This window comes from Salvia hispanica, chromosome 6, assembly GCF_029641045.1.
Source record: "Salvia hispanica isolate PSC_SH4W2 chromosome 6, Shi_PSC_v1, whole genome shotgun sequence".
In the NCBI taxonomy this organism is placed as follows: domain Eukaryota; kingdom Viridiplantae; phylum Streptophyta; class Magnoliopsida; order Lamiales; family Lamiaceae; genus Salvia; species Salvia hispanica.
In genome coordinates, this window is record NC_142697.1 from 29,115,450 (window position 1) to 29,259,628 (window position 144,179).

The 144,179-nt window shown below is 36.0% G+C and overlaps 11 protein-coding genes, 1 long non-coding RNA gene and 1 pseudogene across 16 annotated transcripts; 6 read left to right on the forward strand and 7 right to left on the reverse strand.

The window, feature by feature from the left end:
- The first annotated feature begins 7,193 nt into the window (after positions 1–7,193).
- Positions 7,194–11,778, forward strand: LOC148923502 (protein HOTHEAD-like). The gene is made up of 6 exons (XM_089059902.1): positions 7,194–7,438; positions 8,289–8,673; positions 9,788–10,098; positions 10,196–10,581; positions 10,740–11,308; positions 11,463–11,778. Exons 1-6 carry the CDS (start codon positions 7,375–7,377, stop codon positions 11,515–11,517), a joined length of 1,770 nt encoding a protein of 589 aa, XP_088916028.1. The 5' UTR covers positions 7,194–7,374; the 3' UTR covers positions 11,518–11,778.
- Positions 11,779–14,311: 2,533 nt separating this feature from the next.
- Positions 14,312–18,562, reverse strand: LOC125203594 (receptor-like serine/threonine-protein kinase ALE2). 2 transcript variants are annotated; one of them, XM_048101978.2, is made up of 9 exons: positions 17,973–18,562; positions 17,558–17,641; positions 17,355–17,474; positions 17,167–17,277; positions 16,705–17,076; positions 16,336–16,611; positions 15,860–16,252; positions 15,541–15,784; positions 14,312–15,142 (listed from the first exon to the last, which is right to left on the reverse strand). In XM_048101978.2, exons 1-9 carry the CDS (start codon positions 18,028–18,030, stop codon positions 14,536–14,538), a joined length of 2,265 nt encoding a protein of 754 aa, XP_047957935.2. In that variant the 5' UTR covers positions 18,031–18,562; the 3' UTR covers positions 14,312–14,535. The 2 variants fall into 2 exon arrangements, with proteins under 2 accessions (XP_047957935.2, XP_047957934.2); XM_048101977.2 differs by having other exon boundaries at positions 17,558–17,644.
- A 6,164-nt stretch (positions 18,563–24,726) lies between these two features.
- On the forward strand, positions 24,727–25,773 carry LOC125203168 (NDR1/HIN1-like protein 13). The gene has a single exon (XM_048101471.2). The coding sequence runs from the start codon at positions 24,807–24,809 to the stop codon at positions 25,581–25,583; it is 777 nt and encodes a 258-aa protein (XP_047957428.1). The 5' UTR covers positions 24,727–24,806; the 3' UTR covers positions 25,584–25,773.
- Positions 25,774–28,404: 2,631 nt separating this feature from the next.
- LOC125207706 (protein FAR1-RELATED SEQUENCE 4-like) lies at positions 28,405–32,402 on the reverse strand. The gene is made up of 5 exons (XM_048107163.2): positions 32,247–32,402; positions 29,930–32,134; positions 29,796–29,852; positions 28,966–29,160; positions 28,405–28,874 (listed from the first exon to the last, which is right to left on the reverse strand). The coding sequence occupies exons 2-4, from the start codon at positions 32,036–32,038 to the stop codon at positions 29,035–29,037; spliced, it is 2,292 nt and encodes a 763-aa protein (XP_047963120.1). The 5' UTR covers positions 32,039–32,134; positions 32,247–32,402; the 3' UTR covers positions 28,405–28,874; positions 28,966–29,034.
- Positions 32,403–45,304: 12,902 nt separating this feature from the next.
- On the forward strand, positions 45,305–53,760 carry LOC125206532 (beta-galactosidase 17). Its single transcript, XM_089061755.1, is given in 18 exon segments — positions 45,305–45,493; positions 46,069–47,834; positions 48,231–48,309; positions 48,393–48,536; positions 48,624–48,719; positions 49,815–49,919; positions 50,074–50,269; positions 50,985–51,073; positions 51,518–51,600; positions 51,602–51,648; positions 51,914–52,003; positions 52,214–52,304; positions 52,399–52,516; positions 52,595–52,690; positions 52,785–52,833; positions 53,309–53,422; positions 53,425–53,492; positions 53,581–53,760. Coding segments are annotated over 14 exon segments (1,308 nt in total). The 5' UTR covers positions 45,305–45,493; positions 46,069–47,834; positions 48,231–48,309; positions 48,393–48,536; positions 48,624–48,650; the 3' UTR covers positions 53,674–53,760.
- A 2,849-nt stretch (positions 53,761–56,609) lies between these two features.
- LOC125206531 (F-box protein At5g03100-like) lies at positions 56,610–58,301 on the forward strand. Its single transcript, XM_089060194.1, has 4 exons — positions 56,610–56,657; positions 56,745–57,563; positions 57,777–57,920; positions 57,999–58,301. Exons 1-4 carry the CDS (start codon positions 56,619–56,621, stop codon positions 58,299–58,301), a joined length of 1,305 nt encoding a protein of 434 aa, XP_088916320.1. The 5' UTR covers positions 56,610–56,618.
- A 9,278-nt stretch (positions 58,302–67,579) lies between these two features.
- On the forward strand, positions 67,580–69,797 carry LOC148923503 (F-box protein At5g03100-like). The gene is made up of 5 exons (XM_089060120.1): positions 67,580–67,624; positions 67,760–68,200; positions 68,586–68,969; positions 69,130–69,273; positions 69,359–69,797. Exons 1-5 carry the CDS (start codon positions 67,586–67,588, stop codon positions 69,662–69,664), a joined length of 1,314 nt encoding a protein of 437 aa, XP_088916246.1. The 5' UTR covers positions 67,580–67,585; the 3' UTR covers positions 69,665–69,797.
- Positions 69,798–71,004: 1,207 nt separating this feature from the next.
- On the reverse strand, positions 71,005–73,921 carry LOC125206530 (putative late blight resistance protein homolog R1B-16). The gene is made up of 3 exons (XM_089060761.1): positions 73,612–73,921; positions 71,211–73,528; positions 71,005–71,107 (listed from the first exon to the last, which is right to left on the reverse strand). The coding sequence occupies exons 1-2, from the start codon at positions 73,919–73,921 to the stop codon at positions 72,051–72,053; spliced, it is 1,788 nt and encodes a 595-aa protein (XP_088916887.1). The 3' UTR covers positions 71,005–71,107; positions 71,211–72,050.
- A 4,023-nt stretch (positions 73,922–77,944) lies between these two features.
- LOC125204966 (putative late blight resistance protein homolog R1B-16) lies at positions 77,945–81,745 on the reverse strand. The gene is made up of 3 exons (XM_048103738.2): positions 81,360–81,745; positions 78,980–81,267; positions 77,945–78,222 (listed from the first exon to the last, which is right to left on the reverse strand). The coding sequence occupies exons 1-2, from the start codon at positions 81,667–81,669 to the stop codon at positions 78,992–78,994; spliced, it is 2,586 nt and encodes an 861-aa protein (XP_047959695.2). The 5' UTR covers positions 81,670–81,745; the 3' UTR covers positions 77,945–78,222; positions 78,980–78,991.
- An 11,585-nt stretch (positions 81,746–93,330) lies between these two features.
- Positions 93,331–93,810, forward strand: LOC148923504 (calcium-binding protein CML38-like; annotated as a pseudogene).
- A 36,559-nt stretch (positions 93,811–130,369) lies between these two features.
- On the reverse strand, positions 130,370–133,707 carry LOC125204969 (putative late blight resistance protein homolog R1B-16). Of its 3 annotated transcripts, XM_048103746.2 has the most exons (3): positions 133,282–133,707; positions 132,918–133,189; positions 132,140–132,685 (listed from the first exon to the last, which is right to left on the reverse strand). In XM_048103746.2, exons 1-3 carry the CDS (start codon positions 133,559–133,561, stop codon positions 132,593–132,595), a joined length of 645 nt encoding a protein of 214 aa, XP_047959703.1. In that variant the 5' UTR covers positions 133,562–133,707; the 3' UTR covers positions 132,140–132,592. The 3 variants fall into 3 exon arrangements, with proteins under 3 accessions (XP_088916216.1, XP_047959703.1, XP_047959702.1); XM_089060090.1 differs by lacking the exon at positions 133,282–133,707 and having other exon boundaries at positions 130,370–132,685; positions 132,918–133,057; XM_048103745.2 differs by having other exon boundaries at positions 132,140–133,189; positions 133,282–133,706.
- A 2,328-nt stretch (positions 133,708–136,035) lies between these two features.
- LOC125204967 (putative late blight resistance protein homolog R1B-16) lies at positions 136,036–139,300 on the reverse strand. Of its 2 annotated transcripts, none has more exons than XM_048103741.2 (3): positions 138,905–139,300; positions 136,499–138,798; positions 136,036–136,244 (listed from the first exon to the last, which is right to left on the reverse strand). In XM_048103741.2, the coding sequence occupies exons 1-2, from the start codon at positions 139,212–139,214 to the stop codon at positions 136,508–136,510; spliced, it is 2,601 nt and encodes an 866-aa protein (XP_047959698.2). In that variant the 5' UTR covers positions 139,215–139,300; the 3' UTR covers positions 136,036–136,244; positions 136,499–136,507. The 2 variants fall into 2 exon arrangements, with proteins under 2 accessions (XP_047959698.2, XP_047959697.2); XM_048103740.2 differs by having other exon boundaries at positions 136,036–136,339.
- Positions 139,301–140,667: 1,367 nt separating this feature from the next.
- Positions 140,668–141,921, reverse strand: LOC148923505 (uncharacterized). Its single transcript, XR_016132340.1, has 2 exons — positions 141,054–141,921; positions 140,668–140,935 (listed from the first exon to the last, which is right to left on the reverse strand). It is a non-coding gene; the product is annotated as an uncharacterized LOC148923505 (long non-coding RNA).
- Positions 141,922–144,179: the final 2,258 nt, after the last annotated feature.

Below are 144,179 nucleotides of genomic sequence, written 5' to 3' on the forward strand. Positions count from 1 at the left end.
GTGTGGTATCGCCCAAAAAAAATGACCAACAGTGTACATATTGGCCAGAAATCAAGCATTCAGTACATAGAAATGCTCACAATATCGACTTCTCCAACAAAAAAACAACAACTTTTGTGCATTACACCAACTGTAAATTAAATCGATGAAACCCAGATCCAACTGGGTTTTCACGAATTTTTATAGCAAGTATGAGCAAAACCTTAACTCTAATAACCACAAATTCATCTTTTCCAACAAAATCGCGCCAAACACTTTTGTGAATTATTACGATTATAAACTATAAATCGTTGTTTAAGAGCGTTTCTGACTTCAATCGATGTTTAGGAGTGTTTTTGCCTACCAAACAAAAAAAACAGAACCAAACCTTTTTTTTGGAAGGCGACGCTTCGCTTTTCAACAGAGAGCGCGTAGTGATTTGACGGCGGGAATCGTCCACCGACGTAGATTCCACGGCGGGAATGGTCCACCAACGGAGATTTCGCGGCAGGCAGCGTTGGTAGAACTTGATTTCAACTTGATTTCGCGGCGGCGGCTAGGGTTTTGTGGAATTGGGGGAGAATTTTTGAGAAGAGAGAGTTGATGGGATGGAGTGAGAGAGAGGGGAGTTGAGAGGTCGATGAAAATGCCGCGTAAATTTCGGACCTGCCGTTTCGAAACTGATTGTGTAGTGTGTTATTTTACTGCTTTACCCTTTTAATGCACGAAAATGCACAAATAATGCAATACGGGATCAGATTGGCCCTTTTAATTTAGTCCATCCATTCCATCAATCTAATGGTTGATATTAAGAAGAGGAAAGACTCTAAGAGTGTAATAGGACCCTAATGCTCCCCTATATATATATATATATATATAGGGGAGCACTAGGGTGCCTCCTTATTTAGAGTCACAACGTACATCTAATCTGGTGCTGCCATGTGGCACAAAACATGCAATATTTTAAACACAAAAATGCAATCTAGTTGTACATGCATTTTCGCAGATTGCATTTTTGTTGTATGTAAATTGCATTTTATAGTGTTGAGTTTTGCATTTTCACATAAATTGCATTTTTTATTGTTAAGTTTTGCATTTTCACATATAAAAATGCAATCCGTCTATATATAAAATGCAATTTAAACAGTCAATATCTAAAATGCAAAACTTAACAATAAAAAATGCAATTTGCATATAACAAAAATGCAATCTGCCGAAATTCATTTATAGCTTCTACAAATGCGTATTGCATTTTTCTGTATACAATATTGCATTTTTCGTGCCATGTGGCAGCACATGGTTGGATGTACGTTGTAACTTTAAAATTAGTTGTTATACTAGTACACCCCTATATATATATAACAATAAAAAATGCAATTTATGTGAAAATGCAAAACTCAACACTATAAAATGCAATTTACATACAACAAAAATGCAATCTGCGAAAATGCATGTACAACTAGATTGCATTTTTGTGTTTAAAATATTGCATGTTTTGTGCCACATGGCAGCACCAGATTAGATGTACGTTGTGACTCTAAATAAGGGGGCACCCTAGTGCTCCCCTATATATATATATATAGGGTTTTGATCTATGAAGACCAGATTTAAATACAGAAACGCAGAACACGGTCATACGTAAGACATTTTTAGGTCATAGTTAGTTTATTTTTAGGTCATGCTAACAAAGCATGACCTAAAATGATCTTAACATGACATAAACCCAAATATTATAATATGACCTAAAACTACTTAATTATGACCTTCCGTGTTTTGGGTTAATTATTGACCATTAGATCATCTAATCCTAGGGCCAAGATTTGGGCTGCATTTCTGGATTTAAATGCATTCTTATTTTGATCATCTCCCTATATATATATATATATATATATATATATATATATAGGGGTGCGTTAAAATGACAACACTCTTAAAATGACACTGTGACACCACGCTAGACTGCAATATTATATATGCTAGACTGCAATAGTATAAACGCTAGACTGCAATCTATAGATTGCAGTCTAGCGTATTGGATATTGCAGTCGGAAAAAATTGCAGTCTAGTGTATTGGATATTGCAGTTCGTGAAAATTTATCCTTGAGCAATTTTTATGATTGCCACATGGCAGCTTATTATTCGTCCACATGTACAAATGATTGGCTAGGAATGGTGGTATGGTGTTACTTTAAGAGATGTTGTCATTTTAACACAATCATATATATATATATATAAAAGGTCTTGTTAGGTTGAGATTTATCAACCTAATTGAGAATTGAGATGCAATCTCAGCCACTCATCCAGAATATTTGTGAAATGTCAACAGCATGTAGTTTATGTCAACAGAGGGGCATAATTATAATTTTTTTAAATTATTTATTTATTTTTTTTAATTTTTTTTAAATTTTTTTTACAAATATGCCCCTCTGTTGACATAAACTACATGTTGTTGACATTTCACAAATATTCTGGATGAGTGGCCCATATTGCATCTCATTTCTCAATTTAGCTAAATAATCTCAACCTAACAAGACCCTATATATATATATATATATATATATATATATATATATATATATATGAAAATGATCAATACAAAATTCAGACCAAATCCTGATCATGAGATTTTTCAATCTAATGGTCAATAATTAAAGAAAAACACAGTGGGTCATTATAAAGCAGTTTTAGGTCATATTATAAAATTTGGGTTTGAGGTAATGTTAAGATCATTTTATGTCATGCTTATTATAACGACATAAAAATAAGCTTACGATGACCTAAAAATGACATATGTATGCTTGATTCTGTATTTTTATATTAAGAATGAGTTTTACATAGATCAAAACTCTCTCTCTCTCTATATATAGGGAGGTGATCAATTGCTAATTAATTAGCAATCCAAAATTGAGACCAATTTTTAACCATTAGATTAGAAGATCTTGTGGTTGATATAATGCTAAGTGTAATATATTTTAAATTTAAATAATTATTAATTAAATTAAAAGGGTATTAATGTCAAATTCTATATGTAGTAATTATAACTAACTACTTTCTCTCTCTTCAAAATCATCTCATATCTTTAAATTTACGTAATTCTCTCAATTTAAATTATTTTTTCGCAAAAAATATATCAAATTAAAGATAATTTAATAAGGATTCCAACGAGATCTCAATTGCATATGTTCCGACGATGTTCGGGTGATGAAATTTAATAAATTATATTTCAATTTTCGTACATGTTGATAAGCAGCTTTTATCAACAAATGCAACAAAAAATCTCAATATATTGTAGGCAAAATCTCAATATTATGCATGTCCAATCTCAATAAAATGTGTTGATATTTTCTTGTCCTCGTGTTGATATTCTAATGTCATATTGTTGATATTTGTAATACACAATGTTAATATAAAAAAAACACCCACGAAAATTATCATATGATAACATAATGACGATATTACCTTTTTGTTGATATTTTGTCTACTATTTATTGAGATTTTTGAGCTTTAATCTCATCCACTCATTTTAAAATCCAAGGGTGGAGATTTAGTCTTGATTTTGGATTAGGGTGCTATAAACATTAGAATAGGACCCTATATATATATATAGGGGTGCACTAGGGTGCCACCATAATTAAAATAACATCATACCACCAATATAGTCCGTTAGATCTCATCTATGGACGCCTAGGATTAAGTTTCGTGAAAAAACACGGGTTTGCAGTCTACTGTATTAGATATTGCAGTCTAATGTATTAGATATTGCAGTCGTGGTAAACTGCAATATTGTTGTGGTAAGACTGCAATATTCAATGAACAGCACTGCAATCTGGTAACGTAAAGTTAGAAATTTCCTATTTTACCCCTCCGTGTTTTTACACGTGGCAGCATGACAAACACACGATTTTCAGATCCAATGGCCTAAAATGGTGGTATGGTGTTACAATAAAGAGCGTTGTCATCTTAGTACATCCCTATATATATATATAGGGGTGCGTTAAAATGACAACACTCTTAAAATGACACTGTGACACCACGCTAGACTGCAATATTATAAACGCTAGACTGCAATATCCAATACACGAGACTGCAATCTATAGATTGCAGTCCAGCGTATTGGATATTGCAGGCGAGAAAAATTGCAGTCTAGCGTATTGGATATTTGCATTATCCTTGAGCAATTTTTACGATTGCCACATGGCAGCTGATTATTCGTCCATGTGTACAAATGGTTGGCTAGGATTGGTGGTATGGTGTTACCTTAATAGGTGTTGTCATTTTAACACGAACCTATATATATATATATATGTATGTATCTATAGGGATGTACTAGTATAACAACTAATTTTAAAGTTACAACATACATCCAACCACGTGCTGCCATGTGGCACGAAAAATGCAATATTGTATATAGAAAAATGCAATACACATTTGTAGAAGCTATAAATGAATTTCGGCGGATTGCATTTTTGTTATATGCAGATTGCATTTTTTATCATTGAGTTTTGCATTTTTGATATTGACTGTTTAATTTGCATTTGATATATAGACAAATTGCATTTTTATATGTGAAAATGCAAAACTTAACAATAAAAAATGCAATTTATGTGAAAATGCAAAACTCAACACTATAAAATGCAATTTACATACAACTAAAATGCAATCTGCGAAAATGCATATACAACTAGATTGCATTTTTGTGTTTAAAATATTGCATGTTTTGTGCCACATGGCAGCACCAGATTGGATGTTCGTTGTGACTCTAAATAAGGGGGCACCCTAGTGCTCCCCTATATCTATATATATATATATATATATATATATATATATATATATACGGGCATGTTAGGGTGCCACCACCCCTTAAAATAACACCATACCACCATTTCTAGCCAATCATTTGTACACGTGGACGAATAATAAGCTGCCACGTGGCAAAAAAAAAATTTCTGGAAAAAGACGGGCAACAATCTGCTGTTCTTTAAACAACAATTTTTCTTGAACAACAATATCCGACACACTATACAGCAATCTATAGATTGCTGTCTACCGTATTGAATATTGCTGTGTAACGTTTATAATATTGCTGTATAAGCGTTGTCACGTTGTCATTTTAAGAGGGGTTGTCATTTTAACACAAACCTATATATATATATATATATATAAGCATTGTTTTGTCAAAAATTAACACTCAACTATATTTATACGAATTATTTTTTGTATTATATCTCTATCTATATTATTCAACACCACTCCAATTTTAAGTGACTAATTTATTAATTTTCTAGCACTAGCTAGCTAGATGAAACTGAGTTTGTAGCAAATAAATATATCGGGATCATGACTATTTGAAATATATGTGCCTTTTTTTCCAATCAACCAATTATTAAATGCGTATATCTTTAATCTATAAACTATATAAAAGGTCAGTTAGGCAAAAAGACAATCAATATTAATGGGTGTTTAAAATGGAAAATACAGTTGAAGAATTAAAAAAAAAAATTATCAATATTCCAAGATATATTTCCAGCTGGGTCCAAATCAATTTTTCATGGGCACAAAATGTGGCAGGTTTGAGTATTCAATGTCGTCGCACGATTAAAATTTATTTACTTTTCCATATTTAATAAGGAAATTGCAATTTTAAAACAATTCGTAATAAACTATTGAATATTATAATGATCCGACGTGATAAAAAGTAATTAATGTTAAAATTTGCAAAAAATTTGATGGATTGAAAACGATCTCATTGATTTAGTTTTATACTAGTATTTGTTTCATTGTTTACTAATATAGCGACTATATAGAAAAGCAAGCGCCGTTACGTATTAAAATATTAAATTAATGCTGTACATTATTGATGAATTATTAAGAACCAAAAAATATTGTTAGATATATTTTGGTAATTTTCTTTTTCTGGGTCGTGGAATGTCAGGGCTGGTAGTTGGATTCAATCGGTATGGTTACTTTGGTTAAAAAACAGTAATAAATGAATCTAGAAAATGATTTATTAATAATTACTAGTACAAGCAGTATTTAGAAATGTGTAGATATATGGGCAGTTGGGCTTCCTAGATTTTACGATGCTAGTACAATTATTAAACTTTTTTAGATTCTTGAAAGGGAAAAATCTCATCAACCATCAACACAATTATTAATTTGATTCAACTATTTATACAAGTCTTAACCTACATTTGTTATAAGTGAATGATTATTGATAGCTAGGACATTAATTAGTTAGTCTCTCTTGATTCACAAATTGTTAGTTGATTTATTTTGTTTGGTTGGATAATGAAATACTCCATGGAACTACTGCTATTTTGACCTAATGAGTCAACATTTCCCCTTCTTAAGAGGCCTAGTTAATGCCATGAGTGAATTCATGATTAAAGCTAATGAATTCACTAATATGTGGGGGATAATTTATCAATAATTAATAGCCACAAGTTTTTCTTCATATATAACACTCTTTCTGTCCCACAAAGTTTGTCCTATTTTATTATTTTCGTCTGTTCCACAAAGTTTATCCCACATGAAATCTTACAAAAAATAGACATTAAACACAATCATCAATCTCCTCAAAGTTGGGCCTTTTTCTCACTATATCTCCATTTAATACAAAATCAAACAATTTTTTATAATTCATGTCGGGTCAAATTGGGACAAACTTTGTGGGACAAATGAAATAGCAATTAAAGAGGGAAAAAATATCATACATATATAGCAATGAGCTATACAAGTATACAAATACAATAGTTCTTCTTTGTAAAATTATAAATACTACTACAGTTTACACAATATTGCTTCTATTTTACGATTGTTCAAACTGATCTCTGTCTCTCTCTCTTACACACAATTGAATTGTTTGAATTTAATGTCACCTATGTTCACCACATACATTGTAAGAGTTACACTTTTTGTTAGCTGTCAAATTATACACATATAAGTTCAATCAAATAAGAAAATTAAAAAGTGAGAGAAAAAAAATTAGAATTCTGTTGCATGAAAATCCAAACGGTGCGCATGCATTTATTTCTCTCCAACTGTACCATTCATTTCTCCATTAATGCCACATTTTTTAAAAAAAAATTCACCAGTTGTATTTCCGTGTAACATTCGAATTAATAAAAGATGCACCATTCCTCATCTTCATTATTAATTATATGGAGCATAAGCTCACTTACCACCTTTTGATAAATGCATGCATCAATATCCCTACCTTAGTAGTTGAATCTCTCTCCCAATAAATATATATAGAGATATAAACTCAGAGAACAAGGCCAACCAGAGATAGCCACATCAAGAATTTTGTCTAGAGGTGCATTGTGCAATGTGAATTGAATTCCTTCACTTCTCAGAGGAAATTAGTGTGTGTTGTGTGTGTGTGTTTCTTTATCTATGGCTTTGGTTGGTGGTGCACTTCTTTACTTATGGATGCTGCTCACTCTCTCACAGTCTCAAGGTTTCTTTCTCTTCTGCATACTCTTCTTTCCTTTACACAAAACACACACTACCACTTCCATTGTGTGTCATTTTCTTGATTTTAAGGTGGGATCTTAGCTGTTTAGAATATTTTTGTGTGTTTTCCATCAACTAAGTTAGCTCACCATCTTCTTCTCTCTTTCACTCACAACACACTCCACAAATCTATTCAACTATGAAAGATTGAAGCTTTTTCATACCCATTAACACAAAAGTTTGTTTTTCTTCATATAAAGTAAGAAGGGAAAATGGGGAAAAAGACAAAATCAGTTGACATTTTTTCCAAAAAATAAAAAAAGATTGAAACTTTTTAGCATTTTCCAGCTCCCTTTTCCGTTGTGTGTCATTTTTTTGATTTTAAGGTGGGATCTTTGCTGGTTAGAATAGTCAATGTTTGGAATTTTTGTGTGTTTTTTCATCAACTAAATTGGCTAATCATCTTCTTCTCTCTCTCACAACACACTCCACAAATCTATTCAACTTAAAAAGATTGAAGCTTTTTATTACCCATTAACACAAAAGTTTGTTTTTCTTCATATAAAAGCAAGAAGGGAAAATGGGGAAGAAAAACAAAATCAGTTGACATTTTTTTCAAAAAATAAACAAAGATTGAAACTTTTTCCAAATCCCTTTTCCTGAAAGGTCAATGTTTGGAATTTTTACATTTAAAAAACTACATATAAAAGCAAGGCAAAATGGGGAAAAAGACAAAATCAGTTGACATTTTAAAAAAAAAATAAAACTTTTTTGCATTTTCCAACTCCCTTTTCCTGAATCAAACCCTTCCCCCAATTTTCCCCAAAATTGATTCCCAAATTCGAAATGTGCAGGTGCTGAATATGATCACCCAGGTCAATACCGGTACCCCTTCATCAAGCCGGCGAGCTCATTCTCGTCGCAGCCGTCCTCCGCGGCGGGGGCCGATCCCGCCGCGGCGTACGACTACATCGTGGTGGGCGGGGGCACGGCGGGGTGCCCCCTCGCCGCCACGCTGTCGCGGAATTACTCCGTTCTGCTGCTGGAGAGAGGGGGGACGCCGTTCGCGAATTCGAACGTGTCGTTTCTGCAGAATTTCCACATATCGCTGGCCGATACGTCGGAGAAATCGGCGTCGCAGATGTTCGTCTCCACCGATGGGGTGTTCAATGCTAGGGCTAGGGTTTTGGGCGGTGGAACTGCCATCAATGCCGGATTTTACACCCGCGCAAGCGCAAGGTACAACTCCTTTACCCCCAAAAGTCCCCTTTCCCTTTAATACTTTCTTAAATTAATTAGTTTCTCATGTGTGGGAATTTCTGGTTGGTTGATATATGATTTGGACTTAATTACTGGATTATTCGAGTTTTCTTATGTAGCAAAACGAAAATTTATTTATATAAATGAAAAAAATGTTAAATTTAGAAGCTACTACTGTGGAATATTGTGTATTTTGTGTAATGGTGTAAAATATTGTTATATGAAAATTTTCGTGTAATTGTTAAAAAACAATAGACTATTTTCGTTTTTTTTTAAATTGTAGGACAATTTGTCAAAAAATATACTTTGCCCTTAATAAATAGTATATTTTTTTATTCTTATTTGTAATATGTTGCTGATTTGACATACATGCAACTCAAATTGACTTATACTGCTAGCTGTGAAATTCACGATATGTTTTTTCTTGTGAATTTTTTTGGATGCCACATTTGAAACAATTTAATCCAAATTAGATCTAGTGGAAAAATTGATAAAATTTTAAAATTTAGGAATTGATAAAATTTGACTTAAATTTAGGATTTTTAATTTTTTATAGTTGAAGTTGAAATTGTGAGATAGAATCAAAATTTGACCAAAATTCCTAATTTTTCTAGCAGTGGGCCTATATTATTGCATGGCCCATTTGGTTATTTATGGAGTCACTTGCTCAACCTACTTAGGATCTAACATTTATTTGAATGCCTATCATTTTCTAGTCCTTTTCATGAAAACAAATCCAATATTTCAACATTGTATAGTCAAAGAATTAAGCCCTCCACATTTCCACATGGGATTGATTAGTTTTGCCGCATAAAGAATTTATGACATTGAATTCCTTTCTACACAAACTTTGATTAGAGCACTACACTTGTATTTGTGTGTGTTTTTTGTTACAACTATTTTATTTTATTGAGTTAGGTAGAGAAAAGAGTATATTTATAAGTGGGAACCACTAACGTAGGCTGATTGAATAACATTATAGCAACTAAACTAGTCACACTACTGTTTTTAGAATTTTAGTTGAGCTGAATTTGATCAATATTTCAATATTCTTGACTCATTTTTGATGGATTTCACCATTGATGTGGTGCAGTGAGATTGAGAAAGCCGGGTGGGACGCTGAGCTCGTTAACGAGTCCTACCCTTGGGTCGAGAACCAGATCGTTCATCGGCCCGATTTTGGGCCGTGGCAGCGAGCCATAAGTGACAGCCTCTTAGAAGCCGGGGTCTCGCCTTTCAATGGCTTCACCTATGATCACTTGTACGGCACCAAAGTTGGCGGCACCATCTTCGACCGGTTTGGCCGCCGCCACACGGCCGCAGAGCTTCTTGCCTCCGCCAACCCCGACAACCTTCATGTCTTGGTCCGTGCAACGGTCCAGAAGATCGAGTTTGACACAACCGGTAAGTAAATTTGACATTCTTAGATGAATTATTTGATCTTGTTGGTTTTTGTTGCATCTTGGATTTAATCTTGTTGGTTTTTGTTCTAAAATGGCAGGGAAAAGGCCTAGGGCAGTTGGAGTGATCTTCAAAGACGAGAACGGGAAGGCGCACACGGCGGTGCTGTCGAGGAGGGCGAGGAGCGAGGTCATCGTGTCTTCGGGTGCAATTGGGAGCCCACAGTTGCTGCTCCTGAGCGGAATTGGGCCGAAGGCTGATCTCGAGAAGCTCAAAATCCCAGTGGTGCTGGACAACGGGTTCGTGGGGAAGAACATATCGGACAACCCTATGAACTCGATTTTCGTACCGAGCAAGACTCCGGTGAAGCAGTCCCTCATACAAACCGTCGGGATCACCAAGGTGGGAGTCTACATTGAAGCCAGCAGCGGCTACGGACAGAGCGAAAATAGCATCCATAGTAACCATGGTCTTGCTTCTGCTGAGGTTAGTGCATTTTTTGCAATTACTTTTCCTAGTCGGGACGGAGGGAGTACTAATTTTAAGAAGACGTTAAACGACGTTGTTTTGGCTTACATTGTAAAATTACAATTTTACCCGTAGTTAAAGTAAACAAAAACTTCTTCCTCCCCTGTTCGAAACAGATAGGGCAGCTGTCGACCATCCCTCCAAAGCAACGGACGCACGCAGCGATCCACGAGTTCCGGAACCGGAAGCAAAACCTCCCAGTCGAAGCCTTCCAAGGAGGCTTCATCCTGGAGAAGGTCGCCCGGCCGCTCTCTCAAGGCGAGTTGAAGCTCTCCAACACCAACGTCGACTCCAACCCCACCGTCACCTTCAACTACTTCAGCCACCCGGCCGACCTAGCCCGGTGCGTGGCGGGCCTCCGCGTCGTGGAGAAGCTCGTGAAGTCGAAGCCCTTCGCCGACTACACGCAGCTCGAGGACCACGCGATGGAGAAGCTCATCAACATGAGCATCGAGGCCAACATCAACCTCATACCAAGGCACACCAACGACACCACATCGCTCGAGCAATTCTGCAAGGACACTGTCATCACCATCTGGCACTACCACGGTGGCTGCCACGTGGGCAAGGTGGTGGATCCTGAGTACAGGGTCCTCGGCGTTGGGAGGCTCCGGGTTGTGGATACCTCGACGTTCTTCGACTCCCCGGGGACTAATCCTCAGGCGACGGTCATGATGCTTGGCCGGTAAGATATTCACTAACGCGTTTGTGGTTTCAGTTAATTCGGTTTGGTTTCAATTCTAGAAAAAATTCGGTTTTATGGTTCGGTTCCAATTTTAGAAAAAAATCGGTTTTTCATTTCGATTCGGTTTTTTGGTCTAAACTTTGTGCGAATGCAGGTATGTTGGAGTGAAGATTTTGAGAGGGAGACTGGGAGAAGCAGCTGGAGTGTGAGGAATCATGAATTGTGCTAAGCTAAGCTAATTAATGATATCGGAAATAACTTGTAATTCTTTTAATCTTGATTGTTTTTGCTAGGGTTAATTTAAGGGGTAGGTGATGATGTGTGAAGAATGTCTATTCCCCTTTTTAATTATATAATGTAGTAATGTTTTCTTTCATTAATTCTGTATTAGATATTGTATTTGTAATGATCTGGACGAATTGATGTAATGAGTAATGACAATCTAGTTTCTATAAAATGCTCATTTCATTGATCGCGTTGCAAAAAATGAACGAATTTATGTAACGACCTTCTAGTTTTTTCGAATAAAATTACTAGATACAAAGAGAATAATTATGCTACGTATTAAACGTAAGTATCATTTATTTAATTCACATTATCATTATGTATATTTTTATATACATCTATTTTAATGTTAATATCCTACAATAATAATAATAATTATTATTATTATTATTATTATTATTATTATTATTATTATTATTATTATTATTATTATTATTATTATTATTATTATTATTATTATTATTATTATTATTATTATTATTATTATTATTATTATCATTATCATTATTATTATCATCATCATACTTAATTTCTCCCATTATTTCTCGCCGTTGTATACTTGTACGCTCAAAAACATATGATCTCATAATTCTCATTCATGTTTATATACATATGTAAATGTTTTTTCATTTATTTTAGAGCATCCGCAATGGTCGGCTAGCTACCGGCTAGCCGATTCGTCGCGCTAGCCGAACCATTGCAATCGGCGAGCGCGAAATCGGCGAGCGCATCGGCGTGGGCTGGCCGATCGCTCGTCGCTAGCCGATCCGCTGGCCGATCAGCTAGCCGCCATTGCAGAGGCCCGATCGGCTAGCGATCGGCCAGCGGTGTTTTCCGATTTTTTTTTTTTTTTTTAAATCATATATAAACGCGATTTTCGTTTCATTTTCATTTGCACCACTTGTTTTAACGAGTTTTCTCTCTCTCTAACTTTCTGTTCAAGAGCATAATCGAGCGATGGATCACGCGGGTGGTAGCGGTAGCGGTAGTGGTGGGGATCCTGAGGAGTACGAACGGAGGATGAACGAGGCTATGGAGGCCTACATGAACCGCGGGATGGAGCGTACATGCGTATGGTGGAACAGCAGGCGATACCTCGCCCTCCTCCACCAGTTGTCCACCACCGAGCAGTGATTGATCGGGATCACGTAGCTGCACATCAGCGGCTGTACGAGGACTACTTTGCAGAGTACCCGCGGTTTCCCGCCAACATATTCCGGCGGCGTTTCAGAATGCGCAGGGAGTTGTTTATGCGCATCGTTAGGGCATTGGAGCGTCAATATATGTGTTTCCGCTTCAGGCACGATGCGGCTGGCAGACCCGGCCACACCCCTATCCAAAAGTGCACAGCGGCAATCAGGCAGTTGGCCTACGGAGGCGCGGCAGACATGTGGGATGAGTACCTCCACATCGGTGAGTCGTCAGCCCTGAAATGTCTGAAGGAGTTCTGTGGGGGCGTGATCAGCATTTTCGGTGAGCAGTACCTTCGAAGCCCTACTCCCGAAGATTGTCAGAATTTGATGCAGATGCACGGGGAGAAGCATGGGTTCCCCGGGATGTTAGGCAGCATAGACTGTATGCATTGGGAGTGGAAGAACTGTCCGACTGCCTGGAAGGGGGCCTACACGACCGGCTACAAGTCAAAGAACCCCACGATAATCCTCGAGGCCGTAGCTGATTACCGGCTGTGGATCTGGCATGCGTATTTTGGGGTAGCCGGGTCGAACAACGACCTCAACGTCCTGAACTCGTCTCCCCTCTTCAACGAGAAGTGCCAGGGCGTCGGTCCAGCCGTCTCATTCGTGGCCAAAGGCAACCGGCATGATATGGGCTACTACTTGGCGGATGGGATATACCCTCGGTGGCCGGTCTTTGTGAAGACGATCCGACAAACAAGTGATGAAAAGAAGGCCTACTTTGCGCAACGACAGGAGTCGGCGCGCAAGGACGTGGAGCGCGCATTTGGTGTGCTCCAGTCTCGATGGGCGGCAATCAAGGGCCCAACGCGTTTGTGGGATGTCGGATGCGTTTCCGAGATAATGTACGCCTGCATTATCCTGCACAACATGATCGTCGAAGACGAAGGCGTACAACTGACTAGTTGGGTCAGTGACGATGAAGCCGGTCCAAGCCACGGAACGGCCACCCCTAGTGTACGACAGGGGGTACCCCTCGATGAAGCCGGCCGACTCAAGGAATTTGCCAGCATGCGCCAAGTGGATGCTCATATTCAACTCCAAAAGGATATAATTGAAGAGTTGTGGGCACGGAGGACTGCACGACGATAGTTTTTTTTCTTTATTATGCATGTACTTTTTTTTTTATCTATGTAACTTTTTAAAATGCAATTAATGAATTTTCCCGTACACGTGTCTAAATTTAATTCCGTATTTTAATCGTAATTTTAATTCCGTAAATGTAGTATATTTTGAATTGTTTTTATTGCGCTGGCCTATGGCTGGCCTAAATCTGACGTGGCAGGTGGATTTTTTAGTGTTGCTGACGTGGCAGAGGAGAGAATGGCTGGCCTATGGCTGGCCTAAGCACCATTGCGGATGCTCTTAGCATTTACATGACTTTGCATAGAGATCACATGGATTCCTAAAATCAAGTAATGAATGGAACCATGCTAGTATTTTCTACTATATATTGTTCACAAGTATCAAGAGTTTCAATTAATTAAAAATCAAGTAAAGCCTTTTGTTCCCAATACAAACATCAAGAAAATAATTATCATCACAATTATTATTAAAACTTTACAATAAACGAATACATTTAAAAAAACAAAAATCAAACAGCCTCCCAAATTTCCAATCTAAACAACAAGAAGAGCAAATAGCACTTCTAAACTCTTCTATCCAGAGATAAAATTCACATGGCCGAAATAAAAAAAAGGGCCAAGCTAAATCAAAGACTTTGATATCCAATTTTCTGCACCAAATCTAAGGTTGCAATGAATACTCATGCTCACTCATGCTGCCTCCAGAGAGTCCCCTCAGCCTCTGCCAAAACTTCCTCTTCTTCTCCACCTTCAAAGGGGCAGAGTTAAACTGCCTCCTAAACGACTCCGATTCACGGACTCTAAGCGCTGCTGACGAGCTCGACAGATCCACGCCCGACAGCGTTATCTCCGCCCCAACACTCTGCTCATCCACCTCAATGGAGAAGTCATCCCGGCTGACGCTTCTGGACGCAGGCTCTCTTGTCTCCTCGAGCTCGTTGCACACGAGCTTCAGCGCCTGGACGACCTCCCCCATGAAGGGGCGGTGGGAGACCTCGGGCTGGACGCACATTGATGCTATGGCTGCAACTTGGGCCACATTCTCCAACGGCACAGCTGATTTGAGAGTTGGATCGATGATTGTCTCGAGACCTTCCCTCGTTGCGAGGAGAGGCCGGGCCCAGGCCACTAGATTCTCCTGCCCTGGAGGCTGGGATAGGTCGACTGGCTTTCTCCCTGTGAGCAGCTCGAGGAGGACCACGCCATAGCTGTAGACGTCGCTCTTGACAAGGAGATGGCCCGTCATCGCGTATTCGGGAGCTAAGTAACTGCAGCATGGTGAGTGTAAAGTTTATCAGACAGTTCTTGAATTTGAGTGTTTTCTTGAAAGGACAATTTCTTATTGTGACATTGTTTCTCTATGTATTCTGAGTTGTTTGTGTGATTGTATATGTTGTGTGTGTGTATGTGTGCAGTGTGTGTTGTGTGTGCATTGTGTGTTATGTGTGCGCGCGCATTTTGTGTTTTAACAGTGTGCGTGTGTAGTGTGTGCATTGTGTGTTATGTGTGCGCGCGCATTTTGTGTTTTAACCGTGTGTGTAGTGTGTGCATTGTGTGTTATGTGTGCAGTATTGTGTATATGTGCAGTGTGTGCATTGTGTGTGTGCAGTGTGTGCGCGTGGTGCATGTTTCGGAGATGCCCGAATTTTAAAGGAAAACGTCTTACCCGAAAGTTCCCATGACATGAGTCGAAACGTGCTTGTGTGCTTCATCCATGGCGGCTCTAGCCAGCCCAAAATCGGAGACTTTAGGCGTGTAGTCGTGCTCAAGCAAGATGTTGCTAGACTTGAAGTCCCGGTGTATGACACGCGGGCTCGAGTCCTCGTGCAAGTAGGCCAGACCCCTGGCTGAACCGAGCGCGATTTTCATCCTTGCTGACCAATCAAGAGGAGCAATCTCCTTATCAACCCCTGCATATGTAACATTTCAGGATCCGTTCGGTACAATAGAATTGGAATTTCGTTCGAATATGAACCTAAACTGACCATGTAAATGAGACTCGACGCTGCCATTGGGGACGAGCTCGTAGACGAGGCATCTAGAGTGTTCATCAGGGCATATCCCTATCAGCTTGACAAGGTTTCTGTGGTGGAGTCTACCAAGCATCTCGACTTCCGCAAGAAACTCACGGCCGCCTTGCTGATCGTCCCTCTTGAGAACCTTCACCGCCACTTTCCTCCCATCGTCAAGAGTCCCGCCATACACGAGCCCAAACCCGCCTTCACCCACGATTCTTGAACTGTCAAAGTTATCCGTGGCCCTCTCCATATCCTCGATGCTGAACACTTTCGCGGTCCCTGTGAACACCATAAGGCTGGAGCTGAATGACACGGAGGCTGAGCTCGGTCGGCTCGTTACCTTCAGCAACCTACCACCACCTGCCAAATCCACATCCCATTACATCAATGAACTTTCAATGTATGCGAATCATTTCTTCATTATCTCAACTCTCAAGCCATACCTGATTCCTTTCCTTCCTGTGGCATTAGCCCTTGCCGAGCACTGTCGCGCCATTTCGACAAAACCAGCAGCATAAATCCCATACACACTACAAAGGCTGTGACTGATGACAGAACAATTATGATGATCATGTTTCTGCTAGACTCGTTTCTCCTCCCTCTCGGCACATCTGCTCCGAATGGCTTTACTGGGTCATTGCCACTCGTACCGCGGGGATAAGGCTGCACGTCGATTGTAGCAGAGCCAGAGGGCCATGCTGGTGGAGACGGCGGTAGGCCTGCGTATAATAACCTCACAAACATGAATAAACGGGAGAAACGATCGTATATTCGCATATAACTAAACAGTACTACAATTCATGTTTGTGTACCTGGATAGTGAACATATAGCACATCATAAACACCAAAAGTGGAAGTGTTGATGGAGAGCTCTTTGCTCCAGAACTTTTTGTAAATCGAAAAGGCTGCAGCCGATGTGAATGCCTCAGTTAGAGGTACCAAATTGATGAGCACAGTGGTTTTCTCCAGCTCTGGATCTGCTGCATCTGCTCCCACGATACGGACTTGAGTTTGATTCAACGGGACAGCCTCAGCGATTTGCTGGCCGAGCTCGGATACCATAGGGAAAAACGCATACAGAGAGATACTGAACTGTAGTTTAACTTGAATAGGCCAAACACAAGCACATGTTGTTCCAGGTGGTGTGAAGGTCAGCGGCTCAGTGCACGCGACAGACACACATCCTGCAAGATAACGCATAAATCTCGTGTTTTTTGTACGAAACTTCTCTGATTATAGAAGATTTAAGCAAGAAAAAGTGAAAAAACAGATACCTTTATTAGGAGGAGGTGGTGGGAGTCCCATACTTGGTAAAGGTGGGAGAGATTTCCTGTTGCTCGCAGAAGGGGAGCTCGTTGGAGAAACAGTAGGCGAAAGGGCCGGCCCTGGTAGACAGAGACGAAGGTTTAGTACGCGTACGAATCAAATAAACGAGAGGCATTTGGAATAGCCAGAGTCTAACCTTGGTGGGGTGCAAGAGAAATGTGGTGGGTTTTTTTCCTTAAATGGTGCTTGTGATGAGCTGAAACGGGCAACGGAGGCATGGCTGCGTTCCTAAAACGGAAGGTCTTGGGATGAGGAACTGCATTGAGAAATTTCATACTACATCTCAGTAACTAACAGCAACTCAGACGAGCAACGAGGAGAGGGGGAAGCGTTGGTTACCGTTGAGTTGAAACAGAAGCCGGCTTCTGCCTCCGTAGAGACTTAGATCAAGAGGCTCAACTTTGATGGGAAGAAGACCAAGGCCTGCTAAAAATGCATTGCGATAAGTCTTAGAAACGACGAATTCAAGACGAGAAATTTGCCATAGCTATGATCCATTCTTGCTTAATCACAAAGAGTTCAACAAATTCAAGAAAAAGGCAGATTCTTGCTGAAGTTACAAAACACATCATACTAAAACAGAGCATTTTCTATTTCCACCAAGAAGGACATGTGATCAATAAATCTCATTCACAAACTACAAAATAGAAACATGTGATCAATCAATATTAACCTTCTCTAACAAATAAATGGATCTGAATTATGGTATTGAACATAGACAACTAGAAAAAGGGAAAAAACGGTATCCATTTACCAGCAGATTCTTGAAACAAGAAAGCACAGAGAATCACAAAGCTCAACAACAGCTCCATATCTCCCAGCAGAAAAGACTTCCCAACTCAAGAATCACCAATCATTCACTTCCCATTTCAATCAAGAGCATAATATAGTTGCATTAAAGCCACAAAGGCTCAGTCCCACATATAGTACTACTCAAGTTATGAGAAGACAGTGAAGCACAAAAAAACATAGGACTGTTAGGTTTGAGGAAAAAGCCAAATTTCAGCTGGAAAAAATCATGAAGTGAAAAAAAAATATGAAGCTGTGAAAAGAAACTGATCAAGGAAAGGGGAAACAACAGTACAATCTTTCAGCAATCACTTTTGCAAAAGGGATTAAAGGCTGGTTGGTGGGGATCAAATAGAGCCTGCAGAAATCAAGAAGGATAAAAATTGATTCTTGCAACAACAAAAAATTAACATTAATGAGCTGGTTGATGTGTTGGTTGGGACTTAGAAATCTTTGAGCTGTGTGAATTAATGGTGAAAATGGCCTAAACCTCTTTGAATTTGAGACCAAAATTCAACATTCCAATAAAACCAGTTGCAGACCACTAGCATAAGTGCATCAACAGTGACTCGTTTTTTTGTCAAAGTCTAATCAATTTAATAAAACATTCTCCGTTTTTTGAGGTGGAATTCAATAAAGTAATCAAACCTAATTAGTGATTATAACTAGTTAATGGCAACGAGTTGGCAATTTCACAGACAGTTTGTGACAGAGAAATTTGATGGATTTTAACAGACATGGTTGAATTCTCAAATAACCTGTTGGCTCTTGACCACTTTCTATAGTGAAAAATGCAATCAATTTACTCATTAAGATAAACAAGAATGTTTTTTTTACTGCATTTATGCATTGTACCTTCTTTTTTCTACTGTTTAACAGTGTCCTTTTCTTCTCTTTGCCCCATTTGACATTGTAAGAATTTTAGTGCAGTAGTTTTTTTTTTTCCCTAATCATATTTATTTTAAAAGTAGCTTTAACTTAAATAAATATATAAAATTAAAGATTAATTATAAACATTGAATTAAAATAATAGAGTTGTAACTAAGTTTTTGTGTCTAAGGTGTTGGATTTGTTGCATAATAGTAATAGATTTTTTTTATCAAAAATTTGGGGTTAAGCCATAGATATATACTTTCACAAAATGAATTTCATACATATTATTTTTTTAGTTAACAATCAATACACTTTTTTTTTGCTTATTTTTGTCACTTTACTTTTTACTAAACCTTTTTTTGTTAAGTAAGAATCCAATGCTTCTTTAATGTGTTCATGAGATATTCAATTTTCCATCCTATATTTTTTTCTTAATCACGTAAACATCAAACATATAAAATAAAAAAAAATTATCCTTAATTGAGGGATTTGGCATGGAAGGACTATAACTATTCAAGTCTTCCCAATTGGTCTCAAAGAAAATAATTCAATGTTGTTGCTTTGGAATTTTGACCAAAATATAACATGTGAAAAGGGTCACACAAGCACATGTTTGTGGTATGTAAAATTATTTAAATAAATATTAGAGGATGGAGATGGAAAAAAATGTAGTCTTTTTTTTCCTTCTTCTTATTTGAAATGAAAAATGTGGGGATAAAAGATTCAATCAATGGCATTAATTTCTTGTTGGATTGTCCAATGTCCCCACATGTTAAGATTGGGTAGGTGTTGTTTAGATATATTATAAAGAATGTGGTGTTTGGAGACCATACTTTTTTTTCTAGTGTATTATCACAAAATAATGGAAGGTGGAATGGTGGATCTTAATTATGTCTCTTGACCTAAATTATTACTGCATAATATTCAATGTCCCACTCAATGTCGGTGCAATTTTTCCCCATATTTTGTAAAAGTTTTTCCTATTTGACTTATTGGAGTAAAAGTTTCCCATATTTTAAAAAAGTTTTTTCATTGATTTTTAGAGCAAAAATTTCCCAAATTAAAAAAAAAAAATCATTGATTTTTTGGAGGGAGGAGAGAGGGTCTAGATTTTTTTTTAATTATATAATAGTACTCTCTTCTGTCCCATTAATTGTCATCTTTTTGTGTGATAGTATTATTTTTTAAGCGCTTTGCGTGAGCATTAATTGGAAGGTGAATAGTGTCAAATATAATTGTCACTGTGAAAAAAGAGCAATAATTGAAATGTGAATAACGTCAAATATAATTGAGGAGAAAGTTGAAGATAGATTATATTCTATTCGATGTTGGAAGAAATTCCAACTAAACATGGACAAAATCTAATTTTGAAAATAAAATACTGTACTAAAACTTAAATATACTAGTATTAAATCTAATTTTGAGAAATATTATCACTTTAAATCATATACACTATATCCACATTATAAAAAATGATCCTCAGTTATGAGAAATATTTAATTAAAAATATCTTGTTTGGAATATACATTTTACAAGCACCAGAATATTCGCAAGTCGTTATTATTAAAGTATTAAGATAAACTACATCGTTTTTTGCCAGATTATTTAAAATACTATGAAAATATAAATTATTCATTGGCATCCAACAAACTACGCCGACATTTCATGGAAAGAAGCTAATTATTTTTGAAAAAGTAGATGTAATAAATATAGGGTCGAGACTTGATATTAAATATTAATCCTTCTGAAAAATTAGAGATTCCCCACAAACTAATTAAAAGAAAGAAGAAAATTAACAAAAGATTCCCCATCATACTAATGACATCACTCTGTTGCTCTTTCTCTTTGTCTTCTTTAAAAGTTTTATAAATCATCAACTCTCAAGCTTTAAATTGTCTTATTTTGGACATTGTTTTATTTCACTCAATCCTATCCATTTGGATCAACCTTATTTCAATATGGACTGTCACGTCAAAAAGAAGAAGCGTCAAGAAATAAGTTTATGCGAGTATAATAAGTCTTTATCATTTTATTGACGCAAATTTGTGATATTATATTTGGACAGGCGGCGCTCATTTAGGATTATGATTTAGTTTTTATTTTTGTGCACAATTATTCTTTTGTATATAGGCGGATCTAAATGCAGTGTTGGTCGGACATTTGCCCTTCCCCAAAAGTTTATATCAATGCTATTTTTTAAAAATTTAAAAATTTATTTTAAAATTTTTTTTTTAAAACCCATTCTCATTACTATTGTTTATAAATTATTTTTGACCCTCTTCGCGTCAAATTCTGTCTTTGTCACTGCTCTTGTTGCTTGTAATCGTAACTCGATTTGACGTTTTTGTGTTTGTTTCTAAGTCGAAATCGCATGGGCTCGTTGTGTATCGCATGGGCGTGAAACTATTGTAGTGCTGATGTGTAATGTTTTATAGTTTATTTTTATTTATTGTTTTTATGTTGTGTCGATTATGCTATTATTTGTGACGTCATCATATTTAGTTGGCTTTTAACATTTTCATTCATCAAAGAAATGTATATTTGTGGATATGTGTTAAACAGAGAAAAGAATAAAATATTGTACTATTAGGTAATATTATCAACCCAACTTTAGTGGCTAATATTAGTCCAATACATGCACAGTGCTTGCTATTTTCACATTTCAACTTTTTATCATGCTTTCCTACTATGCTTCCATATTTATTATTCAAATTTATCCTTAATTCTAAGCAAAAGCCACATATCTTTTTTTTTTTTTTTTGAAAGCAAAACTCAAATATCATTCATAGCTTCTTTCTTACCTTTTTACGAATATTAAGTATATTTTCTAGATGTTTTTAAATATTTATATTATATAAATTTTTATTTATATTTTATTTAGTGGGGTTTCAGCAGATTATGGAACCAATTGCACAATAAAAATATAAAATGATGGATACTATTGGGGATTAAAATTTTGGTTCTGTCGTTCTGATAGAATATGGGCTTATTTAATTTGGCCCATAAATCTAGGCCCATATATAACTCGTTGTATCTAGTGGACCAGTTGTTGAACGACAAATCATAGTTCTTATATTTTTAAGTTAGAGAAAAAATATGCTAAACTTGACATTAAATAAATGCAACTCTTGATTTTTTTTATTTAGAAGAATTTACTTTTTATTAGTATCATCAAATCTTTTTTTAACCCACTATAATTATAATTCACAAGTTTCCAATAACAATTTTTAACATAATAACAACAATAATAATTTTTATCCAAGCAATGGTAACTTTCACATTTGTTATTTTTATCCAATTTGATTAGTAACAAATATACACCCACTTTTATAAATGGATTTATGGGATTGTTCGCGGGTCGAATTCGGATACAAATTTGGCCTATTCAAAGTCGGGGCAAGTATGAGTTGAGTTTAGGTCATATATAGGCCAGCCGGCCCGACCCGCGCATAACTAAGTTATCATTGTTAGTATCTTTAATATTAGTCATTAACATAATACCAAGGGGCACTAGTTAATATACCTACATATCTAGGATAAGTAACTATACATTATTAAGAATAATCACATAATAATAGTTCGAATGAAAATGTCAACTCTTGTCACGTGTTAATATGACTACAAATCTACAATTCAAATACCATACTTATTAAGCAACATATAATTACATATTGGGACATGTATACTTTTATAAACATAACATAGTAGGAGTAGTACTTTTTTAACAAATGAAAATATAAATTAAACTACATAGGGAAAAACACCATATTTAAAACTCATAGGAGATAGGAGTATACATTAAGGTAGCGTTAATCGTGATTATGAGGGAAACATAATAAACACCATGTAAAGTTCATTATTATCCCTAGATTGTAGTAATAAAATTATAATAGTAGTAAGCTAAAAGTAAGAAATTATTAGCAAAACAACCGAAATTAATCCTATTGGTCCATTTTTTTAAAATATTCATACTCACAATAATTGATTGGAAAAATTCAAAGCAATCGAAATGTTAATTAGGTAAAGACTGGTGTAAGGTTCCTCTCCCACTAACTCTCATGTTAAATCAAACCCGAAGCCAGCTATATTAATAATATTATTAGCATTATATAATCGTAATATATCATGTCGAAATTATTGTAATTTGTTCACTTAAATAAAAAAAATAATTTTACTGATAAAGCATCATTATCCACAAATTGTCGTTATTGTATTTGCGATGAAGCATATTAAGATGTAAATCCGCAAGTTGAGAAGGAAAAACTTAGTAACACCTAATTCAGTATATCAAATTAATACTAGTAGTTTGCATTTTTTCTTTAATGGGAGTTTCTTTAAAATTTGTCTATAAATATATATTACATAGTCACTTTCGTCCTTTGTCCGCCATACATTGCTAATGACGAGAGTTGCATTAGTTTTGCGTTTCGATTTTTATGACGACTTTATTCACTGTGTCTGACTCTACGGGTTTCGTTTATTTATCAGTTATGTAAAAGTTTGTAATTCTAATTGCAAAGTTGAACTTTTAGTTCCTAATTTGTAAATCATGTTATAAACTATAAACTTGATGAAATTAAACTATTGCTATATTAATTGAGTTTGGTTTGCGAAGAATATGGAGAAGTGAGCAGGTAATAATGAAGTCTCACTCTCACACGTGGTTTAGGAAGCAAGAGTAGAAGATTCGATGCAGCCATCAATACTAATATAAAATGAATTAAAGCTGTAGTCCAATATATATAGTGGGTTAGATACAACTATCAATTTTAGGTTTCAAAATTTACTGTGTTCCACTTCTATTTATATAGAAATGCTATTTTAATTTAAAATACTCCTTCAATCCCTCAGTCAAATTTTATCACTTCTTTTTTTACAGTCATTTAAAAAAATTTATAATAAATAATTAAGATGGAGGGAGGATAAAGTAATTTGGGATATGGGGAGTATGATTTATTATAATCTTAATTTTAATAATTAACATTTTCATTAGTTAAAGTATCATCATTTTCACTAAATATGTAGAATGAGTATATTATAGCATGATTATTAATTTATTGTTACTATTATACTAAAATTTACAAAATTGAATTTGTATGACCATCATCGATGTAGATGAAATACTATATTAAAAACATTTAACAAATACTACATTACACCAACTTTGTAGGCTCCTTTGCATCAATTAATGTGATAGTCATTATAGATATTTACTCGATAAAGTATCTATGATAGCCAAAATAGAATATTCATAATTTTGTGTACAAAAACCCAAAAAATAGTAATGCTCCATAAATATTTATTTTCTAGAAATTATTGCTCTAGCCATAGATAGTATGAATATTTGTAATATGTTATTGATTCGACGAACGCACTAGATATAATTTTATAAATTAGACCCAGTAAAAAAATAGAGAAAATATTACTAATATTTAAGCGATTTTTAAAGTAACAGGACGAACCGAAATTTGACTAAAATTTACGATTTTTCAACGTTCTACAAATAATTTACAAAAAAAGAAAACTATTTTATTTAAATTAATTAAACTAATTTTCTGGCAGCCTAATTTATAAAAACATCATACCCAAATTCGCGAGTAGTGTATAATAACCTAATCTCGACATTGACCACGAACCTAATTGATGAGGCTTTAGTCAACACATTAACCCTATAAAGCAATAATAATTAAGCAATCACCTCTGTAAAAGAGCCACTAATTGTAATTACCCCAAATTAATTACGATTAGTTAATCAGTTCTTATCTCCTTCCCTCTCTCACACAGTCACGCACTAGTCAACACTGTTTCACACTCAAATCCTCCATTTATATTCTCTCCCAAATCCTTCTTCTCTCCATCTGTCTCTCTCTAGTTTATTCTCTCTCCACCTATACATACAGCTCATACATTTTAGAGAGAGAAAAAAATGAACGACAAAGTGCATCCGTCGGCGAAGCCAGCCGCCAACGGCGGAGCTCCGGCGGCGGCGAACGGCGAGGCGAATTTCCCGGCGAACAAGGCGCAGCTCTACAACACCAGCCGCCCGGCCTACCGCCCGCAGCCGCCGCCGAAGCGCGGCCGCGGCCACCGCCGCAGCTGCCTCTGCTCGTGCTGCCTCTGGTCGACGATCGCGATCCTCCTCGTCCTCCTCCTCGCCGCCATCGCCGGCGCCGCGATCTACGTCCTCTACCGCCCCCAGCGCCCCTCCTTTGCCGTCAATTCGCTCCAGCTCTCCAGATTCAACCTCACCGACAACTCAATTTCGTCCTCCTTCAACCTCTCCGTCACCGCGCGGAACCCTAACAAAAAATTGACCTTCTTCTACGACTCAATTGCCGTCAAATTCATCTCCGGAGATCTCGACATCGCCGACGGATCCTTCCCCGGCTTCACTCACGGGAGGAAAAACGTTACGACGCTCAAAAGCGTCGTCTCGAGCTCCAAAAATCAGATCGCGGAAGGCGCCGACACTACGCAGCTGAAATCGAGCTTGAAGAATAAGAGCCTGCCGCTGAAGATTCAGCTGGACACCAAAGTGAAGGTCAAAATTGGGGGAATTAAAACGAAGAATCTCAGAATTAGGGTTACCTGCGACGGAATTAAGATCTCGATCCCCAATGGCAAAACGGCGACGTCGGCGACGACTTCGCACGTCAAATGCAAGGTCGATCCAAGGATTAAGATCATCAAATGGACGGTTTGAGCAGAATTGCTGCATAAGGTGTGATTTTGTTTTTGAGGAAAAAAAAGTTTGTTTTTTTTTTCCTGTTTGATTGTTTTAATTTCTTTTTGCATTATTTTTTTGGATTTGGTATATGATTGTTGCTGTTAGGAGGTAATTAGGACTTCTCAAATTTTAATCTGTGATATATACATATTTTTTTAGTTTTTAATGTCAATTAGTTGATGATTTTTTTTAATTTGATTTTTTATTAACATAGAATATCTTTATTTTATTCTCACAAATGCAAATGGGCGATTAGATATTGAGCTTATATAGGAATGTGTGATATTAATTGCTGAATTTCTTGCTTGAAGTTGACTTAGTACAGTAAATATGAGTATACTAATCAGGGACTTGTATGTTATTAATTGCTGAATTAATTTGTGGTAAATCTTGAATATTGAAATTGACTTAATTTTTTTCACATGAGTAAATGATCGATTTCAGATTTCATATGATTTTATTTGTGTCAGAATGCCAGAAGGCCCAGTAAATGATAAATTTGTCAAAATTATAGCATGACAATTTTAAATATTAAATTAATTACACTTTGCCCAAAGTATCAAAACCAAGGAGTTATTTTATGAATCTGATTATTAATTTATTATACTATTGTGAATTTGTGATTAATATAATCATATTTTCGGAATTACTAAAAAGAAAGCAGGAAATGATTCTTCATGTCACACTTAGAATGGAAAAACATTAGTGGTTGGCTAAATGAAAATGAGCTCGAATTTGTTACATTTATCAATTTACTCTTTTTTTTTCCTTTTATATAGTAATATAAAATCTATATGTATAATTTAGCATTTTAAATTATATCTATTAGTAGTATAGTACTCCACTACTCAACAAAATGTGATGTTAATTAATAATTATGAATTCTGAAAAGTCTCCCTTCCATGAATATTAGTACTATAAAATTACTCAAGTTGGAAAAATATATGTATACATGTGTATTTAATTTTGTGGTGTTCAAAATTAATGTAAATGGTAGTTGGATTCACGACAGTCGGTGGGTGCAAGCGTCGGTGGAAATTAATTTTATTAAATTAGTAAATAATTTGTGGTTGAATGTAGGGACAACCCAATTACCCCAAAACATTTTAAAATTGTACTAGTACTATTCTTATATGTTTTGTTGACTTTGATCAAAAGAATGTGCATTCGAAATGAACAACTTGACACTTCAATTTTAATCATAAGATGGAAATTTATTGAAATAGTTACTGCTATTTTTTTTTAGTTACTACTACTAGTATAATTCAACCGGCATATGCTTTGGATATTTTACTTTTAAACTTCCTAAAATTTTTAATTATTAAAATAAGTACCACTTGGAATTGGAATCGGTAGAAAGTGAGAGAGAGTTAGGCATATGAGAATGTATGAAGTGGACATGTTAGTTAAGCATAACAAAAAGGAAGGCATGTGATAACATGCTTTAGTATTTCCATCATTACAAACATATTTTATTTTATTTTATTTTATTTATATATTTGTATTAAAAATTATCAATAGTGATTTCTCATATATGCCATACTGGTTAGAGGAAGTTGCAGATCCAAAACATCATGTTAAAGGCAAATTTATTGGGTAGACATGTAACATGAACTCATGAAGTGAACTACCACGAAAGATATATTTTTCTCACTTTAATTAGAACTAAAATTATACTCTTATAACGTAATTTATATATATATATATATATATATATATATATATATATATATATATATATATATATATATATATATATATAGGTTTGTGTTAAAATGACAACCACCCTTAAAATGACAACGTGACAACGCTTATACAGCAATATTATAAACGCTACACAGCAATATCCAACACGTTAGACAACAATCTATAGATTGCTGTCTAACGTGTTGGATATTGCTGTTCAAGAAAAATTGCTGTTTAAAGGCCAGCATATTGCTGCCCGTCTTTTTTGGTTTTTTTTTTTGCCACGTGGCAACTTATTATTCGTCCACGTGTACAAATGATTGGCTAGAAAGGTGGTATGGTGTTATTTTAAGGGGTGGTGGCACCCTAACATACCCCTATATATATATATATATATATAATCAAATTGACATCGTTTAATATATTCTTCGTAAACTAAATTTTTTACAAAGGATGCCGATTATGACATTTCCAATCGATCCTAAGTGAAAATTAGATCCTTCGGCTTTAAGGCTACTTCCCTATTCACTCTCGTCATATATTTTTAGATATTTTATGCAATTTTGTTCAGTCTGGGTCATTTTTATAAATAATTTAATTCAATTCTGTTTTAATTTAACAGAAATGATTTTTCAATTTTGAAAAAAAAAACCATGTTTGATACGATGTTTTATTTTTTTTGGGCACAGAAACGTGGCATTTGGTGTTGATGTGATACATTTTTACCCCAAATTCAGTTTTTGTCTCATACTATCAGATTTTTCATTTTTCATGCCTATATTAAATATTTTAATTTACAATCTGAGTAATAAATGATTACTCCTTTATTTGATTAAAAATCATACATTCGCAAAGTGAGAACAATATAAACCTAAATATGTACATATGTTCCAATATGAAGTATGGGTGTGTGTCTGTCTGTGAAAGAGATGGTTTGTTAGTGATAATTGCTGATAATGACGAGTGAGAGAGAGAGATTGTGAATTATTCTATGATGAATAGGATTGAAAGCAAGCTGTGACACGAATTGGACACATAAATTTCCAACTCATCTAAATCAATCATTCAAATTAGAGAGAGGAAAGCTTTAATCATGCAATTTCAAAAACCATGTTCTAGAAACACTATCTCACTATCAAAATGCATACTACTACAACTCTACAAGTTTTGATTGGTGATTAAAAATCCATCAAATCTTCATTAAATCATTAACTACTAACTAATCTAGTTGGGCATAATTCTCCAACACACACACAATCTTGATCCGAGTCTCCTTCGAACATTCTGAACTGGCCACAGCGACGTCGAGCAGAGTGGGCCCTGCCCCTTTCTGACAGCGTCGAAAGGCCCCCTTTTTTGCACACGGCCCGTTTCCAAAAGTGGGCTTGATCTAGTCACGGGGAAGCAGCACCTCCCTTCTGGACGTAACAGGAGGCAGAATTTGCATCTGAGATGGACGTCGTCTCAGCATCCATAGCCGAGACAGATTATCTTGGTAGTCTGGGACTAGACGGAGCGCTTCAGTAGGAGTTGTTCCTCTCAATCAGAAATGAAAGGAGAGGCTATCTGCGAGGTACGAGGCTGTTCAAAGAAGAAACGATTAATCGAGCTTTTTCCAACACAAAAAAATTGAATCTTTGATGCAAAGAAATCATTTAAATCAATAAAATACCTCCATAGATTTGAGCAGGAAAAAAATTGTGCTCATATCCAGAAATCTTCTATATGACCTTTGTACTTTTCAGCTTTGTTCCTCCAACATCTCGCCCAGCATCTCCACGCCTCTCTTGGACATCTCGCCGCCTTTTAACAATGCTGTGAGGAATCTCGGATACATAGCAGGATAATCCAACGGAGCAGGTACATCCTGGAGAGAAAATCGAAGTGTATCTCTCATTAATTCTAATCAATAATCATACTCGTTGAATCTCATGACATACACTTTCCAAAAATTGCATCTTTAAACTTCAGTAAGAGAGTGGGAAAGAGAAATGAACTATTACCACAGGTATACTGACCGACCTGTTGTATAAACGTGTTAGAAGCTCTTTTACGACAGACATTGTCTCTGTATAAATACACTCATATAAACATACTCCCTACCTAAGTGCTTAAACTAGGCAACAATCAGTCAATTGTGTTGCATCGTAGGCATATCTAAACAGTGGATATAAGTCATATTTCATCGAGTCCATTAAACTTTAGTCGAGATTCCACGCCCAGACAGGGACAACAAACGTGCGGGTCCAGATGCATATTCAAACAAATTCTAGAAAACAGGAAACTGGCACAGAGTAAGAGAAAATGTAAGCTAAAAAGGATAGATTTGAACCACAGTGACACCCAATCGTCAGCAAAAAAGCATGAAGATACTTAACTGAGAAATAAACTATCGAAAATTTCTCACGTTTCTGTAATATTAGCAGAAAAGAGGAACACTTCTTTTTCACAAACAAAAGAAATATAATTATAAAATCTCTATTAAGAGATGAAGTGTCGCACCATGTGCTGAAAAATGCCATGAGTTCCGATATTAGCAATTGGAGGCTCCAATGGCACCTGATCCATAGATAAAAAAGTAGAAGATTATTAAGTATTCATCACGAAAAAAGTATATAAACGGATAAGATACCAACCTTCCCCTTTTTACTAGTCATCCCACCATTGCTTGCGGGCTCCTTCCCCGAATTCGACCTCTTTGAACCTTTGCTTGTGTCGATCACTTTAGCTGTAGGCACCTGCTGCTCAGATGTGATGGTGACACTCTGCTCTGACCCTCCAACACCTAGTATGGCGAGAGGTGCAGAAACGTCTCCAGCACCTAGTATCGCGAGAGGTGCAGAAATGTTGGGTCTCAGACCACTCTGATCAGAAGGCTGATTTGCAACAGAACAGTGCTTGAGAGCTTCGTTTATGGCAGTCACAGCATTGTTATAACTCTCTTCTGACAATGAACCCTCTTCCCCCAGTATTATAGCTCGTCGACAAAGGTCATTGTAACGCCGGACCTTAGCTTGCACTTCATCCAATTTCTCACTAAGGGGAATTCTACTTGTGGCAGCATTCGTCCATCGTTGCAGAATGTACTTAAATGGTATGCTAAAGACACCGGACATTTGGAGAACCACAATACAATGCCTGCAAAGATATCCTTTAGATTGAAACGTACGACAAGAACAGTATATATCAGATTTCAATTCATTCCATTCCACCAAATAACCTAGATTATTTTCGAAGTCTTTCACTCCATATATTATCGTTGAACCACCTTCATTTTCTTTTTTCAGATGGCAAGCTGCTGCTCCTAGAACTTCCGTTTGAAATTTCCGGAATATCTCATGACTATAAACAAGCAGCATTTGTTTCTCAAATGGCGAAGGCGACTTCAGCTCTGGAGTTTCATGCCACGCATCAAAATTTGCTTTAGCCTCCTCTTCATATCTGTCTTCAAGAATCGATTCGTATTTCCCTATAAAATCTCTCAAAGAAGTTTCCCCATTTATGTACCTATCGAAGAAGGAGTTCAAGCTTTCAGACCTCGAAGCTGCTGACAACCCAGCAAAAGAAACATCCTTTGTGAACACAGGCACCCAGAGTTTCCGATCTTCATATAAGGACTGAAAAAATTCATCTTCTTGAACACTGAACCTTTCAGTCAATTTCCACCATCGTTTTTCAAAACTTTCTTCGTTCCATGATCTATATAAGCATTTATTTAGTTTCCCCATGAAAGATTCATGCCACACGTTACGGTACTCTAGCCTTCTTGGCAACCTTTCCAGAATGTTCCATAAATGGAAATAATGATGAGTTTCTGGAAAGACCAAGTGAACAGCAGCTTTGATAGACTCATTTTGGTCGGTGAGTAGAACTTTAGGGCTTCGTCCCCCCATTGCCAAACACCATGATTGCATCAACCAAATAAATGTATATACTGTCTCATCTGCTATTAACCCACAACCAAGCAACGTAGGCTGGATGTGATGGTTCACCCCGATAAAAAGAACCAAAGGAACTCTATACTTGCTTGTGAAATAGGTTATGTCAAGTGAGACCACATCACCAAAGTACACGAAATCCTCCACGCCTTTGGCGTCAACCCAAAACACATTTCTCAGCCGGTGCTCTTCGTTGAAATCCAACGCATAGAAAAATTTCGGATTCTCTTCATGCATTTGTGAAAAAAAGTCAAGTAAAAGCTGAGCACCACCTTCTTCCAAGCTCAAAAACCGCCCCCTATCATGCTGATTCCGGATCACGTTCTCCATACACGACCCCAGAAACTGATAAGCGCCGTACTGTTTCAACACGGAAGGAGGAACTTTCTTCCTCCTCATTTTAGCATCATTGCTAACAGAATCAGCAATCCTATGACTTCTAAAAAAGTGCGCTTGATCCGGTAAAAGCTCGTGATTATGTTCCTTCACGAAACTATGAATGTACCACTTCCCATTAATCCTACGCTTCACGTGCATGCTAGCTTTACACCCTATCTTAGGCGAAGGCCTCGGATTAACAGCATTATCCGACTGTTGCTTATTCCCATACCTAATGCACGAAAATTTAGCATCGATGAATTCCTTTGAAGCCCTAGACCGACGGCTGCTCAATTTAGCAGTACCAAACCCAACCGATTTCGCGTATTCTTTGTAATACGCGTATGCTTCGTCATGTGTATCGAATTCAAGATCATCCCTAGGCTCTAAGTTCGAATTCAGTAGAACATTACTGCTACTCGCCTCCATTTTCTCAATTGCAACAAAAAAGAAGCAATAATAAAAAAATTTCTACCAACGGCGGCAACAAATCTTAAGCTTCATAAAATTAACATCAAAATTTACCTACAATTACAGTTAAACAGAAACATAATCAATTAACTGAAGCAAAATTAAGACTCGTTGATTGGAAATATGCCCAAACTTAAATTTCGGAATTGGGAAAACGAATTGGTACCGTAAATTGGGAAAAGATTGTTTCCTTGCTTGCCGCAGCTGGTGGAAGATTCTTGGACGAGCAGCGAATGATTGCAAACCAATAAAGATGAAACCTTTTTGGTTACAAAGTGAATTGAAAAGGGTCAGATGATTTTCAATTTCGAAGCAATCAACTTCTCAAATTGCTTCGCCCCTTTTTATATGTTATCTGTATGTATATTGTTCAGTATTCTCATTTTGACCCCAATAATTCTTTGTTAACTCTTTTCGTGGCCAGAATTAAAACTTTATAAACCATTTTAGCCCAATATTGGATATTAATTTAACTGGAAATATTTTTCCTCTTTGTAAATTGCTATGATAAATTTTGTAGTAGTAATTTGAATCATAAGTGTGAATCAAATTTAGTGATTTTTTTGCATTTGTGTTTAGTTAGGATGGATTTGAATATTTGAATTTTTATTAAGTTTAAATAAGATATACTACACGAATATTAGTCTAACATTCACGTAGTAGTAAAAAAATCATGAAATTTTTGTCAAATTCTAGTGTATGCAGCAACTTTAAAAATGACTAAATATATCATAACTTTGACATTTTTCTCAATTGTCTCGTAGTCTATGATTTGGAGGAAACTATGTATATATGCATTTGGTAAACGAAATATATCATGTGAATAAAACATTCGGCTATTAAAATGATGATATTTAATACATTTAGTCAGGTACGTTGTCGATTTTAATATGTACGCATTACATTGATATATTTAGATGTATAGCATGATGAATTTTTTTTGTTATGGGATGATTAAGAAATATATCAAGTTATGATATAATTGATTGTTTTTAAAAAGTACTACAAGATAGACCAAAATTTGATCAAATTTTGTGGAGTAGGTTTATAGCCATTTACCCACTAAAATAATACTCCTCCGTACTCCATATGTGTCCATATTGGGCCAGAACACCAAAATGAAGAAATGGGCTTTCTTCTTTAAGAAAAAACTAAAATTAAGGAGTGGTAAAAAGGTATATATGAAAGGGGGATTGAATTCAATAATATGCATATAAATAGTATTTTGGAAAGTATATTTGTAGTTAGTTAATTTAGGGTAAATCTAGATAATTTCTAAATTAAAAAGATGTGAAGTTAAATCGACAAGGAAAGAGGGGGAGGGCGTGACAAATTCTTTACTTAACTAGGTGCGGGTACATAATTTTTATAAATATTGGAATGTTTTGAGAAAATTCATATTTTTTGCTCGTAACTCTCTTTTATATTTTACATTATTTTCGATCAGATCCTTGCACTATAACTAGGTGCTTGAGAATTCTAGAGCCTTTGATATTCTAATTTACTTTCACAAAACAGAATCGCTCATCTCCCTTTCTCCCATTAAGTATACAAACAAACCGAGATGATGAATGCGTATGATGTTGTTGTTGGGCCTAAGTCTAAAGAAGAAGAGGAGATGCAAAGGGAGTCTTGTTTCTTGACGCGCGCATACATTTACAACAAGTGGTGTGCTGTTATAATTGATAGTGGAAGTTGCGCTAACTTTGTTAGCTCTTTATTTGTACGAGATTCGGGGATAACTACTCAAAAGCACCCAAACCCTTATCTCATGGTTGGATGCTTGAAATCTTTGCGCGTAATGGTGGAAGAGCAAGTGTTGGTGCCGGTTTCAATGGAAAACTACACAGATGTAATTCTTTGTGACGTGGTCCCTATGTCTCACTGCCATGTGTTACTCGGGAGATCATGGCAGTGCGATCGGAGGACCTCTCACGACGGATATAAAAACACATACTCATTCCGATTTTGTGATAAGCTGGTGACTTTATATCCCATCTACCACGTGCAAAGCCATATAAAGAAAAAGAGGGATGCCCAAATATCAAAACAACAAGTATGCTAATTTATTTATTTTTAATATGATTTTAGGAGTTTGATTTTGATTTCAATTTGATTTCATGTGTATTTTTGTGTTACAGGAAACCACAAGCCCAATTGAAGCCTCTCTAAAACAGCCAACCAAAGCGGCCCAGTGGGCCGAGCCAAGTTTACGCCCACAACGACTCAGATCCAAACCTACTAGGTTTAGTGATTATGTTTCAAAATAAAAGATATTTTTATCTTCTGGCTTTTCTTTGTTGCTTATAAGGATTTATTACACTAAGTTTATCTTTTATTCGAATTGATTTGTCTTAGTTCGTTTTACAAGATTTCGATTAATATAATTCCCGTGTTCAGAGTCAATCTTGATTCTAGTTTCATGTCTAACAAATGCACCATTCAAATTGTTTAGTAAATTTTGATATTCCAAGGATTAAATTTCATGTTTTTTATGATAAAATGAATTCGTGAGCAATGATAGATATAATACACGAGAAATGATAAATATATACACATTATACCTCTCAATTTTAAACTTTATATATTTAGTTATTACTCTATTACTTAATTGTCTTTTATATAAAAATTATATAGTTGAGGATTAAAAAATATAGAAATTAATCCATGTAATTTTAATTTATATTTCTTTCCTTTATTTTGTTAAAGAAAATAGCTAATAATACGGACTGCAGTGGAAGGTACGTGCGGTGGGGAGTTATTCTTAAAAATAATATCTATTTTTAATTATTTTTCTTTTTTCTTTTTTATCGTAATTATTTGGTAACCATTTCTTATTGTAAAACTTTTAACCATGAACATTTGATGCTCTTATAATTAAACTTGTAATGAACATATAATAGACTATCCCTTGTGATGAACATTATATGCATAATGTTATTACAAGGGGACAGTTCATTACATATACTTGTAATGTTCATTACAAGTGCATAAAATGTTCATTGTTTAGTAATTTTACAATAAGAATTGTTTGTATTTTAAAGCATTCATATATATATAGGGATGTGTTAAGATGACAACCCTCTTTATTGACCGCAAGAGTTAATTTCTGATAAGATTTTCTAATTAAACCCTCGATTTATAGAAAAAAGAAAGAATATTTGGAGAAGTAATATATTCAGAGGGAGGGAGATTTGGTTTACAAAATTACAAGTGTTCTTCCAACCCACCAAAAAAAGCTCAAAAATCATTTTTTTTAATCGGGAAGGAAAGTTCAAATTCTATTATGAACAGTGATAATTTTAGTAATGAAGATTGAATCAAATCTTCATGTACGAATTTCATTATTCGTAGTCTATGACTTATTTTCTCAATAATTGTAGTATATGATTTAAAAGCCATAATACGTTAACCTAATTAAACTCATATTCAATTTTTTTTCAGTAATCTATAGTAGATTAGTAGTACTAGTATGATTTGAATTCCAGTACATTGTGCGTTATTCAATAAAATTCCAAAAAAAGAGAAGATTCGAGAGAAAACAAATAAACCCTTGGAATTCTTAGAAAAAAAAAATCCTTCAATAATGTAAATATTTCCAAAATATTGGGAAAGGGCTCACAAAACCTAAGTTTACCCACTAAACCAACCCAAAATCACGCATAACTTAACTCAAAATGAGCCCACATCAATAAAGAATTTGGGAGAACAAATGCAAGTAAATATTGCCAACCAAATGAAGAAAAAATACATAATTTTTTCAGAAGATTGTAGTTTGTTAGTACTGAGTGGAGTGGGAGATGGGGAAGGGGATGGAGATGTTTCTTAATTAAATTGTGATAATTAATATACCTCACTTTTCTCAAGCAAAGATAAACACCGCTTAACACAAAATCTCAATCTCAGAAAATTATAAACGATATTTTGAAAAGGGAAAAATCACAAAATCAAAATAATCTCAATGTTGAAATGAATACGATACTTATAACAAAGACAACGGAAACTAATTAAGTTACAAAAATACATGTGAATTAAAAGCATAAAAAACACTAATCAAGACAATTTTGGAGATCCATTCTTATCTTGAAATATAATCTCTAAACCTAATAGGTTTGGATCTCAGTCGTTGCGAGCGTAAACTTGCGTTGGTTGGCGGGCAAGGCTGTTTCGGTGAGGGGCTTGTGGTTTGTGTAATGACTCCGTTCTCACGTATGTTGTCATACATATCTTGTATTGATGTAAATACATGTTTCATAGCGGTTTGCGCTTCATAATCAGGATATAAAGTTACCATCTTATCAAAAAATTGGAACGAGTATGTGTTGTTATACCCGTCGTGAGAAGTCCTTTGGTCGTACTGCCATGACCTCCCGAGTATCATAAAACAATGAAACAAAGGAATAACGTCACAAAGAATTACATCCGCGTACCATCCCATTGAAATCGGCACCAACACTTGTTCTTCCACCTTTATGACCGCGGGACTCAAGTACATGAGCACGTTATAAGGTTTTGGGTGTTTTTGAGTTGGTAGCCCCGACTCTCGAACCAATAACGTGCTAGCAAAGTTAGAGCTAACTTCCACTACTAATCTCAACAAAACATACCTTGTTGTGGACGTTTGCGCGCGTCAAGAAAAAGAACTCTCTTTGTAATTCATTTTCTTTTTTAGAGGTATTATTGGCCATCTCGATTTATTTTGATGAATGAATGACAATTTTTAATCAAACCGTATATATTTATTGGGAGCAAGAAAGGTGAAGGAATTAAGAGGATTAGAGATTTGATCTTCTTCCAACCCTAATTAAACCCTAATAAAACTTAATATTTTTTTAGTTATGGAATTAAAACCTTCAATACTTGCTTTGCGAAACAAATTTTCACCCCTCCTTTCCTTTTCGATTCAATAAGAAATATTTACTAGATATTATTATTAGACAACTTACCCCAAATTAATTACTTACATTACTTACACTCAACTTTCCAAAATAAGTACTACTATTATTTAAATATTACTTCTAAAGGGTGCAATTTGCTAGTATAAACTTTCCAAAATATATTTAAACGCTAGTATTTTTTTTTTTGGGTAAAGAAACACTATTGCAATTAAAATAATATTGTACCAAAACGATATCGTTTACAAATTTTTCAAAAAGAAAAAGTTCTGTGAGTTGTCATGGCATTTCCGCCGAATTTAAGTGAACGAATGAGACAAGGAAGAAAGTTCTTTTGTTTAATCTCTACTTAATATTAGTAATTAAATTGAGTTTACATTTATTAATATTTAAGATCGATCATCCACACCTTTCAATAATATTCTATTGCTCTTAAAATTCTTGATTTCATAGTTAATTTAGTCATCTGTATGCTAAACACGCATTCGACTGTCTACGTATGTGTCGAGGCTATCACAATTTATTAATTACTACATATAGTTACAAGATATTATTCATAAAAATAATTATTTCATCTTCCATTATTACATTAATCACAGTATTAGCATTTCACATCATGGACATACCCAACGGAGTACACCGATTATATTAGATCAGTCATTTTTTCAATTTCATTTATGTCATGTTCTATTATCATTAAATATTAATTATCGCATACAGTATAGTGTATTAATAGTTACTACAAATTAGGATTATATTATTGAGGATTGAATAATATAGAAATTAATAAATATTAATAAAAATGTTGATAAGAAATTTAACTATATTAAACTGTGATTGAAGATCAGTTTATGTAATGAAAAATTTAATAAATCCGTCTGATTTTAATTTATATTTGCTTTCATGGTGGGTAGACGGAAGTTGTATAATAACAAAGCGCATTTTTGTAAAAGCAACTTTAATAGATTGACGACGCCAGATATTTGACCACACCATTGTCTCTATTTCATTTTTACAGCAAAATATGCGTTTAAGTGGAAATATGAAAAATTAAAACGTACAGTAGTAATTTTTAAAAATTATAATTTTAATATGAAATTAATAAATTCCCCAACAAAATTTCAAAATTGTTGCATGAACCTTGATCTTAATAAGAATATCCATTAAGAGGGGTAAATTAATGCTCTTGATAGTCGAAGATACAGTGCAAGATTGTAAAGAAATAAATCAATTTTTTTAGAATTTCTTTACAATTAATGCTCTTGATATGTATTCAGCTTTACCATATCTTTTGCATTTAAGATTCACAATGTTTTAATTTATTAATCAAAAGCGAAGAACAATACTCCTACTGGCTATATAAGCTTGACAATTGGACTCATATGCAAAAAGATAGTAAAATTAAAATCTAAAAAAATCAACACAAAAATAAGTCCAAACTCATAATAAAAACAATAATATTCTATGCCTCCGCTTGGTCTTGTATTGGTGACTCACCCAATACTATTGTTTTCTCTATTGGTAACGGCGCGAATCTGATTTGCTTGGCGGAACAAGGAAGCAAAGTTACCATCTTACCAAAAAATTGGAACGTGTATGTGTTGTTATACCCGTCATGAAAGGTTCTTCGATCGTACTGCCACGGCCTCCCAAGTAACAATTGGCATATGTTCATGTGGGTAGGGACCACGTCACAATGAATCACATCCGCGTACCATCCCATCGAAAATGACATTAACACTTGATCTCACCCTTGCGACTCTGGTCTCATTAACTCTATAAGCATACGGTTTCAGATGTTTTTGAGTAGGTAACCTCAACTCTTGAACCAATAAAGTGTGAGCAAAGTTGACTTCCACCATCAACACATACCTTGTCGCGGACATATACGCGCGTGAATAAATTATTCCCCCCCCCCCCCCCCCCGGATGGTAGTATTTCATCTTCTTCTCTGGTCCCAATAACATCATCTAATTTGATAATCATAGTTGGTCGTCGATTTTGATAGCCACTAGTTTGTTTGTGTGTGAGGTATTTATTATATAATAGTAACAGTTTTTACACACAAGAGTTAATTTGATTGAATGATAAGATTTTCTAATAAAACGGTCGATTTATTATAGACAAAGGAAGAATATTTGGAGAAGTAGTAATAAAGAGGAAGGAAAATTTGGTGAATAAATCAAATTTTGTAATTTATTCATGTAATCAAATTGGCCAAAAATAATTCAACGAGTCGATTAAACTAAATCAAAATTTGTATGTATTAAAGTGAATGAGTCAATTGATCATGCCCATTGGCATATATTAATGCACTTTATCTCTAAGAACAATAGCTTAGTAAATTATCTTTACAGTTCCTAAATTTTCCTGTTATATGTTTATATATATAAATGTTAATATAAATATTTTGTAACACCATACAACCTATTCAGCCTGAATTCTCCACCAATAGATATATTCTCCTTGGACTTATAGGCACGATTGTTCCTAACATTTAACCTAAAATATCCAAACAGCTAGAGTATCATTGGCCCAGACTCAAACATACAAAATGAATCAACACAAAAGTCAGTGAAACTTCATCTTGTGATATCCCAGAAACCAACAATAAACTGAATACGTGTTATATCCAACTATTAACAACAACAATCAAGTGCCTTCTAGATCAAGAATCACCAATCTTACCTAACTCTCCTCATGTAACCACTTCAAAATTCAAAGCTCTATCTTGTCTAGCAGTGGAGTGAAAAACCAATGACAACAGACCACTCCTCCGACTTATTCTAGGTCCCAAAAAAGACAAGAACAGCGTTAACAATATATGAGTTCATATCGCATACAAATTTACATCCTAGATATCAGACATGAAAGATTAAATTGGTTTTTCACGAAAGCTTCTCCACCAGCTTCTCCACCGAGGACGAAATTTTATCCACCGAGGACGAAATTTTATCCACAGTGGACGAAAGCTTTTCAATGGACATAACTAACTCCTGAAGAACTGTTAAGACAGTTGGAGATGGCTCCTCTCGAGAAACAGGACCAGCAGTCTGAGCTTTAAGGAAGTCCTCACCCGTGGAGACCTTTTGCTTCCCTTTTTCTTTATTCTTCACAGAATTTTTATGGGATGTAGTTTCCAGGTGCTTCTTGAAATCAGATGCCTTTAGGTTAGTACAACCCTCAACAGAGGCATACGGACTGGAACGGACGCCAAATTTGCAACAGTCAGGACATAAAACACTTTCTTGTCCTAGGCGATTGCGAAAGACTTTCACTCCTGGGTGAGCAAGAGTCAAAACCGTTGCCCTCGCAGACAAAGGAATTTCAGCTGCAAAATGCAAACAATATTAAAAAGGAATTGTAAATTAGGATGGAGAATAATTATAATATAAACATACCATCAGCAACATTGTTTGAGGGCTGAGTCTGATGTTTAGAAGTAGTCCCTTCAGCCCTAGAGTGGTATTCCAATTCAGGCACTTTGTTAATGAGGGTATTGGTCTTTTCCACTGAAAAGAAGATAGTAAATTAAGCATAAAATAACTATACCATCCTCAATATTGTTTGAGGGCAGAGTCAGAATAATTTAGACTAAGAAACTAAGCATAAGATAACCATACCATCCTCAACATCCTCAGAGGAATTGTGAACTTGAGCACTCGACTTATCAGCTGAAAAAAATTATTACAAATAGGTGATTTATCAAAAGAACCGAAGTGCTGGAAGAACAATTCGTGATTGATGCGAATGAACTGAACTCTTCTGAGCAGTAGCCACAAAATCGCAATATTCGGCTAATATCTCTGGCTCAGATGTAACCTTATCAAACATTTTGTCTGAAAATAGAATAAACAACAGATTATCTAAGTACAAATTCGAAATCGTAACACAAATTCCAATCACCATTCATGTATAGAAAATCAGAGAAAATACAATGATCATACAACCAGTGATCTATGGATAAACAGAGCTAATTTTAGTGAGACAATCAAAATCACATTACAAATCGAAATAACAATCGAAAATATAATCATAGAACGAGAGAAAATAAAAATGTTCATTGAAAATACAGTTTTCTAAGCTAATCTACATATTATCAGGACTGATTCTCGACATACAATCGAAATAACATTGCAAATCGAAATAACAATCGAAAATAAGATAGATAATCATAGAACAAGAGCAAATGCAATGTTCATTGAAAATACTATTTCGTGAGCTGATTTACCGATTATCAGAACTGATTCTCGAGATAAAATCGAAATAACATTCCAAATCAAAATAACAATCGAAAATTAGAAATATATCGTAGAACGAGAGAAAGTGCAATGTTCATTAAATACACGATTTCCTGAGCTGATTTACCGGTTATCAGAACTGATTCTCGAGATCCAATCGAAATAACATTACAAATCGAAATAACAATCGGAAATCAGATAGAAAATAATAGAACGACAGAAAATGCAACAATAAAACCTAACAGCAAACGATAATCATGATATACAGATTAAGAAAACCAATCGGAATCGGAAAAAGATAATCAAATATCAAACGAAAATCATGTTGAGATGATTGAATTCAAAAATTAAATACTAACCGTAATCCGGAGAATCGGAAGTTTGATCGGGATCTTCAGCAGCCATAGCTAGTGTGAGATGGAGAGAAAAAGGAAAACTTGGCGGGAAAGAAAAAGTGATTGAAAAATCGTTTACTCTGCTTACCGATATTTTAAAGGGTAGTATTTAAATAATAATTTATCGCGCGAAATGCTTGAGTAATATGTAATTATTCAAAATATTAAATAAGAAAAATATAATGGAATTATGTAATGAAAATTTTGAAATAAAAATGACAGAATAAATATGCATAAATTGTACAAATAAACAATATCCAAACTTTTTAGATTTAATTTGAAATTAAAAAAATAATATTGTTATCTTGTTGTGTTCTTATATAGGAATAAGAAATAAACCATATAAAATCTTTGCAAAATTATAAAATGATTTGAAGATTGATTCTAATTTAGTTGTGGCTTTTAAGTCATATACTACAAATTACTGAGAAAATAAGTCATATACTACAAATAATGAAATTCGTACATGAAGATTTGATTCTATCTTCATTAATAAAATTATCACACATAAACTTTCCTTACCGATTTAAACAAAAAAAAAAATGATTTTTGAGCTTTTTTGGTGGGTTGGAAGAAGACTCATACTATTCAATATTTTTCAAACTAAAACTAATGGATGCATAATCAAAAAATTTGAATATTGTTGATTTCAACACCCGATCCATTTGTTGGAAAGAAAACGACTTACAAGGAGTAACTTCATTTGGTTTAAATTTTGAAGAAATTGAATGGTACATTTCTCAGGCATGGAAACCTTAATTAAGTTTGCATGCAGAATCAAATAAAGATTGACTCTAGGCTCTAACTAATTAAGACACACAAATTTTAGCAATTAAAATCTTGAAAAACAAACTTGACAACTCATTCCGACTTTATACTCAAACCTCGATCTAAATTAACTAATTAAGTGTTACGTATTAACGAGAGATCAATTCAATTCAAGAGCACTCAGCAATTAGAGAAGCTAAGTGTCGAATTTTACGGTCCCCGATGAAGGAAAAGATTAGGAATTTAACCTTTAAATTAAACTCCAATATACTTATTTTTTTGTCATTTTTTAAATTAAATGACAAAAATTTCTTTCAAACTCCCCTTTTATATATTGTATAGATATATTGTATAGATGTATAGATTTCTCAATAAATGAATAGAAAAAGATCGAGAATGATTTATAAATTCACAAAAATTGGCAGAATCAAGATTGTCTCTAAAACTCAATATATAATTTAATTAATAAAAAACGAACTACAATAACAATTGGACTCATGCAAAAAGATAAAATTCAAATCTGAATGCATATAAGGACACAAAAAATAAGAAGTTCAAACTTATATAATAAAAACCATAGTAAAAAGTGCAACTGGTTAGATTTGCTCGTTAGATAAGGGAAACAAAGTTACCGTCTTATCAAAAATTTGGATAGTGTATGTGTTGCCATGTTGGTTCTTTTATCGTAATATCATGGCCTCCCAAGTATCAAATTGCACAAGCAAATAGGAACCACGTCACAATGAATCACATCAGTATAAAATCCCATCGAAAACGGCACAAACACTTGCTCTAGAACCCGGTACTCCCTCGTGTCATCAAATTGTAAGTTATATGGTTTTCGGGTGTTTTTGAGTGGGTAGTTCCAACTGTTGAACCAATGAAGTACTAGCAAAATTAATAAGATTTCCACCATCAATCACAACAATATCGTGAACATATACGCGCGTGAAGAAAATATTCTCCCGTTGATTAGTTGGTAATTGATTTAAACACTAATGACAATGGTATAGAGTTATTTTATAATTGAAGAAAACATTCTCCCGTTGATTAGTTGGTAACTGATTATAGTCGGCTCTGACAATCATAGTTGGCCAATTTTAAACATTGGTATAGAATTATTTTATAATAAAATCGTGTACCGTATATTACGATTAATGAATATAGTATCAACCCTTCATGTACGAATTTCATTTACTGATAGGATTACAAATATCTTTGACTTTTTTTCTCAATAATTTGTAGTGTGATTTAAAAGCCATAATACGTTAAGCTACTATTTTTCATTAAATTTTGGGAATGGGCCCACAAAACCCACTAGATCAGCCCAAAATCAGGCAAAACTCCAAATAGGCCCAAATATACATCAGCATAGAAAAGATTGTCACACTTCATAGTTCATACTTTTGGCTACTGTTGAAATCTTTGTAGAAATAAGGATTTATTGCATAAAAATCCAATGAAAGCTGGGATGTAAAATCCATTACATTCCACGTTCATTTTGTATTTTTATTTTTAGATTTCAATATCCCAAATTTATATTACACCTATCATCAAATACTTGAAAGGCCACGACCGTGCGCGTGATCTAAAGAACTGTTTCTTTTTGGAAAATTCGTAAAACAATACCTATACGTCCCGTAAGAATACAGACTCTTTCCTTTTTAGTCCGTCGTCCCACAATAATATGCACTTTTAATTTTAGAAACTAGTCTTTCTCTAATAAAGTGAGACCCATTCGTCACCAACAATACCTTAATTACTTTTACTCTCTATGTTTTTCTTACTTTGTCAACTTTACATTAAAACACATATAGAACTCAAAGTGCGGACTGAGGGAGTATTGTTTTGGTATTTCTCTAGTGATGTTTTGACTTTAAGATGGGTCTTTTTGGTTTTCGATTTATGTTCCTTTTTGTGTTGCACTACTAATAATTTCTTATGTATTTTTTTCACGAAGGAGATACGATGATTTGAAGAGAACCGTAATTAGATTTTAATACTCCGTAACGGTGTTTTAATCAAACTTGCTAATAGGTGTGGGAATTCGGTCGGTTCGGTTCCGACCGAACCGATTAGTCGGCTAACCGACTCCTATTTTTTTTCGAAATCTAGAACCGAAATCGAACCTTTTGTCAATTCGGTTCCTTGAGGAACCGATCGGTTCGGTCTTCGGTTCCAACAATGGAACCGAATTAAGTGTAATATAATACATTAAGTAATAAGTCGTGAAATCAAAAGGACAAAAACCATAATTTCATTTCATCATCAAAACCAAAATTCCAACAAAGTTTATAAAACTAAGTCCAAAACCAATATAAACCAACATCATTCATCAAACTAATTTTTACTTATCTAAAACAATAATAATAAAACTAAAACAAATATATAAAAATTAAATATTTAGAAAATACTCCATCTGTCCCGCTTTTGGAGTCCCGGTTGAGATAAATTAATAAAAAATGCCTAAAAGTGTTAAAAGTGGGTCCCAACATCCACTACAACTAATTAAAAAGTGTTAAAAGTGGGTCCCAACAACCATTATAACATTTATTTATGGACACTCAATTAAAAGTGAGTCCCAATATTCACTACAATATTTATTTATTACACACTAAAACACTTTTTTCTTAAAATATGTGTCCGACTCAACCGGGACTCCTAAAGCGGGACGGAGGGAGTAACGGCTATTCGGTTCTAACCTTTCGGTTCTCGGTTAGAACCGGAACCGAGATTAGCTTAAAATTAATAACCGGAACCTTAACCTTATTTTTTCGATTCTCGTTTTTTTTGATTCTCGGTTAACCGAAAACCGAAAAAATATTGTTCGATTCTCGGTTAACCAAGAACCGAAAACCGTTTCCCTAAGCCTACTTGCTAATCATATGAGAAAAGATAATAAAATAGCAAAATTGTCAGTATTTCCAATTCCGCCTTGATCAAATCTCTCAAACGCCGCAAAAATCGAGCGAAAGTCTCAACCAATGTATGGAGCATCAGGAAAATTGGGCAGGTGGATGAGAGCTTCAGCCTCGTTAGGGAGAGCCCTTTCAGTTTTGGGATGGAAATAAAGCTGACAACTGACCTTGTGGAGGAGATCAAGGGCGTGGGAATGTGAGTTTTTTGAATTTAATTTGCGGCGTTCTAGGTTGATTGTTTTTGGTTAAGAGGTTTTAGCTGAAAATTGGAGATGTTTTGTGATTAATTGCTCTGGTTTTGTTTTATGATCAATTGCGCTAGTTTTGTATTGGATTGAAGCATGGTGATAGGGTTTAGCTGCAAATTTGAGCTCTGAATGTATTCTGAGTTGCATATGCCATACTGGAATTAGGTGGCTAGCACAGAAAATTTCTGAATTTCTTTTATTTGGAGATTTCTTATGCTGCCAACATGCAAGATTGCTGGCTCTCTTTTGATAGGCATCAGTCGAGCATAAATTGCTTAGTTTTGAGCTTAGTATGTTGAGAAACACATTAAATTTGGTAATGAAAGAAAAGAAGAAAGAAAGGAAAAGTTATTGATGATATGGTTTTGTTATTGAAACTGCTGCAGTGCTGCATAACAACATAAGCTTACTACTATTATCTGAAGTTGATTTCACAAGATAGATATGAGATTACAAAGTTTGGACTCACTTTTATTACAACACAGCATAAATTGCTTTGTGTTCTTATATTTTTCTCCCACAGGTTATTCAAGTAGGGGTCAAAACCGCAAATTCACTTGATCCAGGAACCAGGGGACTTATGTGATACTATATATGAAGAACGTCAGAGTGGCGAAGTTGGAAATGGCTTGCTTGTAGAACAGGAGGAACTTGGCGTAAGGTTAATGTACAGCGAGAATTAGATGAATCAACTAAAAATCATGTCTAAAGGCGGTCAGAATAAGCCGAGCATAATATGAAAGCATCAAAGTGTCAGAATTAGCTCAACCTTCAACGACTTCTAAAATGAACATAACTTTTAATAATTTTTACTTATTAATATAATGATTTGCATTAATGGGAGGTAAAAAAAATATTTTGTATAGCCTGACGTGTCAATCCTGCTGCTCACTTACCTGATGATATTAGTGGGTTGTTATCGTAAAAAAATCATGCTTCTCTGAGAAAAATGATATTTTTTTCGTTGGGGGAGGGATAGCTGGTGAGCTTTGGTTGACTAGGATACAATACATACATGATGTGTGTGATTTTTGGACTAACCGACTAAAATTGTTAAATGTACATATTTGTGATGGATGCCACTTCTAATAGACACCCTGATATTTGTTCAATCCCAATCTCGAGCGGGAAATACTAGGGATGTTTTCAATCCATTGGCCTGAACTTTGGATTTTACGCATCAACTCCTTCAACTTGTGTAGTCGTGGTTGTGAAAGAACTTGATTAATACTATTCCATATTAAGTTTTCTTTACCTTGGCTGGAACTTTCTGGACACTAATATGCCCCCATTTTCAGTAATATTATAAAAGAATGAATTTCTGCATTTTGCCAGCTATAGAAATTTGTTTGAGTTTTGAGTGATCAGTTCAAACATAACTTGTAGTCTTGTAGCCATTTAGCATGGTTCTCCAAAGTTGGACTTATTCCTATCAGTTTGCTTCTTTAATCCTTTTTCTCTTCGTGATAACATAGCTATTGTGTTAGATCATCAGAATTCAGCTGTGAAGAATCAAATGAAGGCATTTGCTGCTTCCGAGTGCAAGTGGTTTTTAGTTACAATGCAAGTTTTTCTTTGTCGCCCACAATTTTTACTTTTTAAGTTTGGTTGTCAGTTACTGCTTACTACTGAATGAATATTGTTTTCAGTAAACAGCCACAATTCTGGACTTCTGATAAGGATAATTTCCTAAGCAGGGGTTTCCCCTTTAAAATGTCATCTTTGCTAAAAAATAATGATCGTGTTGCCTCTTTTTTTCCAAATCGTGGAATACAGAGGTATGGAAATATATATGAATCACATTAAAAGTTTTTCTGATTGTGTGTTTATGCGATGCCCATTTCGAAAATTTGGATTTTTAAGGTTTTGTGGAATACCTTAGGCAGTTTCTGTAGTTTACTCGCACATATACATAGTGTAATTGTGTAAATTGATGGTAAATAATGCATTTGAAGCAGAATCGTGCCTATTGTGGATGCTACTAAACACAGTTTGTTTTGGTTTGATGAATAGCTTTGAGAATGTGGGTAGTTGTAAAGATGGGATTTGTTCAGTGTATTACATTGGTTTAGTTGTGTTTTAGAAATATAAAATAGTGTGAATAAGCTTAGAATGATGGTGAAATGATAGGTTACATTAAGGATTTTGAAGTTCATGATTCACATAGGGTGGGGAGGATAAGCGTGCATCTGCAGTGGAGGGTGAACGATTGTCGGGCTCTCACATATCGACAAGACATCAAGGCAGTACATTGAGAGCTACAAAACTCAAATGCTTCCAGTGCGCCAGGTTTGATTGTTTCCTGCACAAACTTATTTGTTGGTGATTTGAATCCTATTTATCTGCTGTTGCATCTAGGCTTTGATGGTTGAATAATGTGAATCTTGCTCAAAACCACAACATCTTTTGTCATTTGAGGGCTTCCTGAATTTTGTAATATGATCCAATTAAGGAATCAATGGTTGTACTTAGCTCGTTGTTTATTTTATGAAGTTAGAGACCCAATAATTTGGTACAGTCCAGCAAGAGGCTTGTTTGGTTAGGCAATTGAATTAATAGTTTTCTTTTATGGGTGATACTGAATAGACATCACTTCTCAATTCAAGACATTGATCGACTACACATGTAATTCGTTTTGACATATTCTTTTTGAACTCAACTCACCTGATATTTATGTTTTTTTAGGCTGTGGAATTTGGAAATATCTGGGGGGATAAATCTACACTAAGATGGTTCCGTGATGGTAAAATTGCAGAAGGTGCAGGTAAGGAATTATGTTGCATATTTTGCTGATTTGGAGTACTGATGATAATATAATGATATTCTCATGCACATTCTTAATTTTAGTATGGGAGCACGAAGCATGGGAAAAACATCTTATCATAAAGGAAATATGTGAGCATGTTCTTATGCGCCATCTGTCCCTTCCAAAACAAAATATCATTACAATTGTAGATCACCTTCATTTCGTACTTCGCCACAGCAACAAAGGTATGTTGTTGCCTTTTTTAGTTATTTCTAATGGTTTTTATAAGCCTGAAGACAGTAAAATCATTGACAGTTGTATTATGTTTTCAGATCCTGTATCCTGGCGCTGGAAGTTTAATGAAGGCTTATGATGACCTGTCGAAGCATCTGCGACTTCTTGATGACATTCCCCTAAGAATATCTAGTGTACAGCCTCTGGATTCGGGTTCTTTTCCTGCTTTATGTCCCACCCCCATGTTGTGATTCTCTCATGTTCACATGCTTGTGTAAGATCTTTATTAAAATAGAGATAAATTGTATATCAACGATTTTCCTCCTGATTTAATGTCCTCAACCCTGTACAGTGCTTCTCACATGATTACATGCTTGCCAAAGAAAACCTTTTTATAATATAGAGATGCAGTTACAATACCCAAGTGGAAACTAGAGTATTTCCTTTTTTTGCTGAGTAGCATGCTCAAGAAAGCTTTATAGGCTCTGTATTCCGAAATAGTCCCTTATTTTAAATTGCACATGGAAGGAAACCCTTAGCTTAGCAACGTATTGCAATTTCTACTTTTAAACTAGTACTAAACCTGCCATGTTTCTGGCCTCTATTTATGTCAAACAGAAAACAATATGTATTCAAATTTGAATTATGTTTTTGAATGTGTCCAATTGTTGTTGGCTTTTTATTACTAAATTATCGAGATTTAGAGACAATCTTGATTTAGGCTCAATTTCAGAGACCTGAACAATATTTACATTTAAACTAGCTATTTTTTATATATATATTTTTTTGGAATTATCTTGGAATATTTACTTGCATTTGTTCTCCCAAATTTTTTATAGAGACCAGGAAATAATATGCTTACGCATATGAGTTATTTTGGCTGATTTAGTGGATATATTTAGGTTTTGTGAGCCCTTTTCCGATAATTCAGATGTTTGGCTTCGTGTCATATTCCTCATACTACACTCCACAAGGCAATGGAAGTGTGTTATCATGTGCATTTTACTCCTTATTGTGATAGCCTAGAAAGGGGAGGACTGGAGTTTCAGTTCATCGCCTTGGTGGGGGCTAAGTTTTGAATGTTGAGATTTCGAAAAGATAATTTTCTTATTACTTGACATGGTGATGGGGGTTATTGTACACAATTCAAACAAAACACCTCAATAATTTGACAGTTTTAGAATTTTTTTTTAAAACTTTTAGTTGGTTACGGTTAGTGGAGATTCGAGCACTGCTTGTTTGAATGGCGTGAAGTGTTAATATGCTCTTAACATGCTGTATTGTGACAGGGAGACACACATAAGTTTGAGATTGCAGAGGACATGTTTTGGAGAGATGGGGAGCCGTTTAGGATAATTGGAGGAGACTTGCATTATTTCCAAGTGCATCCGGAGGTATGCAATGCTGCTATGCTTTTAGTAATTTTATTCAGTTAGAGCCTTAGACCAAGCATCATGATTTTCAGGATATAAATGTCGTTGTAAATGGATATTTTTGATCTCATGGCGGCATAATAATCTTTAAATTTGTGTAAATTATGAATTTCAGTATTGGAGAGATCGACAGCTGAGAGCAAAGGCATTGGGGTTAAACACGATTCAAACTTATGTACCCTGGAACTTACATGAGCCAAAACAAGGTCATCTGGTATTTGAGGGCATTGCAGACATAATTTCATTTCTCGAGCTATGCAAGGAATTGGATTTGTTGGTTATGCTGCGTCCTGGGTCCTATATCTGTGGTGGTTAGTAAACTTTCATGTTGGTTCCAATAAGAGCTTATTTCTTGAAATCCTATTGATTATTTGATTTTGCATCTGAATTTGAGTCTTTACTCAGCTGAAGGCTGACTCAACTTCTACGTATTCTGTAATGCTTGGATTATAGAATTTGGTGCTTTGTACTCTGGATGATTCAATAACATTCATACTGATAATTTGTGTGATTACAAATGATAAACTGCAATATAGCATCTCTGGTTTTGCAAGTTATATGGGCAGTTATGCAGAATTTTACCTATCATAGTTGGTTATGGAATAATTGAAATTTGGAAGTGAGTACTTACCTATAATAGTTGTTTTTGTATGCGAATCAATTGCTTTAAATACGATCTCTCTTTTGGCATTTTCTTACCATCAGCAAATATCCTTCGCTTCTAATTAATACGTGCATGAGTTTTCCATGTTGATCCTAGCTGGAAAAGGCCAAGTATAACTGTTATTGTGTGGTTGGAGTTTTCCCTCTTTTTACACCATCATTTTAAGATTCTCAGGTGGCAGATTTTGACCTTAATGTGTTCGCCCTTGTTGCATGAGTCCTCTCTTTGATCCATACACACATAATTTAAGCTCATTATCTATCATATTTTTATCAGCTAGGAATTGTGATGCAATTTTGTGCGAGCGGTTCTTTCTTTGATAATTCCTTCTACTTACCTTTTCTTAATTTTTGTCGTCGTAGAGTGGGATTTGGGTGGCTTCCCTGCTTGGTTGCTTGCCGAAGAGCCTCCTATTAGATTAAGATCATCAGACCCTGCCTACCTTGGATTGGTATAATCTAATATTCTTCATGCTTCATCAGCTGTAAACTAATCTTACTTGCTTGAGTGTTTTATTTATCTATAGATTTACCTTGTTGATGCATTCTTAAACAACACTGACCCTCGGCTTGGACCTAAAGAAGTAGTGGGGTACTTTTTACCTTGAATGTTCACTTATAAATTCATACAAAATGTAAAGCTAACCCATGCTAATACGATTCAAAAAAATAAACAAGTTTGGCTAAGTAAAAATATTTGATGAATATCAGATTGTTTCAATGTTCGATGTATACATACAACACTGAGTATACAAGAAACCTGGATTCAAATGCATGCAATTCACTAAGTTCTCTTAATTGTCTAGCTATTGTAGAATAATTATTTTTCGGTGATTACCCTTCATTCATTCGGTAGTTAATAGGAATGTTTAATGGTTGTTGGGACATAACTGCAGGTTGAGAAGTGGTGGGGAATCCTACTTCCAAAAGTGTCTCCGCTTCTTTACAGCAATGGGTGTCCAATTGTAATGGTCCAGGTAGGATAAAACTACACTATGCCACAATGTTACTGGAATATTTAAACCAAGTACGTTTCTGCTAAGTATGAACAGACTGTTACTTGAAGTATATTGACATGACATCTAAACATTGATGTATTGAAACCATACTTGACCTTCAGAACTTTGGTTCCATGTCAAACTAAAATAACTATAGAGCATGTGGTTCTTTGTGACACTTTGAATTGCAGTAGATGTCGAAAAGATATACGGAGTAGTAATTTTTTCCCACGCTGTCATTGATCCAGAACTGACTATCTTCTTCTTCTTTTTATATCTTCGCCGTCATTGAAGTTTCTACTGGTGTTTGCAGGTACACTACTGATGGCGGTGAAAGGGTAAATCTGGAGAAAGGAACAATTCGAGGAGATGCTGTTTTCTCAGGTTAGACAATATGAGTTTTCGGGATGAGTCTCTGGTTTGCAACTTAGATATTGCTTTGTCTGCAAATTTCATTACTGAGTGACTGTTTCGAGGTAGTATAGCAATTAACAATAAAGGATCATTTTCAATGAATAGTCTTTCTTCCACATAATTTGTATAATGGATATACCTTTCAAAACACATGAACTTCATATCTTTATTTATTTGCAGCGGTTGACTTCACCACCGGAGACGACCCATGGCCCAAATTCAAGCTGCAGAAAGAGTTCAATGCACCGGGAAAATCACCTCCACTGTCAACGTTGGTCTTTTGTTACTTCTCTCCCCTTTTTTTCTTAACTCTACGTCGGCTCCACTGAATATGTCCATAATTTTCTGCATGCTTATCGTTTCAGGGAGTTCTATGCTGGTTGGCTTACACACCGGGGGGACACTATTGCAACCACCGGTGCAGTTTTTACTGCTGCCTACTTGGACAAGATTTTGTCAAAGAATGGATCCGCTGTCCTCTATGTACGAAATTGCCCTCAACCTTCTTTTCTTGTAACTATTTTTTTCTGCTCATTGGATTCCATGTACATTTGAATCTAGATGGCGCATGGTGGGACGAACTTTGGATTCTATAACGGTGCTAATACCGGAGATGATGAGTCGGCCTACAAGCCAGATCTTACTTCCTATGATTATGTGAGGCAGATCATTATATTTTTCCTTTTCTTCTAAAAGTTCAGCAATCTTTTTCTAACTCCTCCTCCCTTGCGTCTGGCACCTGTTTCACTAGGATGCACCGATAAGTGAATCGGGTGATGTGGACAATGCAAAGTACAAAGGTAATCTTACCTTTACATGTCCGCTGTAATACATCTCGTCATTTCTTTTTTCGTGCCCGTTTAAAATGTCTGAAGTATTGCTACTGGATGCAACTTCTTCCAGCTAAAGATTTGAAATAAACAACGTCAATATCATGAAATGGATGCTTACAATTGACATTTAAATCCAACAAAATTTCAACCAATTGACTAAACTTTCGACAATTGCCTAGCTTTTCATACTAGTATAAAACTATTCATCCTATCTGAAATCTTGGTAATGTCAAATATTACAAAGAGACTTCTTTTCTTTACATCCTTATCCATTCGAAGGCAAAGATAAACTTTTAGTTTCATATACTGCTAATGTGCTACAGATTCCTATGGCTGAATGTGTCGTGTGTTGGTACATTTGTGCAATGCATAATAATCTCTATCCTTCACGAAACGTTTACTGGTAATCCATCTTCTTAATATGGTTTCATATTGCTTGCAGCTTTGAGAAGTGTCATCGCAAAATATAGCCCTCAGCCTCTTGCTTCTGTCCCTTCCAACAATGAAAAGGTAGCTTATGGGCGTATCAAGCTACATAAAAGCTCGTTTTTGTACGACGCAACCAGGATGACCTTGCTGATGCCGTAGAGTTTGAGAACCCGTTTTTAATGGTAGCTATTGGACAGGTGATAAGAGTATAAAATATATTTTGTTCGTTCTTTCAAATGCTTATGAAATGAATTATTACTACAAATTCCGGTTTAAATATTTCAGATGTTTGGCTTCGTGTCATATTCCTCATACTACACTCCACAAGGCAATGGAAGTGTGTTATCAATACCAAAGGTCTTCTCATCGTATCAATAGCTGCTAAACTTTCTTGGTTGTATTTCATCGTAGTTGCATTTCATAATGATATCATCTCAAATTAAGGGTTTAGGGTTTAGGGTTTAACAGGTGCATGATAGAGCTCAAGTGTTTATTTCCTGTGCTGAAGATAGTGGGAGACGGCCAACGTATGTTGGTGTCATCACAAGATGGGGATCATCATGTAGAATACTAAAATCGGATCAAATCTCTGAAAAAATCAATAAAGAATGTAATGAGAAAAAAGAGAGAAATGTGTGGATTATAAACTATCAAATGCCATATATTTAGAGTAGCAAAATAGAAGTCTCTTTCACTTCCTCCACTTATAGCTAAAATAAACAGAATTAACTTCCTACAATCAAAACCTATAAATATGAAAAAAAAACGTTAAAAAAATTGAATAATTAGTTTCATTCCCAAGATGTTATAGGGGACACACATTATTTCTTATAATAAGATAATAACTTAATATTTGTACTTTCTTTTCTTCTTGGAAGTATTAGTTTTTGTTTAATTATAAGCTAGGTGCAATTTTGATGCACATTAAAAAAATAGTATATTTGCTTCTATGATCGATATGTTTATTTTTTAAATTATGAATTGTATAGTTCCATGTCATAATTAATACATAGAATGAAAGGTTAAATTGGGGAATGAATTTGAATATTTATATATTTTAGACGAGGATTACTAATCTTTTACAAAATTATGACATTATTTGAAATCGATATTCTTATATGTAATAATGGGCATTTGTTATATATTGGTTGCAGATTGAATGCCAAGTTAATTAAAAAAAAAAAGGTAACAGCCAAATTAATATGAGGGTTAAAGCTCATCACTCTTACATTGTAACTGAAATCACGTAGCTATACTTATATTTTGCATCTATTATATTGGGCGCAGTATAATTTCATTCATTTTTACATTGATTATAAAATATTTTATACATAGCTTATAAACAATTTAATATAAGGTTAAAACTCGTCTTTTATGTCATTTATTATTCAGATTTTTGAGGGGACATTTTTTTAGTTTGTGAACTTTGCCAAACTATCATTTTTTGTCCTTAACACTTGGAAATATTTTTTTGAGATGGAATTTTGGACGTTTTTGAAAAATAACGCACAAATTATTCTCTTTGGTGTGGTGACAATGTAACGTAGATATACATATATACAATATGGTGATAACTATATGTTTCTGCATGTAATAGCCATTGGAAGGAATTAGTTATTCCATAAATATTCAAATTGATCCCATAACTTATTAATATTCCCAAATAAGGACAAATAAATATTTTAAAAGAAGGCCAAAACTTGCCTTTTATATATGTACTAGTATCACACCCGTGCGATGCACGATTCTATTTACTTTCGTCCCTAAAAAATAAAATTAAGTAACTTTAGAAATCCAATAAATAAATACATATTTATGATATACTCCTAATATTTAAGACAATTATATTGTTTATAAAATTAATCAAGGCTTACAATAATCATATCAACTGTATCAATCAATGCCTGCTTTCAATTCCAAAATTAGTTTGAAATGCATCAGCCAACTTTAGAGCATTCGCAATGGTCGGCTAGCGACCGGCTAGCCGATTCGTCGCGCTAGCCGAAAATTCCTACCTTAAAATTTCGGGAAAGAATGTAGAGAAAGAAAATTCATCACTCAGATCTATTTTAAATAGTGAGTGAATGGTTTGTAGCTATCACATGCCACATGTTATAGTAGAAATGTCTGAAGATGGCTTAGGAATGTCTGAAGATGATTTATCTAATTAAATTGAACAAAGTTAATTAGATTGCAAAATTATTTTAATTAATTATTAAATAAATAAAATATTGATGAATTGCTTGAATATAGTGGATATGAATTGAAAATTTATTTAATAATTGAGAATTATAAACCGCAGAAATTTAAATAAAAATTTCAAACAACATCTCATGAAGCAATTAATGACGTCATTCTCAATATATTTGTTATTTTGTTAATTATTTTTTGAAGTGTAGAAAGTTCAAAATATTTTATATACGGTGCATATTAAATTTCCAATTACTCTCATCAATTCCATAAATTAAGCTTAAATTGACTCCATTAGTCTCACAAATTGCCTATCAATTACATTTCACCCATTTAATTGGTTACATTCCCATCACCGTCATTAGGGAGCATGCATCGTCTTTTTATCTAGGGAGCATGCATCGTCTTTTTTTCTCGGTTTCTCGTTTCTACATAGCCTACCCCTCACTCGAGGTGATCATTTTCAAGTGAGACAGGGGTGACAGAATTAAGCCTCAAGCGATTTGCTGCCATGTTCACGACAAACACCATCACCTTTAATAAGTGGTGGACGCAGGATTTTACGGTTTGGGGTTCTAAACAACATAACCCAAACCCAAGAAAAATGAGTAATAAATAGAAATTAAACAAGGAAAAACAGGAAAATGAGTAATAAAAAGAAGAGTAAATGCCAAAATTGATCCCGAACATATAGCCATTTTACGTTTTTGGTCCTAAACATTATCTTTTGGATTTTGTGGTCCTGAACATATGGAAATTTGATCATTTTGGTCCTCCGTCAACTATTCCATTCAATAAATAAAAAAAAAGCACAAACTCACTCCACCTGAGTTACCAAAATAAAAAAGGAATAAAAATTATAATGCCGTTGGAGAGATTTTGAATTAAATTAGATTTGAAAAACTTAAAATGGAATAAAATATAATAAAAAATTAAAATATCTCTCTCCTCGCGTTCTCACTCCCTCCCTTTTCACCTCTGTATTTCCTATCCCTATAAATATGGGAATCATATACCTTTCCTTAATTATCTATAGTACTATTTCTTCTTCTATAAATTCAACATATTCACATACTCAAACCCTGTTAATTAGGTCTCTCTTATCTCAATACAAATTTAAATTCTCGAAATCGATGGATGGAAGCGACTGCAATAAGAGGACAAAGAGCGAGGTTAGATTCTAATTGTTGCTCACAAAATATTGATGATTACTATTCTAAATTGTGTGTTGTTGACTTGGTTTTATTTTATTAATATAGTGTGACAGAATAAGTGAATTACCTGATGAGATCATACACACCATACTGTCTTTACTACCCTTGAGACAAGCCGCGGCCACTAGCCTTCTTTCTCACCGATGGCACCATTTGTGGAAGCACACTTCTAATCTCGACTTTTACGACCTAGACCAAATTTTTATCAATCGCAGTTCATGGCGTGCGGAGAGGTGCCACCGTGTCAAAATGGTCAATTCGGTTCTCGAATCACACCAAGCCCTTTCCATCAAACAGTTCACAATTTCGATTTACGCAAGCAAATCAGCACATAGCACGATCACCAAATGGCTCAAATTCGCGCAGTCGAGACGAGTTGAGCGATTGGATTTAAACTTCAACTCTATGACTGGGAGCGAAAGGCGTGCGGTTGTGTTAGCCGATTTGGTGCGAGAGATGAGGCCTATGAAATATCTCAAGGCTCTGTCTCTCGCGGCTATGAAAGTGAGTGGTCAAGACATCTCATATTTCCTCCAAAATTGTCCCTTGTTGAGGGAACTCAATATCACAGAATCCTCTTTCACGTCTGATGTTCATGTCTCCGGTGATTTGGAGATTCTTCGGATACGTGGATGCACCTTTAGGAAATTCGTCATCGAAATTTCAGCTCCACATCTTAATGAAGTTGTTTCCCATCATGCAAAACCAGGCGCCCTACTGTTCAAGAATGTTCCAAGACTTGCCATAGCAAGTCTTGGAATTGGAAGTCTTAGATATAATGTGCCCAATTTTGCTTCAACAGTATCTTGCTTTACTTCACAACTCCAAAAACTCATATTGTCTATCCCACACTCAAAACCTAAGGTTAGACATTAGACAGGAAAATCATTAAGTTTTGTGAAATTTTAATCTGCCCTTTCATTTTAAAAACCAACATTTATGAAATTTGAATTTGAACCCTAAATTTGAATTTGTTCTCAAATTATCTCATACTTGAATTTTTGTTTGTTAATACATTTGGTCATTTATAAGGTTGATGGTGCTGATGATGGTTCATTGGTTGTCTTAATTTGGCAGATGCCTTTAAGGGAAGGGCTTCCTTATATGCCTAGTCTAAAGGAGTTGCATGTTTTAGTTACGCGTCATCATGCGCACCACTGTCTTATGCCTGTAACATCTATAATATCGGCATGTCCTCGTCTTCAGATGTTCACGTTCGAGGTTGGTATATTACTACTATAAATTCAAAGTGTCGTCAAATAATATTTTATGATTTCTTACACATATGGATATATGCAGTTTTATATATATGAACCATCATTTGTTGAAAGATGCCAAGAAATTCATATGCAAATTTGTGGCGATGGACCATCACAGATTTTTCTATGCCCACACAAACGTCTCAGAATGTTAAAGTTTCAAGGATCGTGTGCAACCGATATCATCAAATCGATGACCTATATTTCAGTTTGTTGCGATGCATATCAAAAGATAAATACTTGTTCTCCACATATGAGTGATACTGAGGTACAAGCTCATATGAGCCATATGCAACAACTTCAATCCCAGTTACCTCATCAAGTTGAATTTGAGTTTAGATAATATTAATGCAATTTCTTTGCTAGTATTGTGTGATTTTTTAATGTGATGTGAGTTCGACTTTATTCACAAAACACAAAATATTTATTGTAGTGATATACAGTAGTTACGTTATTGAAAATGTGCATCGATTTGCAATTGTTTATTGACGATAGTCAAGATAGTGATTATCGTTTCAAAGATTGTTCCCGCCTACTTCACTTTTCGATGAATAGTAGTATCATAATTACTCCTGTAGAGCTGTTAGAGTTGTTGATCTCAACCAAGGATCTGTTAGAGTTGTTGATCCACCAAGATTGAGAGTTCTGTACATGAACAATTGCACCGAGTTCCAAATTCTGGAGATTTCTCGTGCAAGTCTAGTCTCATTGAGTGAAGTCGTGGAGATGTTTCTTGATTAAATTGTGATAATTAATATTGTTCACTTTTCTCAAGTAAAGATAGTACCTCCTCTGTCCCACTTTAGAAGTCCCATTTGAGTTCGACACGAGTTTTAAGAAATGTAAAAGAAAGTTGGTGAAAAAAGATAGTTACGTAATAATAAAATGCGAGTGAAAAAATGTTAGTGGAATGTGGAGCCTATTATTATTTATGGAATATTCCAACCGGGACTTCTAAAGTGGGATACCCAAAAATGGTAAACTGAGACTCCTAAAATGGGACGGAGGGAGTACGTTATAACACAAAATCTCAATCTCAGAATATTGTACTAAGTGCATAATATTTTTAAAAGGGCAAAAACACAGAATCAAAATAAATTGCAGACATAATTTCAATGTTGAACTGAATACGATACTTGGATGGTAAAGACAACGGTGGTGTCGGTAACTAAGTTACACAAAGAATCGACAAATAAAAGCATAAACATTAAAAAACTAATTAAAATAGATATTACTTCTCGGAGATCCATTCTTATCTTGAAACATAATCTTGAAACCTAATAAATAGGTTTAGATCTCAGTCGTTGCGGGCGTAAGCTTGGCTGGGCCGCGTTGGTTGGCAGGCTAGGCTTGGACTGCTATTTCGGTGGCGGGGCTAGTGGTTTGTGTATTGATTCTATTCTCACGCATGATATCACGCATATCTTGTCTTGATCCTAGCATATTTTTTAGTTAGGAATCACGTCACAAAGAACCATATCCACGTGGCATTTCATTGAAATCGACACCAACACTTGTTCTTCCACGTAGCATTGTTTGAAGTTTACTGAAAAGATGTCGTTTGCAGTTTGCATTTTATCACTATCCTTTTACATTATTCATTAAATTTCCCTCCATTTTTAAAGTATCATTGAAAAAGAGAAGACTCAAGGGAAAATATTGGGCATTTGAATTTGAAGGAAACAAAACCAAGTTTACCCACTAAATCAGCCCCAATATCACGCATAACACAAAATGAGCCAAATTATACACCGGCATATTTTTCCATTCTCTATATAAAATTTCTATCAAAAAATTGGGAGAATAAATGAAAGTAAATATTGCCAACCAATTATAACAAAATATACTCCCTCCGTCCACGAAAAATAGAGCACATTTACCTTTTTTGGTTGTCCACGAAAAATAAAGCACATTCAAATAATGAAAGTTTTCAACAACTTCTCTCTTACTTTTTCCCTTCTCTCTTACTAATCATATTGATCCTACATTTCATTAACACTAATTCTCTCTTAATTTACCAATTCCACATTAAAACCCGTGACATTTACAATGTGTCCCATTTTTCGTGGACGAAGGGAAGGGAGTAAAATTTTCAAAAGATTGTAGTTTAAAAATGTTAACAATTGTTCATGCCTCGAAATTGGGCCTTATTTAGGGGTTCAACAAAATAACTCAACACCAAAATTCAAAATTGGGGCTTGATCAGTCTTAAGAAAACTAAAATTAATGTAGGGTTACATTATTAATAGAATTTTAAAAAAAAACATTATTAATAGAATTACAAAAACGAATTTAATAAACCTTACATAACTGAAACGAAAATGATAGTATTATGATAATATGAATGTGATCAAATGAAAACTCTAAGTATTGTACAAACTCAAAACTATGATCTGGACCTATGAAAAATGTCAACAAATCAAAAAAAAAACATCAACAGGAAAATATCAACAGAATTTCAACGATAGTCAATGATTGCTATTGTGTTGATACTGTGTTGATATTAAAATCTTGAAATTTTAAACTGTGTTTATATTGTATTTAAACTGTGTTGAAGAGTTTTGAGTTTGTGCAATATATAAATTTGCATTTTATTACTATCCTATGATAATATATTGCACTTTTCTCAAGTAAAGATCACTATCTCAATCTCAGAATATTGTAAACAATAGTAGTTTTTTGAGAAGGACAAAATCACATAACCACAAAATCAAAATAAATTGTTTAAATTATCTCAACCTTGAGTTAAATTAAGATCAACTTAAGAGATCAATCCAATTTAAGAGCACTCTAGCAATAAGAGAAGCTAAGTGTCGAATTTTAGATATTATGTGGTACAAATATTTAAATATTATCTAAATTTAAATATTTAAGAACTCTCTAGATTTAAGTATTACTGTATTAGAATATCTAGATATTCTTAGAAGAATAATTATCTATATATAAAATTCTCTAGAATATTAATATTATCTAACTAAATATCTAGATTTTTGTAGAGAATAATTAAAATATATAGAATATAAAAAAAAATAGAGTAAAGAATTCTAGAATAACGAATGTCTATAAATATGGGTCAGTTATATCATTTTTTTTCGAATTCGAAGATATATCACCCAACTATCCAAGAGGTTTCTAAAAATTGACACTATATTTAATCATAATTAATTTGCTGATGTTTTTATTTGTGTGATTCTTTAGTTGGCTGGTTTGATACATTAAAAAAAATTGTAGCACTCGACAATTTGCAATTTATTTTATACCGTATACTATAATATGTCAATTAATTTTATGTTTATATTCACTTTTTTTTGTCAATATTCAGTTGTTTAAACTTTTGGATAGTTGACACGCGTTGATTTATGGAGAGAAAAGTTTATTGTGGACTATACATGTCGCATTTTTAATGCGAGACTCACTAATGATAAGGTTATGGGGATCAGAGACAATTTATGGAGAGAAAAGTTTATTGTGGACTATACATGTCGCATTTTTAATGCGGGACTCACTAATGATAAGGTTATGGGGATCAGAGACAAGATAGATGTTTGTGAAAATCAGACGACTTTAGGCTTTTACAACCATCAATGGCATAGACACTGGAACATTTGCCGGCAAACTTGCAACAAACAGAACAAAACGCTATTTCTTCTCTTTGAAGATTGCGACAACCAACAAGATCAATGAGAAATTAGAACAATGTAGATATGGATCGATAAAAGCACAATTCTCTGTCTCCTCGTCCTCTACCTATTAACAATTCTTCACGAAATCTAAAGAAAATCAAATTTAAACAAAGCAAAATCGCAAATTAAGCAACAACGCGTATAACTAAGCAAAAATCGACATAAAATAAATGGAAGAACAACATCACAACAATTAGATCCTAACTAGCTTTGTTGCTTAATTAGATCCTAACTAGCTTTGTGGCATAAGCAGAGAATCACATTCAATTCAACATCAGAAATTTTGCCGAATAGAAGAATCACAATAAATTCAACATCCGAAATTTAGTCAAACTGAATTTAAATAGCATGAAATATAAAATCGCGCAAATAAATGCTGAAATTTAACGCTATCGTGAATTATAGAAAATCGCGATCGGAAATGGCGCAAATCGGTGCAAATATAAAAAACAGCAAATGATCTACGTCAGAAGAATGGAATTGAGCTCAGATAAGTGAAACGGAGAACTTACGGTGAGGAGGAAGGTGTGATTGATGAGGTTGTTGAATTTCCATGCTGAAACTGTTTGAGGAGATATTTTATCGGTTGGTCCAGTGAAATCAGCCACATAGGTAAGACCGGTGAATTTCACCGGCCACATGTTGTTGACCTTCACAATCTTGAATAAGAGACGTCCACTTAGAATAGGTAAGTCCGGTGAATTTCACCGGCCACATGTAGTTGACCTTCACAATCTTGAATAAGAGACATCCACTTAGAATCAACCACATAAGTTGATCCTGTTTATCAATGAATTTTGAATTTCAAATCATATGTACTATAGATTATTGAAAAATACTCCCTCTGTCCCATATTTATAGTTACATTTAGTTAGAGCACGAGTTTTAAGGAATTGGTGGAGTGTGTAATTAATGAAGTGAGATGGTGGAGTGTGTAATAAATGAAGTGAGATGGAAGAGTGAAATGGTGGAGTGTGTAATAAATGAAGTGAGATGAAGGAGTGTGTAATAAATTAAGTGTGTATGATCACAAACCTCTGTAGCAGGATTAGAGACGAGATAAGTTGACTTAAGCTTCGTTTGCCCTTGACCGCAACCTTAGCATTACTGGACTCATCTCCAGAATCAGATAACTCCCACCCACTAGCCTTCGCCGCAGTGCAACATTTTCTATGAAAGTTCGATTTACGGTTCTCTCTAAAGCCATATTCTTTGAGGTTAGAGCAACCTTCCAAGGATGCATAAATGTTTTTTTTTCGATCACCAAACGCTTGACAAACATAACAATAAACTCGTTCTTCCCCTTCTTCATTTTTGAAGACAGTGGCAAAATTAAGGGACGACAAGGCACGACCTAGATGTATAATCATTCTCTGCCACACCAACAAGGTCAATGAAAACAATAAGAACAATGTAGCATAACTAGGGATAGAAACGTGCAACTGCCACACCAACAAGACCAACGGAAACAATAAGAACAACATCTGAAACTAACGGTGGGGCCTTTTGTCTTCAGTACAACCGTAGGAACGCTGGAGAAGAAAGACTCATCGGTAGGGAAAGCCTTGCCACTGAGCTCAGCCAAATGCTTATCGCTTAGGAGAAGCTCCTTGAAATTCTTATTAAGAGCTCCAATAGGAAATATTGCTTCATGCACTCTTGAAATAAGTGCTTGACCATCCGCAAATTCATATGTCTGATGCCTTGGTGAAAGTAACATCCAAAGTGTACCAACGAAAGGTTGAAGTCCCAAACTCTTTACACACCGAGCACGCAAGATAAGTACCTCTCTCGCCCTTCTCTTTCTCTTCAATCAACCATGGGTAGAGCTGGGACGATTTTTCAATCTTTTTAGAAGAAAATCATGCAACTGGAGGTGCTGCCGGATCAGGCATGGAATCTTTTAACGGGAAAAAGAAGTAAAACAATGCAATCAGATTATTTTTTCATGCTTTCCTTATTTTTTGAAGGTCAACTACATGTGGTTGGTGAAATTTACCGGACTAACCGATTTCACCGGTAAAATCAGCCACATCAGCTGATTCGATTGATCAATAACAAATGGATTGATGTTGTCAGCAAATAGTTGTATATGCCGGTGAAATGAGCCACAAAAGTTGGCCAGGTGAAATCACGTAGTTGACCTTCACAATTTTGAATAATGTAATCAACCACATAAGTTGATTCGATTGATCAATAACAAATGGATTAATGTTGTCAGCAAATGGTTGTATATGAGTTTCATGTGGACTAAATTCATATTTGCATTTGTTTATATAGTTGTGGACAATGTGAACTAAATTTTTATTTTGGTTTTGTATAAATAATTGTTGTGGACAATTACCGTACAAAAAAGACAACCTAAAATAATGGATGTACAACACACTCATGTATGTGTGTGTGTGTGTGTATATATATATATATAGAGTTCCATTATCCACAAATCCACTCTTAAGGACCGAACCACCGAACCCTACCAAATTAGGGCTTTTAGATCTAGTTTTTTATGGATAAGATACAGAAATTTATAAATTATTTTCGCCTTCATCACAAGCCTATTTTAATTCATCTGAAGGTAAATAAGTCATACTAACATGTTACGAAGATTTAACTTCGTTCCAAAATATATTACTTCATTCTAGTAGGTTTTTACTTCATTCCAGTACGTAAATGTGGTTTCGCCGTCGCGTGCCGTTCTTTCTCTCTACAATATCTATCACCAACGCCATGACGCTAATATGATTTAATAAACACATGGAATAATGTAATAAATTATTGGAATGAAGTATGTGTAGAAGCATTTGAAGTCCTACGGGAATGAAATAAAAATCTTATCCAATGAAGTAATAACGTTTCTGAATGAAGTAATAAACTCACTTGAATAAATTGCATTTTTAAATGTTAATCAAGAAAAAACCCACGTTAATGAATTTGAATGAAGCATATGTTGAATCATTTCAAAACCTATTGGAAGCAAGTAAAAACATGTTGTAGTTTCAAGGTATTACGTACAGAATGAAGTAATAAACCTATATAATGAAGTAAAATGGGCTTGTAATGAAGCCGAAAAAATTTTCACAGCAACACATCTCATCAAAAAAACTAGATCTAATGGCCCAGATTTGGTCTCTAGTTCGGTCTTTAAAATTGATTCGACATTGATCACAACTCTCTCTCTCTCTATATATATATATAAATAGGAATTGCTCACATATTCTATACTCCTCCGTCCCACGAAAGATGTCACACTTGTGGGACGACACGGGATTTAAAGGATTTTAGGAGGTTTTGTTTTTTGTGTTAAATGGAGAGAGAAAATATAATTTTTATATTCATGTGAAAGGGATCTTTTTCCAAAAAGGAAAATGTGACATCTTTTGTGGGACAAACTAAAAAGGAAAGTGTAACATCTTTTGTGGGACGGAGGGAGTAATATTCTACTCTGTTATTTTGTATCTAGTTTTTTCCCTATAAAAATCTAAATATTATAGATAATATCTATATTTAGAGAATTTTATATAATTCAGTAAGTAGATAGTCTCATACAAATGATTTAGATATTTTACTAAACGATAATATTTCTATAGGATAAAAACTAATTTTGAACTGATTTTCATATATGCACATTTCAACCATTTCGTGAATTATCACAACATTTTGAATTTTGTTAAATATTTTTTAGTTCGAATTTATGTGATGTAAGTATATTCTAGTATATGCAAGAGATTCTTGGTAAATTATACAATGAGAAGTTCTCAAAATTAGATTAGTGGTAAACAATTTAGTTATAAAAGAATAAAACTAAATAGGGGAAATTATAATTAAAATGATATTTCTCGTTGGAAAATGTGCTTTTAACTATATTTATTATGATTAAAATTAAGAAAAACTTAACCTAAGCTTGTTCCTTATTTTGAAAGGCTCAAAAACGAAAAAATCACTTAATTAACCATAATTTATAAGATACTACTACAAGAAAGGTAATATATATTCTAAATAATAGTAGGTGTGTAAAGTACAACAAAATTCAAGAATAGGTATAAGAGCGACAAAAGAGAAGCAAATAATTTATTAAGACATACGAGATCTATGTGTTCAAGTTAATTTAATTAAGCTTACTTGAGTATATGAAATGAAGTAGTAATAACAAATCGGGACAAAAGTGTGTATGTTACAAATTAGTGAACTCGGTTGATTCTTAATTATTATCTTCATTTTATAATTAGTTAGTAGTACTATCTTTCTTTCAATAGTATTAGTACGTACTCCTATAAGTGAAGTGTGTCAAGTGTGTATCCGTGCATGTATTTAAACAAAGGTACACAAAATTAATTAATTCACCTTCCATTTGCATGCATGTAACTTTACAATTGAATGTATTTTCTTTAACTAGAATTAGAAAAAAAAAAAAAAAATTTGAGACCCCACATTTAGGTAGTTCATCTTATTAAACAAACATTACGTAAAAAATGAATTATAAATTTGAATTAAAAGCTAGCGTTCTAATATTTTTACCCCAACGGGTTATTCAAGTAGGGGACAAAACCATCAAATTCACTCGTTCTTATGTGATATATATGAACAACGTAAGGTTAAGTCACTTTCGCCTTTTGAAATAATCTTTTTTCAAAGTCCCAATAGTTAGGATTCATTGTACTAGTAGAATCTTTTTTCTATTGCAAGGGTTCATTAGAATAATCTTCTCTTTTTCAGTGATACTTTTGAAACGGATTGTTGAATTAATAATGTAGTAGTGCAAAACTAAAAAAAACTTACTTTTTGTTTTTTGTAAAAGGTGGCTCGTGTATATACGGGTGAAACAAAAAAAGATCATATTTTTGGTTTACGTCAAGAGCTACTAATTCTAAAAAAATTTAATGGATTATCGTGTTAATTCCCCAAAGTCAAACTAGATGAATTGAATTTTGAATATACTGCCTGTAGGTCCCACAAAAGAATGAAACTTATTTTTTGCTACATATGAAACTACGCTATTTTAATTATAGTTCGCTGCCGGTGGGTCCCGAGCCCGAATAGTTTGCTATCGTGTTATACATCTTTAATTATGCTCTATCTTATAATCATGACTTAACGAAATTAATAGTACTATTATATACTCCATCGTTATTAATTAGAGATATAAAAATAATAAACAAAACATAAAATGGGCATAAATTGTTCGAAGTGTAATTATCTTTTAAGTTACTGCCGAATAAACGATGTCACAAATTCTGATATGATACATTTTCACCCCAAATAATTTTTTTTTATCATGCATATTTGGGCTATTTTGATTTATGCGTGATTTTGGGCTGATTAAGTGGGCAAACTTGGGTTTTGTGATCCCTTTACAAATATTTAGGAATTATTCACATTAATTTTGTTTTTCTAATTCTAAGAGTTAATTCGTTTTCCCATGAATCTTTTCGAGGCTTAGGTTAATGAATTTTGGCTTTCAAATCATATCTACTACAGATTATTGAAAAATATTGAATATGAGTTTAGGCTTTCAAATCATATAGTACTACAATTAATTGAGAAAAGAAGCCAACGATATATAGACATACAGTAATCTCAATAATAAATAATGAAATTGGTACATGATTAATAAAACCCTCCTTTGACGCTAATTTATGAACGCTAATTTGGAAACAAGAAATAAATACTCATAATCAATGCTTGTGATTAACTTATCAGTTTTGGATTTTTCAGAAATTTCACGGTGAGCAGCGGTAATAGAGGGCTAGGATTGAAAAAAGGAATAAAAATTGAAATAATTCCACTTTAATTAAATTAGATTTTAGAAAACTTAAAATGGAATAAAATTAATAATTTTTTTTTAAAAAAAATACCTCATTTGGGAATCATATACCTAAAAATTGAAGATATTCACATACTCCTATACCAATACTCTGTTAATTACATCTTTCTTTTCTCGAAATTGATGGATGGAAGCGACTGCAATAAGAGGACAAAGAGCGAGGTTAGATTCTAATTGTAGCTCAAACCTATTGATGATTACTATTCTAAGAGCAAAGTTAGATTTTTATTGCTAATTGTAGCTAAAAATATTGATGATTACTGTTCTAAATTGTGCGTTATTGGTTTTATAATGTAGTGTGGATCAGGGTTTAGAGTCGACAGAATAAGTGAGTTACCTGATGAGATCATACACACCATACTGTCTTTCCTACCCTTGAGACAAGCTGCGGCCACTAGCCTTCTTTCTCACCGATGGCACCATTCATGGAAGAACACTTCTAATCTCGACTTTTACGACCCAAACCAAATTTTTATCAATCGCAGCTCATGGCGTGTGGAGACGTGCCAACGTGTCAAAATGGTCAATTTGGTTCTCGAATCACACCAATCCCTTTCCATCAAACAGTTTACAATTTCGATTTACGCAGACAAATCAGCACATAGCACAATCACCAAATGGCTCGAATTCGCGCAGTCGAGACAAGTTGAGCGATTGGATTTAAACTTCAACTCTATGACTAGGAGTGAAAGGCGTGCGGTTGTGTTAGAAGATTTAGTGCGAGAGATGAGGCCTATGAAATATGATACGGAGTCAAAGCAGTGCGAAGAACAACCATCAGCCCAAGAAGCGGAGGCTCTACCTCAGCTTCACCAGCCAGCGGCGATCGAAGGAAGACAAAAAAGGAATTGTGGACCGCCCAAGAGATATGTAAATTTTCTTTAATTATTGTTTCCAAGTTTAGTTTATTAGTTTACATTATTTAATTCCTTTTGAGATATTTTCTTTCCTTTTGAGTAGGACCGCTTAGTCCTATAAATAGTCCTACTTCATTCATTATGCAATAAGAAAGAATTGGAATAATTGAATTCTTCTTCTTTTGCTTAAGTTCTCTCGCAATTTTACAATTCCTCAACATCCATCGATACTCCAAGTTATTGCCTCGGAAGACTTGGGGGTATCAAAATATCTCAAGGCTCTGTCTCTGGCGGCTATGAAAGTGAGTGGTCAAGACATCTCCTATTTCCTCAAAAGCAGTCCCCTGTTGAGGGAACTCAATATCACAGAATCGTCTTTCACGTCTGATGTTCATATCTCGGGCGACTTGGAGATTCTTCGGTTACGTGAATGCATCTTTAGGACATCCGTTATCGAAATTTCTGCTCCACGTCTTTATGAAGTTGTTTCCGATGCAAAACCAGGCGCCCTACGGTTCAAGAATGCTCCAAGACTTGCTATGGCAAGTCTTGGAATTGGAAGTCTAAAATTCAATTTTGCTTCAACAGTATCTTGCTTTCTTTCCCATCTCGAAAAACTCATAGTGTCTATCCCACACTCAAAATCTAAGGTTAGACATTGCACGGAAAAATCATTAAGTTTTGTGACATTTTAGTCTGTCCCCCATTTTAAAAACCAGCATTTTAGCATTATTTGGTTTATTAATACATTTTGTCATTTATAAGGTTGATGGTGCTGATGATAGTTCACTGGTTGTCTTAATTTGGCAGATTCTTTTAAGCGAAGTGCTTCCTATTATGCCTAATCTAAAGGAGTTGTGCGTTGTAATTTCGTGTCAACAAGTGCACCACTGTCTTGAGCCGGTAACATCTATAAAATCGGCATGTCCTCGTTTTCAGATGTTCATGTTCAAGGTTGGTATACTATTAGTATAAATTCAAAGGGTCATCAAATGATATTTTCCTCATTTTATGATTTCTTACATATGGATATATGCAGTTTAAAATGTACTATAGAGATGATGAAATATGCCCATACAAATATGAATCTAGGCCAATTTATGGCTATGGACCATCACATGATTTTGGATGCCCACACCAACGTCTCAAAATGTTAAAGTTTCAAGGATCGTGTGCGGCCGATATCATCAAACTGATGACCTATATTTCAGTTTGTTGCAATGCATGTCAAGAGATAAATACTTGTGCTGAAAATATGAGTGAGACTAAGGGACAAGCTCATATGGTCCATATGCAACAACTTCTATCCCAGTTACCTCATGAAGTTGAATTCGAGTTTAGATAATATTAATGCACTTTCTTTGCCAATTTTTTGTGTGATTTTTTAACGTGACGTGAGTTCGACTTTGTTGTCCTTTGATTATGGACACAAAACACAAAATATTTATTATAGTGTATGGTAGTTACGTTATTATAAATGTGCATCGATTTGTAAGTGTTTATTGAAAATAGTGATTATCGTTTCAAACACCGTTCCTGCCTGCATCACTTTTTGATGAATGTAGTATCATAATTACTCCTATAGAGAGGAATTGCACAGAGTTCCAAATTCTGGAGATTTCTTGGTAAAGTCTACAATTTTATTTACAATACTTCCTTTCTCATTTTAAATTCAAGATTCTAATATTTTCTTCTAAATTCCTAAAAACAAACACGCTTATATTTAAATGATTCAATCAAATAATAGCTAGAATTAAATAATAACTACCACCCAATTTTGGTGATCTAATGGGCTTATTAAGCCAAGTAGATTTTATTTAAATTTTGTAAAATAGCTACACTATAATTCATTCTATATTTTTGGTTGTTTTTTTATTTCATCTCTTCTTTCCATATTATTATATTGCTTCGTAGATTACAATTAATGAATGCAGTTCCAAATCTTCATGAAAGAATTTCATTATTTACTATTCCCTCCGTCCTACGTTACTTGAGTCACTTCTTTTCGACACTTATTTTATAAAAATAATACTCCCTCCGTTCCAGATAATTCGGGTCACTTTGATCGGGCACGGGTTTTAAGAATTGTAATGAAAAGTGGGTTGAAAAAGTTAGTGGAACGTGGGTCCTACCTTTATATATTAGTTTTATAATAAAATGTGAGTAGGAATGAGTTAGTGAAATATGGGGTCCACTACCAAAAATGGTAAAAGTGAAGTGGGACAAATTATGTGGGATAGACCGAAATGGAAAACTGGGACGAATTATTCAGGACGGAGGGAGTAATAAATAGTTAAAGTGAAAATAAAGTAAAGTAAGAAAGAGAATAATAGAGTTAAGACCGGCGGCGGATCTAGGAGGGGTCGGGCGGGGTCGGCCGACCCCACCGCCTGCCACGGAGAATCGCCGGGAAATGCCCTCCAGCGGCCGCTGACCCCACAGTCTCCGCACCTCCGCACCTGTGCTTGCGTGCAGAATTTCAAGATAGGAACGTGTTTTGGTTTTTTGTACAGAGCAGCAGGAGGGGAAGAGGAGAGAGGGGTAGAAGATGAAGGATTTAACTTTACAGTTGTGGGACCCATTATTGATTTTTCTCCTTTTGGTTAATTGACTAACAAATTCATGAGACTTGCGAGGAATCGAAGATATAGTATGCATCTATTTAGATAATTAGTAGTAATGCATCAAATATTCGTTTTTTAAGTATAAGACACAACTTACGATTTGTTTCCGAAAGTGAGTCAATTATGCTAATTAATTAGCAGAAGCCGCCCATTTCATCATAATCCTGACACAATATAATTTTGTTAGATTTTTGAAAATTGAGGACTATCATAAAGGTAAAAAGGCTGATAAAATAATCATTAAGAAAAACATGGTTAAGCTCTTACCTTTCATTTAACAATGATTCGAAGGTCTTGATTGCCGAGTTCCTGTTGCTCCTCCTTTATTGTTTGAGCTGAAGCCACCACTGACTCACTACAACGTTTCAACTTAATTGAGCGAAGTGTTGGTGTGTCTCCAATGCATGAAGGAATCTCCCTCAACTTTTTTATGTAGCGAAGATGAAGGTGCTCAAGGCGTGGAAAGTGGGTGTTGTCTGTGATCCAACGCTCTAGATAACAATCCTCAATCAGCAAGATCTTGAGATTCAAGAATTGGTCTTCGCATGTTTCCCACTCACACCCACTGAATGCATTCTCTTTCATCTTAAGAACCTCAAGAAGGGGCAACGAACCTATTTTTGTCTTCATGTCTTCCCAAGGAAGATTCGTTTTTTCCAGTGTCAACTTCTTGAGGGAATGCGGGAAGCTGACTTGTAGCATCATATGAGTGACTTCTTCGGCAACGCAACGCCGAAGAGTTTCAAGTTTTGGAGCCAACAAAGATAGTTGAGACGGTAATGATCTTCTTCTCCCGAGGTGTCTACTTCTCTATCGTAGTATAGCTTCAATGATCTAATATTGGGGATCCTTTCAAGCACCCCCGCGCCAAACTTGAGATTGCTAACCACATGAAGTGTCTGTAGGTCTTCCAACATCATATCCTTTTCGTCGTTGAAATGATCCGGGATACAATATGCACCATCAAGTGTCCCTCCATCAACGGTTGCTACAAGCCTAAGTTGAGGCATCTTCCAAATCTCGCAAACGTAATCCTCGCCAGTATTGAATAAAATTAGTGTCTGTAAATTCCAAAGAAAGTAGAACGAAGAGGGTAAAGGATGCTCATCAACAATCATCATAATAAGACGCAAGTAACAAGTTAACAAGTCCACAGAGTATCTCCTCATAATGACCACGACGAGCGTCTTCCCCTAAGTATTTCTTTAGATAAACTACCCTCAACAATCTAAAATTATATGATAAACTCTCTGGAAATATCCCGAAAAGCATCCGGATAAGTGATGCAGATTCCAAGGGCTGAATGAGTGGAGTTGGATATTCATCTTTCTTGAAACTGCTCAAGATATGGCGTTGCGAATTTACGGCCTGTGGAATGCTCCCGTCTTCCAACACACATAAAAACTTCAATTTCTGAGCTTCTCTCAAACATAGATCCCTCAACAGATCATGCATTTTCAAGAATTTCAGTTTTCCATCATGTTTGCGTTCTTTAACTATAAGCATATTTCTATCAACAAGTTCTTCTAGATATTCTTCTGCTATCTCTTCCAAACACTTCCCATTAATTGGCTTTACATATCCCCCCGCAACAATAAATAGGATGTGTAAATTGACGAGAATCGCATCTTCAGTATAAATTCCCATATAGAGAAAACATGGTTTTAAATGAACCGGCAAATTATTATAACTCATGTATAATACTTGCAAGCAACTCTCATTATCATTCAAATTCACAACTGAACTTAAATTCTTTTCAATAAATCCCCACTTTTCTTTTGTTCGTTCTGATTTTGATAAGAGTCCCCCTATCACAACAATTGACAAAGGAAGTCCTTTACAACCTTTCACAATCTTCTTTCCAATGCCCTTCAACTCAAGAGGACAAGCTTCTTCCCCGAACACAGTTTTGCAAAATAGGTCCCAACTAGCATACTTATCCAAAAATTTCAAATCAAGACCACTGGAGTAGTTAAATTGAGACGCCAAGTGTGATAGCCTTGTCGTCACTACAATTCTACTCCCGTTTCTATTATCCGGGAAGAATCTCCTAACTCCATCCCATGCCTCAATAGTCCACATATCATCCATTACAATAAAATACTTTCTTCCAAACAAATATTGGTACACATGATCGCCTAACTCAACTTCACACAAATCTTTCCTATCATTCTCCTTCTCCTCCTCCTTATCCTTGTTGTCTACTTGATCAAGAACTTGTCTAAGAATTTCTCTAGCATTATACTCTTGCGAAATTCCAGACCACGCACAAACATCAAAATGTTGTTGGACAAGTGGACTTACATAGATATTCCGAGCAAGAAAGGTCTTGCCTATCCCTCCCATTCCAACAATCGGGATAATTTGGCGAGTGAGTCCTCCTCTGGTGATATTGTCCAGCATTTGATCCAAAACTTCATCAAAACCAACCGTTGCAACCTCACGAGCAGCGAAAGCAGATCTAGACGAGCCTGCAGCAGCAGAAGTGCTCACAGACTTTACCATGTGGAATTGATCTTGAACTGCCATCTTCTCTTTAATCTCAATCTCAATCAAGTTCATATTTTCTATCACCTTCTGCAGACCTGTTTGATTAGAGATTCGGAGAGTTAATTATATACATTTAGAATAAGAGAGATTTTATTGTTTGTTGGAAATTGAACAAGACCTTGATAGAATTCAGTGGAGCTGATGTTTTCGACATCATTTCTTGCTCGAACATGAATTTGATCGACAATGTAGGACTCGATCACATCTTCAGCATCATAAGCTGCTTCAGCAATGCGACTCTCCCAATAGTCTTCATGCTCGGTGTAGCCACCGTGGGGAGAATAGCTTTCAAGAAAATGTTGCAGGGATGTAACGGCTTGAATGAGAGATTCAAGCTGTTTTTGGTGGATGGAAATTGGAGGGTTTGGATGAGTTTGAAGTTGATCTATGATATTCATTACAGAAATTAGAGCTCCATAGGCAGCCATTTCACTCAAGAAGATTATCTTTGTAAAACAAGTTTATCATGAATAGCGTAGCAATTGGATGATTATATCTTTCCCACTATCTGTTATGGGCCACAAATTCGACAACTTTCTGAAAAGAAATTGATCTCTTGATTCACTTTTTATGCCATCAATATTTTTAATTTAAAACAAATAAAATAACTAAGGTATATGGTATTACAAAATATTCTAAACAATATAAACAATTTTAAATAATATTTTAAAAAAAGTACATAAAACCACACTTAAAAATAATGTTTCCATAATGCCCTTAAATTGTATATATTTTTTTACATTTTCAGAATAATAAAAAAATAAATAGCCATACCTTTCAACCCAATATTTGTTTATCTGATGACGTGGCATGTCGCGTATGTCAAGTATGACAGTTTAAGTTTCTGTCATTCATCTCATTTTCTCGGGTGAAATATATTCAATTTTGCATTTGATCAAACAATTCATTTACACTTTTTTCTGGTAATCAGTTGATCACAAAACAATGTATATGAGCTGGACAAACCTTAGTCGAACTGGGCTGAGCCAACCGATCCACTAGATTGGCCCATATCAAAAAATGTTCATGTTTTTCTTTTCTTTAGTAAAAGAATGGAAAAAACCACAATTTTAATTAGCCAATAATATAATTTTATGATACTTTTAGCCCGATGATGATTTTAAACTATTAGAAAAAACAATTGGTACAATAAATGATCATAATTGTGTGCGTATATATGTTGATCTAGATGGAGAGTAGTAAAATGAATAAAAATGCACAAGGTCAGAGGTTAAACATTTCTTTTCGCAATGAGGGTCTGGAAGATAAGTACGTTAGTGAGCCTAGATTCATATAAAAATCCACAAAAATAAGCAATTGGATTTTTTTTTATTACTTTCTATATATTCTATTTGGTTTAAATACAAAATCCATACTTACTATATATATTTTTATTTTCGACTTTTTAAAGATGAGATTGTGGATGTAAATATTTGGGGAGTAATGGAGTAGTAATTAGCCATAGCAAGTAAATTCGGGGAGTAGTAATTAGCCATAGCAAGTAAAGGCTTAGATAAATATATTCCTTTCGGTCCATAATAATAGAAACTTTTTCTAATTTAATTTGTCCCATAAAAATTGTCCAATTTTTTTTTTTGATAATTTCTTTCTCTTTATGGTGGACCCCATCCAAAGTAACAATACTCCAACTATTTATTTTTTTATATCTCTATTACTTTATCAGCGGTGACATTCCAAAAATTTCTAATTTTATGTAAAGGAAGTATGTTACAGAACACAAGCTAATGGGTTAAGAGAAATACATCCCAATAAGAAACCGAAGATATATACGTAAATGGGCCTATAGTACATAAATATCCACAAAATAAAATAAGTGTATATATTCCCTTTTGCAAATTTTAGAAATAAAATATACCTACTTACAAAATGCATAAGAAGCTTTGTGAATACTACTAATTTCAATAGGCATCTATGTCATATTTTAATGCTTATAGCACTCTAATCCAAAATCAAGACCAAATCTTTACCCTTAAATTTTAAAATGAGTGGATAAGATTAAATCTTACGAATCTCAATAAATAATAGACAAAATATCAACAAAAGGGTAATATCGTCATTATGTTATCATATGATAATTTTCATGAATGTTCTTTTATATCAACATAATGTATTACAAATATCAACAATATGACTTAAGAATATCAACACATATTTGTTGAGATTTTTACATGGTTTTATCGAGATTTTTTGATGTATTTGTTGATAAAAATCTGGTTATTAACATTTACGAAAACTAAAATAAAAAATATCAAATTTCATCATCCGAACGTCGTCGGAACATATGCAATTGAGATCTCTTGGAATCCTTATAAAATTATCGTTAATTTGATATATTTTTTGCGAAAAAATAATTTAAATCGAAAGAGTTACGTAAATTTAAAGTTTTAAAATGATTTTAATGAAATGAATTGACATTAATACCCTCTAATTTTATTTATTAATTTTCTTAATTAAAAATATAATCCATGTGACATTATTTCAACCACTAGATCTTCTAATTTAATGGTTAAGATTTAGTCTTAGTTTATTAGCAATTGATTACTATCTTAGGGTCATATTCTAATGCTTATAGTATCCTAATCCAAAATCAAGACCAAATCTCCACCCTTAGATTTTAATATGAGTGGATGAGATTAAATCTTACGAATCTCAATAAATAGTAGACAAAATATCAACAAAAGGGTAATATCGTCATTATGTTATCATATGATAATTTTCGTGAATGTTTTTTTATATCAAAATAGTGTATTACAAATATCAACAATATGACATAAGAATATCAACACTAGTACAAGAAAATATCAACACATATTTATTGAGATTTTTACATGGTTTTATTGAGATTTTTTGATGTATTTGTTGATAAAAATCTGGTTATCAACATTTACGAAAACTAAAATAAAAAAATATCAAATTTCATCATCCGAACGTCGTCGGAACATATGCAATTGATATCTCGTTGGAATCCTTATAAAATTATCTTTAATTTGATATATTTTTTGTGAAAAAATAATTTAAATCGAGAGAGTTACGTAAAGTTAAAGTTTTAAGATGATTTTAATGAGAGAGAATTAACATTAATACCCTCTAATGTTACTTATTAATTTTCTTAATTAAAAATATAATCCATGTGGCATTATTTCAACCACTAGATCTTCTAATCTAATGGCTAAGATTTAGTCTTAGTTTGAGATGGCTAATTAGTTGGCAATTGATCACTCCCCTAATCCAAAATTTTAATTATATTTTTATATTAAATGCTCAACTCGTGGGCTAACCCGCAACCCACCCGGGCCAGCCGCATAACCCCACGACCTGAACGGGTTAGTCCGTGTAGCCCGTTTCTGAATATGGGTTGTGATTTTTCGGCCCTAACCCTCTAATTTTACCAGATAATTCGGGTCGACCTATGGATTTCGGGCTAGATTGATGTCCCTATTTGTGAATTTATCATTTATGGAATGTAAATTTTGAATTTCAACTTCATTTTTGTAAACCTCAATTCTTCAGAGCATTAAAGATTATACTTATTTAAAAGCAAGACTGCCATGGTTGATTTTGCCCATCTATATTTTTTAATATTTGTCAATCTCCAACAACTACTGAAGAAGCGCTACTTTATTCATAAAATCGAAATAACGAAAACGAATTTAAGTAATTAAAGTGAAAATGATATTACCTCTGTCCCTGAAAATTTGATATATATTATCATTTCGGTCCGTCTCTGAAAATTTGATACACTTCACTTTTACTATTTTTGGTAGTGGACCCCATATTCCACTAACTCATTCCTACTCACATTTTATTATAAAACTAATACTTTAAAAGTAGGACACACATCCCACCAACTTTTTCAACTCACTTTCCATTACATTTCTTAAAACCCGTGTCGGGTCAAAGTGTAGCAAATTTTGGGGGACGGAGGTAGTACTAGTTTGCAATATAACGGTAATACACTTCATTTTCGTTTTAATAAACTAAGATCAGTTTCAGCTTGAAAGTTGAAACACAACCAACACAAATTATTTTTATTTTATATGTTTAACCAACTAATGCTTTTGAGAACTTTCACATATGTCTTATTATCATCAAATTGAAATATTGAACCACGAAATTAAATATCCCTGTGTACAGAATACTACTCCCTCCGTCCTGGCTAAGATGACACATTGCTTAGCCGGCACGGGATTTTAAGAGTTATTGGTTAAAGTGTTTAATTAGAGAGAGAAGGTGAGTGTAAGTATTAAAGTAGAGAGATAAAGAAAGATGAATATTTTAATAGGAGTGAGAAAAAGTGGTTGAGTGTATTAATTGGAGAGAGAAAGTTACCAAAAAGGGAAATGTATCATTTTAGTTGGGACAAACTAAAAAGGAAAACGTGTCATCTTAAACGGGACGGGGGGAGTATGTCTTTAACTAATGTTCATAACTAATTTTGGTTGGTTGTTGGTAGATTATTCGATACTTGGCTAATGACACCAAGATCGACAAGAAATCAAAGAATTCAAAATGGGAAACACCAATAAAATTCCTGATGCGACGCATCTCCTATTCCGGATCCGACCACGAAACTGACGAAATAAAACGGTTGCTCAGGTGTGGATCCGCCCACTCCTCTCAAACCCCACGGTTCGAGTGGCTGACTCCATCATGGTTGTGGTCGCGATCCTGATCGCCACCATGGCGTTCCAAGCCGCCGTCAGCCAACCTATGACAAAAAAAAAAATAGTGACAATTGAAAGGTTAGATTAATTAAAAGATGTTCTATTTTGACACCTACCGACCTATGACAAAAGGTTCAAATCAAATTTATTTTGCATTCATCATAATGTTCAACATGAAATAGAGAGAATCATAGAAACAAGAATGAAAATGGCAACCTTTGTGATCGGTTGCAATTGAAGCAATCACAATTAAAGCGAAAATGATATTTTGCAGAAAATATAGGACTCGATTACATCTTCAGCATCGTAAGCCGCTTCAGCAACGTGAACGCGATAAAATTAGCCAAAACGATATTTTGCAATAGTACATTCTTGAATAAATTACGCTTGAAACACCACCAACACACTATCTCAATATCAACACATTAAGAGTAACATTTTGAAAGGGCAAAGTCACATAATAACAATAACTTGCATAAAAACTCTCAATCTTCAAATGACTTGGATGGTAAAAAAGACAACGGCAAATAAATTTACGAAATGATAAGCATAGAAACACAACTTGGATCATCTCCTTTTCTCAGACTCGCACCTTCTCCAAATACAAGCATCTTCATCTTTAAAAAAGAGCAACCGATTTCCCTCATGATGAAAAATGAACAAAAATTTACTCTAAACAAGTTAGTTAATTATGCTAATTGATTAACAAAAAACCTTTTTTACCACACCCATTTCATCATAATCCTGGTATATTAAGGTAAAAAAGCATAATACAATAATTATTAAGTAAAACAGTGTTACCTTAAAAATTCTTCATTCCACAACAATGATTCGAAGGTCTTGATTGCCGAGTTCTTGTTGCTCCTCCTTTATTGTTTGAGCTGAAGCCACCGCTGAATCACTACAATATAACAACTTAATTGAGTGAAGTGTTGGTATGTCTCCTATGCATGAAGGAATCTCCCTCAAACTTTCCATCCAGCGAAGATGAAGGTGCTCAAGGCGTGGAAAGTGGGTGTTGTCTGTGATCCAACACTCTAGATAACAAGCCTCAATCAGCAAGATCTTGAGATTCAAGAATTGGTCTTCGGTTGTTTCCCACTCAGACCCAATGAAGGAATTGTTTTTCAGCTTGAGAACTTGAAGATGGGGCAATGAACCTATTTTTGTGCTCATGTCTTCCCAAGCAAGCTGTGTACATTCTAATGTCAACTTCTTGAGGGAATGCGGGAAGCTGACTTGTCGTGAAGAACCACGAAACCGTAAAGTTTGGAGTTTGTGGAGGCAACAGAGATTGTTGAGACGATAATAATCTTCTTCTCCGGAGGTGTCTACTTCTCTATCATAGCATAGCTTCAATTTTTTGATATTGGGGATTCTTTTAAGCACCCCCTCCCCAAACTTGAGATTGCTAACCACACAAAGTGTCTGAAGGTCTTTCAACACCATATCCTTTTCGTCATTGAAACGATCAGGGAGACAATATGCGCCAATAAGTGTCCCCCCATTATAAATTATGAAATGCCTAAGTTGAGGCAACTTCCAAATCTCGCAAACGTAATCCTCATGGTCATTTTGTATAACCAGTGTCTGTAAATTCCAATGAAAGTAGACCGAAGAAGGTAAAGAATGACCACGAACTTCCATAGTAAGAAGACGCAAGTTAACAAGCCCATGGAGAATCTCCTCACAATAATCATGACTATCTTCTTCCTCTGAGTAATCCTCTAGAACCATTATCCTCAACAATCTAAAATTATATGAGAAACTGTCTGGAAATTCCCCGACAAGCATCCGGACAAGTGATGCAGATTCCAAGGATTGAATGAGTGGAGTTGGATATTCATCTTTCTTTAACCTGCTTACGATATGGCGTTGAGAATTTACAGCCTGTGGAAAGCTCCGATCTCCCAACACAAATAAAAACTTCAATTTTTGAGCTTCTCTCAAACATAGATCCCTCAACAGATCATGCATCTTGAATGATTCCAGTTTCCCACCATGCCTGCGCTTTTCAACTATAAGGAGATTCCTTTCAACAAGTTCTTCTAAATATTCTTGTGCTATCTCTTCCGAACACTTCCCCTTAATTGGTTTTACATATCCCGCAGCAACAAAACATAGGATGAGTGAACTGACGAATATCTCAACATCCTCACCATACATCCCCATAAAGAGAAAACATGGTTTCAAATGAACCGGCAAATTATTATAACTCATGTATAATACTTGCAAGCAACTCTGGTTATCATCCGAATTGACAATTGAACTTATATTCTTTTCAAACAATCCCCAACTTTCTTTTGTTCGTTCAGACTTTGATAAGAGCCCCCCTATCACAACAATTGACAATGGAAGTCCCTTACAACCTTCCACAATCTTTTTCCCAACATCCTCCAACTCAAGAGGACAAGCTTCTTCCCCAAACACAGTTTTGCAAAACAGATTCCAACAAGCATCCTCATCCAAAAATTTCAGATCTAGACCATTGGAGTAGTTAAATTGAGATACCAAGTTTGATAGCCTTGTTGTCACTACTATCCTACTCCCATTTTTACTATCCGGGAAGAATCTCCTAACTCGATTCCATGCCTCTATGTTCCACATATCATCCATTACAATAAAATACTTCCTTCCTATCAAATATTTGTACAAATGATCTCCTAACTCATCTTCACTCAAATCTTTCTTATCGTTCTCCCTATCCCTCTTGTCCACTTGATCAAGAACTTGTCTAAGAATTTCTCGTGCATTATACTCTTGAGAAATTACAGACCACGCACAAACAGCAAAAGATTCCTGGACAAGTGGACTTACAAAGATATTCCGAGCAAGAGTGGTCTTGCCTATCCCACCCATTCCAACGATCGGGATAATTTGGCGAGGGGGTCCTCCTCCGGTGATCTTGTCCAGCATCCGATCCAAGACATCATCAAAACCAATCATGGTTACATTCTTAGCAGTGGAAGTAGATCTAGACGAGCCTGTAGGAGTAACGGATTTCATGATGTGAGGCTGATCTTGGACTACCATCTTCTCATCAATCTCAATGTTGATCAAATTCATGCTTTCTATCACCTTCTGCAGACCTGTTGAATACAAATGACTTTATTAGAAAATTGTGGCAACTTGAAAACCAAAACAATGATTTATGTATAAGGCTTCAGGCAATCAACAAGACCTTGATAGAATTCAGGTGAGCTTATGTGTTGTACATCAATTTCTGACTGAGCATGAATTTGATCGACAATATAGGACTCGATCACATCTTCAGCAGCGTAAGCTGCTTCAGCAATGCGACTCTCCCAGATATCTTCCTCTTCGGTGTAACCAACATGGGGAGAATAGCTTTCAAGAAAATGTTGCAGGGATGTAACCGCTTCAATGAGAGATTCAAGCTGTTTTTGGTGGATAGAAATTGGAGGGTTTGGATGTGTTTGAATTTGATCTATAATATTCATCACAGAAACAAGTGCTCCATATGCAGCCATTTCACTCAATCTCAATTCACAGACAGAGACTAGCAATGTGAAGAAGAAAGACTGTTTTAATTTGCAATGGAAAGAATAAAAAAAATCTAGCTAGTTTTTGATGAATAGTATTGTGGATTAGTCTTACTTACATTTTTTTGTTTAATAACCGCTTGACAGATTATATAATTAAAAATTGGGGAGTGTCATGGATTTCCAATAATTGAGGCAAGTTGAGTATACAATAAGAACCAAGCCCCTCCAACTCATATTTTATTGAGCTTAAAAAATTAAAAAGAGACCTACTGAAATTATACTATATAGGGGCCATGTGACAGGAAAACAACACTCGTAGATGCCAATGCATTTAAATAATATAATCAACGTTGTTAAGTTCAGACATCACGCAGAAAAGTTGACTAATTATTATCTTGGCATAAAAAAGGTTCACTTACAATAAATAACTAACATGTTACATACTATTCTATATTTTCATACATGTGATGTGATGCTTGATTGCTTGTTCAAATATGGAACCATAATAATTGATTTTTTTTTTTAATTTAGTTTTTCCCATTAAAAATAGTAGTTAATTTCTAGTTTTAGTATAGTAATTTTTTTAGGACGTCATTCTCCATTTAACAATATTCTAATATTTTTTTCTTTTATATCTCTCTTATTTTTATCAATTATTCCATTTTAAAAATCTCTATTTTATGGGATGGAAAGAGGACTGAGAGAAAACGGCCCAATAAGAATCAAAAGATAAATACGTTAATGGGCTAGAGTACATAAATATCCACAAAATAAAATAATACAAATGTATATTCCCTTTTGCATATTTTAGAAATAAATTATACCCACTTACAAAATGCATAATAATCTTCGCGATCTCATTTTCTTAGTCAAATACTACTAACGACTAGGGGTTGGGGATATTGATATCGGGCATTGGGTTTATCCGTACCCGACCCGATATCCGTCGGGTATTAGATACCCAATATCCACTTTTATGAAATTGAGTGTGAGATTGGATATTAAAATTTAAGATAAATCAGGTATTGGGTAACCCGAATGGTACTGGATATTACCCGAATATCCAATTTATTATTTAAAGCAATTTTTAAATTAAGTTTAGCCATTCTGAGGTTCAAGAGCTAGGCTAATTTATTTACTAATTACAATTTACTAGGTTAACTTTCTCTAAACTTTATATGAATAAGTCAATCTCTCTTATTTTAGGTCACGGCTTATCCAAACTCTCAAGTTTTACGTATTGCATAACCAACTAATGTGATTTTTATATTTTTGTTAATTATTTTGACTTTTGAATTATATTATTAGTTGCTTCTATTGTTTAGTTAAATACGTAATTTTTACTATTTTACTTACATATTGCATAACCAGTCCCCATAAATATAATCATATACTCCCCATGTCCCATTAGAAATGAAACGTTTTCCTTTTTAGTTTGTCACATTAAAAATGAAACGTTTCCTAAAATGGAAACATCTCTATCTCTACTTTTTCATCTCTTTTATTTTGCTCTCTCTTCATTAACTCACAAAACAACACTACATAAAAACCGGTGTCAATTCCCAAATGTTGCATATTTAATGGGACGGAGGGAGTACTTTAAAATAAAAGCAACTCATTTTTTTATAGTTTTATACTACAAAATTAATGCAACATAAAAAATATTAGTCAATTTAAATATTTCTATATGTATATTATTATATAAATTTTGAATTTTTTTTATTAGTTATTAACACATGTAAAGAGTCGGGTATTTGGATACCCGATACGTTGGATATGGATATCCGGAGCGGGTATTGGAATACCCAAAAATATATCGGATCAGGTTTTGGATAGACATTTAGATGATTTTTGGGTTTGGGTACCCGGTTTTTTCGTGATCGGGTATCCACGGATACCCGTATTCCCACCCTCGTATTCCCACCCTCTACTAATTTCATTTGGAATCTCATCAAACAGTTCATCTTCGTCAAATAAAAAGATTGGCCTTTGAGATGTCTCTGGTTTTATTTCGGTGTTCAATATAAAATTAACTGAATTCCACTCGCTGAATATATTATATCTGAATTTCCGTGCTTTAATTGAAGAGAGAAACACAAACTATGGTCTATGTACATATATGCTGCAAATTATAGTTCATATTTTGTTTATGAAATTCCAAATTAGAAAAAAGAATTTACTCTTGTCGTGGCTTAAAGATGTATCACTTTTTCTTATAGTTTGTCTAATTAAAAATGTCATATTTTTATTTTAAAAAAAATTTCTCTCTCAAATTAATATAAAAATCATAATTTTACCTGTGCACTTAATACACAAAATAAAATTTTCTAAAATTTCGTGTCATTTCACAAGCGTGACATCTATTGTGGGACGAAGAAAGTAATAAACATAAAGGCAATTAAAGCGAAAACGATACATTCTTCTATAAAGTTTATTCTTAAAACAACAGCAACACTACATCTCAATCTCAACATATTATTCTTCTAAAAGACAACGGCAAATAAATTACAAAATGATAGAGTAGATACGCAACTTGGATCATCTCCTTTTCTTAGACTTGCACCTTCTCCTATGAAAAAAAAGCAACCAATTTTCTTCATGATGAAAAATGAACAAAAACTGATTAAAACATGAATTTCAGGGTACTTAATTAATATGCATCTATTTAGATAATTAATAATGCATCAAAATTCGATGGGTTTTTAAGTATTAAAGGATAAATTGTTTACGAAACAAAAAGCCTAATAAAATAGTAATCATTAAAGAAAAGAAGGTTGAACTGTTACGTCACAAATTATATCAAAGGTTTTAATTGATTTGAAGAACTGAAAATGATTCTTTTTTATCACTGACCTTTAATAAACAGCTTACCAGTGATGTCAATTTAGCCCGCAATCCGTGGGCCGATCCGAATAGCCTGCCAAATTTACAGGGTTAGAACTGAAAATTTCTAGCCCAATAAAATTACAGTCCGATTAGCCCGCACCCGATTAACCCGTAACCCGTTAGGGCTAGACCCGAAAACCCGATGGGCTGGCCCCAAAACCAGATACAATTTCTATTATTCTATTTGATTTACTCTAATTCGACACTTCATTGGTTATTTTATAATATAGATTACTAAAAAAATAACTTTCAATTTTATATATTAAATTTTTATTAACATATATCAAATTCACTAAAAAATATATTTAAATTTCTAAAACATATTTTAAAATTTGTTGATGTTTATGTTTTATTTTGCATAAATCACAAAGATTAGTATTTGATCATGTTTATGTTTGAGTTTAAGCATATATCTCAAATTTATCATATTAAATATTTTACATATTATAAATATAACTAATTTTCACCATTATTTATTGAATTGAACGCATGTTAATTTTATCGGTAGCAACCCGATTAGCCCGTTGGGCTAGCCCGAAACCCGAGCTTTTAGGGTTAGGGTTGAACTTTTATAACCCGAAAAATTCACAGCCCGATTAGCCCGCATCCGATTGACCTGCAACCCGAATAGGATTGGCCCGAAACCCGATGGGCTGGCCCGATTGACATCCCTACAGCTTACAATTACGCAATTTATTGAGTGGGCCGCATGTAAAAGCCCATGGAATTCTCAGATTGCTGTTTTCGTCTATTCAGCCCAAACGGCATTGGATTTAGCCCAAAATCAACAAATTGTGTGTCAAACTATTGATAATTGTGTATTTTAGAAGCAATTCATATTTACTAGTACTAAGATAAATGAACAGTTGAGAACATGTGTATGTTTATCAATTTCTATAATCATAATTTTACTCAAACATTGACATGACGTGCTATTTTCCTCCAAAAAAGAAATTGTGTTATAATACTAATAATATTTTATTTTACTTTTATGTTTTATAAATAATTATATGAAAACAATTAATTAAATGGATAGAATTAGGATGTAATTGATATAATTACTACATGCTAAGAATAAAATCGTTAAATTGAAAAGTTTGGGATAAATTGACAAAATCATTAATCGGAAGATTCGAACATTAACCAAACAATTAAAGTGACATTTACCAACCTATGACAAAAGATTCAAATAAATTTATTTGTCGTTTCATTGGACCTAGCAAAGAATATGGATGTATCAATTTTCATACTTAGAAAAACGGAAAAAATGGAATATAACTTTATTTTGTTAAACTTCAGTTCATCATAATACTAAACATGAAAAGAGAGGGAATCGTAAAAACAAGAATGACAATGGCAACCTTTGTGATCGGTTGCAATGGAAAGAAGTATATATATATGATAAATAAACACATTAATTCTTCTATAAGAATAAAGAAGTTTCAGCTTGAAAACACCACTAACACAAATTCTCAATCTCAAAAGGGCAAAGTCACAAAATCATTTACTTAGTTGCAGAAATCTGAATCTAGAAATGAATACAATACTTGGAGTCTTGGATGGTAAAGAGTAAAGACAATAGTAATTAAGTTAAAAAAAGATAACAAACAAACACAACTTGGATCATCTCCATTTTGTAGACTTGCATCAGACATGATCAATTTCTGCAAACATATATTGGTAGTTATCTAAAAATTGGGTAGCCAAGTTGAGCAACCAATATGTTTCTACAATAAGGAAGGAAATTTATGATCATAAGGGATTAGAGAAAAATGTAATAAACATGTAATTAGTTAACAGAAGGGTTGTGTATGATAAGGTTAATTTCATGTATTGGTTATGGGTTAAATTCAACGAATTTCTAGGTCTAACACAACTTTTAAGTCAGGTGTGTAGAAGAAATCGCCAGATCCAGGAAGGAAGGAAGAAAATCACCTGGTGAAGGAGTTTGGCGAGAAAGTGAGCAGAAAAGGAAAAAAATTGCCAGGCAGAGGAGATTGCTAGATGGAGGGCAAAGAAGGAAATTCAAGAAGATTCTAGAAGATCACCTCCACGTCTATAAATAAAGTGCACGCAACACACATGGATCATCATCTCTCTCACATTTTGCTCTTAGCTCACTTTCACACACCTCTACACACACCTGGAGATATAGGAGATTCATGGGGTTGGGGTTCGTCTTTTGATTTGCTTTGGTGTACCACCGTCTCCACGTGAGGCGAAAAAATAATTTACTGATTTTGCTTTAATTTCTGCTCTGAATTTCTCCGAGTCTTCGTTGTTCGAAGCTCGGCGTTTATGTTGTTGTTGAATCCTCGTTGAATTCTGAATCATTTGGCTATGGAAGTTTATTTTCTGTTTCCGTTCTATATTTGTGATGAATATTGCTTTACTTTGGTTGCTTTTCGCACTTGATTTGTTTTGTTGAAGTTGGATTGTGTTGGAATTGTAGTTGATCGGATGAATCTGGTTAGATCGGAGTAATCGGAGATGAGAATTGTTGTGGTTTGTTGTGGATGGCTTGGATCCAGAGCGGATGAAGCATCCGATGTTAGATCTGTTGAATTCTGCATGGTTATTGGGTTTTAGTTACCACCTTTAGTTTACTTCATCTAGCTATTGTAGATCTGAGCATTTTCCAGTGATCTATGTTTTTCCGACGTTCGAATCACCATGTTCTGTTTCAATCTAGGTTGTTGCTCTGTTTTATTCATGTTTATGCTTGAATTGGTTGAAGATATGAAGATGGATGTTAGTTAAATTCATAGTTAGTTATTTGCAACTTTTCATTCGTACCTTTGCTGTTTTTGGAAATGGTCCCCACGGTCTGTTCTTCGTCTGTCTAGTCATTTTAGGAAAGTTATTCACTAGGTAAATTTCGTCGCTAAAGTGTTACTCTGTTTAAATCTCTGTTTTCATCACACTTGTTTTCGTTATGTTTTCCTAGGTCTAGTTGTTAGAATAGATCATTTGCACTTCCCGAGTCTAGTAGTTAAGTTCTCAACCCAAGTTTGCGTGGCAGCAGCCAAATCAGTCCAAAGTCTTCTTAACTCTCAATCGCGTCCTATCTGTCTCTGTGGGTTCGACCCTTGCTTCTCTATGCTAGTTACAGTGTAGTGGGTTGAGGTATTATTTTCTTTGACAGCGGGCTGAAGGGTGAGTCCAACGACCGTGATATTCTATTTATTGAGTTCCTAGATCTCGCAGTCTAGTAAACAGCCGTTTCATAAAAAAGAACATCAAAAATTGGATACATTATTAACAACCTAAAAAGATGCATATTATTTAAGTACCCTGAAATTCATGTTTTAATCAATTCTTGTTCATTTTTAATTACTAACACTTGCTCATCATGAAGGAAATTGGTTGCCCTTTTTTTAAAGATGAAGATGCTTGTAGTAGGAGAAGGTGCAAATCGAAGTTGTGTTTGTTCGCTATCAATTTTGTAATTTATTTGCCATTGTGTTTTATCATCCAAGTCATTTGAAGATTGAGAATATTATTTCTGCAAGTTAATGTTATTATACACTGTTACTTATAATATGTTGAGATTGGGATTTTGTGTTGGTTGTGTTTTAAGCATAAACTTTATAGAAGAATTTAAATGAATTTCCAATAATTGAGGCAAGTTGAGTATAAAATAATCTTTGAATAAGAATGAATTAATCAGCTCCTTCAAAAAAGATAATGTAAATTACTTAGACGGCTTTAATGAATTTTGTTTCTCGTGCCATTTTAATAATCCGAAAATACCAGAAATTATGCAAAAACTAATGTTGTTAAAATTTGTTAACATCAAAGTATTGTGTTTTGTATAAGGGTTAGTGGCCCTGTGAAAGAAAAATAACCCACATGCATTTAAATCATTGATTAAATGAAACTAATCAAGGTTGTTAAGTTTAAACATGTCATAAGAAAGGTTTATTTACTAATAATAAACTGACAGGTTACATATCTACATTTTAAACTCATGTGATGCTTGTTCAAATATCCAAAGCCAGCTAGCCATTTTATAATAAATAAGAAATACTCGTGCATTGTATGTGACATTAAAATTTGAACCAAAACATTATGAATTAATTAACTTTGTCACATAATGCAAATACTCTATTAGTTTTCTTGGGATAGACTTTGTGTCTTTCACGTAAAATTCACTTGCGATCGTTGTTAAATGCTTTAGATTTGTGAAGATCCGATCGTCTTCACGTTCCTCGGAAACTCTTGGATCAGGTTTGGAACGTGTAGATCTGTTGTTGGTTGTTATAGATTTTTGATGGTTTAGATCATATACATTTCTTGAAGATTAATCTTACTTTGTTCAAATTTTACATTTTTTTTTTGTCTAACTACCAATTGACATATTAGAACAATCCAAAATTGGGGTGTCATGAATTTCCAATAATTGAGGCAAGTTGAGTACATATATATACTAAAGTATCGCTTTTACACTAAGAATAAATTAATTAGCACCCTTTAAAAAAGATAATGTTAATTAATTGGACGGCTTTATTGAATTATTGTGACAAGCTTTCATATTAGGTGGATGTTGTGACACTTTTAACCAATTACTGATAATGAATACTATAATTACAGTTTTTGGCACCATTAATTAGTACAAGAAGACCACATCTAAAAGATTAGGTTATAAAGGAAAATACTGGATTTTGTTCTTAATTTTAAAATAAATTATGATAAATAATTAAACACATTCTTCTATAAGAAAAAAGAAGTTTCAGCTTGAAAACACCACCAACACGAATTCTCAATCTCAAAGTCACAAAATCATATAGTACTTCGTTGCAGAAATGTTCTCAATCTAGAAATGAATACAATACTTGGAGTCTTGGATGGTAAAGAGAATAGTAATTAAGTTAAAAATTAAAAGATAGTAAACAAACACAACTTGGAATCTTGGATCATATCTATTTTTGTAGACTTGCATCTTCTCCTATATATTATACGCAGACACGATCAATTTCTGCAAAGAAGATATATTGGTAAAAGTTATTTAAAAATTGGTTAGCCAACCAATATGCTTCTACAATGTGGTCGGTGTTGTTATGATTTCAAATGAATAAGGAAGGAAATTTATGATCATAAAGGATTAGAGAAAAATGTAATAAACATGTTAAACAAAAAAAATATGTAATAAACATGAATTTCTAGGGGTAATTAATGTGCATGTGAATCCAAAATTTATGTGAAGTGAGGACTATGATTAAGTTTAAAAAGCTTGATAATTCAAAATAATCATCAAGGAAAGAAGGTTGAGTTGTTACCTCACTAAAACTTCTTGATTGTGATTTGAAGGCCTTGATTGCCGAGATCCTGTTGCTCCTCCTTTATTATTTAAGTTGAATCCACCATAGAACGACTGTAACGTTCCAACGTAATTGTGTGAAGTGCTGGTATGTCTCCGATGCATGAAGGAATCTCTCTTAACCTTGGTAGATAACAAAGATGAAGGTGCTCAAGGCGTGGAAAGTGGGTGCTGTCTGTGATCCAACACTCTACATCACATAGCTCAATCATCAAGAACTTGAGATTCGAGAATTGGTCTTCCAATGCTTCCCACTCAGACCCAACAAATGAATCTTCTTGCAGCATGAGAACTTGAAGAAGGGGCAACACACCTATTTTTGCTTCAAGTCTTCCCAAGGAAGAAAGGTTCCACATAGTATCAACGTCTTGAGGGAATGCGGGAAGCTGACTTGCCGTACCATATGGCTGGACTGTGAATAACACCTCAGATCTAGAAATTCAAGTTTGTGGAGGCAACAAACATTGCTGAGCCGGTAGTAGTCTTCTTCTTCTTCTACTAACGAGTCTTCATAGCGTAGCCCCAATAGTTTGATACTACCTCCGTCCCCCAAAATTTGCTACACTTTGACCCGATACGAGTTTTAAGAAATGTAATGGAAATTGAGTTGAAAAAGTTAGTGGGTTGTGGGTCCTACTTTTAAAGTATTAGTTTTATAATAAAATGTGAGTAGGAATGAGTTAGTGGAATATGGGGTCCACTACCAAAAATGGTAAAAGTAAAGTGTATCAAATTTTCAGGGACGGACCGAAATGGTAATATGTATCAAATTTTCAGGGACAGAGGTAGTATTAGGGATTCTTTTGAGCACCCCTTCCCCAAACTTGAGATTGGTCATGGAAAAAGTGTGTCTAGGTTTTCCAACACCATATCTTCTTAATCAATGAAAGAATCGGGGAGACAATATGCACCATCGAGTGACCCTCCAAGGGCTGTGGCATTCCAAAGTTGAGGCATCTTCCAAATCTCGCAAATAAAATTCATACCGGCATTAGTTATAATCAGTGTCTGTAAATTCCAGAGCAAATAGACCGAAGAAGGTAATTGAAGCAGCTTCTGAACATCGATACAAAGAAAGCACAAGTTAACTAGCCCACGGGGACTCTCTTCTTCGTCGTAGTATTTCTCTAAATTAACTAACCTCAACAATCTAAAACTATATGATAAACTCTTTGGATAATCCCCTAATAAAGACCGGAGAAGGTAATTGAAGCAGCTTCAATTCGACAACTTTCTGAAAAGAAATTGATCATAGCTGTAAAGTCTTGATTCACTTTTTATGCCATCAATAATTTTAATTTAAAACATAAATAAAATAACTAAGGTATATGGTATTACAAAATATTCTAGACAATATAAACAATTTTAAATAATATAAAAAAAGTACATAAAACCACACTTACAAATAATATTTCCATAATGCCATTTAATTGAATAAAAATAAATATTTTTTGCATTTTCAAAATAATAAAAAAATAAATAGCCATACCTTTCAACCCAATATTTGTTTGTCTGATGAAGTGGCATGAAATCATAAAACCAATAATTGAATATTTTACCCTTTTGAATTTGCTTTTTGTCTGTCAAGTATGACTGTTAAGTTTCCGTTTTCATCTCATTTTCTCGGGTGAAATAGATTCAATTTTGCATTTGATCAAACAATTCATTTACACTTTTTTGTGGTAATTTGTTAATCACAAAACGATGTAAGCTCAAATTATGGATTTTGTATCTTAGAACGCAACACAATAAACTATTTAAATAGGTAAAAAATAAATAATTTGTCATAGAAATGTTACAAGTTACAGTTTGTAATAGAAATCCTACAAGGATTAGTCATAGAAACTATTTTCATAAGCAAATTAAATAAATAACTGGGCCTCGTATGTAAGCCAAACCAATTGAGGCCCGTTTCATACTATGGGCAATTGAAATTATTATCATACGAAACATGTCGCATATAAAATATTTTTATTTTATATGTAAAACCAACTAATGCTATTGAGAACTTTCACACGCTCTAATACAAATATGTGTGAAAATAAAATACTACTAAAATATGTTATGAAATTAATTAAGGACAAATTGCTGAAAAAATCATTAAGATTGTGGCCGAATTTGGAGAAGTACGCGTAGACTTTCGAATTCAAATACTTCCCTGCGTCCCCTATTAGGAGTCACTATTGACCGAGTACGGACTTTAAGAAATGTAAAGAAAAGTTGGCTGAAAAAGGTAATGGAATGTGAGACCCATTTTTTATATTGATTTTATAATAAAATGTGAGTGAATTGAGTTAGTGGAATATGAAACCTACTTACTATTTATGGTAAAAATAAAGTGTGACTCTTAATTGGGAACGGACCGAAATGGAAAAGTGTGACTCTTAATGAGGGACGGAGGGAGTATAAAACAAGAGCAAAGTGAGATTGAATATTGTCTGTGATGCAAAATTAAACCTATCTCGACAAACTACTAGCTAGCTACTCTTGAATCTTTCAAAAATTGACATGTTATTAGGGTTGACTTGACCCTTTATGTAATTAAGTAAAGAAGTCGTTTTAGGAGTTAGCACCTAAAATGATGTTTTTTCCATTTCATTTTGATCATTTCACTAGGGGCAAATTTTTTAAAAAATCATGAATTTTTGTCCGTTCCCCAACCTTAAAGTCCAGTCATAAAAATCATGATTTTAACATTAAAATTGGACTATTACAAAAAAGAGTAAACGCCAAATGTAGTCCCTAACATATGGTCGTTTTATCAATTTGGTCATTAACATTATCTTTTTGATTATTTGGTCCCTCACAAATGAACTCGGCCCAAAATCAGTCCTAAATTGACAAAACCGTTAAAAATAACGGTAAAAGTAACGGTCAAACAGGTGTTTAGCTGATTTTGACCAAATTAAATTACTAATTGTAATTAGTTACACCTAATTAAAGTTCTTAAATTAAAAAATTAAACCCTCTCCCTCTTCTTCAAATCCCACCCACGGTGACCTTCCCCTCCTCAACTTCGTCGGCCACGACGCCACCGACGCATTCGTCGCCCACCACCCCGGCTATACCTGGTCCCACCTCGCCCCCTTCCACAACCACCTCCACCTCCAAAACTACGACGTTTCCGAAGTCTCCAAGGACTACCGCAAACTCGTCCACGAAATCACCAAATTAGGGCTCTTCGACAAGAAAGGCAACAACATCATCTTCTCCATCACCTCCATTGCAACGCTCTTCTCCCTCCACCTCTACGGCGTCGTTTTCTGTGACGGCGCATTCCTCCACGCCCTCTGCGGCGGCGGGTGGTGCGCCACAGCCGATTTTTGTTAATCGTGGTTGATTTGCAGGTACCCGGCGTTTCCTTTACAACACCTATAAATACCCCAAACTCCATCGCCAAAAAACATCCGCTCACAAAATATCTTCTTTTCTAATTCAATCAATTACAGTGTATCTTAATTTTTTCCCCAAATTTCGCATCTCACAAATTCATCAATGGAGAAATTCGAGCAAGAGTTTTCAACCACTTCGATTCAGACAGCGGCGGTAGAATAAGCCCGGAGAAGCTGCAGCAATGCGTTGCCTCGATCAGCGGTGACATGGTAGCGGCTGAGGCGGAGGTGGTGGTGGCGCTGACGGATTCAGAGGGGGACGGGCTGTTGAGTTTGGAGGATTTCGTGAAGGTAGTGGAGGGGGCGGGAGAGGAGGAGAAGCAGAGCGATTTGAAGGCGGCGTTCGAACTCTACGCGCCGGAGGGAAGCGCGTGCATTACTCCATAGAGCTTGAAGAGAATGCTGTATATTGGGGTGGAGAAGAAGCATTCACGACTGCAGTATGATCGCCCCTTTTTATCTTAATGGCGATGGAGCTAGTGATTAATTTTGATGAGTTTAAGATTATGATGTAGTGTTGTTGATACATCTCAGATTATGTAGGTTTTAATTTTTACTTTAAATTATTTTAGAATAATAATTTTTACATTTGAAATAAATAAAAAATCTGATAAAAATATTTAATTTGGTGAAAATCGGCTAGACACCTGTTTGACCGTTAGTTTTAACGGTTCTGTCAGTTTATGACCGATTTCGGTCCGAGTTCATTTGTGAGGGACCAAATAATCAAGAAGATAATGTTTAGGACCAAAATGATAAAACGATCATATGTTAGGGACCACTTTTGGCCTATACTCTACAAAAAATTCCTATTTACAAAATGTCGTCTTTAATTAATACTCCATTCGTTCGTAATTAAATTCTGATTTTTCCTTTTTCGTCCGTCCGCCAATGAATGTCTTATTTCACTTTTACTATATTTGGTAGGTGAACCCCTCGTTTCACTTCCAAGTGCTTGGAAGATCTGGCTGAGTAGGAGTATATTAATAATTTTATGCAAAATATTCAAAAGATCTTCCATTTTCATTTATGGTTAATATATATAATTGATTTATGATTTTAGATTAGCATCATATTATATAATTATGATGTTTTTTTCAAAAAATTATTATAATTATGTTTGAGAAAAATGAATTGGAAGAATAAGGAATTTGGAAAAATATAAATAGATAGAAATAGTTAGGATAGAAATAATTAAAATTAATTCAGATATAGGTTGATCGTAGACAGTGGATCTTGGGCCTGGGCTAGCTGAGTTTTTATTGGGCCTGGGTTGAGTTAATTAGGAAATCGTCTAATAGAAGCTTTTTTCAATTGATGAGTCCAGTTTAAGCCCGCTTTGTTTCGATATTGGGCCAACGAACCTAGTCGAACTGGGCTTAGCCAACCGATCCACTCGATAAGTCTATCGGTTCTTGAATAGTTATTTATCTCTCCTTCAGTTGTTAATCGATGAAAACTTGTTAGATATATATAGATCAAAATTTAGTTTATTTTGCCTATCTCGATTGGCCCATATCATGGACTCCAAGAATATAATATCAAGGTCTATGAAAGGATGGGGAGTTTTGCACGCGTGTCGTGGGTGTGTGTCCCTTAGAGCATCCACAATGGAGGCTAGCGGATAGGCTAGCCGATCGCGGGCGCTAGCCGACCGCTGGCCGATTCGCTAGCCTCCATTGCGGTAATTTAGGCTAGCCGATCGGCGAGTTCTAGCCGATTTGCGGGCGCTAGCCGACCACTGGCCGATCCCGCTAGCCGCCATAATAGGCTCAATTTCGGCTAGCCGGTTGTATTTTTGTGCATTTTTTTTATTTATTGCATTTTTTAATGTATTTTTTTAATTTTTTTATTGCATTTTTAATGTATTTTTTTATGAATTTTTTTAGGATGTACCTTTTTTAATTTATATAAAGTTATTGTATTTTTATTGCATTTTTTAATGTATTTTTTAAAAAAATTAGTGAGGAGTAGAGTGCGGCGGGGGCTCGTGTGTGGAAGCTCGGTTTTTTTTAATTATGTAATTTTTTTAATTAATGTACTTTTTTAAAAATGAAATTAATGAATTTTTCTGTATATGTGTCGTAAATTTAATTCTGTATTTTGTGTTTAATTCCGTAAATTTAGTTGTTTTTTTAATAGTGCTGATGATGTGGCTAGCCTGTGGCTAGCCTATTGCTTGTCCAGTTGCTGTTAAATTTAATTCCGTAAATTAATATGTCTCGTAAATTTAATTCCGTAATTTATCGTAAATGTAGTTGTTTTTAAATTATTTTTTTTATTGAAGAGAGATTTGAAGATTGAAGACTACAAATCGAGAGATTGGAGTCTCTAATCCATAGAATCATTCCACAGGAGTATTTATTTGCTTTCTTTGATGTATTTGATTGAATCCATTGTTTTGGTTTTCATGAAGAACATGAGTAGCTAATTTTATTGTGGAGTTTTGGTGAAGACTACAATGGATGTTTGTGATTAATTCAAGGACTTCTTTTTATTGCTTAGCTCTTGTGATTTCTTTGTTCATTCTTGTGTCTTTTCAATTCAATTGCTTAGCTACCAATTGAGTTTGTTTACCTTTATAGTTGTAATCGAGAGATACCTATCTAGGTTTGATAAAAGAGTGAGCATCACTTTGATAATCTACACTCGAGAGAGGGGAACCTTAGTGAGGACTTGGGTCTTTTGTTCTATGGAGTTAATCTAAACTTATTAGAATGAGACTTCAATATTAAGGGTTAATCAACGGGGTGAGTACACTCGCGAGGGGGCTCAACCTAGACTAGCGACTTTCCTAGTAATCCTAGAGACATAAAATGGGTAATCGAAGTTGTTGAATCAATCACAATACAATTCCATTGTAGTTGGATCCAAAACTCTACTCTCCTCTTTGTGGTATCTTTTTGCTTGTGTTTATTTCCTCTTGTCACTTTTAATTTCTTTTTCATTGTTATATGCTTATAGTAGTATTAGAACAAAACCATTTCTCTTGAATTGTCTAGATAGTAATCGAAATTTATTCATGGTACTTGAGTTGATACAATATTGTCTCTGTGGGATACGATACCCTTGCTTGCTAATTGCTACACTAGCCCCGTACACTTGCGGGTATTATTTGTGTTAAAATAAGTTTGAGTCAAGTTTTTGGCGCCGTTGCCGGGGATAATTTTGTGTCAATATAGCTTAATATCGTGATAATAATAGAGATTACTAATCTAGATTTTATTTGATTTATTTTTATTTTTATTTTTGAGTTCTCTAATCTTTGTGTTTCCTTGGGCAGGTTGTATGCACACGCGTTCTAAAGGTCCACCTTTAGAGCCAATCGATCTTGAGATCGAAACATTCAACAAGAAGAGGAACGCATAGGGAAGGTTAAACCAAAGGATTCGGGTATTTTTATCCGGTCATAGGCGTCTACCTTCTCCTATCCAGAGAACTCCGTCACCCAGTCCATCTCCACTTCCATCTCCCATACAGTACGAGCCGCGGTCTCCAATTAGCATGTTCCAACCTCGACAAGTGGTCCGCTACCACATTTTCACACCCTCTTCTATCCCGGATCTCCAAATCGAACTCTTGAAGGAGTAAAATCCACCTTATGAACCTTGGCTTCGCATCTTGTTTTTCAAAGAGGTGACGGATTGCGGCATGATCGGTGAAGACGATGGTCTTGGCCCCAATGAGGTAGGGGTGGAACTTGTCGAAAGAATAGACCACAGCTAGCATCTCCTTTTCAGTGGTAGTGTAGTTGGCTTGAGCTGGATCCAAGGTCTGGCTCGCATAGTAAATCACCCGGAAAATCTTGTCTCTCTTCTGTCCCAATGCTGAGCCCACTGCCATGTCACTCGCTTCACACATGATTTCAAAGGGCTGGGACCAATCTGGTGAGATGAGGATGGGGGCGCTCACCAAAGCTAACTTCAACTTTTCAAATGCCTGCACACAATTAGAGGAAAAATTAAATTTTACGTCTTTGCTAATAAATTACAAAGAGGTTTAGCAATCTTCGAAAAATCCCTAATAAAACGCCTATAGAACCTGGCATGTCCCAAAAAGCTCCTCACTCCCTTCTCATTGGATGGGGGAGGTAGTTGCTCAATAGCAATGATCTTCGCCCTATCAACCTCCAAGCCACCTGCAGAGATTTTGTGACCAAGTATAATCCTATCCTTAACCATAAAATGGCACTTCTCCCAGTTCAATACAAGGTTAGTCTCCTCACACCGCTGCAAAACTTGAGATAAATTGTCAAGACAATTGTCAAAAGAGTCACCAAAAACAGAGAAGTCATCCATAAACACTTCCATAAGATTTTCAGTCAAACCATGAAAAATAGACATCATGCATCTTTGGAAGGTAGCAGGGGCATTGCATAAACCGAAAGACATCCTCCTATAGGCATAGGCACCATATGGGCAAATGAAGGTTGACTTGTGTTGGTCTTCGGGTGCTATGTGAATTTGGTCGTACCCCGAGTACCCATCTAAGAAACAATAGTACTCATGCCCGACTAACCTATCCAACATTTGGTCAATAAAGGGGAGTTGAAAATGGCCTTTCCTAGTGGAAGCATTCAAAGCTCTATAGTCTATACAAACTCTGCACCCGGTGACCAACCTAGTAGCTATCATCTCATCATTCTCCTCTTTTACCACAGTTGTACCCCCCTTTTTGGCTACCACTTGAGTAGGAATAACCCACTCACTATCAGAAATGGCATAGATAATGCCGGCATCTAGCAACTTCAAGACCTCCTTTCTAACCACATTTTGCATAATCGGGTTGAGACGCCTTTGGTTTTGGGCTTTAGGTTTATACCCTTCCTCAAGGTGTATCCTATGCATACAAATTGTTGGGCTTATCCCCTTCAAATCTAAGATAGACCACCCAATTGCTCCCTTGTAAGTCCTAAGCACTCTCAACAACTTATCCAATTCTGAATTTGAGAGAGAAGATGATACAATTACCGGAAAGGTGTCACTCTCTCCAAGGAAGGCATACTGCAGATGTGCAGGCAACGACTTCAACTCCAACTTCTTGTCTTGCTCCTCCTTGGCATCCTCCTCTTCGTCCCTAAGAGGTAGGAACTGCTGCCGGCGTGGTCTAGGAATCTCCCTTGCAGAATCTAGAGCACCTACAAATTCCAACAAATCAGAATTAAAATCCAACATATCAAAAGAGTGTGAAGAATAAAATGATTGAAAGAGGCATCTCTCAAGTTGATCCTATGAAGAATTGGCATGGGCTACTTCTCTGACACACTCATCGATCACGGTCACCACATTGCAATGGAGGCTCCCTCCAATATCTGAATCGTGCCTCTTCAAGGCTTCATAAATAGAGAAAGTCACACTCTCATCGTTGAGACGAAGGGTCAGCTCTCCCTTCTGCACATCAATCATGGCCTTCCCTGAAGCTAGGAAAGGCCTCCCCAGGATAAGGGGTACAGCCTGGTCTTCTTCCATTTCCAACACCACGAAATCCACTGGAAAGATGAAGTCATTCACCCTCACTAGAATGTCCCCCACTATCCCCGTAGGATATGATACCGATCTGTCTGCCATCTGCAGAGTAATAGTGGTGGGCTTCAAGGTACCAATGTTCAGCTTGTCAAAGAAAGAGAGATGCATAAGGTTGATGCTTGCCCTAAGATCACACAAAGCATTCCTCACGTGACAATCTCACACTGTGCAAGCAATAGTAAAGCTCCCTGGATCTTTCATCTTGGCTGGAAGCTTCCTCTATATAATCGCGCTGCAGCTCTCTGTCAAGTTGACAGTTTCATACTGTCCCCACTTCTTCTTTTGAGAGACAACTGTTGGGGATTGGTGCCCCTTGCACAGCGGAAGACATGCATACACAAATAAATCAGATCTACAGATCTATTTGACAGACTATGGGATTAATTATCTACATGTTAAACAAATCAAATTGCATTCAAGAACACAAATAAATCATGTTTAAGGAATTAAAACCCTAATTCATGATTACCTACGGTTTAGAATTACCGATCTGATTCTCAAAAGAATCGTCGATTGCTTGCGCCTTCTCCACGAGATGATCTTCGTACTCAACCATGAATCTTCTAATCTGTATCCCGAACTCAGAATCTGACCTTTGGGTGGGCAAAGCTTGTCAGAAACAAAAGGACTTAATTAGAGAAGAAGACAAAATTTCAGTTCTGGAGAGAACTGAAAAAAAATCACGTTCAATTTGGAGAGAGGAACGATTAAAATGAATTAATTAATTTGTCTTCTCCCTAATCTCCTTTATGTATAGAGTTATGATGGGCCAGATTAGGGATCCATGGAGGTTGGACTTGGGCCAAACCTATTGGACTTTTACTAATTAAATTGAGCCCCAATTTAATATAACTCCAAACAGAATATTATTATCATCCACCATAGTATAATAATATTGACTGCCCGTCCAATCCCAAATTACGAGTAATCCGGGCTTTACCTCTTTAATTTATTATTTCCCGTGTTTAAGATATAAATATCCATTAATTAATTTAAGTCTGCTATTTGACTTTAATTAATTAATATCTTTTTCCAAGAGTTGTCTAGTTCAAAATCTTAATTTATTATTCTGGAATAAATTCCAACCGGCCGGGTTTCTGAATAATAAAACCTTTTTCGAACACCTCTTGAGGATATTATCAAACTGGACTCACCCAGCACACGATTCATTGCAATAACAATACTAGCACCTCTAGACATTTATCACCACTACCCAAGATATCAGAATTCTTGGATTGCGAAAAATCCGCACCATTTGATAAATCAAAGTAGTGGATAATCAATATCGTATGCTCGATGTTATATCAACAATGATTAAGAAATAACAATCACCGAGACCTCGTCTTTCAGTAAATAGCAAGAAAGACTTATCTCAACTGTTAGATCCTTCAGTGCTATACCACACCAGTGTCGTTTATTTCCCAAGGTAAGGAAACATGCGGACTGACACTGCAACCTTTCACGATAGGTAGCCAAAGCCTATCTAGGTTGTGAAATTCTATTTCTCTTCTACAAAGGACCGACTGCGTCACCTTATGTCAACATCGTTCACAACCAGTCTACTATGCAGAAGAATTAGACTTTTTTGCTTCTTATACATTTAAATGTTTGAGAAACATCTTATATATGCACAAGCAAACACCAATGCGATAAAATTACTTCTTCTCGACTTGGGTTAAACGTGGATTGAAGAATTTATTGTATACAAACAATTCTATCCGTGCAGCATGCTAGAAATATGCTTTTCAGTATACCAATCCTAACAATCTCCCACTTATACTCAAAATCATGATTTCGAGTATACCCACTGCCAAAACTCTCCCACTTATACTCTAAGCTGGTCTCGGACCATGATACATCGAACTACCATACTCTTCACCTTATGTGTAAAACATGTTGCCATATAGGCATTTTGTGAAAAATTCTGCCAGGTTGTTCTCTGATGATATCTTGGTAACCATAATGTCTCGCTGCGCACTTAATCCTAAATTAATTTCATACTTCCACTCCATGTGATTGCTTAGCTTTATCAGATCGTGTTTCCCTCGAGTTAGACACATGACTAGAGTAACCATAATAAAATATAATACTCATAGGCATACTCGGAATCACGGTCAAAGCTATTAGGAAGGTACTGAGATGAACAACTACCTTAGTAGTTTCCAGTGAAACCACACTTGTAATTTTCATGATAGAGTCTATGATTTGATCACACTTCTTCATGTCTCAGTATTCAACTCCTAAAGTGAACACATAGTTAGAGGATGACTCGATCACCGATCAATAATAAAATCGAGTCGATGTAACCTAAAGGACATAACATGGATTTCTGGTAAACTAGAGCATACCGTTTAGTCTTCTTCAAGTACTATAGTATATTCTTACCAATCCAATGTCCTTGGCCATGGTTAAAATGATATCAAGCTTCTATGCCAATGGTAGAGCTAATATCTAACTTATACACATCATAGCATACATGAGACTTCCAATTACGGAACATGTCTCCATTCCTCTTGATCTCACTTAGTGTTGAAAAACACTTGGCTAGAGACAAGATAATTCCATCTAGAGAAGTAAAACCTTTTCTTGGAATTTTCAATGCTAAAGTGTCTAAGTATGATGTAGATGTCAGATTCTTTAAGAAAACTTAACATTCTTTTTCTAGTAATCTAATGACTTAGATGCATAGAATGTAACTAGTTTATCTTAAATCCATCATCCTTAAACTGGGTAGACTACCAGTTTCCTACGCTAGATAACCCTCTAAGTTGTTTATCAACTTTTATAAATGTCATCATCGTAGAGTACCAAGAATACCAAATATAGTGCACTTTCAACTTACTTGTACTTGTAGGACATAACTATTAAGATGTTCCATGTAGATGATCTCCTCAAGACTTCTACTTAAAGAAAACTGTCTTGACAATCATAATACATATATCCGAATTTATGTAAGCTACAATAGACAATATGATACAGATCGTCTTAGGCATAATGGCAAGCAAGAATATGATTCCCTCTAGGTGTAACCCTTTAGCCATTATTTTAGCCTTTTAAGATCCATGTTTACACTTGTTGATCCAATAGCTCCCACTGGCTGAAAAAGTCTATGGGTAGTATCGCAAGTCTTGCAAACATTCTTGTCTATCTTAGATTATTATTCAGAATCTATTGTCTTTTCAAAAACGATTGTCTGAATGAGCCAATGCGTCCTTGTAGTTACAGGGATTAGGTTCAAGTCAATCTAAGACTTGAGTCTAAAGACTCTCTTAGACCCATGAATTTGTTATGTTCGTAAGGAACGCTCCCACTACGACATGACTCTTATAATCTTAGGTACAAATGTTGACTTCTTGGTTAAGATGAAAAATAGATATTCTCAGTATGTTGAGAATTATCATGCTTGTTAGGCTTGTAGTTCTTCTCATAATCTATATCAAAGAATCTAGTATTCGTGTAAACAAACACCTATCTTGCCGTGAAGATTATAGAACCTGTACCTTTTCTATAAATTGGGACAATCTTAAAACATACCTTAGTACACAACTCCAATTACTTGGATACCTTTTCCAAAACATGTGTTGGAATTACTCCACACCTTGAGATGTGCTGGACTAGACTTACCTCTAGTCCACAACTCGTGTGTTGTAGAAGGTACTGATGTTATGGTAGTTTCTTTAAGATATAACTCGTTGTTTCCAACTTATAACCCATCAATGATAAGGTGTTATTGAGTGAAACTGTTCTCATATCGAACTTATCTTAGAGAGACTTCGATATCTTCTTATATGACTATCCCATTCTTTAAAAGAATGCTTGGAGTAGTCAACTAGGATTTAACTACCACTACTGATCTTTACTCATTGCTCGTCTCCCATGGTGTAGACCATTGAGACTTGCTAGTCTTTATATGTTGCATCTCTATAAGTATTCTGAATCCCTTGAACCACCAAAGGATCCTAACTTATAGTGCATTAACCAGACTTACTTGACTTTCGAGCTATTTAACAAGCAAGTTGTTAAAATCTCGATAGTCACTTGAGTTAGACAAAATCAGTTTGAACAATTACTAAGTACTTTATTGGCCTTATTTTCTAAGTGCCATAAATATTTTATCATTCATTGTATAAGAAGTTGAACTGTTGTTCGAAACTCAATCTTGTTGCATTTATATTGTTTAGATACTATGATGTATAATTTATTTTTCTATGGTACTATGATAGATATTCAAATCACATTTCTTAATAATGCACGGATTATAAAATGACATCGAACATCGAACATCGCTTAATCATAAACAAGTTCAGAAACTAAATATAAGTTCATTCTAAACAAGATTGTACCAATAAAACAAAACTCTAACATCAAAACAAAACAATTAAGTGACCATCAATAAATAGCTCTCACTGCAACAACTGCCCAACTGGATTAAGATCTCTCCATTGCTATCTAAGTCATTGTCCTACTTTAGAAGAGGACAATCTGACTTACAATGCATTTTCACTTTGCCTTTTCACCTAATTTATCTTGCCTTTCTTGCTTTCAGTAGTCATTGATGACAATTCAGCTCTTCACTCTTTCCATTGCTAGTCTTTTGTTCGATTGAACTAAGACGTAGGAAAGATGCAGCTTTAACGAATTTGTCATCTATCATGTTATCTTCCTCTATTAGTGATAAAGTGAATATCATGTAAAATGCTTCCAACTTTTAAGTAACAACCTTCATACCATCACTTCATATTACATTTGACGAAGAACTGAGTGTAGAAACTATTTGAGTAACTGAATCAGAAGATTCCTCAAAATATTCTATCTCTCGTGGATATTCCAATAGAATCTGGACATTGTCCTTATTGGATATTCCTCTTTCATCAATATAAACCAAGACGTGTCTTACTACTTAAAAGAAAGTAGTTTGGCCTTCCATCTCAAAGAACTTGTCAAGTACATGCATAAAATGCATTCTTGAACTTTCTTTATAGAATTTTGTCAAAGAAATAGAGGATATGAATTGGTGAATACAATCTTTAAGTTTTCAGCAATGAGAATCTTATCCATTTACATTTCCAGTCTACATAATTTTGGCCTTGGAGTTAGATTTCTTTAAGGTTCGCAGACATTATTAAGAATTTGGCTGAAAAGAAATAAAACTATTTTTCACATACTATGCTAGATACATAATCACAAACAACCACAAAACAATTTATGTATCTCGCAACTTCCAAAACCAAAATAAGTACGCCTCTAGGGAGGTCATACAAATTCGGATTCCAACAATTTCCTGGTCACAATACTGACGAATAGTCCAGAGACCACTAAGGTGGCATGGCCGCCAAATATTGACTAAGCTTTTACCATAAATATTTGCATCTAGGAATTTCATTTCTGTTTTGATACTCCTTCTAGGGATGGTCGTACGCCACTAACAAAATTCCTTAGCTATCTCATAAATATGTTTAAACATACGAACTTGCAATTTCACAGGATTATGGCTCCCACTAGGGTGGGTCGCGATAATATTAGAAATACGCTTCTAGTTTAAACAATTTACTATTAAGAAGTCTAATCTTATGAACTTGCTATTTCGTTGGGTTATTGCTCCCACTAAGGTGGGTCGCTATAATATTAGAAACTGCTTCATATATAGACCAATTCATGGAGACCATATACAACGCACTGTTGTAATTATCGCTTAGTCATTTTGAACATGGTTTTTGCATAATTATCACATAAGCAGATAAGACAGATTAATCCACTTATAACAGATAATCACCAAATAAATAGATGAATCCATTTACTTCATGGTAATTAATCACACTAGATAATTATTAAAATTATTTAATAAATTTAGGGAGATTTAATTAAATAATTAATTCCTTATCTTATTCCAAAATAGAAATTTCGGATTAGATAAATTTATCTTGGATAATGGTTATCCAAATTAATTTATGATTTACCTAGATAGAATTTAATCTATCTAAATCCTCTTAGGATTATTCTAGATTTTACATGGATAAAATAAAATCCTAAAACTCAAGATAAGACTTACATTGGATTATCATTATCTAAATCATACCAGGATATTTCCGGATAAAAATAATTTTTCTCCAAATCCATAAGATAAAAGATAAAATCAAGCCATTCCAAGATTAACAAAAATCTTAGATTATTTAAAATAAGAAACTATAATATATCATATCTATTAGGATTTATTCTAGATAAAATTAATTTTATCAAAAATCCATTAGATAAGGATTATCTTGTATTATCTTTATCCAAATTTATGTAGGATGTTTTCTAAATAGAAATAAATCTATTTATATCCATAAAATTAGGATAACTTAGAATTAATATTAATTAATTTAACTAGGATTTAACTAGATAGAACTAAATCTATCCTAAACCCAAAAGATAATAACATTACTAGATTAATAATTATCTCAATCTACTAAGATATATTCTAAATAGATTTAAATCTATTAATATCTATAAGATAGAGATAAATTTAATTATCTAAATCTACTAGGATATTTTCTAAATAGAATTACTTCTATAAATATCCACAAGATAAAGATAAACATGGATTTTAACTATCCAAATCAATTAAGATATATTCTGGATAGAATTAATTCTATCTATATCTACAAGATATGGATAAACATAATTAAAATTTATCTTAGTCTATCTAGGATTTATTCACATAGAATTAAATCTATATATGTAACAGCCCGCCCTCCTAGGGTACAATAAATGCGGCGACTGCTACCAAAACGGACTCAAAGAAATGAATGAAGGCTAGGGTTTCAATTAAAGAGTGTTGACCAAAAGATTTGAAAGAACTATCAGAGTGTTTAAAGCAATAACTTAACCTCGAAACTCGAATAAAAAGGAAGGTGTAATAAATGACGTTCAACAATGTCAAGAGTATGACATAGTTTTCCAAGATAAAAACCACAAGATAGTCTAAAGCCTCTGACTCGAAAGAAGAGTGCAACATATCCGAAATAAGCATAAGTGTATCAAACTCAGCGGAAAACGACCAAGAGAAAGAATAGCTTGTATGAAGACACAACTACGCTTGATGTTTCAGATATCCATCTTAATTAATTATCATGCTCAACACCCGCCACCGCTCGTCATCGTTCAACCTGCACATAAGGAAAACACATGCAGGCTGAGTATTTTGAAATACTCAGTGAACTCGTTGCCAAAACATTTTACAAGTTATGCCACCCTTACCAAGTGAACTCGAGTTTTACAATTTATCAAAATAAAATATCATCGAGTATCACAAAATATTTTCATAGATTGGCCAATCAAATATCTCCCATTTTCTCATCATATTCCACAATCACAATCATATCCAAGGTGCGACGAAAGTGTGGCCACACTTTTCGCCCACGAGACCGGCCGACTAGCAAGGACGGCTCACGATCCCCTCGTGTACACAGCGTGGTAGGGTTTGCGGCCCGTACTCAGACCCGAATTCGTATAACATATCCAAAACCTTGGCCCAATGGAGCGAACTCACAAACTAGGCTTCAGGCACAATATCACAATAAAACAAATATAGGCATAGCTAACAGTTAAACCACCCTTATAACACCAATCAATATTTTTGCAAGAAGTAAAAGAGTTTAAGAATACAGCCCACCTCGACTGCTTAAGTTTCAAGTAGTTTCGCTTTTCCGTTATCTGGCTTCGCAACCGAGGTTTCACCTTTTTATTCACATTGGCACATATTCACAAGTCAGATTCAATCATGACTCTTAACTCATGCATGTCTCAATACTTCCCTCTTTCCCATCGACTTATCTTAATCGTCATAAATCATTCAAGTCATGCTTATCATATATATATTTTCCTTAGTATCTCAACTCTAGATCTAGCATTAATATATATCGCGCATGAGTATTTCACCAACACACCACACACACACACATATTCGACACACACACACACATAACACACACGCATAACACACACACCACATGCATACATATTTTCTATGTCCTTTTTATCCCACTCTCGCTTAATTAATATGCATGAGGGTTCAAGAGTACCGATTAATCGGTTAGAAAGAAGACGAATCAAGTAAAAGAAGAAGATAATTATAAGAATACCTTTTTGAGAAAAACGATCGGTGGAAAGTAAGTTAAGACTTGGTTCTTCAAGAATTCTTGGTTCAAACTTCAATTTCTTCTCAAGGGATGCAAGATTAATGGAGTAAAGTAGAACAAAATTGAGAGAGTATGAAGAAGAAGAGAGGGGGACGAAAATATGAGGGGGCGAAAATAATGAACTAGGGTTGGGGTCTTGGCTCTTATTTATAGAGTCCAATAAGATCTTTAGAATATTTGGTAAGATTATAGTCTCCACAATTAAATAAATAAATATTATGGAATAGGGAAGAAGAATTAACAAAAATAGACTAGGGTCTCAAGCATGGAAATTTCGAAATATATGGCTCTCCATTTGCTAAGATTTTGATTTGGTATTTTTCCGGAGTAGAATAAAATATCACGGAGCAAAACAATTAAAATAACAATTTCTCCCCCGTTGGCCTAGAAATAGGCGTGTATTTTGAGCCTAATCAAGGCATGGATTTTTTTTTCGAATATTAATTAAAAGAAGGTATGGTAAGGATCTCTTGAAGTGTGGAAAGATTTGGTAGAAGAATTAAATCTAGGTATGGAAGGAAATCAAGTAAGGAGTCAAATAAAATAAAATAACTCCTTTCCTTCTACATGTGATTTTCGAAAATCACAAAATAATAGTGGCTAGTATTTTTGGAAATTTTCTCTAATAATCTCACTCACCCTTAAACAATTAATCCATCTCATAAATTAATTAATCACATATGCCACATCATACTAGTCAACCAATTTGACTTTTCAACTTCACACTCATGCAATAATTTGACTTATCAATTAATTCACATATTCCATGTCATCAACAATTAATTCTAGGGCTCTAAAATGAGGGTTCTAAATTCCGGGGTGTTACATCCTACCACACTTAAAAGAAATTTCGTCCCGAAATTTGGTACCTTTATGGAAAGAGTTCCGAGTATAGGTTTATCATCTCATCCTCACGCTCCCACGTGGCTTCCTCTGGCCCGTGGTTTCTCCATTGAATTTTCACGAAGGCAGTGGTTTTATTTATCAAGGTTTGAACCTTTCGATCTAAGACTAACTGGGGTCGCTCCTCGTAGCTCAGATTCGGGCTTACCGCAATATCCTCGTAACAAATCACATGCTTCGGATCGAACACGTATTTTCGCAACTGCGACACATGAAAAACGTTGTGCACGTTCCCAAGGCTGGGCGGCAGCGCTAAACGATATGCTACGGGTCCTACTCCTTCTAGAATTTCGTACGGCCCTAATAAACGCGGTTTCAGTTTGTCTTTGACTCCAAACGCGTTATCCCTTTCGACGGGGATACCTTGAGGACAGCTTTATCGCCAGCGTGGAACTGTAAGTCCGTCCGTCGAACGTCGGCGTACGACTTCTGTCTGCCCTGAGCTTCCTTCATTCGCGCGCGGATTTGTCGAACGATTTCGACCATTTCTTCGACTGCATCGAGTCCAAGCGCTCTTCGTTCGCCAACTTCATCCCAGTAGAGCGGAGATCTACACTTTCTCCCATAAAGTGCTTCATAAGGCGCCATGCCGATCGTCGCTTGGAAGCTGTTGTTGTAGGCGAACTCGATCAAAGGGAGTGCGGTCTCCCAACTTCCGCCTCGGTCGAGCACCACGGCTCTTAACATATCCTCAAGAGTTAGTATCGTCCTCTCGGATTGTCCATCGGACTGTGGGTGAAAAGCGGTGCTAAAGTTTCAGCGTGTTCCAAGCTCGCGTTGTAAACTAATCCAAAATTTCGAGGTAAACTTCGGGTCACGATCAGACGTAACCGTCACTGGGACTCCATGTAATGGCACGATCTCCTGAACGTAGATCCGAGCTAACCTATCCGATCCATGGGTTACGGGGATTGGTATGAAATGCGCACTCTTTGTAAGTCGATCGATGATCACCCAAATCGCGGTGTTCCCTTTAAGGGTTTTCGGCAACGCAGTCACGAAATCCATAGCGATGTGCTCTCACTTCCACTCGGGTATCTCCAGCGGTTGTAGCTTCCCGTACGGTCGTTGGTGTAAGGCTTTCACCTGTTGGCAGGCTAAGCAACGTCCCACGAAAGCTGCGACATCTCTCTTCATGCCGTTCCACCAAAAGGACTTTTTCAGGTCCTGGTACATCTTCGTGCTCCCGGGGTGAGCAGTGTATGGGGTTTCGTGCGCTTCGCTCAATATTTCGTTCCTAAGACTCTCGTCGTTCGGCACGCACAGTCTCCCTTCAAAGGTAAGAGCGTTATCAGAGGCCTCACTAAAACTTCCGGACTCACCGGTTCTCACTTCGACTCGAATCTCTTCTAATTTCTCATCTAACCGTTGAGCTACAACGATCCTTGTCCTTAGATCAGGTTCAACTACTAACGCGGCGATTCGGCCTTTCACGGTATCAGGTGTTCGAACTACTTCTATCCGCAACTTACTCAACTCTCGCACTAGGTTTTCCTCGGCTGTCAGAAAGACGGCGAGTTGCGATTGGTCTCTACGGCTTAAAGCGTCTGCTACTACGTTTGTCTTGCCGGGGTGGTAATTGATACCACAATCGTAATCCTTCACTAGCTCGAGCCATCTCCGTTGTCCCATGTTCAGATCCTTCTGCTCAAAGAAGTACTTTAAACTCTTATGGACCGTAAAGATTTCACACCTAACTCCGTAGAGATGGTGCCTCCAAATCTTTAGGGCATGTACCACAGCGGCTAACTCTAAATCATGAGTAGGGTAGTTCAACTCGTGCGGTTTCAACTGTCGTGACGCGTAAGCGATCACCTTGTTGTTCTGCATCATCACGCATCCTAATCCGACTTTCGAAGCGTCGGTGTAAACTATCTAGCCGACTCCAAGCTCTGGCACAGCTAACACTGGTGCGGTGGTCAATTTCTCCTTCAAAAGTTGGAAGCTTGCTTCACACTCTGGCGTCCAGTTCACCTTGATTCCTTTCTTGAGCTGCTGGGTCATGGTCTCGCTATCTTTGAGAATCCTTCTATGAACCTTCGGTAGTATCCTGCCAAACCCAGGAAACTCCGAATCTCGTTCTGCGTCGATGGCGACTTCCACTGTTGTACCGCCTCGACCTTAGCGGGGTCCACTCGGATTCCCTCTGCTGACACGATGCGTCCTAAAAAGTTGACTTCCTTCAGCCAGAATTCACACTTGTTGAATTTGGCGTACAGCTTCTCCTTTCTCAACGTCTCCAGCGCGATCCGTAGGTATTCCGCGTGCTCCTTCTCGTCCTTCGAGTAGACTAAGATGTCATCTATGAAAACTAAGACGAACGTATCTAGGTACGGGTGGAAAACTCGGTTCATCAAAACCATAAATACGGCTGGGCCGTTGGTCAGTCCAAACGGCATCGCGACGAACTCATAGTGACCATATCTCGTGCGAAAAGAGGTCTTTGGTATCTCTTCCTTGCGAACCTTCAGCTGGTGGTATCCGGATTTTAAATCCATCTTTGGAAACACGACGGCTCCTCGGAGTTGATCAACAGGTCGTCTTTCCTCGGCAGTGGGTAGTTGTTCTTAAAGGTTGATTTGTTCAATGGCGCCTAAGGACACAGGTGCGGCTCCTGGTTCGAGATCGGTCGTGAACTCCAGTTGTTGATCTGGCGGCGGTCCTGGTAACGCTTCGGGGAAAATGTTGGGAAGAATCTCGTACGGCAGCGACGTCTTCGATCCTTCTTTCCTCCTTCTCCTCTCCGTTGAGATAGACAAGGTAGGCGGGGCGTCCTTTCTTTATCATCGCGGTGGCTTGTAGCGCAGAGATTATAGCGGTTCGCCGGTTCATCGAGATTCTGTGGTATACGATGGGTTCCATATTCAGGGCGTGAAGGAATATTCGCCTCTCGTCACAGCAATTCGTCGCAAAGTTAGCGGTCAACCCGTCCATTCCTAAGATTACGTCGACATCTCTCATTGCCATAACTCGCTGATCGTGAGCAACTAACCTAGGTTCTCCTAGTACGATTCCTACGTTCGAGCAAGTTCGGGAAAATTCTATAACACGACATTCGATTTCCTAGCAGCTCAATATAAGCAATTCGTAAATGCGAAATATTTCTCGTCTCGTTCTATTGGTCATGCCTACACCTCCTGTTGGTGTATCACTTCAGCGCGTGTCTGTCTGTAGAACTTATTTCACACGTGTATCTTAAAAGATTTAAGCTTTCGCCTTCCCTTGCCGTGTCGCATCAAGAACTAGAGTATGTATTAAGACTTAAATGTTAATCAAACAGTCTTGACTTGGATGTGGACCGATTTCAATTCGAAGAAGCACCACAAAATGTTTTTCATCGGAAAGGCTCCAAACTTTATCACGGAAATAAGAATAACATTTCTGGCTCGACATTTTCAAATCTCATCATTGACAATTGGTTCGAAACAAGGCAAGGACTAAGTTCCTATTAAACTTAACTCGTCCATTCAGAGAATTAAAAAGTTTAAAGGTATCAAGAAAAGACCCATAGAGCTTGAGAAGTTAATTCTGATGAGAGTTCGAAAGAACATGAGATGGGTCACAAAAAAAAAAAACAGGGTGAAACCTATTCTGATATACTTGAAAAATTATGATTCTCCCTATAAGTAGGGTTCAAGGAATGATCACGCAGTAATATTGAGAGAAGGCAGTTGCGCAAGAAAAAACATGGGACAGTTGCACAGCAAGACGAAAGATACTTGGAAGAAAACAAAATGGGCAAGTACATTCACGAAATAAGGTAGTAAAGAGTGGAAACCACTCATTGCAAGATAAGGTAGTAGAAAAGTGCGAATTTCAATTTCGCGCAACGAGGTAGAAAAGAGTAGAAACAACTCATTGCAAGATAAGATATTAAGAAGGTGCGAATTTCCCATAGAATCTCAAAATGTGGTCTCGAAGGGGTCTCAGTACAACGAACGAAAAGGAGTAACGCATATGCGAAAGTAAAATGGTAAGGTGAATAAAAGTTTTAGAAATCTTAATTCCCATACCAGACTGCCCGATAAAATTTGCAAAAATTTCGGACAGCGGTTTTTGATCGAAACATGTCAAGGCCTAAAACGATCAGTCGCGTCAAAATTTAGAAATATAGACAAATGTCATGAAGTAGCACCGATAATGGTTCAATGGTTTTGTTGAGGGCAACTCGAAGTGATTGGAACTTTTCCGAACCGCTAAGGAAGAAGAGAACATGATAGCCTTAACTTGGTGCTGAAGAAAGAAAAGTCATTGAGGGTGAAACAATATATGTAGTGAAACCGAGCTAAAAGAATTTCACTTCTACCAAAGAGAGCTTGTAACAAACATGGTTATAAGATAAAGGGGTGAACCAAAGTTCCAAGAAGAATATTCCATCCTTTGAAGAAAAGCAGGTCTGGAGATTTGGTCACACTGAAGGTCATAACTACAGACAACTTTAGGAATGAAGTTTAATAACGGAAGCTCACAAAACCAAATATCGTTCTTATGAGTTTGAAGAACACTACTCAAACGTGAGGTCCAAAGTTATAAAGGGCAAACACAAATTTCACGCCAAGTGAATCATGGCTCGATATAGGAAAAGAAATAATGGGTATCACTTACAAATTGTGAGTCAAACGAGGTGTTTAAATAGATAAGGGTTCATGGTTATTCAAAACGTCCCGAAGAGAATTTAGGATCCAAGTAAGTACCGTCGATTAGAAATCGGTCATTCTAATTACGAAGGTCGCACTTCCTCGCACATCTCTCTCGAGCCTATTCATGGCAACGTCGTTCTATGAAACCGTGGATTCTAAGTCGAGATTCGTCGTATCGTCGAAAATAACTAAATTTGATGGTCGCATCTTCAAAGTCTTCTTTTGGCCGTGTCACATAGTCTTTTCGATTGCCATTCTACACGTGGTCTTAATGTGTCGTAAACGTCGTCGTATTTGTGTCGCGTCGCCACTTTGGCATGGTATGCAAGACTGCATAGTTTTATTAGATCTTGGTATGATCTCGCCATTGTAAGGGTACACCAAAGCTCGAAGTATACTTATTTTCGTTGGTTCTATCACTCAGGGAAGTGATACTGCAGTTGTCAACCTACAACTAAGTTCTAGCACGTTCAGTCTGGCCTACTTCTTAGGCACTCTATAATTTCAAGCATAGCTTGGAGTCTTATACTAGTCATTTCACGTTCCTATTGTTGATATAATGTTGTGATCGTATAACTAAGTCATGCTAGGTTCCAAGTAGTCAAGATCTAAGCATCGCAACATTTCAACATAAATCTCACGTAATCACATTCGCAAAAAGGTTCAAAAGTTCCCCATTACCACACAAACTTCATCCGTATATTGCACAATTAACAAGTTTATTTGAATAGCATATTTCACCACACAAATCATTTGATGTTCCATAGCATATCAAGCATCGTATATTAATATATGTAAAGATTAGCACTTAGTCAATGCATCATCTACAAAATCGCATTTCCAACTTCATGCAGTTCATGTCCATCTATTTCACAATCACATAATTGCAACTACACATGTGTCATACTTCGCCTTCACAATTTCAAAATCATATAATTTCAACCAAATATGCACTAAAATTTTCGTCTTCCAAGTAATCAACATGTACGTCCTTCAAGTTAAATTTTCAGTTTGAATATGTAATGACAAGTCTCAACATTAAGCAACACGTATTCACAATCATACCTCAATATGTGATACATCATGCCTCATTATTAAACAAAAGCAATCATACATTTGCATAGTGTCTCCCGTTTCATAACTTCACCACATTTTTTTTTCTTTTTTCTTTTTTTTTTCAAAAGCCATAGTATTTACTTCATATTTCACATAGGAGTTGCTTCGTAGCAGCCAAGTAATCACATTTCACATCTCACAATTTTCACAAGTTCTCATACAACATTCAACAAATCATTCAAGAAGCATCGCTTCGCATTCATAATATTTCTAGCATATAAAGCATGCTTTTCACAAGTTCTCATATTCAACAAATCATCATTCAGAAAGCGTCACTTCTCTTTCACAATATTTCCAAAAGCATCAAGTTTCAAGCACAAGTCACAAAATATCTAGTACCTCTTTCTTTGCGGTTGAACGAGACGAGTTGCGGTGTTGAGCCTTCCATATTCAGTTCATTAACAAAAGATTACGAGTACAACCTAAATTTTGAAAAGACTCTTGGGTCTACAGCGGAAAGAACTGAGGCTCTAATACCAACTATATCAGCCCGCCCTCCTAGGGTACAATAAATGCGGCGACTGCTACCAAAACGGACTCAAAGAAATGAATGAAGGCTAGGGTTTCAATTAAAGAGTGTTGACCAAAAGATTTGAAAGAACTATCAGAGTGTTTAAAGCAATAACTTAACCTCGAAACTCGAATAAAAAGGAAGGTGTAATAAATGACGTTCAACAATGTCAAGAGTATGACATAGTTTTCCAAGATAAAAACCACAAGATAGTCTAAAGCCTCTGACTCGAAAGAAGAGTGCAACATATCCGAAATAAGCATAAGTGTATCAAACTCAGCGGAAAACAACCAAGAGAAAGAATAGCTATGTATGAAGACACAACTACGCTTGATGTTTCAGATATCCATCTTAATTAATTATCATGCTCAACACCCGCCACCGCACGTCATCGTTCAACCTGCACATAAGGAAAACACATGCAGGGCTGAGTATTTTGAAATACTCAGTGAACTCGTTGCCAAAACATTTTACAAGTTATGCCACCCTTACCAAGTGAACTCGAGTTTTACAATTTATCAAAATAAAATATCATCGAGTATCACAAAATATTTTCATAGATTGGCCAATCAAATATCTCCCATTTTCTCATCATATTCCACAATCACAATCATATCCAAGGTGCGACGAAAGTGTGGCCACACTTTTCACCCACGAGACCGGCCGACTAGCAAGGACGGCTCATGATCCCCTCGTGTACACAGCCTGGTAGGGTTTGCGGCCCATACTCAGACCCGAATTCGTATAACATATCCAAAACATTGGCCCAGTGGAGCGAACTCACAAACTAGGCTTCAGGCACAATATCACAATAAAACAAATATAGGCATGGCATAACAGTTAAACCACCTTTATAACACCAATCAATATTTTTGCAAGAAGTAAAAGAGTTTAAGAATAAAGCCCACCTCGACTGCTTAAGTTTCAAGTAGTTTCGCTTTTCCGTTATCTGGCTTCGCAACCGAGGTTTCACCTTTTTATTCACATTGGCACATATTCACAAGTCAGATTCAATCACGACTCTTAACTCATGCATGTCTCAATACTTCCCTCTTTCCCATCGACTTATCTTAATCGTCATAAATCATTCAAGTCATGCTTATCATATATATATTTTCCTTAGTATCTCAACTCTAGATCTAGCATTAATACATATCGCGCATGAGTATTTCACCAACACACCACACACACACACACCACATGCATACATATTTTCTATGTCCTTTTTATCCCACTCTCGCTTAATTAATATGCATGAGGGTTCAAGAGTACCGATTAATCGGTTAGAAATAAGACGAATCAAGTAGAAGAAGAAGATAATTATAAGAATACCTTTTTGAGAAAAACGATCGGTGGAAAGTAAGTTAAGACTTGGTTCTTCAAGAATTCTTGGTTCAAACTTCAATTTCTTCTCAAGGGATGCAAGATTAATGGAGTAAAGTAGAACAAAATTGAGAGAGTATGAAGAAGAAGAGAGGGGGACGAAAATATGAGGGGGCGAAAATAATGAACTAGGGTTGGGGTCTTGGCTCTTATTTATAGAGTTCAATAAGATCTTTAGAATATTTGGTAAGATTCTAGTCTCCACAATTAAATAAATAAATATTATGGAGTAGGGATGAAGAATTAACAAAAATAGACTAGGGTCTCAAGCATGGAAATTTCGAAATATATGGCTCTCCATTTGCTAAGATTTTGTTTTGGTATTTTTCCGGAGTAGAATAAAATATCACGGAGCAAAACAATTAAAATAACAATTTCTCCCCCATTGGCCTAGAAATAGGCGTGTATTTTGAGCCTAATCAAGGTATGGATTTTTTTTCCGAATATTAATTAAAATAAGGTATGGTAAGGATCTCTTGAAGTATGGAAAGATTTGGTAGAATAATTAAATTCTAGGTATGGAAGGAAATCAAGTAAGGAGTCAAATAAAATAAAATAACTCCTTTCCTTCTACATGTGATTTTCGAAAATCACAAAATAATAGTGGCTAGTATTTTTGGAAATTTTCTCTAATAATCTCACTCATCCTTAAACAATTAATCCATCTCATAAATTAATTAATCACATATGCCACATCATACTAGTCAACCAATTTGACTTTTCAACTTCACACTCATGCAATAATTTGACTTATCAATTAATTCACATATTCCATGTCATCAACAATTAATTCTAGGGCTCTAAAATTAGGGTTTTAAATTCCGGGGTGTTACATCCTACCACACTTAAAAGAAATTTCGTCCCGAAATTTGGTACCTTTATGGAAAGAGTTCCGGGTATAGGTTTATCATCTCATCCTCACGCTCCCACGTGGCTTCCTCTGGCCCGTGGTTTCTCCATTGAATTTTCACGAAGGCAGTGGTTTTATTTCTCAAGGTTTGAACCTTTCGATCTAAGACTAACTGGGGTCGCTCCTCGTAGCTCAGATCCGAGCTTACCGCAATATCCTCGTAACGAATCACATGCTTCGGATCGAACACGTATTTTCGCAACTGCGACACATGAAAAACGTTGTGCACGTTCCCAAGGCTGGGCGGCAGCGCTAAACGATAAGCTACGGGTCCTACTCCTTCTAGAATTTCGTACGGCCCTAATAAACGCGGTTTCAGTTTGCCTTTGACTCCAAACGCGTTATCCCTTTCGACGAGGATACCTTGAGGACAGCTTTATCGCCAGCGTGGAACTGTAAGTCCGTCCGTCGAACGTCGGCGTACGACTTCTGTCTGCCCTGAGCTTCCTTCATTCGCGCGCGGATTTGTCGAACGATTTCGACCATTTCTTCGACTGCATCGAGTCCAAGCGCTCTTCGTTCGCCAACTTCATCCCAGTAGAGCGGAGATCTACACTTTCTCCCATAAAGTGCTTCATAAGGCGCCATGCCGATCGTCGCTTGGAAGCTGTTGTTGTAGGCGAACTCGATCAAAGGGAGTGCGGTCTCCCAACTTCCGCCTCGGTCGAGCACCACGGCTCTTAACATATCCTCGAGAGTTAGTATCGTCCTCTCGGATTGTCCATCGGACTGTGGGTGAAAAGCGGTGCTAAAGTTTCAGCGTGTTCCAAGCTCGCGTTGTAAACTAATCCAAAATTTCGAGGTAAACTTCGGGTCACGATCAGACGTAACCGTCACTGGGACTCCATGTAATGGCACGATCTCCTGAACGTAGATCCAAGTTAACCTATCCGATCCATGGGTTACGGGGATTGGTATGAAATGCGCACTCTTTGTAAGTCGATCGATGATCACCCAAATCGCGGTGTTCCCTTTAAGGGTTTTCGGCAACGCAGTCACGAAATCCATAGCGATGTGCTCTCACTTCCACTCGGGTATCTCCAGCGGTTGTAGCTTCCCGTACGGTCGTTGGTGTAAGGCTTTCACCTGTTGGCAGGCTAAGCAACGTCCCACGAAAGCTGCGACATCTCTCTTCATGCCGTTCCACCAAAAGGACTTTTTCAGGTCCTGGTACATCTTCGTGCTCCCGGGGTGAGCAGTGTATGGGGTTTCGTGCGCTTCGCTCAAGATTTCGTTCCTAAGACTCTCGTCGTTCGGCACGCACAGTCTCCCTTCAAAGGTAAGAGCGTTATCGGAGGCCTCACTAAAACTTCCGGACTCACCGGTTCTCACTTCGACTCGAATCTCTTCTAATTTCTCATCTAACCATTGAGCTACAACGATCCTTGTCCTTAGATCAGGTTCTACTACTAACGCGGCGATTCGGCCTTTCACGGTATCGGGTGTTCGAACTATTTCTATCCGCAACTTACTCAACTCTCGCACTAGGTTTTCCTCGGCTGTCAGAAAGACGGCGAGTTGCGATTGGTCTCTACGTCTTAAAGTGTCTGCTACTACGTTTGTCTTGCCGGGGTGGTAATTGATACCATAATCGTAATCCTTCACTAGCTCGAGCCATCTCCGTTGTCGCATGTTCAGATCCTTCTGCTCAAAGAAGTACTTTAAACTCTTATGGTCCGTAAAGATTTCACACCTAACTCCGTAGAGATGGTGCCTCCAAATCTTTAGGGCATGCACTACAGCGGCTAACTCTAAATCGTGGGTAGGGTAGTTCAACTCGTGCGGTTTCAACTGTCGTGACGCGTGAGCGATCACCTTGTTGTTCTGCATCAACACGCATCCTAATCCGACTTTCGAAGCGTCGGTGTAAACTACGTAGCCGACTCCAAGCTCTGGCACAGCTAACACTGGTGCGGTGGTCAATTTCTCCTTCAAAAGTTGGAAGCTTGCTTCACACTCCAGCGTCCAGTTCACCTTGATTCCTTTCTTGAGCTGCTGGGTCATGGTCTCGCTATCATTGAGAATCCTTCTATGAACCTTCGGTAGTATCCTGCCAAACCCAGGAAACTCCGAATCTCGTTCTGCGTCGATGGCGACTTCCACTGTTGTACCGCCTCGACCTTAGCGGGGTCCACTCGGATTCCCTCTGCTGACACGATGTGTCCTAAAAAGTTGACTTCCTTCAGCCAGAATTCACACTTGTTGAATTTGGCGTACAACTTCTCCTTTCTCAACGTCTCCAGCGCGATCCGTAGGTGTTCCGCGTGCTCCTTCTCGTCCTTCGAGTAGACTAAGATGTCATCTATGAAAACTAAGACGAACGTATCTAGGTACGGGTGGAAAACTCGGTTCATCAAAACCATAAATACGGCTGGGGCGTTGGTCAGTCCAAACGGCATCGCGACGAACTCATAGTGACCATATCTCGTGCGAAAAGCGGTCTTTGGTATCTCCTCCTTGCGAACCTTCAGCTGGCGGTATCCGGATTTTAAATCCATCTTTGAAAACACGACGGCTCCTCGGAGTTGATCAACAGGTCGTCTTTCCTCGGCAGTGGGTAGTTGTTCTTAAAGGTTGATTTGTTCAATGGCGCCTAAGGACACAGGTGCGGCTCCTGGTTCGAGATCGGTCGTGAACTCCAGTTGTTGATCTGGCGGCGGTCCTGGTAACGCTTCGGGGAAAATGTTGGGAAGAATCTCGTACGGCAGCGACGTCTTCGATCCTTCTTTCCTCCTTCTCCTCTCCGTTGAGATAGACAAGGTAGGCGGGGCGTCCTTTCTTTATCATCGCGGTGGCTTGTAGCGCAGAGATTATAGCGGTTCGCCGGTTCATCGAGATTCTGTGGTATACGATGGGTTCCATATTCGGGGCATGTAGGAATATTCGCCTCTCGTCACAGCGATTCGTCGCAAAGTTAGCGGTCAACCCGTCCATTCCTAAGATTACGTCGACATCTCTCATTGCCATAACTCGCAGATCGTGAGCAACTAACCAAGGTTCTCCTAGTACGATTCCTACGTTCGAGCAAGTTCGGGAAAATTCTATAACACGACATTCGATTTCCTAGCAGCTCGATATAAGCAATTCGTAAATGCAAAATATTTCTCGTCTCGTTCTATTGGTCATGCCTACACCTCCTGTTGGTGTATCACTTCAGCGCGTGTCTGTCTGTAGAACTTATTTCACACGTGTATCTTAAAAGATTTAAGCTTTCGCCTTCCCTTGCCGTGTCGCATCAAGAACTAGAGTATGTATTAAGACTTAAATGTTAATCAAACAGTCTTGACTTAGATGTGGACCGATTTCAATTCGAAGAAGCACCACAAAATGTTTTTCATCGGAAAGGCTCCAAACCTTATCACGGAAATAAGAATAACATTTCTGGCTCGACATTTTCAAATCTCATCATTGACAATTGGTTCGAAACAAGGCAAGGACTAAGTTCCTATTAAACTTAACTCGTCCATTCAGAGAATTAAAAAGTTTAAAGGTATCAAGAAAAGACCCATAGAGCTTGAGAAGTTAATTCTGATAAGAGTTAGAAAGAACATGAGATGGGTCACAAAAAAAAAAACAGGGTGAAACCTATTCTGATATACTGGAAAAATTATGATTCTCCCTATAAGTAGGGTTCAAGGAATGATCACGCAGTAATATTGAGAGAAGGCAGTTGCGCAAGAAAAAACATGGGACAGTTGCACAGCAAGACGAAAGATACTTGGAAGAAAACAAAATGGGCAAGTACATTCACGAAATAAGGTAGTAAAGAGTGGAAACCACTCATTGCAAGATAAGGTAGTAGAAAAGTGCGAATTTCAATTTCGCGCAACGAGGTAGAAAAGAGTAGAAACAACTCATTGCAAGATAAGATATTAAGAAGGTGCGAATTTCCCATAGAATCTCAAAATGTGGTCTCGAAGGGGTCTCAGTACAACGAACGAAAAGGAGTAACGCATATGCGAAAGTAAAATGGTAAGGTGAATAAAAGTTTTAGAAATCTTAATTCCCATACCAGACTGCCCGATAAAATTTGCAAAAATTTCGGACAGCGGTTTTTGATCGAAACATGTCAAGGCCTAAAACGATCAATCGCGTCAAAATTTAGAAATATAGACAAATGTCATGAAGTAGCACCGATAATGGTTCAATGGTTTTGTTGAGGGAAACTCGAAGTGATTGGAACTTTTCCGAACCGCTAAGGAAGAAGAGAACATGATAGCCTTAACTTGGTGCTGAAGAAAGAAAAGTCATTGAGGGTGAAACAATATATGTAGTGAAACCGAGCTAAAAGAATTTCACTTCTACCAAAGAGAGCTTGTAACAAACATGGTTATAAGATAAAGGGGTGAACCAAAGTTCCATGAAGAATATTCCATCCTTTGAAGAAAAGCAGGTCTGGAGATTTGGTCACACTGAAGGTCATAACTATAGACAACTTTAGGAATGAAGTTTAATAACGGAAGCTCACAAAACCAAATATCGTTCTTATGAGTTTGAAGAATACTACTCAAACGTGAGGTCCAAAGTTATAAAGGGCAAACACAAATTTCACGCCAAGTGAATCATGGCTCGATATAGGAAAAGAAATAATGGGTATCACTTACAAATTGTGAGTCAAACGAGGTGTTTAAATAGATAAGGGTTCATGGTTATTCAAAACGTCCCGAAGAGAATATAGGATCCAAGTAAGTACTGTCGATTAGAAATTGGTCATTCTAATTACGAAGGTCGCACTTCCTCGCACATCTCTCTCGAGCCTATTCATGGCAACGTCGTTCTATGAAACCGTGGATTCTAAGTCGAGATTCGTCGTATCGTCGAAAATAACTAAATTTGATGGTCGCATCTTCAAAGTCTTCTTCTGGCCGTGTCACATAGTCTTTTCGATTGCCATTCTACACGTGGTCTTAATGTGTCGTAAACGTCATCGTATTTGTGTCGCGTCGCCACTTTGGCATGGTATGCAAGACTGCATAGTTTTATTAGATCTTGGTATGATCTCGCCATTGTAAGGGTACACCAAAGCTCGAAGTATACTTATTTTCGTTGGTTCTATCACTCAGGGAAGTGATACTGCAGTTGTCAACCTACAACTAAGTTCTAGCACGTTCAGTCTAGCCTACTTCTTAGGCACTCTATAATTTCAAGCATAGCTTGGAGTCTTATACTAGTCATTTCACGTTCCTATTGTTGATATAATGCTGTGATCGTATAACTAAGTCATGCTAGGTTCCAAGTAGTCAAGATCTAAGCATCGCAACATTTCAACATAAATCTCACGTAATCATATTCGCAAAAAGGTTCAAAAGTTTCCCATTACCACACAAACTTCATCCGTATATTGCACAATTAACAAGTTTATTTGAATAGCATATTTCACCACACAAATCATTTGATGTTCCATAGCATATCAAGCATCGTATATTAATATATGTAAAGATTAGCACTTAGTCAATGCATCATCTACAAAATCGCATTTCCAACTTCATGCAGTTCATGTCCATCTATTTCACAATCACATAATTGCAACTACACATGTGTCATACTTCGCCTTCACAATTTCAAAATCATATAATTTCAACCAAATATGCACTAAAATTTTCGTCTTCCAAGTAATCAACATGTACGTCCTTCAAGTTAAATTTTCAGTTTGAATATGTAATGACAAGTCTCAACATTAAGCAACACGTGTTCACAATCATACCTCAATATGTGATACATCATGCCTCATTATTAAACAAAAGCAATCATACATTTGCATAGTGTCTCCCGTTTCATAACTTCACCACTTTTTTTTTTTCTTTTTTCTTTTTTTTTTTTCAAAAGCCATAGTATTTACTTCATATTTCACATAGGAGTTGCTTCGTAGCAGCCAAGTAATCACATTTCACATCTCACAATTTTCACAAGTTCTCATACAACATTCAACAAATCATTCAAGAAGCATCGCTTCGCATTCATAATATTTCTAGCATATAAAGCATGCTTTTCACAAGTTCTCATATTCAACAAATCATCATTCAGAAAGCGTCACTTCTCTTTCACAATATTTCCAAAAGCATCAAGTTTCAAGCACAAGTCACAAAATATCTAGTACCTCTTTCTTTGCGGTTGAACGAGACGAGTTGCGGTGTTGAGCCTTCCATATTCAGTTCATTAACAAAAGATTACGAGTACAACCTAAATTTTGAAAAGACTCTTGGGTCTAGAGCGGAAAGAACTGAGGCTCTGATACCAACTGTATCAGCCCGCCCTCCTAGGGTACAATCAGATCTTTAGAATATTTGGTAAGATTCTAGTCTCCACAATTAAATAAATAAATATTATGGAGTAGGGAAGAAGAATTAACAAAAATAGACTAGGGTCTCAAGCATGGAAATTTCGAAATATATGGCTCTCCATTTGCTAAGATTTTGTTTTGGTATTTTTCCGGAGTAGAATAAAATATCACGGAGCAAAACAATTAAAATAACAATTTCTCCCCCATTGGCCTAGAAATAGGCGTGTATTTTGAGCCTAATCAAGGCATGGATTTTTTTTTCGAATATTAATTAAAATAAGGTATGATAAGGATCTCTTGAAGTATGGAAAGATTTGGTAGAATAATTAAATTCTAGGTATGGAAGGAAATCAAGTAAGGAGTCAAATAAAATAAAATAACTCCTTTCCTTCTACATGTGATTTTCGAAAATCACAAAATAATAGTGGCTAGTATTTTTGGAAATTTTCTCTAATAATCTCACTCACCCTTAAACAATTAATCCATCTCATAAATTAATTAATCACATATGCCACATCATACTAGTCAACCAATTTGACTTTTCAACTTCACACTCATTCAATAATTTCACTTATCAATTAATTCACATATTCCATGTCATCAACAATTAATTCTAGGGCTCTAAAATTAAGGTTCTAAATTCCGGGGTGTTACAATATAAATCCATATGACAATAAAATTAATTATTATCCAGATTTATCTAGGATTTATCTAGATATAATTAAATATATCTAAATCCATAAAATAAGGATAAAATCCAAGTATAATTAATTAATTTATCTTGTCTATCTAGGATTTATTCACATAGAATCAAATCTATATAAATGCATAAGATAAATAAAATTAATTATTACTGATAGAAATCCATGAGTTCCATCTTAAAACCAATTGGTAAATGGAGGAGGGCTCATGAGACTTATATACTAGTTTCAGTTTTCTCTGGACACCGATGTGGGATAGTCATATGTTATGTTTTTAGTTTCAATTTCAATTGCCAACACCCCCCCCCCCCCCAAACCCTTCAAGGTGAACCTTGGAGGGGTTGGACTTTTTCTAATCGATTGGACAATCGGCCCAATTTTTTTTCGATCGATTGGACCACTTGGCCCAAATTTTTAAGTCCAGATATACTGCTGGATCAATCATTTTTTTTGGTTTCGGCCCAGATATACTGCTGGGTCAGTTAAATTTGACCCACAATCGGCGACCCGCTCTGATACCATGGTAAAAGGAGGAGATTTCTATTCATTTTCTTGTATGTTTTACACACTGATTTACATGTCTTTTAATAGGTAAAACTATAGCTAAACATGGTAAGGATTCTCCTCCAATTATTCTCCAAATCACACGGTAATACCATAATCACATGATTCTTTTCTTGATTGCTACTTCACTAATTGATTTCTTTCCAACACTCCCCCTCAAGTTAAGTAATAGGGTCACCCATTCTTAACTTGCTCAGTACTTCGCGGAAGCTTCTTGAATCTACAGCCTTAGTCAGAATATCAGCCAGCTGATCTTCGGACCTCACAAACGGGAGCTCTACTATTTTAGCTTCTATGTTGTCTTTGATGAAGTGTCTATCCACCTCGACGTGTTTTGTCCTATCGTGCTGAACAGGGTTTTCAGATATGCTAATCGCCGCTTTGTTATCACAGAACAACTTGCACGATTTTTGTGATTTTAGGCTTAGCTCTGTCATTAGCTTCTTCAGCCATAAAATCTCAGTCAAACCACTCTTGATTCCTCGAAACTCAGCTTCTGCACTAGATAAGGCAACAACCTTTTGTTTCTTGCTTCGCCCCGTAACAAGATTACCTCCTACAAAGGTGAAGTACCTTGTAGTTGATTTTCTGTCATTTGGATTTCCTGCCCAGTCAGGGTCTGTGAATCATGGATCTCCAAATGTCCATGATTCTCGAACATCACTCCATGTCCTGGCGTCCCCTTTAAGTACCTTACAATCCTAAGAGCTGCCTCCCAGTGAGCTGCTTGAGGTGCGTGCATGAACTGGCTGACCACTCCAACAACATATGCAACATCAGGTCTGGTATGGGACAAGTAGATTAATTTCCCAACCAGACGCTGGTATCTCGTGCGATGAGTAGACTCGGCTCCTTCGACTATTTTCAAACCGTGATTCTGTGCCATAGGAGTATCAGCTTGTTTGCAATCTAGCATTCTAGTTTCTGCCAATAGATCAAGTACATATTTCCTTTGGCTGATAAAGATTCCCTTCTTCGACCTTAGTACTTCAATTCCCAGAAAGTATTTGAGTAGGCCAAGGTCCTTCATTTGGAATTCTGCAAAGAGATTCTTCTTCAACTGTTTGATCTCATCATCATCATCACCTGTGAGAATCATATCATCTACATAAATGATCAAGCATGTAATTTTCCCTTCTCTCTTTTTTAGGAACAATGTGTGATCGGAGTTGCTTTGCTTGTACCCATACTTCTTCATTACCTCAGTGAACCTCCCAAAACATGCCCTAGGAGATTGTTTTAGCCCATACAATGTCTTCTTGAGTTTTCACACCTTCCTCCTTTAAATTCGTCCGAGAAGCCAGGCGGTGGCTCCATGTAGATTGGTTTGGATAGCTCCCCATGTAAAAAATCATTTGTCACATCAAATTGGTGTAGTGGCCACTCTCTGTTTGCTTTGCTGCTATGGAAAATAGTACTCGAATAGTACTCATTCTTGCCACTGGGGAGAAAGTCTCAGAATAGTCGACTCCATATGTCTAAGTGTATCCCTTGGCTACCAATCTCGCCTTATACCGTTCAATTGATCCATCTGGCCTCCTTTTGATAGTAAAGACCCATCTACAACCTACAGTCTTGGCTCCATCTGGTTTTAAGCACACTTCTCATGTCTTGTTTTTTATCAGGGCCCGCATCTCTACTAACATTGCCTCCCTCCAGTGGGCAATTTTCATAGCTTCTTCTGCCGTTCGAGGCAGCTCTTCTTCTTCATAAAGAGCAGCTTCAAAGGCCCTGGCCATTTCAGTCAAGTTTGCTTTCGCCAGATTTGCCATAGGGTACCGACTCCTTGAACCGATTCTTTCCGGACTGTATCTTTTAGGAGGCACCCCACGGGTGATTCTATTTGGCATGATATACCGCCCAGTATCACCATCAATTGCTGCATTTTCCGCTTCTTCTGCACCAGGTTGGTTAGAGCTAATAACTGTATCATGTGAGCTAGATTCAGGAATTACCTCAGATATCACTGAAGGAGGATGTTCAGGCAATGGTGACCGAGGAGGCTCCACAGCGGACTTGATCTGCTCGGCGATGACACTAGCTTGCTCTGTTGGCTCCACTTCAGAGTTACCTAATTGTGGCGCAACCCAATGGAGGGGTCGAACACTCTCCCCCTGACTTGGAACACTCTCCCCCTGACCCCGAATGTGGTTGTGATAGAAATACTCACTTTCTAAGAAGTTACAGCTCATGGTTGTAATAATCTTCCTAGAAGACGGATGGTAACACCTATACCCTTTCTGATTTAACCCATATCCCATAAAGACGCATTTAATAACACATGCAGAGAATTTACTTCTTTCATGCTTGGGAACATGGACGTAAACAGAGCAACCAAAGATTTTCAGAGGAATAGTAAGGGGTTCAAGAATATTTGTTGAGGCTGAAAGGATTTGCAAAGGAGTTTTCATACCTAAGATTTTTGTAGGTAGACGATTTATTAAATAAACTGCAGTGGCTACCGCTTCTGGCCAAAGAAATTTTGGAACATTTGAGTCAAAAAACAAAGCCCGAGTCATTTCCAAAATCAGTCTATTTTTTCGTTCTGCTACTCCATTTTGTTCGGGAGTATAGGGGCAAGTCGTTTGATAAACCAATCCTTTACTTCGGAAAAAAATTGTCATCTCCTTATTAACAAATTCTCTACCATTATCAGACCTAAGAATTTTGATAGAGATTTGAAACTGGGTCTGAATCATAGTAAAAAAGACGGTAAATTTTTCGAAAACCTCATATTTATTTTTCAAAAAATATACCCATGTTAATCTAGTGCAATCAGCAACAAAAATAAAAAAATACTTTAAACCATGATCACCAGAAATGGGCGCTGGGCCCACACATCAGCATGTACTAAGGAAAAAATATCCTTAACTCGAGTATCACTAGATTTAAAGGATTGTCTATGGTTTTTGGCTAAAACACACGACTCACAAGTAATATTCTCAAACTTCGAAAACTTAGGAAACAAAATTTTTAAATAACCCGATGATGGATGCCCCATTCGACGGTGCCACAACCAAGCTTCTCTATCAGTAGATCCGTGAGCAAGCATTGCGGTGCCACCTTGTTGAGTAATCTCATCCACATAGTAAAGGCCTTGACGCTCAGTGCCACGCCCAATTATCCTCCTCGTCCTGATATCCTGTAATACACAAAAATTTGGGTGCATCAATAGAGTACAGTTTAGCTCTTTAGTAACATGGCTAATGGACATGAGTTTATGAGACAATTTTGGCACATAAAGGCAATTGGAGAGTTTTAAGGTGGGAGAAATCTCAATGGTCCCACTCCCACTAACAACAGTCAATTCCCCATCTGCAGTCTTGCAGTCTGTATCGAACTCTTTGTAGCCTCAGTAAATGCAGAAAAATCATTTTTATCATACGACATTGTATCTGTGGCTCCACAATCAAATATCCATCCACTTTCCTTTGTGTCAGTTTTACTCTGGGCCATACATGCTATTGAGATTTTTTCTAAGGGTGCAAAACGGTTTGGGCTTAAAAAAGATTTTGGAGGCAATATAGGGGTAGTTATTCGGATTTTATGAGGCTGGGGACCTATTTGCAAAATTCTAGGACTATTATGCATAGAATTAATAATGCAGGGACTAGCCTCATAATTTTTCACATAATGGAGTCTTTTTTCTAACACTTGCAAATTTGAAGGATCATGCAGCAACTTCACATTATTAAATTGGGGATTAGGGGAGCCAATCCCTAATCCACCGTTACCTCCGATCCCCCTCCGTTCGGCGAATGCAGCTTCTCCAATCCGCTGGTCCGACTCGCCGCCTCGCCTGCCGCCACCCTGCTGTTGAGTGGTGTCACCCGATCTCCCTCGGGTATTGGCAGCCTCTCGGTTGCCGGCCGTGTCATGGAATAAGCCACCACCTCCTTCTCCGATTCCAACGGCGAGTCGTGCTTTCGCCTTTTGCCCTTCATCCCACCATTCTGGGAACCCGACTATAAGGAAGCAATTTTCCTTGGTGTGTCTCGTTCGTTGACAGTTGGTACACCACAGTTTGGATTTGTCAGGTTTGAGCCGTCTGCCGACAATCGCGATCTTCATTAGTTTCTTCCAAAGTGGGTAATTTTTCCTGTTGAGTCTAACTACTAAAGTAACAGTTTTACTCATCTTTAACCTCGAATCGTGGAGGTTTGGTTTCTCTTCGTCGTCTGACATTCTGTGATGCAGGTTTGGTTGAAGCCTTTTGGCCAGATTTTGGTATTTTCTGGCTAGGATGAATTCTTTTCTGAGCTGTTTTAGGATGGAATCCATGGATTTCTATCAATTACTATCCTAATTTATATAGGATTTATCTAGATAGAATTTAAACTATCTAAATCCATAAAATAAGGATAAAAATTCAACTAATCCATAATTTAATTAAAAAATTAAATTTTAGATAATCCAATTAAATTGATATATTCAAAACTAATTCTAAATCATATCTTGAAAATATCTCCAAAATTAGTTCGATTAGGGAACCCTAACTAATTTCGAAAAATTCTCCAAATTAGTTCCTAGAATTCGGGAAAACCCTAACTAACATTGGAAATTTCGACACAGTCAAATGAGTGCGGAAACTGCCGCTGACGGGCTCCCACTCAGTCTGCCGCCTGGGCTGCTTGGCAACCTGCCCAGCCCGATATTGCTGCATCTGTTGTGTCGTCGTCGGCGCTGTCTCGCCGGATTGCTGCTGCTGCGCAGCCACCGTTTTAGGGCTGCTGCTGCCATGATTGACCCAAACAGTCATTGCTGCTGTCACGATTCTAGGCCAAGCAGCGAACTCCACGTCGCGATTCACGTTGCTAATTCCATTCTCACGCACCACATGTAATTTGCACGATTTGATTCGTCAAAACAAAGCCAAACAAATACGTAAGTAATTACACTAAATAATTACACAAAGTAACCATTACATATACATAATCATAATGTCTGGTAATCATTACAAAGACATAATAATTACGTATTGGGGAGAAAAAATTCAATATTTTACAGCCAACAACTCTCGGCTTCGAAAGTCCAGACGTGAATTTCTCTCGCGGCGTTGATCTTTTCGACCGTTCTTCGTCATTCATTGTTCATTCAATCATAATAAAAGAACAAACACACTAACAAAGAATAACAAGCATTCAAGCAATTCACGTAACATGAAATTAATCCACGTAATCAGAGCCAAAAATTGACTCTGATACCAATTGTTGGGGATTGGTGCCCCTTGCACAGCGAAAGACATGCATACGCAAATAAATCAGATCTACAGATCTATTTGAACGATTATGGGATTAATTATCTACATGTTAAACAGATCAAATTGCATTCAAGAACACAAATAAATCATGTTTAAGGAATTAAAACCCTAATTCATAATTTCCTACGGTTTAGAATTACCGATCTGATTCTCCAAAGAATCGTCGATTGCTTGCGCCTTCTCCACGAGAGAACTGAAAAAAATCACGTTCAATCTGGAGAGAGGAACGATTAAAATGAATTAATTAATTTGTCTTCTCCCTAATCTCCTTTATATATAGAGTTATGATGGGTCAGATTAGGGATCGATGAAGGTTGGACTTGGGCCAAACCTGTTGAACTTTTACTAATTAAAACCCAATTTAATATAAGTTCAAACAGAATATTATTATCATCCACCATAGTATAATAATATTGACTGTCCGTTCAATCCCAAATTACGAGTAATTTGGGCTTACCTCTTTAATTTATTATTTCCCGTGTTTAAGATATAAATATCCATTAATTAATTAATATCTTTTTCCAAGAGTTGTCTAGTTCAAAATCTTTATTTATTATTGTGGAATAAATTCCAACCGGCCGGGTTTCTGAATAATAAAACCTTTTTCAAACACCTCTTGAGGATATTATCAAACTGGACTCACCCAGTTTATCAAACCTTCATTGCAATAACAATACTAGCACCTCTAGACATTTATCACCACTACCCAAAATATCAGGATTCTTGGATTGCAAAAAATCCGCACCGTTTGATAAATCAAATTAGTGCATAACCAATATCGTATGCTCAATGTGATATCAACAATGATTAAGAAATAACAATTACCGAGACCTCATCTTTCAGTAAATAGCAAGGTAAGGAAACATGCGGACTGACACTGCAACCTTTCACGATAGGTAGCCAAAGCCTATCTAGGTTGTGAAACTCTATTTCTCATCTACAAAGGACCGACTGTGTCACCTTCTGTGAACATCGTTCACGACCAGTCTACTATGCAGAAGAATTAGACTTATTTGCTTCTTATACATTTAAATATTTGAGAAACATCTTATAAATGCACAAGCAAACACCAATGCGATAAAATTACTTCTTCTCGACTTGGGTTAAAAGTGGATTGTAGAATTTATTGTATACAAGCAATTCTATCCGTGCAACATGCTAGAAATATGTTTTTCAGTATACCAATCCTAACAACAATATCCTAGCTGGGCATCTGCTGCAGAGCCTCCACAAGTGGTATGTTAATCTGCACTTTCCTGAAAATGTCCTAGAATCTTGCAAACTGTTCCTCCTTCTTCTTCTTTTGCACGATCTGAGGGAAAATGTATTTTGACTACTGCAGGCTTAGGTGGGGAAGAAACCTCAGCAGGAACTACCGGTGGTAGCTCAGGATCCTCCTTCTCTGTCTCTAATTCTACCTCTGGTTCAAATTCTACTTCCTTCTCTTTTTCAACTGTAGTCTCGGGCATAGAAGGGCCATCATAGCTTTTGCCACTCCTAAGGTGGATTGCCTTGCAATATTTGGGATTCACAGTTGGTTGCCATGGAAATTGGCCGGGAATATGCAATGTGCTCACAGATTGAGCTATCTGACTCATTTGATTGTCCATACTCTTCATGTGTGTACTCAAGTCTTGCACCTCTGCCTCTACCTTTTTCAGCCTCTTATCAGAGTCGGCCATTATATCCCCTGTTTGTTTCATAAATGTCATCAAGACATCGTTGATCTCAACCTTCTTTGGCTCCTTAATCTCGCCATTTGACACTTGGAACCCCGGAGGTGGCTGCAGGGCATTGTTGGGATTCCCATAGGACAAGTTGGGATGTTCCACATTGTTATTCTCCTCGTTATTCTCAATGTTGTTTTCAAAATTGTTGTTCTCCTCGTCCGCCATTAGAATTGGAGACCGCGGCTCGTACTGTATGAGAGATGGAAGTGGAGATGGACTGGGTGACGGAGTTCTCTGGATAGGAGAAGGTAGACGCCTATGACCGGATAAAAATACCCGAATCCTTTGGTTTAACCTTCCCTATGCGTTCCTCTTCTTGTTGAATGTTTCGATCTCAAGATCGATTGGCTCTAAAGGTGGACCTTTAGAACGCGTGTGCATACAACCCGCCCAAGGAAACACAAAGATTAGAGAACTCAAAAATAAAAATAAAAATAAATCAAATAAAATCTAGATTAGTAATCTCTATTATTATCACGATATTAAGCTATATTGACACAAAATTATCCCCGACAACGGCGCCAAAAACTTGACTCAACTTATTTTAACACAAATAATACCCGCAAGTGTACGGGGCTAGTGTAGCAATTAGCAAGCAAGAGTATCGTATCCCACAGAGACAAGATTGTATCAAATCAAGTACCATGAACAAAGTTCGATTACTATCTAGACAATTCAAGAGAAATGGTTTTGTTCTAATACTACTATAAGCATATAACAATGAAAAAGAAATTAAAAGTGACAAGAGAAAATAAACACAAGCGAAAAGATACCACAAAGAGGAGAGTAGAGTTTTGGATCCAACTACAATGGAATTGTATTGTGATTGATTCAACCACTTTGATTACCCATTTTATGTTTCTAGGATTACTAGGAATGTCGCTAGTCTAGGTTGAGTCCCCTCGCGAGTGTACTCACTCCTTTGATTAACCATTAATATTGAAGTCTCCTAATATGTTTAGATTAACTCCATAGAACAAAAGACCCAAGTGCACACTAAGGTTCCCCTCTCTCGAGTGTAGATTATCAAAGTGATGCTCGCTCTTTACTAGATTGGTATCTCTCGATTACAACTATAAAGGTAAACAAACTCAATTGGTAGCTAAGCAATTGAATTGAAAAGGCACAAGAATGAACAAAGAAATCACAAGAGCTAAGCAATCAAAAGAAGTCCTTGAATTAATCACAAATATCCATTGTAGTCTTCACCAAAACTCCACAATAAAATTAGCTACTCATGTTCTTCATGAAAACCAAAACAATGGATTCAATCAAATACATTAAAGAAAGCAAATAAATACTCCTGTGGAATGATTCTACGGATTAGAGACTCCAATCTCTCGATTTGTAGTCTTCAATCTTCAAATCTTTCTTCAAGGTGTTCTTGGGGAAGTGTGGAATCTGTTGGAGGCGATGGAATGTTGCATTATAAAACCTAGATTCCCTTTTTCTTCTCTTCTTCGAAAATCGTGTAAACAGCGAAAAACGCTCACTGATTAGACGGACCCGGCTGGGTGGATTAATGAACTGAAAACACCCGGTCGGGTGACACTTTTAGGCCCCTCGCTGGACTGCGAATTAGTACCCGGCCGGGTATAGTTTTGTCTCTATAAATCCACCCGGCCGGGTGATATTTTCTGTCTCCTTGCTGCCCTCTTAGCTTCCCCAATCGATTTTTCACCTTCTTTATCCGTTTTTGCCTAAAACACTCAACAAACAATAAAACCCCAAATGATAGAATAAATGACTAGGATTAGATAATCAGAGTGAAAACTCGGCATTTAGTACTTCAACAAGCCAATTAAACCGATGAAAACATGAGTTTGTCACTACTTGAGCAAGAACTTGTCTAAGAATTTCTTTTGCATCATACTCTTGGGAAATTGTAGACCATGCACAAACACCAAAAGATTCCGTGACAAGTGGACTTACATAGATATTCCGAGCAAGAGTGGTCTTGCCTATCCCACCCATTCTAACGATCGGGAGAATTTGGCGAGCGGATCCTCCTCCGGTGATCTTGTCCAGCATCTGAGCCAAGACATCATCAAAACCAATCATGGTGACATTCTTAGCAGTGGAAGTAGATCTAGACGAGCCTGCAGGAGTAACAGATTTCATGATGTGAGGCTGATCTTGGACTACCATGTTCTCATCAATCTCAATCTTGATCAAATTCATGCTTTCTATCACCTTCTGTAGACCTGTTGAATACAAATGACTTTATTAGAAAATTGTGGCAACTTGAAAACCAAAACAATGATTTATGTATAAGGCTTCAGGCAATCAACAAGACCTTGATAGAATTCAGGTGAGCTTATGTGTTGTACATCAATTTCTGACTGAGCATGAATTTGATCGACAATATAGGACTCGATCACATCTTCAGCAGCGTAAGCTGCTTCAGCAATGCGACTCTCCCAGATATCTTCCTCTTCGGTGTAACCAACATGGGGAGAATAGCTTTCAAGAAAATGTTGCAGGGATGTAACTGCTTGAGTGAGAGATTCAACCTGTTTCTGGTGGATGGAAATTGGTGGGTTTGGATGTGTTTGAATTTGATCTATAATATGCATTACAGAACAGAAACAAGAGCTCCATATGCAGCCAATTCAGATCCTTTTTTTTCTTGTTTTGAGAGAACTGGAATGGGTTTTGAAAGACTAGGTGAAGAAGACTTTGAGTATATGTGTGGTTCCAATTTGTAGCAAGCTGTTCACAACACCAATTTGAAATAGATGAGCACCAAACATATTATAAATAGGAAATTATATTAATTCATAAGGATAAAGTTGAGAATATTCGTTGTTTTTCTGGCCGATTTTTAAAAAGATTGGAATGGAATATGTCAGATTTTGATCAAAATTCCAACCATGGCATAAGCTCAAAGCCCAAAGGTATATTTTGGCATATTGAGGGCCCAATAAAGGCCCAAACAGGTCACCTTAACTTTATCATTTGGACTTTTTACTAAATAAATAAATATAGCATTTAACAAGTACTACTATTTAATTAAGAAAATCAATTTTAATCCCCTCAAAAAATAAAAACCAATCTGTATTATCAAATTTGACTTATTAATAAATCAGTTATATATGATTTTAAGTGTTGTTGTGTTCTCTGAATGACTTTGGACTTAGTTTGACGACTGAAGATTGAAGCAATTCACATTTACTAAAACTAAGACCATTTTTGTGCCATAGAACTAATTTAACTAACTTATTTTCATCAATAGTATTCAAGTTTTTTTTTTTTTTTTTTTATATTGGAAAAATGTATTATTGCGTATTAGTATATCCTAATTTTTTGTACTCCCTTCATCCCTTAATAATTGTCCATTTTGGTTCCGGCACAAATAATGCAAATAAAAGTAGGTTGAAAAAGTTAATAGAATATGAGTCACACTTTTATACTCCCTCTGTCCTATGTTATCCTTACACTATTTATAGTTTAAGTTAGAATTAAATCAATTAATGCATTTAATTAATATGTTAGTAGTTTAAGTTAATAGCTCATTTATTAAGTGATGTCTCATTACACTTAAAATTCTAATTTAATTACATTAAAAAATTAATCCCAAATTTACGGCTTAAAATAAAAAGTGCGAGTAACATGGGACAAAGGGAGTATAATTTGATAATAAAATGTGAGTGAAACGAGTGAGTATAATGTGAAGCAAACATAGAATGTTAGTGGAATGATATTGGAAAACTGTAGTTTGACTATACTTACACAGTTACATAATTAGATGTGTTGGCTGAAGATTGATGGCTGCAGCCGTCAAATAGTCAACTATACAATTTTCGGCGTTTATCAATTTCCATTATCATAATTTTAATTTACTCGAACATTGACATTGTGAGTTGTGATGAGAAGGGAGTTAGATGATGGTGCAGGATCAAGGTGGAGAATTGTGAGTTGTGCTCCGTCGAGATCAAGCTAAGGAGAAAGAGCAAGAGAGCCGTTGAACTCAGGGGAAGGATCAAGAAGTGAGGAGCTGGAAATAGCCGTTGGGAAGAGGCGGTTATAACTGACTTTTGCTTCAAGGAGTTAGTATTTTCTTCATTCTTGTATCCACACTTCACACGCACCTATATATGCTTGTACTTCAATTTGTAGAGCATAGAACACATACACATCATCACACACCAAAATCTGATAGTTGAGCCCTACTTGTGATTAGCCATGGGCGTTTCAGTTTAGAGAGTGTGAGACACGATCAATAAACTCTATTAAACCTTCTCCGTGGACGTAGGCAATTCATTGCCGAACCACGTAAGTTCTTGTGTGTTTTAGTTTCTTGTTCAACCACCGTGAGTGAGTGTGTGAGATCGGCGGCGCAACCACAACAGACATGCTGAGAATGAATTGCTAAATTTAAAAGTTTAGGGTGAATTGATAAAATCATTAATCAGAGGATTCGGCCATTAACCCAACAATTACAGTGACATCTAACCAATCTACTCCCTCCGTCCCGCTTAAGATGACACATTTTTCTTTTTAGTTTGTCCCAACTAAGATGACACATTTCCTTTTCTGGTAACTTTCTCTCTCCAATTAATACACTCAACCACTTTTTCTGACTCCTATTAAAATATTCATCTTTCTTTATCTCTCTACTTTAATACTTACACCCACCTTCTCTCTCTCCAATTAAACACTTTAACCAATAACTCATAAAATCTCGTGCCGACTAAGCAATGTGTCATCTTAGCCGGGACGGAGGGAGTATGACAAAAGATTCAAATCAATTTATTTGTCGTTTCATTGTGCCTAGCAAAGAATATGGATATATTCTAGAAAAAGGGAAAATAAGAGAAGAAATGGTAATAATCGAATTTCAACTTTATGTCGCTAAACTTCAATTCAACATAATATTAAACATCAAAGAGAGGGAATCATAGAAACATGAAATAAATTGGCAACCTTTGTGATCGGTTGCAATTGAAGCAATCATAGAGAAAATGATATATTTTTGCAGAAGTATGATAAATAAACACATTATTCTAAGACTATTAGAATAAAGAAATTTCAGCTTGAAAACACCATCAACACAATAAATCAATCCACAAAATCAAAGTAAGTTGCAGAAATGTTGTCAATCTAGAAATGAATACAATGCTTGGAGTCTTGGATGGTAAAGACAATAGTACTAAGTAAAAAAAAAATAGCAAACAAACACAACTTGGATCATATTATCCTTTTTTTTAGACATGCATCTTCTCCTTCTATAACCAGACCTGATATGTAGAGCAATTTCTGCAAAGATATTTTGGTAATTACTTCAAAATTGGGTAACCTTCATCTAAATAAGTTGAGCAACCAATATGCTTCTATAATGGGCCAGTGTTGATCTGATTCAAATATGATAAAGGATAACAGAAAAATGTATTAAGAGCATTATTTTGTAGATTATTTTGTTAGAGTCTATATGAAGCGAGGACTATCATTAAGTTAAAAAAAAAGCTTGATAATTAAAATAAATCATTAAGGAAAGAAGGATGAAATGTTACCTAACAAAATCATCTTCTAATAATGATGTCAAGGTCTTCATTGCCGAGTTCATGTTGCTCCTCCTTTATTATTTTGACTGAATCCACCACTGAATCACTGTAATCTTCCACCTTAATTGAGTGAAGTGTTGGTATGTCTCCGATGCATGAAGGAATCTCTCTTAACCTTGGTAGATAACAAAGATGAAGGTGCTCAAGGCGTGGAAAGTGGGTGCTGTCTGTGATCCAACACTCTACATCACATAGCTCAATCATCAAGAACTTGAGATTCGAGAATTGGTCTTCCTCTGTTTCCCACTCAGACCCAACAAATGAATCTTCATGCAGCTCGAGAACTTGAAGATGGGGCAACACACCTATTTTTGTCTTCATGTCTTCCCAAGGTAGATAGGTTTTTTCCAGTATCAAAATCTTGAGGGAATGCGGGAAGCTGACTTGCCGTATGATGTGGGTGTGCTGTGAAGAACACCGCAGCTGAAGATGTTCAAGTTTGTGGAGGAAACAAACATTGTTGAGATGGTAGTAATTATCTTCTTCTTCTGAGGAGTCTTCTCCTAAGGTGTTCACTTTTCTTTCATAGCATAGCCCCAATTGCTTGATATTGGGAATTCTTTTGAGCACCCCCTCCCCAAACTTGAGATTGGACACCGTAAGAAGTGTGTCTAGGTTTTTCAACACCATATCCTCTTTGTCAGTGAAAGAATCGGGGAGACAATATGCACCATCGAGTCTCCCTTCAAGGGTTACGACAAACCTAAGTTGAGGCATCTTCCAAATCTCACAAACGAAATCCATACCGACATTATCTAATATCAGTGTCTGTAAATTCCAGAAAAAATAGACCGAAGAAGGTAATGGAAGCTCCTTAACATCTATGGCAAGAATACGCAAGTTAACTAGCCCACGGAGAATCTCCTCATAATAATCATGACTATCTTCTTCCTCTGAGTATTTCTTTAAAATAACTACCCTCAACAATCTAAAACTATATGATAAACTCTTTATATAATCCACATATAAAGTTCGGAGAAGGGGCACCGATTCCAAGGATTGAAGGAGTGGAGTTGGATACTCTCTTACACTTGACCTGCCTATGACACGACGTTGAGAATTTATGTCTTCTGGAATGCTCCGCTCTTCTAACACCCATAAAAACTTCAATTTTTTTGCTTCTCTCAAACATATATCCCTCAACAGGTCATGCATTTTGAATGATATTAGTTTCCCGTAATAGCGAGTTTCAACTATAAGCATATTTCTATCAATAAGTTCTTCTACATACTCTTCTGCTGCCTCTTCCACACTTTTCCCATTAATTAATTTTACAAATCCCTCGGCAATAGAGGATAAGATGAACTCATTGTTCGAAATCACTTCATCTTCAAAATATTTTCCCATAAAGAGAAAACATGGTTTTAAATGAATTGGCAAGTTATTATAACTCATGTATAGTACTTGCAAGCAACTCTCATCCTTATCCAAATTCACAATTGAACTTATATTTTTTTCAAACAGTCCCCAACTTTCTTTTGTTCGTTCAGACTTTGATAAGAGTCCCCCTATCACAGCAACTGACAATGGAAGTCCCTTACAACCTTCCACAATCTTTTTCCCAACATCCTCCAACTCAAGAGGGCAAGCTTCTTCCCCGAACACAGTTTTGCAAAATAGGTCCCAACTAGCATACTTATCCAAAAATTTCAGATCAAGACCACTGGAGTAGTTAAATTGAGATGCTAAGTTTGATAGCCTTGTTGTCACTACTATTCTACTCCCATTTTTATTATCCGGGAAAAATCTCCTAACTCCATCCCATGACTCAATATTCCACATATCGTCTAGTACGATAAAATACTTCCTTCCATACAAATATTTGTACAAATGATCTCCTAACTCGTCCACACTTATATCACCACTCTTCCCCATGCCTACTTGAGCAAGAACTTGTCTAAGAATTTCTTTTGCATCATACTCTTGGGAAATTGTAGACCATGCACAAACACCAAAAGATTCCGTGACAAGTGGACTTACATAGATATTCCGAGCAAGAGTGGTCTTGCCTATCCCACCCATTCCAACGATCGGGATAATTTGGCGATTGGGTCCTCCTCCAGTGATCTTGTCCAGCATTTGCAACAAGACATCATCAAAACCAATCATGGTGACATTCTTAGCAGTGGAAGCAGTTCTAGACGAGCCTGCAGTAACGGATTTCATTATGTGAAGCTGATCTTGAAGTACCGCCTTCTCATCAATCTCAATCTTGATCAAATTCATGTCTTCTATCACCTTCTGCAGACCTGTTGAAAACAAATTACTTTATTAGAAATTTCTGGATTTTGTAGCAAGCAACTTGAAAACCAAAATCAGGATTTTATGTATAAGGCTTCAGGCAATCAATAAGACCTTCATAGAATTCCATGGAGCTGATATTTTCTACATCATTTCTTGCTCGGACATGAATTTGATCGACAATATAGGACTCGATCACATCTTCAGCAGCGTAAGCTGCTTCAGCAATGCGACTCTCCCAGATATCTTCCTCTTTGGTGTAGCCAACATGGGGAGAATAGCTTTCAAGAAAATGTTGCAGGGATGTAACGGCTTGAATGAGAGATTCAAGCTGTTTTTGGTGGATGGAAATTGGAGGATGTGGATGAGTTTGAAGTTGATCTATAATATGCATAACAGAAAGTAAAGCTCCATAGGCAGCCATTTCACTCAATCTCAATTCACAGACAGACACTAGCAAGATGAAATGAAGGCTATGTTTGCAGAGGAAAGAAACAAACAACTAGTTTTTGATGAATAATAGTATTGGAGATTAGTCTGTCTTAGTTTAAGTTATTAAATTTTTTGTCTAACAACCAATTGATAGATTCTATTCCAAAATTGGATGTCAAATGAATTTCCAATAATTAAGGCAAGTTGAGTACAAACTAATCATTGTTCAATAAGAAAGAATTAATCAGCCCCTTCAAAAAAAGATGATGTAAATTACTTAGACGGCTTTAATGAATTTTGTTTCTCGTGCCATTTTTATAATCCGAAAATATCTGAAATTATGCAAAAACTAGTGTTGTTAAAACTTGTTAACATCAAAGTATTGTGTTTTGTATAAGGGTTAGTGGCCCTCTGAAAGAAAAATAACCCACATGAATTTAAATCATTGATTAAATGAATCTAATCAAGGTTGTTAAGTTTAAACATGTCATAAGAAAGGTTTATTTACTAATAATAAATAAGAAATTATAATAAATAAGAAATACTCGTGCATTGTATGAGACACTAAAATTTGAACCAAAACATTATGAATTAATTAACTTTATCACATAATGCAAATACTTTATTACTTTTCTTGGGATAGACTTGTGTTTTTCACGTAAAATTCACTCGCGATCGTTGCTAAATGCTTTAGATTTATGGAGATCCGATCGTCTTCATGTTTCTCGGAAACTCTTGGATCCGGTTTGGAACGTGTAGATCTGTTGTTGGTTGTTATAGATTTTTGATGGTTTAGATCATATGCATCTCTTTAAGATATTAATCTCACTTTGTTCAAATTTTAAATTTTTTTTTTTGTCTAATAACCAATTGACATATTAGAACAATACAAAATTGGGGTGTCATGAATTTCCAATAATTGAGGCAAGTTGAGTTTATAAAAGTATAGCGTTTACACTAAGAATAAATTAATTAGCACCCTTCAAAAAAGATAATGCTAATTAATTGGACGGCTTTATTAAATTATTGTGACAAGCTTTCATATTAGGTGGATGTTGTGACACTTTAAACAATTACTGATAATGAATACTACTATAATTACAGCTTTTGGCACCATTAATTAGTACAAGAAGACCACGTCTAAAAGATTAGGTTATAAAGGAAAATACTGGATTTTGTTCGTAATTTAAAAATAAATTATATTTCGATAATTATCTTATCTATGCAACCTGCGAAAATTCCTATGTGAACTTATAATAAGAGTTGAACGAAACTAACCATGGTTTTTACTTATTTTCTATATTGGCATAAAAAAAACCCCATTTATGGATAATTCTTGTTGGAGAAGATTGTTTTTACTTATTTTCTATATTGGCATAAAAAAAACCCCATTTATGGATAACTCTTGTTGGAGAAGATTGCGGGAGATACTTGAGAATCAAGTCTTGCCAAAGATAGAAGATTGCAATTATGTTAATTAGGTTTATCACTATAGAAATCCTTATCACTATATATTGGTACATTGTGTATAGTGTAAAATCATCAAGAAATAATACACAGAAACCATTACCGATACAATTCTTCAAAACCATTACCGATACAATTCTTCATGGCCTCAGAGCAGGTTCAATCGTGGCTCAGAACAATATCATCATAGCCACAACATACCAAATTCTCGACCCCATAGCCAAAACCAACCACAGAAATCAAATCCTACATCATAAAAATGTCAGACACCGAGGAGGATACAAAAACCGATCAGAAAATGCCAACAAAATTGAGGAACAGCAAGAACATCACCGTTCCGTACAAACTGAACGGAAAGAATTACCAAATCTGGTCACGATTGATGAAAGTGAAGATAGGAGGCCGAGGGCCCTACTCGTACATCAGGAAGGACCCTCCTGAACCCGGAAGCAAGGGGTACGACGAATGGGAGGAAGACGATTTGGTCGTTTTTTCATGGATCGTCGACAATATCGAAGACGATATTATCGGCGACTTTGCACATCACCTAACCTCGAAGGCGTTATGGGATAGCCTCAGGGTAACTTATGAAAGCAAGGCAGATCCGTATCTCATCTATGACCTGGAAGAGAAGGCAATCAACATTAGACAAGGAAATCTCGATCTGGAGACATACTACCGGAAAATAAATGGGTTGTGGATCAATATTGATCGCTGCCAGAAGCAACAAATCACGTGCTGTGACAAAGGAGTCGACCAGTTTCGCGAATTCTCCAACAACAAGCGATTGATCAAATTCTTAACCGGACTGAATCAAGAATATGACTCAATTAGGAGAGACATCCTCAAAGATGAATCAAATACATCCCTTGAAGAAGCCTACGGCTGGGTAAAGCGAGAAGCTGCATGAAGGAGCATCAACACAACCCCTCAATCCACCGGAGATGCCGACGGCAGAGGAACTGATTCGACAGCCGGAGGAGGAATCGGATACGGTCTCGCCGCCCAGAGCCACCACCCTACCTCTCGCGGACCGCCACGACCCACCACGACCACCAACCGACCGGGAAGCAAGCCGGATAAATCCTGACTGATCTGCTCACATTGCGGGAAACCGAGACATACCCGGGAGGAGGGCTTCCTCTTAATCGGATATCCGGAGTGGTGGGAGGATAAACAGAAGGCGCGAGCGGCTCAGGCGAAGCTGGCGGTCGCCGTCAGCGGGTAACAGAGGCAATTCACTACCGGAAATAAAGAACCGGCGATGGCTGACCAGGGGAAACCGCCGGGAGCTTCAACCAGCGGCGGCGGCGTGCGGGGGTTCGGCAATTTCGCCGAGAGGGCGGAGGAACTGAGAAACGGCGCCGGGAATGGAGGTAACGGGTTTGGTTTTAATCCAAACCCTAGCTATTTCCATAATTTTCGTTTTAACCCCCATGGAAAACATTTATCCCAAAATACACCCCATCTTATTAAAGTAAGACCCCCAGATTCTGTGATATATCAAATTCCCCCCAGACTCTTATTAAAACTTGAACAGGCCCAAATATTTGTAGTTTTGTGTCAAAAAATTCTTTTGCACCACTAGAAAATGTTTCCGCTGCATTTCATGTCTATAATGATGATAGAACGAGAACTAAAGGGTGGATTTTTTATTGTGGAGCCACAGACACTATGACCCCGGATAGAGATGATTTTAGTAGCTATGATAAGTTACTGATACATATATTAAGACTGCAAATGGAGAATTGATTATTGTTGTTGGGACGGGAACCATTGATATATCTCTAACTCTCCGTTTGTCGAACTGTTTACATGTTCCTACATTATCTCAGAGATTGATGTCTATTAGTCATGTGACTAGAGATCTGAATTGTACGCTTCTGATGCATCCCACTTTTTGTATATTACAGGATATTCAGACGAAGAGGATTCTTGGGCGTGGCACTGAGAAGCAAGGACTTTACTATGTGGATGAGATAGCTCAACATGACAATGCGATGCTGGCTCACGGACCCACGAAACAAGAAATTTGGCTGTGGCACCGAAGACTAGGACACCCTTCTCCTGGTTACTTTAAACTTCTTTTTCCAAACATTTCAATTCCTGCTGATTTTTCATGTGAAACATGTGTTTTGGCCAAGAGCCATGGACAGTCTTTTAAACCTACAAACACTCGTATGAATTTCATTTTTTCTTTGATACATTCTGATGTGTGGGGTCCTGCACCAATTACTGGTGGGGGCAGTTTTCGTTATTTTGTGATAATTGTGGATGATTGCACTAGAATGACCTGGATATATTTTTTGAAACATAAATATGAAGTTGTCGAAAAATTTATCCTTTTCTATAAAATGATACAAACCCAATTCCCCACTACCATAAAAACCCTTAGGTCAGACAATGGGAGGGAATTCGTTAACAGTTCGATGACCCAGTTTTGTAAAGACAAGGGAATGATCCACCAAACATCTTGTGCCTACACACCAGAACAAAATGGGGTAGCCGAAAGGAAGAATAGAACAATCCTCGAGATCACTAGAGCCTTAATGATCGAATCCAAAGTACCAAAACACTTTTGGCCCGAAGCCATAGCCACATCTGTCTATCTCATGAACCGACTTCCCACAAAAACTCTCAACAAAAAAACCCCACTTGATATCCTATCCACAAAGACCAAAATTCCTCAACACCTAAACCTTTCCCCAAAAGTCTTCGGCTGCACTGTCTATGTCCATATCCCGAAACACGAGAGAACCAAATTGTCACCCAGTGCAACCAAGTGTGTCTTCCTCGGGTATGGGATAAACCAGAAAGGATACCGATGTTTTGACCCTAACACTAAAAAAATCACCACTACCATGAACTGTAACTTCCTAGAAACCGAGTTCTTCTACCATACCCACCTTAGTAGTCAGGGGGAGAGTGAACCAGGTAGTTCGTCGGACTGCCTAAGTTGGGTTGTGCCACTTCCAAATTCTTCGATTGAGGATCTAACAGAACCAGTGGTCATTTCTGCCGAGCAAGTCTCACCACAACAGTCATCTCATCCGCGACCCACAGATCCTCTTCCAATGATATCCGAGGTAATTCCTGAACCAAGTCCCAGTGAAAATACAGTTTCTCCTGACTCTATGAATACAGAGTCTCTAGAAGCAGATAACACGGTGGATAGTGACACTGGGAGGTACATTCTTCCTTATCGGACGACAAGAGGAATCCCACCGAAGAGGTATTCTCCCGAAAAGATTGGAAAGAAGAGCCGTTATGGAGTAGCAAACTTCGTGCAAGGGAATTTGGCTAAAATGGCACGAGCCTTTGAAGCCGCACTGTACGAAGAAGAAGAAATTCCACAATCGGCAGAGGAAGCAATGAAACACAAGCATTGGAGGGATGCTATGATCACGGAAATGAGAGCACTAATGAGGAACAACACGTGGGTGAAATGCAAGTTGCCTAAAGGAGTAAAGAGAAGGCCGGACGGCACGAT

What these genes read in the sequence shown, in the direction of transcription:
- LOC125204966 (XM_048103738.2), bottom strand. Translation starts at nt 81,669, where the DNA reads ATGGCTGCATATGGAGCACTTGTTTCTGTGATGAATATTATAGATCAA. An exon ending in CTCACCTGAATTCTATCAAG is followed by an intron (nt 81,268 to 81,359) that starts GTCTTGTTGATT and finishes TGTATTCAACAG; the next exon opens with GTCTGCAGAAGGTGATAGAA.
- LOC125207706 (XM_048107163.2), bottom strand. Translation starts at nt 32,038, where the DNA reads ATGGAGGCGAGTAGCAGTAATGTTCTACTGAATTCGAACTTAGAGCCT. An exon ending in TGACTAGTAAAAAGGGGAAG is followed by an intron (nt 29,853 to 29,929) that starts GTTGGTATCTTA and finishes TCTATGGATCAG; the next exon opens with GTGCCATTGGAGCCTCCAAT. An exon ending in ATGGCATTTTTCAGCACATG is followed by an intron (nt 29,161 to 29,795) that starts GTGCGACACTTC and finishes TTTTCTCTCCAG; the next exon opens with GATGTACCTGCTCCGTTGGA.
- LOC148923503 (XM_089060120.1), top strand. Translation starts at nt 67,586, where the DNA reads ATGGATGGAAGCGACTGCAATAAGAGGACAAAGAGCGAG. An exon ending in TGCGAGAGATGAGGCCTATG is followed by an intron (nt 68,201 to 68,585) that starts AAATATGATACG and finishes TTGGGGGTATCA; the next exon opens with AAATATCTCAAGGCTCTGTC. An exon ending in TTCAGATGTTCATGTTCAAG is followed by an intron (nt 69,274 to 69,358) that starts GTTGGTATACTA and finishes GGATATATGCAG; the next exon opens with TTTAAAATGTACTATAGAGA.
- LOC125206530 (XM_089060761.1), bottom strand. Translation starts at nt 73,921, where the DNA reads ATGGCTGCCTATGGAGCTCTAATTTCTGTAATGAATATCATAGATCAA. An exon ending in CTCCACTGAATTCTATCAAG is followed by an intron (nt 73,529 to 73,611) that starts GTCTTGTTCAAT and finishes CTAATCAAACAG; the next exon opens with GTCTGCAGAAGGTGATAGAA.
- LOC148923502 (XM_089059902.1), top strand. Translation starts at nt 7,375, where the DNA reads ATGGCTTTGGTTGGTGGTGCACTTCTTTACTTATGGATGCTGCTCACT. An exon ending in ATGGTCTTGCTTCTGCTGAG is followed by an intron (nt 10,582 to 10,739) that starts GTTAGTGCATTT and finishes TGTTCGAAACAG; the next exon opens with ATAGGGCAGCTGTCGACCAT. An exon ending in ACGGTCATGATGCTTGGCCG is followed by an intron (nt 11,309 to 11,462) that starts GTAAGATATTCA and finishes GTGCGAATGCAG; the next exon opens with GTATGTTGGAGTGAAGATTT.
- LOC125203594 (XM_048101977.2), bottom strand. Translation starts at nt 18,030, where the DNA reads ATGGAGCTGTTGTTGAGCTTTGTGATTCTCTGTGCTTTCTTGTTTCAA. An exon ending in CTTGTTTCAAGAATCTGCTG is followed by an intron (nt 17,645 to 17,972) that starts GTAAATGGATAC and finishes ATGCATTTTTAG; the next exon opens with CAGGCCTTGGTCTTCTTCCC. An exon ending in TTCTCTTGCACCCCACCAAG is followed by an intron (nt 17,278 to 17,354) that starts GTTAGACTCTGG and finishes TCTGTCTACCAG; the next exon opens with GGCCGGCCCTTTCGCCTACT.
- LOC125204967 (XM_048103741.2), bottom strand. Translation starts at nt 139,214, where the DNA reads ATGGCTGCCTATGGAGCTTTACTTTCTGTTATGCATATTATAGATCAA. An exon ending in CTCCATGGAATTCTATGAAG is followed by an intron (nt 138,799 to 138,904) that starts GTCTTATTGATT and finishes TGTTTTCAACAG; the next exon opens with GTCTGCAGAAGGTGATAGAA.
- LOC125204969 (XM_048103745.2), bottom strand. Translation starts at nt 133,561, where the DNA reads ATGCATATTATAGATCAAATTCAAACACATCCAAACCCACCAATTTCC. An exon ending in CTCACCTGAATTCTATCAAG is followed by an intron (nt 133,190 to 133,281) that starts GTCTTGTTGATT and finishes TGTATTCAACAG; the next exon opens with GTCTACAGAAGGTGATAGAA.
- LOC125203168 (XM_048101471.2), top strand. Translation starts at nt 24,807, where the DNA reads ATGAACGACAAAGTGCATCCGTCGGCGAAGCCAGCCGCCAACGGCGGA.
- LOC125206531 (XM_089060194.1), top strand. Translation starts at nt 56,619, where the DNA reads ATGGATGGAAGCGACTGCAATAAGAGGACAAAGAGCGAG. An exon ending in ATAAGAGGACAAAGAGCGAG is followed by an intron (nt 56,658 to 56,744) that starts GTTAGATTCTAA and finishes TTATTAATATAG; the next exon opens with TGTGACAGAATAAGTGAATT. An exon ending in TTCAGATGTTCACGTTCGAG is followed by an intron (nt 57,921 to 57,998) that starts GTTGGTATATTA and finishes GGATATATGCAG; the next exon opens with TTTTATATATATGAACCATC.